The 144179-nt window shown below is 36.4% G+C and overlaps 6 protein-coding genes and 3 long non-coding RNA genes across 18 annotated transcripts; 7 read left to right on the top strand and 2 right to left on the bottom strand.

Annotated features, from left to right (window-relative positions):
* Positions 1-13320: 13320 nt before the first annotated feature.
* Positions 13321-14631, top strand: LOC143303136 (uncharacterized). The gene is made up of 3 exons (XR_013059152.1): positions 13321-13826; positions 13922-14054; positions 14144-14631. It is a non-coding gene; the product is annotated as an uncharacterized LOC143303136 (long non-coding RNA).
* Positions 14632-16778: 2147 nt separating this feature from the next.
* On the top strand, positions 16779-18050 carry LOC143303420 (uncharacterized). Its single transcript, XR_013059657.1, has 3 exons — positions 16779-16942; positions 17099-17426; positions 17580-18050. It is a non-coding gene; the product is annotated as an uncharacterized LOC143303420 (long non-coding RNA).
* A 756-nt stretch (positions 18051-18806) lies between these two features.
* Spg7 (SPG7 matrix AAA peptidase subunit, paraplegin) lies at positions 18807-22146 on the top strand. The gene is made up of 9 exons (XM_033327075.2): positions 18807-19208; positions 19267-19533; positions 19601-19817; positions 19891-20196; positions 20277-20445; positions 20525-20877; positions 20956-21452; positions 21529-21654; positions 21840-22146. The coding sequence occupies exons 1-9, from the start codon at positions 19041-19043 to the stop codon at positions 21963-21965; spliced, it is 2229 nt and encodes a 742-aa protein (XP_033182966.1). The 5' UTR covers positions 18807-19040; the 3' UTR covers positions 21966-22146.
* Positions 22147-22265: 119 nt separating this feature from the next.
* Nbr (exonuclease mut-7 homolog) lies at positions 22266-26800 on the bottom strand. 2 transcript variants are annotated; one of them, XM_076619260.1, is made up of 13 exons: positions 26458-26800; positions 26243-26383; positions 25870-26054; positions 25551-25789; positions 25307-25488; positions 25050-25235; positions 24782-24979; positions 24552-24701; positions 24194-24472; positions 23842-23990; positions 23360-23743; positions 23091-23272; positions 22266-23011 (listed from the first exon to the last, which is right to left on the bottom strand). In XM_076619260.1, exons 1-13 carry the CDS (start codon positions 26621-26623, stop codon positions 22639-22641), a joined length of 2814 nt encoding a protein of 937 aa, XP_076475375.1. In that variant the 5' UTR covers positions 26624-26800; the 3' UTR covers positions 22266-22638. The 2 variants fall into 2 exon arrangements, with proteins under 2 accessions (XP_076475375.1, XP_033182961.2); XM_033327070.2 differs by having other exon boundaries at positions 23091-23281; positions 26458-26799.
* A 247-nt stretch (positions 26801-27047) lies between these two features.
* Swt1 (Swt1 RNA endoribonuclease) lies at positions 27048-32306 on the top strand. Of its 3 annotated transcripts, none has more exons than XM_033327065.2 (12): positions 27048-27323; positions 27558-28176; positions 28285-28491; positions 28568-29001; positions 29110-29346; positions 29420-29650; positions 29724-29978; positions 30903-31095; positions 31174-31289; positions 31376-31533; positions 31597-31737; positions 31812-32306. In XM_033327065.2, exons 1-12 carry the CDS (start codon positions 27192-27194, stop codon positions 32044-32046), a joined length of 2958 nt encoding a protein of 985 aa, XP_033182956.1. In that variant the 5' UTR covers positions 27048-27191; the 3' UTR covers positions 32047-32306. The 3 variants fall into 3 exon arrangements, with proteins under 3 accessions (XP_033182956.1, XP_033182957.1, XP_033182958.1); XM_033327066.2 differs by having other exon boundaries at positions 28312-28491; XM_033327067.2 differs by having other exon boundaries at positions 27302-27439.
* Positions 31731-38858, bottom strand: Phyhd1 (Phytanoyl-CoA dioxygenase domain containing 1). Its single transcript, XM_033327076.2, has 5 exons — positions 38700-38858; positions 33345-33488; positions 33148-33261; positions 32906-33056; positions 31731-32813 (listed from the first exon to the last, which is right to left on the bottom strand). Exons 1-5 carry the CDS (start codon positions 38718-38720, stop codon positions 32395-32397), a joined length of 849 nt encoding a protein of 282 aa, XP_033182967.1. The 5' UTR covers positions 38721-38858; the 3' UTR covers positions 31731-32394.
* LOC143302824 (uncharacterized) lies at positions 34804-36455 on the top strand. Its single transcript, XR_013058634.1, has 3 exons — positions 34804-35078; positions 35160-35833; positions 35940-36455. It is a non-coding gene; the product is annotated as an uncharacterized LOC143302824 (long non-coding RNA).
* Positions 37911-66358, top strand: LOC117153495 (uncharacterized). 2 transcript variants are annotated; one of them, XM_033327603.2, is made up of 6 exons: positions 37911-38074; positions 38153-38261; positions 60832-61083; positions 61608-61748; positions 62440-62626; positions 62960-66358. In XM_033327603.2, exons 3-6 carry the CDS (start codon positions 60869-60871, stop codon positions 63905-63907), a joined length of 1491 nt encoding a protein of 496 aa, XP_033183494.2. In that variant the 5' UTR covers positions 37911-38074; positions 38153-38261; positions 60832-60868; the 3' UTR covers positions 63908-66358. The 2 variants fall into 2 exon arrangements, with proteins under 2 accessions (XP_033183494.2, XP_033183493.2); XM_033327602.2 differs by lacking the exons at positions 37911-38074; positions 38153-38261 and adding exons at positions 50296-50555; positions 50760-50971 and having other exon boundaries at positions 62960-66357.
* A 4709-nt stretch (positions 66359-71067) lies between these two features.
* Positions 71068-118475, top strand: LOC117153268 (uncharacterized). Of its 6 annotated transcripts, XM_076619302.1 has the most exons (13): positions 71068-71271; positions 71355-71443; positions 71535-71644; positions 74483-74732; positions 77906-78229; positions 94659-94720; positions 109504-109706; positions 110819-111099; positions 111891-112301; positions 113178-113378; positions 114236-114447; positions 115210-115334; positions 116264-118475. In XM_076619302.1, the coding sequence occupies exons 4-13, from the start codon at positions 74712-74714 to the stop codon at positions 117307-117309; spliced, it is 2886 nt and encodes a 961-aa protein (XP_076475417.1). In that variant the 5' UTR covers positions 71068-71271; positions 71355-71443; positions 71535-71644; positions 74483-74711; the 3' UTR covers positions 117310-118475. The 6 variants fall into 6 exon arrangements, with proteins under 6 accessions (XP_076475417.1, XP_076475411.1, XP_076475403.1 ...); XM_076619296.1 differs by having other exon boundaries at positions 71068-71443; positions 71524-71644; XM_076619288.1 differs by having other exon boundaries at positions 71068-71443.
* The last annotated feature ends 25704 nt before the right edge of the window (positions 118476-144179 follow it).

Raw genomic sequence — 144179 nt, forward strand, 5'->3', positions numbered from 1 at the left:
TCAATAGGCCAGCGGGATTATCTGGATGTGCAGTGATATTCTGCGGTTGGCTCCGGCAGATAGGGTTGCGTAGTTTCGCCTGCACGTATCTACACGTTTTGCCATTGCGTTCTGTGTCTTCTCTATTGCCCGCAGATTTAGTCCACTCTACGTTCCACCGTTTGTGCGTAACTAGGAAAAGTCTGCTTCGTTGTTTCCTGATTATCGCACGGATCATAAGCAGGTTCGATTGAAATAACGATGGAAGTCGATGTGTTATGTTACGAAGTTCTACGCCACTATGCTCAGAATTACACAAACTTTATAATTCTTGCAATCAATCAAACCAAACATGCCGCTGAGTCGTTCGTTGAATTAATTAAAAAATGATGCCAGAAACGTAGACAATAAAAGTTTAACCCACCTGTGGTTAAACCAGCCGATGAACCCCACGAGATATCGCCCCTTAAATCCATGTCCGTAACATAACAAGAAAATAATAAACTCAATTTCTACGAGGTTTGTATAAAAAGTAGCGATTTATGATAATAATTCTTGTATAGAAGAGGTTGTTTCTTCTTTGTAAATATCTCGAAGAATACAAGTTCGACTCTTTCCTCGGATCTGTTCCATTCTTATTCTAAATGTTTCTAAATTCATCATTTTCACTTTCGTCACTTCCAATCGCAGTTATCTACCATCTACGATGTAATTAAAAAATGTGATTAGGAAATAACGTTGTATCTAAATGTTTCTATCTTCTTTCGCTTTTCTTTCAATCGTTCACCAAACAGAATCCATAAAATTTTATCCGTTTAAAGTAATTTTATACGTTCTCGATATGTATATCTTCTCACGTTGTCCTCGACGATTTACACTTGCACAAAAAATTCAAGGAATTCTCAGTTCGAAGATTTCTATTGTAACTTAATATCACGGATCAAATTTCATGAGAGAATCGTATACCTAGGTTTTTCTAAAGCAAAGTAGTATCGTTGAGTCGTTCAAGGAAGTCACATCGAATGCGCGTTATTTTGATTAGAGCTTAGTAACATTATAATGCGACCGATTCGCCTGGGACGAAAACAAACGTCTGCAAAGTCCAACTTTGTCCCCTTCTGTACCCTCCGTTCCTGCCACGAGAGACGTTTATTTTTCTTGAAAACGTATCAGCCACATTTCCTTCCTCATTGTCTGTCTTAAGGAAATAAATCTACTGCCAGACTGTCCCGGGCCAGGTCGTTTCCTCTTGCACGCTTGCTTCATCTTCCTTTCTGTTCCAAAATCCAAGCAATCTTCCCTTCGTTCTTTATTAAGAATCAATGCAGTTATTCAAACAGAAAAACAACTGTTATCGTCATAGAAAAATCGAGACGATATGTTTAAGGTAGAAATGTGGTTGGCTATCGGATAAACTTGAAGATTATTCGTTTCTATGAAGTAATATTTTTTCCTTATGGAAAGTCAATTTTGAAATTTAATATATTGTCGACTAGTTCAATATCATGCAATTTTAGTTTCTATTTGATTTGACTTAGGGACACTACTATTTATCTATCCTTGAATTTTTTTTAATATTTCTTGTCACAATGCTAATTATTCTGTCGGTTCCATCTAAAATGTCGTGGATTTACTATCTACTTTTCGTTTTTGTTGTTATTTCTACATTCAGAGATAGGATCACAATAGCTATTATTTTACTCTTTAGATAAATCTAGGGTTAGACTAGGGATAAAAACAAAAGAACATCTTAACCTATCGATTAAATCTATCGATTGTATCTAGAACTATCTTCTAGTTACTATTTATTGTAACTAGCGCAGCTGCATATAGATGGCGAGCACGAACTCACGTTGTCATTTTCAACAGTTTTCCTTTCCAATGAAATCATATTAAAATACTCTGTTTCAGCCACCAACGGATATAAAAATCATCGAGCTTAGACTTATCATGATCCTCTCGTATGGTCTTCAAGTATAATAATCAACGCTCTTATAAATACTTACTGCTGAAGGTTACTATACGCTAGTAAGAAACTATATATATATACACTTATATTACATATCGTTATATTAATATCAATCTGCAATACACGTGTACTATAAATGTGTACATTACTAATTGAAATAGTCATGTTGAGGATTGAGGGCTGAGTCTGTTAAAAGTCGTTTGTAGATCACAGCGAATTCGAGGCAGACGATCGGTCAGACAGAATCAGAGTGGGCCAGAACGTCGAACGAGCGGAGTCGTCGGCTCGTCACCTCGTCAGGAGCGTTTAGCTTCCGTTTCGTTTGGTCGGAACACAGATCGGCTGTCTAAAAGACACGAAGCAACAGCCAAGACAAACCTTAAATGCTTGCTAACCAAACAGTCGGAATTAGCCGCGTTACCCGCCCACGAGGAAACCGGTGCTTTCGCCGTTTACTTCTCTCTATGGCTATTATCTTCCACGTTACCGCACTATCATTAGGTTGTCCGTGCCCGATCCCACTTTTCTCCTACGTCCACGCATCCAAAGATGCAACCACGAGTTCCTTCAACAACTCCGTACGGAAACGCAGAGTTACAACTACGTCTTCTCTGCTTTTCTTGGATTTTCGAACATCCTGTCTTGTTCTCCTCTTCGTATTCTTCTCTTGGCTTCGATTTTATTCAAAATAGACTCTGATGAGATCGTTAAGGGAAGAATTTTATCACTAGGAAAACATCAATGGCAAGTACAGAATAATTTTAAGATTCGTAAAGATGATTTGGAATTTGCTAGATCTACATCATAGTGTCTTGTAGATTAAGCTACTTGATTTAACAAACGATACCATAATACGATAGAGACATCAACACGTATCTCTGATTTTTTTCCAATTTTTTACAGCCTTAGAATGGTAAAAATATTATATTTGGACACAAAATATCCAGTTTGTCAACAGAGCGTGAAACGGTTGAAAATTTTTTATTTCGTCGTGGACGAAGACATTTTTCATTGCGTTTCCGGAAAGATACGAAGTACCTGAACGTTAAGTAGGCACATAGGTAACAGAACACATATGTAACCGCCTGTACACGAGACAACCGCAACCCTCTGCGATGCACAAAAGATTTAGAGAAGTTGCGGCTGAACAAACACCGCCGGCATAAGCGCACGTTCCTCCCTTCGGCTTTTCCTGGCCGAGGCACCCGTAAATGCCTCAGCCTCTGTATGCGTAGCCATCCTTGATAAGGCTTTCCTTAACATCGCCTGACAAACCCTCCAGCATCGTTTCATTTATCCACCCAGTGATTATTTCTGGAGCAATCGTCGCGGTCGTCGACACAATATTGCGTATTTCTTAACATTTAATCAGCTTGACTGATGAATAGGGAGTTACGTAGTTGGTGAATAGGAGTTGGTTGACGTGGGAGTACTATAGCTATATTATTCGGAGCGATATAGGGAGCGGATGTGCATAATATTATTGTAAACGAGTAGAATGCTTTTTTCCATAAGAAGAGTGAGAATAAGAGTAAGAGTATCTTTTTATGTGGAGGCAATAATTGCCTTCAATGAAGAATGTAGAGTAGTCTTTTCTGAAAAATTAATTTTTTTACTAAATAAATTTTTTTATTAGATAGATGTGGAGGCAATAATTGCCTTCAATGAAGGATGTAGAGTAATCTTTTCTGAAAAATTAATTGTTTTACTAAATAACGTTTTTGATTAAATAGATGTAGAGGAAATAATTGCCTTCAATGAAGAATGTAGAGTAATCTTTTCTGAAAAATTAATTTTTTTGCTAAATAACTTTTTTGATTAAATAGATGTGGAGGCAATAATTGCCTTCAATGAAGAATGTAGTCTTTTCTGAAAAATTAATTTTTTTACTAAATAACTTTTTTCATTAGATAGATGTGGAGGCAATAATTGCCTTCAATGAAGAATGTAGAGTAATCTTTTCTGAAAAATTAATTTTTTTGCTAAATAACTTTTTTCATTAGATAGATGTGGAGGCAATAATTGCCTTCAATGAAGAATGTAGAGTAATCTTTTCTGAAAAATTAATTTTTTTGCTAAATAACTTTTTTCATTAGATAGATGTGGAGGCAATAATTGCCTTCAATGAAGAATGTAGAGTAATCTTTTCTGAAAAATTAATTTTTTTGCTAAATAACTGTTTTCATTAGATAGATATGGAGGCAATAATTGCCTTCAATGAAGAATGTAGAGTAATCTTTTCTGAAAAATTAATTGTTTTGCTAAATAACTTTTTTGATTAGACAGATATTTAGAAAGATACTTTTTCGTGGAAGGACAAAGTAACATTCATGAAGTAGAAACGTTGATTTTTGATAAGAAGGATAAGCGTTTCTTGTGAAAAAATCAGGATAATTTTTTTATAACAAGAAGAATGATTCTCGTGAGAACACAAAGTAACACTTTTAGAATAAAAATTTTAGAAAACGAGCTAACTTTTTTAATAGGAAGAATAACGTTTCTTTAATACGAAAGTAATATTTTTATGAGGACAGCAGAATATGTATTGATTATTATACATATTACATTTTACACTTTTGGTCCACAGCTTTCATTTTATATTTACTTTCTGACTAAAAATTTTCTCGTTTTTACGCGAAAGAAAACTACACATTATGGAAAAAGGTAGTGTAAAGTAATAAAAATGCTTAAACGGCAGAATATTCAAGAGATCGTGACATAGAAAAACTCGAGTACCATTTTTACTCTTAGAACCGCAAGACCTTTATTATTAAAAAATTTGCAAGACACGTTTGTCCACGTACCTATACGAATAATTGTCCTGATGTTATTTTACGTAGTCGCCAACACTTAAGAAATACGAAACGCCAACTGAAAAAGTTTTCAAGCCCGAAATTAGATCTCAGTGCTTTCCCCTGCGACAAGAATTATAGATTACGATTATAATAACAAAACTTCGTTACAATATAAAATTAAATAAAACCATTTCACATTTCATGTAGCTTCAAAATCCATAAAAATTCCCCCCAAAATAAATTCAGCATATCCAACTCTAATCTCAATCCAAACTCTTCACTTTTGTAGTTAATTTTATACTTTTTCACCAGCATCCAGTACAATTACACCATCGAATCCCATAACTAGAATCCACTATACCACATAAATGCGTTATTAACGTTCCATGCGCAACGATGTCGTTTCACAATCGCATCGTTCTAAAATTACAATCTTCCAGCGATCGTCTGGAAGTCGACGATCCTATAAAACGAATTCTATGTCGCGAGTTACGAATAATCGTTCGCACGAGATTCAACCAGCCAGTTTGCCACGGCAGCCGGCAGAGATAATGGCGTCGAGCTGAAAATGCGACGCATGGAAACGATGCCTGTTGTTATTTTATGGGGGTGGAATACTGGCCCGGCGGGGGGACCTCTCGTTAAACCGATTTGCACATCGGATGCACTCACGATTCCTCGAACAGCGGACAATTTCACAGGACTCTATTTACGCTGCTGCTGCCTCCACCAAACTGCGCTCTGGCTACCCCAACTCGTTTACGTATTTTCCTCTTTCCCGTAAATACATTTGCGTTGATCTGCTTTCCGTTCTTTCCGCGTCACTTTTCCATCTTTTATCGTATTTTCGTTTTTTCGTTCTTCTACAAGAAAAGAACCAGACCGATAGCTCATTATTTTATTCTTCTTTTATACATTTTCCTGTTTCCTCTAAGTATATTTGATCTGTTTTCCTTACTTTTTCACCGATATTACGTGACTTTCCGATCTCTTTTCGGTTCTGTTTTTTTCTTGTTTGCCTCTTCTTTTTCTTTGCTGCTTCTGTGAAGAAAGAAAAGGAGTTCGTAAGTGAAAGATCGTGGAATTAAAGTAATGTAGCGGATTTCTTTGAGAGTTGTATAGTGAAATCGAGATATTATTTGACTCGCTTAGATAGACGAACGTTTCTGCACAGTTTCCTTGCTGATATTCATTATAATCATTGGAAACGAAAGACATTTCATTGACGTAATGTCGAGAGATTCATGAGACGCGTGTGCGTTCTATCGAAGAGGAGAGCAGTCGATTCGCTCGTCTAGGCTGAGTGCTCGCCGTGAGACTTCTCTTTCGCACTGACAAGATGCAGCTTCCATTCGGATGTCACGTCACCGTCCGAACGCCAGTCGTCGACCATTAAATCGTTTTCTTCGTCGCATCATCCTCCTGGCCTTACATAGCTGCCGTTCGAGACATCTTTAAAACGTGTCCAACGTATCCATCCAACATGAATTCACTGTACAATTTTTACAAAATTCTATCCTATACACATACACATACATATTTTCTAAACCATCAGAGAAGAAAAAGATTTCTAAAATCAAACAGCCTTTGTATCGACGATTTATTTAACCAAGTTACCTCTATGATCTTCCACTAATATCCACTTATATCCAAATTTTGCAAGAAATTGTTTGGAAATGTAGATACGCTCGTGTAGTATAGAAAGACATTTTTTAAATCATCGAAAGAGAAAAGAGTTGCCAAGATCTAGCAGCCTCTGTATCGATAATTCAAGCAACTTTTCCCTGTAATCTTCCCCACTAAATCCCTCGATTAATCCTCAAATCTTTCCTTGTAATAAAGAAAAAAATACTCTTCTATTTTGACGTAATCGATCAAAACAGTCACGTTAAAGGGATTATGGGGCGCGATGAAGCATGGACGAGGGCTAATCCGTGGTACATTGAACTGGAATCCCTCGGCTGTAAAATATCTCGTCCATTACCGCAATTTCACCGCGGTTCTAACCGCTCATATACATATCGAGTCACGTCAGCCGAAACATACCGAAGTCGTAAAGCTCCCAGCGTTGCACGCGGATGGACGGAAAAGAATCTCGGTGCCTAATTCGAGATGTTTACCCAAGCGGTGTTTCGGGGCTCTCTTAATTCATACCCGACGCTGTTGTTGCAGCTTAGCCAGCGCCAAATTTATTAAAATCGTTACCGACGGCCGTCGTTCACCGCGGCAAGGAGCGCCAGGTTATTATTATTACATCGTCGATACGAACGGAAGCAACCCCTCGCCGGAGTTACTTGTCTTCCTCTTCTGTAAGAAAATTGATGAGACGAAAGATTATTAGGAAATGCAACAGCTTTGCCGCTTCTACGATTTTGTTCTTCTGTGATAATTCCTGGAATTTTTGGTAATACGGGATTTTGCAGGAAAACGTATCCGCTCGTTTATAAGGTACTAAAACATTTCTGTTCCTTGATGATTAGTAAACAATTATTAATAAATTAGTAGTAGTAGAAGATCGTTAGTATTCTGATCGAAATAAAGTATGAATATCTATTTAACAATGTATGTTACTTGATGATAATCCATAGAGGACGATTGGATATTAATTTAGAATTATACGCGAGCATAGAATTTTAAAGCGATAGGGTATGGGAAATATATTTCTGTGAGTCTATGACTCTTGGGACTAATTGAAATGTCTATATATTACTTTTCCATTGATACAAATATTCCTGATCCAATTGGGATGATACTTTTATCTCTAGCGAATAGGAAATTCGTCATGGATTTCTGTTAATAATTTAGGATCGTGTAAAGATATGTAACTCTAAAATACACACGGAATTCAATATTCAATCGTTTCTTCGTTTATGGGATAACAAAAAATGATTGCTGGAAATGTTTCTAACGAAAAAGAATTCCGTTCTAGGGCTATTCTAGATCTCCATAAAATTGTAACAGGTGATCGATGGAAGAAGGTAGGAGGTGGTAGACCACCGTGCTGGAGATTCGATTGAATGAGCAGTATACCTTTAAGAATGTGACAATGCGTAGAAAATGCGTAGAAAATGCTAGACGAATCGGCGAATATCGACCATTTCAATGATCCTGTCGAAAATCTTCACGTGGTCGCGCGATTTTATTCCACTGAAAAGGATCGAAATCCTCGCTAGATCCCATGCTATTATGCTCGAACGTCAGCCTACGATTTCTCGGTCATTTCATCGTTCTTGCGTTCATTGTTCGACGATGGGACTCGTGTCTTTATCTGTTGCATCCAGCATCGAGGCATCTGTAGATATATCAAATTTTCTATTTCAATTCTCAACGTAGAATCTTGTTTGGATATTTAAAGAATTAATACAATTATCAATTTTGGAATATTGGAAAGTTAGAGAAGCGAATTAACATTTTTAACGAATTTCAATGAGTTTTAGAGATTTGAAAATTGCAAAATTTTCAAGTAGTAAAATTTGCAAAAGATAGCGAATGAGAAGAAAGATTTACCTTGGCGAAAATGATTTATTTCTTTAGATCTTAGAATTGAATATAATTGAAACTATATCGGATTCATCGCTATCTATTCAAGGGAAAAGATCCTCCACCAGCATTGACGTAAATCTCACACTTGTCGGTTGTAAACTATACAGGAAAGAAATTCCTCGGTCGGATTTACTCAATTCGACACGGTAAACGTGACACGAATATTCCCTTTGTGATCCGATGCAGCTCAACGGCGTGGTTGTGTAAACAGGTCATTGGGTTTCGATGAACTCGAATCAGTGTGGATAATTCAATAGAATGAGATGGCCACAGACCAAGTTACAACACGTTCATTGTAATTACATTCTACGTCAAACAGATCAAAGGAATCACTGCCAATCTTCAGGATTATTCATAATACCTAAGGAGATTCAAACAATTAACATATCCAACTTCATCGATCAAATCTACTGAAACTACTACAAACTTATTTCGGAAATCAATTTTTCAGATTTGTACAAGAAAAAGCAACAAGCCTCAAATTTCGGATCTTTGCAATTTAAAAATCTGAAATCAATTTTCTGAATTGAAAGTTAACTTAAGATTTAAATTTTTGGAATGTTAAATATTGAAATTTTAATATCTGAGATTCTAAAATTCCAAATATTTCAATTTGAATATTCGAATATCTGAGTTTTCTAAATTTTAAGTATACAAAATTTCGAGTATCTAGATTTGCAAATGTATAATAAATAAATCTAAATTCTGAAATTTAAATTTCCCACTATTTTCTTATTTGGAAACAATTTGGAAACGAAACTTTTTTACCATTGCAAAGTACAAAACCTTGATTCCAGGCAAGAATATTCATAATTACTTGCCAATATGTACCTACTGCAAAGTGACGGGTGTCGAAAGTTGACGCGTCAAGTTGCAAAGGAACCATCGAAAGTGGTCGATCGTTCGACCCAAAGAATTCTTTTTCTACTCAGACCGACAGGTGCAATCGCTTTCACCCGCGGATATTATTTCTGTCAACGTTGCCCGTGTTTATCCGCATACATATTTGACGAACTCCTCTCGTGCAGGTCCAACGTCTAGGTCGGTAGCGTGTTACCTGAAGAAGCAATCTCTGTCGCATGAAATAACATTTAGGCCGGACTGTCTGGTCCACTGCATCCTATTTTATCTGCAAGTATACCTGTGTTACGCCAGCTTCTGTGCAAGTGTCCTGGAATCAAAATGATTCTCTGTTTCAATGTAATCGGTTAGTATGCTACATGTCTTCTAATTAATATCGTTACTTATGATTAGAATGCTTTTAGTTCCTGTGAGCATGAAAAATATTTAATAAGTGTTATGTTTATCCTACATCTTCGTTTCTGTGCTATTTTTATTATTATTAACATTGTATTGTATTCGTTTATTGCATTGAGGCTTATGCCTATTAACAATTTTTCTGTATATGTGCACGATTGATATATTTTCTTTCTATCTTAGTTTATTCCTTAAAGTTGTATCTCATTTGATTATTTATCAAAATATGTCTATATCTTAATTTACTATATAGATTGCTATACATCTTCTTGGTTTCTCTATTCGTTTATGCAGAAAGCTTCCCAACTTCGTGCTTCCTTTTATGAAGTTTGTAGTTGCCATACTCGTTTTTATTATTATTGCCTACTTTTTCTGTCTTCATTCATTTATTATTGCTGTTACTATTTCTTTTTTATGATTACTATTTTTACTATTTCTGTCCATTCCTTAATTGCCAGTGTGATTGGCCTGATTTTTGTATACATATATTGTGCAGTTGTTTGGTATGTAATTATTATTATTATTACAAAGTATACAATATTTATATGCACATATGTTTATCAGTTTAGTTCCAAAAAGTATTGTTAATTAATAAGGAAATGGGTACAATTGAAATTCAATTAATCCGCAAACAACAAGCAGTATGCAAATATAATAAAATAAATGCAACGGCGTGTAAATATTATGTTACGTTCAATGTTGTATTCAACATATTTGGAAACGATGATAAACACAAAATTAGAAGAAAAAAATAACATTAGAAAGTTATTCAAACATGAAAATATGAATAAGAAACTTTCCATTTAACTGGAATGGTACAAAGTCAAAGAAGTGGATGTATTATTTAATGTGAATTAATAATGACTTTCTTGTGCAAGCTTCCAGATTTTCAAGTCATTCTTGTGACACTTTGTGTGTATTTTCGCCACCAGGATTACCTGTCTCTTTGCCTACACTTTGTATAAGTAGTCCTTTCGTAAGGCTAACTTTCACAGGACCACATGGTCACCCATTACTGAACTATTAAGTGCCCATCAATGTAGTCTAGTAAAAGCTTCATCTCATGTGTACAAGCTAGATGGTCTTCAGGTATTTGATTCTGGTAGCGTTTGTGCAGTCGTTGTCCCTATGCAAACCCCGTGACATATTTTTTTAGTACTTTTAAACGCTTATTTGTTATGCATAGAGCTTTGTTTTATAGGTCCAATAATTTTTTGTTTACAGAAAAATGCAATACTTACAATGTTGCTTCTCACAATGTTCCTGTTCAAATGCGATATCCAGTTTACTTCATTCGCTAAAATTTTACAAACTTTTCTATCATTGAATAGCACAATACACGCTACTTCCAATTCTATTTCACTGCAATTCCAATGTTTCGTTTCGAAGTTTTTTATTTCCGTTGAAATGCAACGTTCAGAATTTTGCTAGACAAGATTCAAAGTATCTTGTCACAAGTAAGAAAACGTATAGTGTTTCCAATATTGCTTCCTTCGCAATTACTTGCGTCTTTCCTACAAAAATGTAAATTATTTAATATCTGCTTAAAATAAATCTATCGCTATATCGAATATAATATAATATTTAACGAATACCAGCTTACGCGAGAGCATACAAGGTTTTCTTCTGTTCCTTCAGGGAAGACAGCATCGATGCTTGGCAAAGTGGGGGAGGAGGCAAGGGATACGAGGAGTGTGAAAAATAATTTCCTGCCGCTGATATGTGGCGGATCGGACGAGAAGAAAAGTCCTGGCCGGGGGATATCAAAATATTATTCGAGGGTTACCTAGGGTAGCTCCGCATTCTCGCGCCATATAGGAGCCCTGTTGAAGCTAAAGTGGATGGTTATTGCTCTCAACCTGACCGCACAGGCTGGCACACTCGACTACCTCATGGCCGTACACGAATTTCATATTTACCACTGGTTAATCCATCATGCTTGGTTTATTTCAAATTTGTATCATTTATCTATTAAAACGCGCTACAAATAATTGTATTTCTCTTTTCAGGAGAATGTATCTCGTTGTTTCTCATTTTATTCTGCAAAAATTAAAAGACAGTAAGTACTTTGTAATATACTTTGGTAATAATTTGTTTTATTTTGTAGAATTAAGAAAAGATTCGTGATATCTCTTTTTATTTCTCTTACAGGATGATCATCAAATTTATGTGTCAGATGACGAAAAGAAATCTTCTTGAATTCTCCTTAACATATCCATCTGAAAACAAATCGATTTTATCAGCAGATAAGAAAACATACGTGTATTTCATTTGTATTTTTATGAATAACATTTTTTTCAATATTATTCATTCTTCAAGATCTTGAAAAATATACTTCTGTATAAATACGTCGACTTTATACACATTGTATATGTAATTATAGAGGAGCAAAGTTACAATATATAACTATAATGTTTCATCTTTTATCTAATTCCAATGAAAAATGTCTACGTTGCTTTTCAATGTAAAAATACAATTTTAGAGTTCTATTCAGAATACATATATATAAATTCGAATATTAATGTTTTCTACATTTTTATATTTCGTTTCTAACCAAGTGAAAAATCACTACATTGTTTTTTAATCTAAGTAGACAAATATTGAAGCTCTACTCAAAATATATGTAAATTGTAATATCAAGATTCTATGTATTCTTCTATTTCATTTCTGTATTTTAATTTTAGGGAACTGTGCGAGTAAAATCGTCCATCGGTTCCGGTATCACCACGAATCCACGATACAGAAGTAGGTGCACACGCGCGCGCGTGTTTGCGCCCAGTTGGGAAGCGTTGCACTCTCACACATGCGCGCACAAGTACAGCAAGTACTTACAATTAGTACGGGGAACGCAGCCCCAAGCTGTGAGAGACGGTCGATATGTGGTCACAATGAAGGGTGTGGCGTTCGAGGACCAAAAGCTCTCTCCTGTCCGCTTTATCCTACCATTGGCTGTTGCCAGGTGTCGAGAATGGCGGACCTTTCTCGCCGTGGCCCTCCGGCTTCTCTTAACAACACTTCAAGTCTTCTCGCGACCGCCACCAAAGATTTTGCTTTAATTGTGACACGTGGAATGGAGGCAGCTTTCTGATTTGCGATTCACACGCGTTAGTGTAATTCTTAGATCCTTAGAATATTGAGTCATTGTACATTCGTAATTAATCTTTAGTATTCAGTTCCTTGTTTCATTGTTGTAGTGTAGTACAGTGTTATAGTAGATTATATTTCTTTCTTTTGTTTAATGTGATGTTGAATGTGCTGATAGAATATTTACTTTAATTTTGCTTGTTTTCAGTTATAGTATAATCAGATAGTAGAATTATAGTACGGTATAGTATATACATAGTATATTTGTATGTGGTATTAAATATTTTTGATTTATTGATATTGACATTATTGATAGAAAAAAAGAAATCTGCTTGTTTTTGTCAACTGAAAATATCAATTAATTAAAATAGTGTGTTGTATGATACTTATGAGTTAGATCTTGCAAATAACGTTACTTACTAAGCATAAATACTTATGTTGATAATAAAAATATCTATCGGAAGTAATTGCATAGTAGTTCAGAATTAAGTAACAGAGTTGCTGTATAACAAATTGTATAATTTGCTTGTCTTAATCCGTAAGTGCCTTGAACATCAAACTTTAACTTTCAGTATGAACTTATGCAATTGATACCTATCAAATGGAAATTACAACATAAAATATCTACTACGATTTTGACAACTCTCTTCTATATAAGAGTATAGTAAATGCGTGTAGTATAATATTCTTAAATCGTTCAAGCTCTCTTAATTTCCTACGAATGATCCATTTTCAGTGCCTTCAATTTTTGATGAAGTGTTACGTTTTCCAGGCAGGCTATAAATTCGCTTGAAAAAAGCCAAGTTTCCAACGAACAAACGATTCAACCAGAAAATTACATACTCAAGGTTCTTAGCGGGCGCTACTTTAATGGAGACACGTGTCGCGGGTATTTCAGATCGTCGGTACACCGTGTCGCGATGATGAAGAGAATGACGACGTTCGAGGAAGATTGATGAGGTGTGTTTACCGCTAACTAATTCCCGTCTGCTGCCGGTTCACGTCTAGCCAACTAACTTTTGCCCCCGGCGGAACGAGGATCCCGAAGAGCGTCCCGAATTTGCGCCGACAAATTGTTTGAATTCCACCGACGGATGATTGAGTATGGAATCGAGAATATCGTGAAAAATGCGTCGGTGTGGATCTAAGAAAGGACATTTCATTAAAATGGAAGTATAATGAAAAGATAGAAAGATTAGGTTAGGAATAAATGTAACAGTAAAAGCTTTATTTTAAACTTTTCATTTTGTTACATCTAATAACATAACCTTAAAAGATCCTTATTTCTTCACAGAAAAACCTGTTTCTTTCTCATCGTCTATAATATCATCGTTTCTATCCCATTCGAAGAACCTTTATAATCCTGAAGTTCCTCGTCGATGACGTTTCATTCCAACTTCCGTTCTCGTTATAGGAGAAAGTGTCAGGTATATATTGATTTGGAGTAATTTCACAAAACGATACGATATCGTCGTGGAAAACATACAAATTGACGAAGAAAAAAATCTTTTGGTAGTCGTTCACCGGAGGTGGTTAACGAAGCATCACCCTGGATTAGGCTTGCGTCAAGCCACAAAACCAGCCTCTTCTCGGGGTTCTGCGTACGATGAAGAAACGGAGGTTATTCTTGGTTGAACAAACACTGGAATGGGTCGCGTGCGCCTCCCACATATTTATAGATTTTATCTCTCTTTGACTTCGCCGAGGCGAGTAGGCGTTCGTGTACTCGCGTGCACCACGAGCGGGAGGAGGAGGACGCGAAAACTGGGAGAAAATCTGTGGAATGCCGGTAGAAAGAAGGAAAACATCAGCCGGAATGACAGAAGAGAAGAAATCGAAAAGGGATTGCTTCTATTTTGGCTTGGCTAGAGAAAAATTTGCTTCCGTTACGTCGACCAGATTTTTCTTCAACCCTTTCACATCTATGAACGAGATATCTGGCGTGTCTTTCCATTAAAATGCAAGATATCTGCAAAAAAATTCGGCAAAAATTAATGCAGGAGATATCTCTTGTGATATTTTTGATGTTTCATTAATGATATTTACTATGTATAGAACATGGACATTCGTTGTTACTTTTACATTTTATATGTATTCAGTATTAATTATATACAATGGTTACAAAAAGTATTGGCATATAGTACCTTTATTTTCCTATGAATCGGATTTTTATTGGATTCTATACGTTTTATTCTCATTGTATATAATCTTTGTAATCACATGAAACTACTACTAAACGCGGTAGGAAATTTAACATACTTAGACTTAATTAATTAGTATCTAAATAATATAATGGATCTGCTGATATTTTCCTTAACCACTGTATACGAATATTAAACACACAAAATATCTCGCTCAAAGCGTCGCAAGAGCGGCCCACTTTCCAGATGCAAAAGGATTAAACAAAGATTAGCGAGATTGCTATAAATATTAAAAAATCGAATTTTCGACAGACTCGCCATGAATCGTCGAAAATATCGAAACATTCCTTATTCTTTATTCGGCGCTCTTTTCAGCAATTTTCACCGATCCGCGCACAATAAGAAGATAAACAAGCAGCTAGAAGAAGCAGAGGGAGGCGGCGAACAGTTGTCACCAGACATGAATGGGAAGGTTTTTCGCGAGCCACAGAAATGAAACGAACGACTATTGAACCAACCGATTGTTCGATGGTTTCGCAGTGTTATTTTTATAATTCACTATATTCTCGATTCTCCTGCGGTGGCTCTCGTGGCAAAGCGTGGTGTTGTTTTTATTGGCTGCATTTAGGGAATGGAATAGTGGAGGCCGGCGAACAGGAAAGGGATCGAGCGAGAAAAAGGCGGCCACACGCTGAAAGAGGGGAGAATCGGTGGGAACGGGGTGTTGTTCCATCCCTTCTAGCAGCGCCGTCTATTCTATCCGGTAGCACCTACGTTCTAGTGCCTAAACCGAGCTAGAGGTAGGATAGTACGAGTTTTAGGGGTGGCAAGACACGATTCGAGGGGCTGAAGAGAGAGAGGAAGGACGTAGTGTTGTGGAGAAGGGGAGTGAAACGCGAAAGCACGCACGACTACCAGGGTTGACAATACCACAATCATCCAGTGTTATTTCAGTACGAATTCCTTCTGCCCACCCCGTCTTCCTTTCTCTTATTGTGTTCTCTCTCTCTCTCTCTCTCGTTTTTCCTCCGTTTCCCCCTTCCATTTTTCTCTTCTCTTTTCCTATCGTTTCTTCCTCTTCCTCTATTCATTCTCCTATTTTCAACATTTCGACAAACTTGTTCGTCTGTCTTTATCCTGGATGCTCCGGGATCTGGCCATTTTGCTAGAAGAAAAACATCTCTCGCCTTTTATCCGCAATTATCACTTTGTCGGGTTCTTTTTCTATTTTATAGGTAAGGCTGTTATTGTTGTCGGTGGTGGCATCTTGCGGTGTGTCGATTGGATTTTGAAATTTGATAGTACTGATGATAACAATAAGGCTAGAGAATAAATTCCTGGTTAATGTACGTTGGTCATTCTTTTTTCTTTTTTCAGAAAACTATGAACTCACGATCCCGAAAATTAGGCGTCACTCTTCCGGATTGGAAGGAGGCTTCTTTTTGTTTGAAATATACCCCGGGATTCTGAACGAGTGGCATCTGTAATAACAACGTCCGTTCTTGCAGCTCTCCCTATACGTAGCGTCGCTACGTGAACGCTACGTGAAATGGATTTCTGGAAGCCCGTTCAGGCTCTGATTAACCACATTTACGCGGGAACACTAATCCCGACGAAAGATCCATTACCGATAATAGTTTCATGGACAAAAAATATTTCCTTGAGAATTATTTTCCTGGAGAACCGGAAATGAAGGAAAAGAAAATGATATCTAAGGAAGAAGCATTTTTACATACGATGTAATGACTCATTACTAGTGAGTATTTGAATCCTTTGATATTTTTGTATACGAAATTTATGAATGAATTGGATACCGCATAGTAAGAGGAACTGAATGAACCAAGTTGTACACTGGCCACAATCCGTGACGTTATTTGGTTATCATAGCAAACCTAACACAACATGGTTTGTTATTTAACAAATCAATTGGTTCCATCCTCCTTTTTCAGCGTAAGTATCATTCCTTCTATGCCTTTCTTCTTTACGTTTATTTCTTCTTAAACAATTTTTTTAGGTTATATCATTCGACTCGGTTTGTCTATTCGTGAAAAAAACATTAATTGTATTATTGGCATAAATTTTATTGTCTTTAATAATGATTTTCACAGAGAAAAGATGTTTTGAAGTACTTGTAAATAATTCATAATTGCAAGTAATGTTACGTATAATGATAAGTAAGTATTTAATACAGTTTCTAGAAGTTCACTATGTCTTTTTTTTATTACATATATTGGTATTTGAAGTCTATAGATATACCATATTGCCTTGAGATATAAAATAGGGAGAAAAATTAACACACTAGTAATTTGATATTTGTACGTATGTCAAAGGTAAAATGCAAAGTCGACGATTGACGATGTCTTCGCGTATCTTTCTTGTACTCTTTACTGAAGTATGTCGGAATAGAAAGAGAGGGAGAGAGAAATACTCTGTCGCCACCTTCTTAAAGCCAACGAAAATATTGTTTTACGTAAATATACGTTCGCGATGAACCACTTTTATCCTTTCCTTTTCACGCCTTTTAAGCGATAGAGCTGTAATTGTCAGCACTTTGTCATCAAGAATTTTGCCAGCTCCAATTGCAGGAATATGAACATATCGTAGAAAGCATGCATCGATTTAATTTTAATTAGTCAGCACTTCTATAAGATTTCTTCGGTAATTGTATAGATTTTTGATAATAATATATTGGATTACAAATTTATGAATTTTCGGAACAATCTAATAAATTAAAGTAAACCGTGCATTTTTAAATCTTATAATTAAATAAACGAGAATCGATCAAAATTAATTTTACTTTTTACTTTTTAGGTAAGTTTCTTCCTTCGTTATGTGCAATTCTACAAATAACACAAATCTATACATCTACAAATAATTACGATATAACTAAAATTATCAGTGTTCGTGGTATCATGGGGTCATATACTTCAAAAAGTATGAACGAATAAACGAAGAAGTGATCCATTAGGTAGGAAGCCCCAGCTGACACACCCTGACGCTATCAAAACACGCCTTAAAACTTATATTCCTGCGTAACGGCATGGTAGTGGTGGAAAAACTGCGTACGTGAGATAAAATAACAGAGTGTAGTTAACAGGCTTGGGTAAAAATATTCAGCCAGCTTCCACCATTCTCCCTTTCCTCTCTTCCTCTTTTTCTCTTTCATTCTCCCTCCCCCTCCTATTTTCCTCCTCTCACCTTTGATTCTTTTATACTCTGTGATTACAATGAATCTTTCTAAGGCTTATCTATTTGTTACATAAAATTTTATAAAACACTATTTTTTTGAAGCTTTAACATTGGGCACTTTCAAAAACATCGCAATTTTTAATGCATGCAACATTGAAAACCTGTTGATATACTCCTATCTTTTACATTTAAATTTTGAAATATGTAAAAATAAACTTTAATTAATAACTAAAAGATGATACCCTTTTAATAACTAATTTCCTATATAAGTTTAATAAGTCATTTTTCAATGTACGATCTGATATTACATACGTTTTTAATAATTGTATAAAAAATAAAACAAAGCACACCACACGGCAAGTGTTAGGTAAATCAGTTTCTAAATTACAGATATTTTATATGAATATTACCTATTATTGATATATTACCGACTTATATCAATTATATGTATGTAAGTTTATCGATAATATAAATTTCTGTCTTCGTCGATAATATGGAATTCGATTTCCGTCGATAATATAGATAGATTATATAGATAATATAGATAATATATTGTCGTTGTCATAGACAGGATAATTTTGATTTTGTTCATTTTAGCAATGTCATTAATCTAATAAATTATTTTTAGTTAATTTTGATTATATATTAATTAATGTATTTGCAAAATTGTTTTTTAATGGTCGTAGCATCTTTTATAATTTATTTATAATAACTTTAACATGTTAATTATTTAGCGATTAGTATATTTTTATATCAGTGAATCATTACATTTAAAGTCAATTAAGTAAAATTTATTAATAAATGTAACAGTAGATAAAAGAATCTACCTAAAATATCCAATTTTCTCATCTGGTTTTTGCAATATTGCAAGATATTACGAAACTTTTAAAGCACATAACAACTCATGTATATATATAACTCTATGAACAAGTTATAAAATGAATACCATCTGTTAATCTAAATATTGGAATTTCGCCAAAATAATTACTATATAATTAACTTGCAATGAATTTACAGTTGTGATTTATATATTAGGTTTACAAATGGGTTAACACATGTGATCTCATATTGCATGATACAAACATGCAGAGTTCGATAATATATTCCGAACGACAGTACGTCGTTTCACGAAAACTTCTTGGATATTTGTTCAAATATAATTTAAAGAAACACAATGTATTTAACATTATCTCCAGAAATATTAGTTTTAATAACCGACGGAATGGGTTATGTTTTCTATTATCACATCAGGTAATTATTTCAATGAATTAATGTTACACTGGTATGATTATTAGAAAATTTGTTTTAGTCGTATAGAACAAAACACACGGGATTGAGTGGGACGAAATTGCTGCTTTCAAAAAATGAGTCGTTTAGAATTTATTTTTCAAAGTTGTGTAACGCAAGAAGTTTCAGCACAAGCTCTAGTAATCATCAACGCAGTTCCAATGAATCTGACAATTCTAATAAAGACTCTAAAAAATCCGAATTAAATATGCTACTACTGAAATTTGCTCTAATGATCTTGATATGTGCCCTCTACTACTTAATTATGTCTGGAATCTTCGACACAATAGTAAGTTCGTGAATGAATAATTAACAGTTCAAAATATTTACTCATAAGACTTATTATTTTATGCCAGATCATGGGAATGGACTGGGACGATTTTATAAATGAAGTACTTTTAAAAGGACAAGTTCAAGAAATTAGGATTTATCCAGATGATGTACAAGCTACAGTAAGAACAGGTGCTACTTATAAAGGAAGAATCCTGTTTAAAAGGCTTACTTTTTATAATGCTCCTGATGATGTTGAAGCAAAAATTAGGGCAATAGAAAAACGCATTGGCATTAAATCAGGTATAATTATCATACATATTTAATAAATCTATAAACCATTTTTTTATACTGAAATTCATTGAATAATTTTTAGAGGATGGAATTTCAATTAGATATGTTCACATGAATGAAGAAATGGCTATAACAGAGATAATTAAGATATTATTGACAATTGGGTTCTTTTTTATATTCTTCCGTAATCCAATAATAAAAAAGCAATTTACCAGTTTTTCCTTTCTGAAAAGAGCAAAATATACATTAGTGGAACCTTTTTCTGGTAAAGGTGTTCGTTTTAAAGATGTTGCTGGTTTGAAAGAAGCCAAAATAGAAGTTATGGAATTTGTTGATTATCTTAAAAACCCTGAAAGATATACAAAGCTTGGTGCTAAAGTGCCTAAAGGTTTTCTATATTTGTATAACTCTAATATCTATAATTCTTTTGAAATATTTTTTCTTGTAATTCATTGAAATTGATTTTAGGAGCTTTACTCTTAGGACCACCTGGTTGCGGTAAAACACTTTTAGCTAAAGCTGTTGCAACTGAGTCAAATGTTCCATTCTTATCAATGAATGGATCTGAATTCACTGAAGTAATAGGGGGACTAGGTGCTGCGCGTGTAAGGGATTTATTTGCAGAAGCTAAAAGAAGGTTTCACTGATTTTTATTTTGACAAACAAAGCAGTTATTAATATATTTAAACTTATTGTTATATTATCTGTTTCGGAAGAGCACCCAGTATCATCTATATAGATGAAATTGATGCAATAGGGAAGAAACGAGAAGATTCGTATAGCGAATCTGCTAACAGTGAATCCGAGAGAACATTAAATCAACTTTTAGTAGAAATGGATGGAATGATAGAGGCAAAGGATATTATTATTTTAGCCTCAACAAATAGAGCAGAAGTTCTAGATAGAGCTTTATTGAGGTGTGGTAGATTTGATAGACATATTTTAATTGATCTTCCGACTTTAGAAGAAAGAAAAGACATTTTTGATTATCATCTTCAGTCGTTATCATTGGAAGGCACTCCAATGAAGTATGCTAAATATTTAGCTCATCTTACTCCCGGTTTTAGTGGTATGTGTGTAATTCTCAATAAATTATTTGAATCTTACTTTTATTTTAATACTCTTGTTTTGAATGGTATTTTTGAAGGAGCTGAGATAGCAAACGTCTGTAACGAGGCTGCATTACACGCAGCAAACGAAAAAAAAGTTAAAATCGATAATAATGATCTCATGTATGCAATTGATAAAGTATTGGGTGGTTCAGTGAAAAAATCTAGTACATTGACACCTCCTGAGAAAGAAGTTATTGTTTATCATGAAGCTGGTCATGCAGTAGCAGCATGGATGTTGGAATATGCAAATCCTTTAATTAAAATAACAGTAGTACCAAGAACAAATAAACAATTGGGTTTTTCTCAGTATTTTGATTCAAATCTAAAACTTCTAAGTTCAAAACACCTTTTTGAACGTATGTGTGTACTATTAGGCGGTAGAGTTGCAGAAAATATAATGTTTAACAAAATTTCAACTGGTGCGCAAAATGATTTACAAAAAGTAACTGATATGGCATATCTCCAAGTTCAACAATTTGGAATGAGTCCTTCTGTGGGTTTGCTTTCTTTTGATAAAGAACTAACGAGTACGGTAAGATATATTTATAATTTACCAAATGGTAGTAGTATACCACTGATTTATATTTCCAATTGAAATTATCAACTAGAAAACTAAAAAACCATATAGCAAGAAGCTAGGAAGTTTAATGGATGCGGAGGTACGAAGAATAATCGTTGAAGCATATAAAACAACTGAGAAGTTATTACAAGATAATAAAGATAAATTGATAACTGTATGTATGATTACTATATATATAATATACCTAAGCAGTTTTCATAATTTTTTAGACACCGTTTCATTAATTACTAAATATTACAGCCTTCTGCTTGATGAGTATTTAGTATTATTCTACTACAGCACATAGAACTATGTTAATCTCCTTAAATATCTAATAAATTTCCTTTCCTGAATTTATAGTTGGCTGAAGAACTTCTAAAGAAAGAAACCTTGACATACAAGGACATAGAAGCATTAATTGGACCTCCACCTTTTGGGAAAAAGAATATTGCAGAATTGGAGGAGTATAATTCAGGTGTGGAATAAATAAATGTTAATAAAATATACGACGTTTTCCAAAATATCTCTACAGTACTAATATGTAACAGAAGAAATGCTATTATTATGTTTTATTATGTTAATTTCTGTAATAACGATTCACTTGTATAACATATGTAATGTTTACTTTTAGAAATAATAAAACAATAACTACAACTTAGTGACAAAACTTTTACAAAATATTTTACGAAATCAACTCAATATATAAAATTATTCCTTTATTATTTAAAATTTTGTGCTGTATATGGGAAAGATAAAGAATAAAAGGGAAAATAAAAAAAGAATATATATATAGATAATTATTTCATTGTTTACTGTACGTTATTTTCCATAACTAATAGAAATAAGTATGAAGTGTTACTTTTACAATACAACGCATATAACATACCATTTTTGATATTTCAACAAAGGCTATATGAAATGTATCAATTTTTCGATATGAAATAAAAATAAACGAACGTAAAAGGTTAAGATAACTTATATATGTATTCAATAATATTAAAATACTTTTTAAAATAGATGAAGTACATTAAACATATCTTTGTTTTTGTGATTCCACATTATAGGTATAATTCTTATTGACTCAAATAAATAAAAACACTTTTGATTTGTGCTTTCAAAGTCTGAACTTCTTTAAACACTATATCACATGTAATAGTAATTAAAACTCAGATGGAACAATGAGATCCTTAATAGCACCATTGAGCGCACGATCTAAATGTGTACCATTCCAATATATCTTTCCACATTGTTCACAAATGTAAAAAACTTCTATATCCTGTAACACCTTCATTGGTACTTTGTCAATTTGTATTCTTGCTTGGTATTTCGTTGAACATGTATCAACATCCATAGAATTCGTACTAAGTATCCATGTACGATCCTCGCGTTCCAATTGGTTGTTCATAAAAGTATCGTATTGTAAATCGTTACTGCTTGAATTCGTTGCTATAGCTGACTGATATGTATTGTTTACATGATCTGATGGATTTGTATCAATTCTATAATTATTTTTACGTGTTATTTTAACATAACTAAAAGAAGATAAAATCCTATTAACATTATTACCAATATTTAATGCATAGTTTTAAGAAGAAAAAATGTGTAATGAACCTTTTTAAAAGTTTATCCATTAATTGCTTTGAAGCTTTCACAAATTCATCACTGTTACAATCTTGGCATCGACTAAATATGTCTCTATGTGTAACTATAATTTTAAAGTACTTTAATACTTCTCTTAGCTGAGCATCAGGATTAGCTGCCATTACAAAATAACAATCCTCAGGTGGTATATACTGTGAAAACTGTATAATGTAATTAAAATAATTAAGAATTAACAATAATGAATTACCAATAATAATGAACCTAATGAATGAACTTACTCTTAAATATTCCTTATTACGCGTCAGAAGCACCCTTTTTTCATAAAGTGCTACTTGAACAGATCGTTCTCCTCTTTGATCAAATGCAAAATGAACGCAATCGCATCCACACATTCGTAATTTACTTGTTAACCCACCTAACATTGAATCACAAACTACACGCCATTGATGCACTGGTATGGATTCACGTTTAATTATTTGTTTGTAATGTTGCCTGTTTAAATTCATGGACCCCATTCTTCGTGGTAATTGTATTGCTTTGTGAAAAGAATGATGATCTTGATTATTTGATTTCCAGAAATTATTCCTCAATCTTCTTTGCGGCGAATCTCTTTGAAAATTTTGTTTATCATAACTGAATTCTTTATTTTGGAAGGAGTGGGACTATAATAAAATGTTTATAAAGTACTATGGAGAATAAACGAATTATTTATTTAACAGAAGTTCTACTTTATTAGAAATACAGTAAATTATGGAACTACCTTTTGTGCAGGTTTCCTCGTATTTTGTTCTGGTGATTGATGTGGTATATGTTGCACTTCCGAACACACATCATAAAATGGTATGTCCAAATGTTCACATTGAATTTCTAATGTTGCATATATTTCTAACAAACAGTATGCATCTAATGCTGTAATATAATAATATATAATTATTATATTTGATTCTTGTATGTAAATATATATTGTATTATAATAAAGAGAATATATTGGATTGACAACTAAGTAATTGCGGATTTTGTCATTAGGTGGTATTGACAAAATCCGCAATCACTTAATTGCCAACCCAATATGTTATATTATAATAAAAACAACAGCAAAAAAAATTACAAACCAGCATATATTATTTGGCTTTCTCTTAGAGGTCTCTGTTCCCAATTAGAAAACTGATCAGATTTATTTAGTTTCTGTCCAAGACAAAGTTCTACAAGTTTACTCAAATTTTTTTTAGTAAATTGTTCATCATTTTCATGTGGAAAAACAAATTTATAATCTTCTACTAATTTTTTCCATAAGTGTACAATATCTAAATAACCTTGTCCACATATTTTTATTTTTGAAAATGCAGGCAAACTATTGCGTATAACTGTTATATCTTGTGCTATTCCAAATCCTATATCATAAATTCATGAAAATATACACGAATAGAAATAATAATTAGAATATACATTTATTAACTAGAAGAAGCTTACCAAGCTTTAAAATGTTTCTGTTTTCAAATAGAGCTTTGGATAATTTAATCCATAACTCTGTTAACTTGTTTCCTATTGTGGTTACATCTAAGATGTATACATTAGCTTTGGTAGCTATTTGTATTAAAGCTAATTCTGTTTGTTTCGTACCTAATAATTACAATAAATTTTGTAATTATTTTTTATTACATTCTACTGAAAGAAATTAAACCATTAACTTCAAATATTACCAAAGCATGGTTTCCATTCTAAATCAATACCAACAATAGAGACATCTCTTAATCCATTATCAAGAAATTCTGCAAAACTACAAAGATCATTTACTACTTTAATAGAATCTCTTGATAATTTCAATTCATGATAATTCATAGGATCATTGTCAATATTCAAATCATTCATCTTGCTAGTTGAAGGTCCTTCATTTATACCTACATAATGAAATCTTATAAATAATTGAAACAACATATAATATTAAAGAAGAGTTATTATTGCTCTCACATTCATTTTGTTCCTCTTCATATATAAGTGCCCATGGCCACTTTTCTCTAGGTACGTTAAATTTTTTAGCCCAATATAAAGCTTCAGCTGCATCTTTGGCATTCATTATCATCTTTATTGTAGCAAGTTGTAATGTATGATCATTTCCTACTGCATCTTCTACCATTTCCCTCCAGCTAGCAGTACCTTGATTTAAAAACAGTTAATCTTTTATTCACACTATTCCGTGATTTATATTATGTAAAAAATTAACATACTTAAACTAGATTCCACGTAACGTTTATACATGAGGAACTGTAAACCACCTTCGCATCTTTTTTTATTTAAATTAGAACAAAGTTCTGGTGGAAGATTATATACTTTGATAAAACGTGCTATTAATTTTGTCATGGGTTTTGTATTTGTTGTTGCCATCTTTACGTCTGGTATATTATGTTTTCTATAATATATTAAAGATATTATGCTTAAAACTTCTTTTATTAGTTCATTATTGAAACTTACATAATTATATCATTTAACATGGCAGTCATGTTATTTTCAGGTCCAATTAAATTATCCAAATACAAGACTAGAACCTTCTGCAAATGAGGATAATTTGCTAAAAAATCTTCTACAACTATTAACTTATTCTGCAGAATAAGTGGTAATAGTAATGTTTCTGGATTGGCAAAATAATCTTGTAATTCCAATACAACTGCATATTGTGCTGCTTCTTTGTATTTTTTTTCCTTAATGACTTCCTACAAGAATATACAATTTTTTAATTAAATAATATGTTATATAATAATTGGAAAGTTAAATATTGTAGTCTAAATAATACCTTTATTATAGGAAGAAATTCCTCCTTGTGTTCTATGAATTCATATGTAACAGCAACCATTTTAATGAATTCCATATTTTTTTGTTTAATAATTAATTGAAATGTTGCTAATTTTATTTCTACATCTAGGAACAGTTTACGTATTGGTTTCTCCAATTTCAACCAGTTAGCAAATTCTTCTATGACTATAACCCATAAAGAGATATTAATTTATCTTTAACATCACAGAATTTTTACAGTAATCTGCACAACAGTATCTATATAACTATGTATAAAAACTGTGTACTCAATTTTAATACTATTTCCCTATATACTTGCACATAATAAATATAACTTAGTAATGTCATTTCATTTATATTATATGTAAATAAACCTGTAAATGCTAATGATGAATTCTTTTTTATATGTTTAAAATCTGAAGTGTTCACTAATAATCGTATTGTGCTTAAATATGGATCAGGTGCGCTGTCAAAATATTCTATTAATGTTTTGCTTATAACATCACCCTTTTTCCCTGTAAAAATATGTAACAAATAAATTAATAATCACTAATAAATTTTATTGTTACAGTATATAATTGTCACTTACATAATTGCCATATAGATTCTAAAGATTTGAGCCATTCTTGTGTAGCTTTGTCCACATTTGAAAAAAATGTTAAATCTTTTTCATTTTTTGCGGACAAAAATTCTATCGCTGATAATAAATCATCATTACTTTTAGATTCTGAAACTGAGCCTGACATTGCTTGCATTGTTATATACTAATAATATATCGAAAAACGTAATAAAACTAAAGTATTTTGTGGTCTGTATTCTTTCAGATTAGCACAAAACTTGGTAAAAAACAATTGTATCGACACGTTATGTCAATGTTTCGCATAGACGTCGACAGGAAAGACACATTTCTCAAGTTTTCGATAGTTAGATTGTTATATACACGAAGTAAAACGATAACATTAAAATTCCCTACACGGCTCAATTTCTGTAATTATTTTATTTACTTTTTTTCATAATTTTTTTTCAAATTTTAAATAGAGTGTATGTATATATCGAATCATAAATAAAATATGAAAAAGAGAACATTTTGCAAATATTCTCATTATTAAGACAATTATTATAATTCTAAAATTCATAATTTTGGAACACATGATTGACATCATCTGTATTTTGTTTATGATCAGTCACCGCCTATTGGCATATGATATCATTGAAGCTTATAAGTGAGAATGTAATGAAACGTAACAAAAAAATTTGTGCCCTCTAATGACGACTTAATTTTTCTTGAAAGTAGTGTTTACATGGTTTTCGACTATTTCAAACATGATGAAACATAAGTTACCGGAAAATTGGAGTATACGGAATTCAAAGAGATATCCGCATAAAATATATTATTTTAATGAAAAAACAAAGCAATCATCTTGGGATATCCCGACAGAAGATCAGACAGAACAAGTAATTTGATATTTCATTTTCTTTTATTTTTAATTAATACTAATGGTAATAGGAAGTGGATGATATTTTATTAGCCCTTTTAAAATTGTACTGCCTGTTCTAACCTATAGATTATAGTAAGTTATCTTTATTATATATTTTTGCATATTTTTAGCTAGTAATACTTCTCATATATAATTTAATTATAATTCATAATCTCTGTTATAATTATAACGTAAAAAATTATTTGTTTAGGTTGAAAAGAAATTAGGTCGATCTGCTAAAAAACGTAAACAATCACAAAAAATGAACTTACAAAATGATGAAGATAATGAAGCACAGTTTACTGTTTCTGAAAGAAATCCATCTGAAGGGAGTGCATCTGATAAAGAGATCACAAGAAGAAATATACTTACTGCTAAACGTTTCCATAGGCAAACACAAACTAAAGCTAATGAAGGAAAGGAAACACCTCAAATGAAAGAAATTCGTCAGAAAATGTTAAAAAAAAGAGAAAAAATTATTTCTAGAAGTCCTCAGAGTTCCAAATCAACTAAAGATGTTTCAAAATCACCACCTTCAAGGCTTGGCAAAATTAGTCCACTGTCACAAAAAACTGATGTTTATACATACTCAAAAGAATCTTATACGCCACAAATGCAAATACTTTTAGAAAAAAGAGAGGGAAGGACATCAAAAAGCAATCCTAAAAAAAAGACAGAGGAAGACAGAAGCAATGTGATATATAAAGGAGAAAATCCAATTAAGACACGGTTAAGAAATCAAAATGTATCTAAGCAAAAAAGTGTTTCAGAGGTTTCATCTCCCTCAGAAAGCAGAAGCCAGAGAGAAGTACAAAAAGGTCCAAAAGTTGGTTAGTATGTGGAAGAAAAAGTTATACTATGTTATTTTCTATAGTTTTTTTATGTACATGGTTAAAGTTAAAGTCAAAAAATACTAATGTAAATCATATATTACATAGCCATAGTAATAGAAAAAATATTGGTAGGCAAAAGAAAAAGCAGCAATTTGGGTGAAGATATTCCAAAAGTGCAAGGTCAAAAGTCTATGAAAACAAATTTAGGAAAAGAACGTATGGAAAGATTGAAAACAAGCCTATCATCACAGCAGTGTGATGATAATCTGAGTCATAATAGTCCTACAAGTTCTACTCCTGCAAAGAAATTTAGTAAGTGTTGTAACAATGTTTTTGATGTCATAAATTAAAGTTTATTCTTAGTATTTAATTTCTTGAACAATTATAGACATGCCATGCATTTTTAAAAATACACAAGTTAGATTGGAACGTTTGGAGGAGACACATGTAAATAATAAGATTGCTAATAATAAAAGTGTATATACTCGTGAGATAAAGGGAGCAGCAAATGCATCTAAAGATCCAATAACAACTGTAGATAATATAATAAAATGGGCCTATGAAGATTCTGTTTGTGAAGAAATGCCCATGCCAAGTGTTTATAAAGACGCGGAAGTTAGATTGGAACGCTTGAGAGAGAGATGTTCGAATGATAAGATTGCCACTAATACAAATTTAAGTCCTCCCAAAGTAAAAGAAACAGCAAATGCATCTAAAAATCTAATAACAACTTCAGATGATTTAGTAAAGTCAGCCTATGAAGATGCTTTTTGTGAGGAAATGGACTGGGAACCATTGGAAGATGAAAAAATTATGTTTGAAGTAATGTCAAGTACTTTTATAAATTTTATTCAGTTGTCATATATAGATTATTATAATGAATAATAGATATACAAATGTTAAAGTATGGCTTATATTTACATTATTTAGGTTCAAGCTGTTAGAACTCAACTTTGTACAGAAAACAATGTAAATACAACTTGCAATATCCCTAGTAATACTTCGAAATATCCCTTATTATCAGAACAACAAGCAAAAAGGCATTTGTATATTGTTGTTGATACAAATGTTTTTCTGTCAAATATTGATGCTGTTGAATTGGCAAGGGAAGCTATTTTTAAAACTTATGATCATTCAATAATTACAATACCATGGACTGTTATACGTGTAAGATTCCATATTTTTTTATTTATTTTGCTATTTCCTAACATTTGTAGCTTTCATAAATAATCTATTACAGGAGCTTGATTATATTAAAGACGATAATGGTAAATCAAGACCAATATCATTATGTTTCAATGCAAGGAAAGCCATCAATTACATTAATAAACTTTTCTCTTCTAAACAATCTTACGTAATTGGTCAAACACCAGAAGATGTTGCAAAAAATAAAGAAAGATTTTCTATCGACTGTCCAGATGATGAAATTCTACAGACTTGTTTACAAATTCGTGATTTAGGGAAATCCGTGGTAAGTTATAATATAACATACTGTTATCAAAATATTTAAATGTGACTTTATATTTTGGTTCTTTATTATTCAGGTACTATTATCTTATGACGTAAATCTTTGTAATAAAGCGATGATTTATGATATTGTGACACTTGGAAGAAATGATCCCCTTGAAAAAGTCGACTATCTTAATGCCACCAATGTAAATAAACCATTGTCTAATTCTAATAATGGAAATCGAGAAAGAATCAGTTTGAATTCCACATCAATTATGTGTGAGGAATTGCAGTTATCTGATGAAATATATGAGGACATAAAAAGTGTTATAAGAGACTTTCTAACAGTGGTAAGCATAAAGATGATATATGTTATAATTAGGTAATATAAGAGAAATATATTATATATGTCAAACCATCGTCGTAATATACGGGTCCGGGTTGATATCGGAGTAAGGATTTGGGGTATGCGATGAACCTTCACTGAAACTATCCATCTTCTTACGCAGTTGAAGTGACGTTTATTAACACAAATAAGGATATTACAGAGTTGACAAGGAATCGCGATGATTAGGCATTAGTGACACTGGTCTAAGACTCGATAACGAACCCGCGGTCAATGGGATAGTTGGTTTAATTTTTCGTCAAAGTCTAAGTTGGAATTTATATCAAACGTGGAGTAATCACAGATAGTAAGGCGTTAGTTAACTCGTCAATGAACTCGTACACTCGTTCATCCCGTGACCGCGGCTACGTTCGGCGACTGATTGTTGCCTCGAGCCCAAGCTCATTATCACAGATCTCAAACAAATACAATTGGATAGAATAACGACAATTGTTTAATTATGGCTATGGTAGACTTTAGATTATAATTTTACGGATTTTCCCGAAGTTCCAAAGGGAAGGCTCCGGTGTCCTTTCATCTCCGACATATATACAGGGTGGTTGGTAACTGGTGGTACAAGCGGAAAGGGGGTGATTCTACGCGAAAAAAGAAGTCGAAAATATAGAATAAAATTAAAAAAAAATTTTTTTTTTAATTTTTTCATGGAGACAACGATCTACAGTGAGATCCGTTACAACGAGACGTGATAAAGTGCTCGCGTACCGAGCGAAAATTCAAAGTCGATTTTTTCGAAAACAAAGCCTCAAACGAAAAATTTTTATTCTATATTTCCGACTTCTTTTTTCGCGTAGAATCACCTCCTTTCCGCTTGTACCATCAGTTACCAACCAGCCTGTATATATATGAATTAATAGTAATTTTTTTACAGATAGTCAGTAAAGAAATGTATGCTTTATATGGATCATCTTGGGAAAAATATGTTATTATAAAACCACCTTGGACAACTGTGACTGTTTTACAGTGTGCTGTAAAACATTGGATAGCTGCTACAAGTGAATCATTTCGAAGAGCAGCAGAATATATTTTGAAAGAATTATTACAGATATTTAAAGATATATCTGGTAATTTTGTTTCTATATTTTGAAAAAGATCATCGTTTCGGAGATTTTTATTAATGTTTAAATATTTTTCTCTTTAAGGCCCAAAGACTTTGAAGGAAAATAGTTATATCTTAGACAAATTTAATGATTTGGCACAAATGGTTAATATAGATAAACATTCAGTTTTAATGTTACGAATATCTAAAAAAATTGATGTAATTATTCTCACAATTTCTTCTATTAATATCATTGTAAAGTATTCTGAAATAATTTGCATTTTCTTAACGGTATCATTTTTTAGGAGTTAAAAGACAAATGTCGTGAATATGAATCTCAAATAAATAATCACAAACTATGTAATGTTATCGGAGTTGAAAATGATGTCGAGGAACAAGAACGAAGAGCACAGAAAGCTTTTCAGTATTTTGAAGCAGCATATGTTTACGCCCGGGATATGACGTAAGTTTTCTAATTATATTTGTTTATGATGTATTATTGATATTTATTCATTTATATGTACAGTGGTATAACAGCCAAAACAATAGGAATGCCTTGCACTTTGCATTACAATGTTCCTAATCCAGTTCCATCTGTAGAATTTATAAAAAAAACAATACCAGAAATTGCAATGAATGTAAATAAATTAGAATGCAATCTAAGCGCGTAAGTTGTTTATTAATAAATTATTTAACCACTCTTTTATATGTATACATAGTAACAACCATATTTTATTGCAGTGTAATAGAACAAGTCAAAAATTCTTGTACGGATTATCGAACACTGATACATTTATATCAGACATTGATAACGTTTCTTCCTGAGAATGCATTAATAGCACTGAAGTTAAACGATGTTAAAATAGAGCCTCTTGATGTATATTGTTGCGTGAAACGAAAGGAGGACGTACTGAATAGAGGTCTACGTCAGCTCCAAGAACTCAATATTCATTTTAGTAGATTAGCAAACTACTGATGTACATAGATGTTATAAACCGACTAAAATTCTTCTGAATTCAGCTACATCCGTTTTACATAATGTATATATACAAGCTTTTGTTCAATTCAGTGGTTTAGATATCACATATGTATAACATAATGTAATATTGTTTGTACGGTGCATGGTGTTTTTTCACGTAAAGTATTAACACCACAAACACTTTTACTAATATTTCTATATTATAATACAAGAAATAACTTTTGTACAAGGTGGAAAATAAAAATGCACAGCCAGAATAGCAATAGATATCAAATAATGTTCCCTGGCAATTTGTAATAAAATAATTTGACAGTGCTCTACCGATCGAGCATTATCTCTGTAAATTTAATTTCTATACAACTTTGGAAATCCTCCTGGAGGTGGTTGCAGCCAGTTTTCTTTCGAATAGGAGGTGTGTTGTGTCTCGATTACGTGAAACGTGTAAGCGTGCCTTGATTTATCGTTTTTGTTTGGATGTGAAAAATGTACTACTTGTCCGTGAATGAGAATGCAGGTTCCTTTGCTAACTGGGACTGGTCGAAAATTACTAAGCTGATAACAAGGTGCGGCTCTGTCGTAGACTAACAGTTCCTTGGATTCTGGATCCTTATTCCTTACATAACGTCGATGAACACCGCTCTTGTGAGAACCTGGTGCAATCCATAGACATCCATTTTCCTGCGTGGCATCTTCCAAAGCGATCCAGAAACCAACAAGCTTCACTGGTTCCGTGTACAAATATGTTGCATCTTGGTGCATTATTACTATTATGAAATTAATTTATATTTAGATGTTGAAAATTAAATTAATTTAACGAATACAAAAAAAAAAGTAAGAAATATTTGTTTCTCTTTACCTTCTGATCCAATTCCTGGATTTTTGTAAATATACATCGACTGACAAATGGCTGGTTCTTGATAATCCAATTGGAAAGCTGCTTCTTTAACTCTTTCATCAAAAGTATATTTTTTGAATGTAGGGTGAAGCCAGTGCAGGGCGTGACCTACCTGTAATTTTGTCAAAGGAAACATTTGATATTTATATAAGTAATTATTGTAAATGTTTATTATTATTTCAAATTAGTATCTTCTATTTTACCTTATTTAAGGACACTCGAGGATGAACTTTCAATTTTCCATTATCGTCTAAAGCTTCAGTCTCAAAGAACACACTGATTTTGTTACCACTGTCCAGAAAATATTTATCTTTGTTCTGGATAATAGATAAATTCGAAATGTAAGCGTCGTGTCGATGATACTTAAATAAATAAGACATTTCCTTAATTCAACCCGTACCTGTTGCAATTCTATCGTATTGAAAACTTTCCTCTCATTTTCCGGAGGTAAGTTGGTAGTGAATTCTTCTCCGCAAGATTTGAGTTCGTCGATCTCTTCCGGTTGAAAGAAATCTTCCAGGACGACGAAGCCATTTTTCTCAAACTGTGGACATGAAAATGTTTTATCTCGTTATTAATCATGCTAATAGTGACGAGTTCGGATGATTCATTTTCGTCTGTATCTTTCGAAAGAACACGATATGTTTGGCACTAAATACTATTGATATAATTTATACGAGCATAACATTGGACATAAACTGTTTTGTACATAAATCAAGCTTGGCTTGGCTCTAGTTTGTAAACGAGCTGCCGAAGCATTACCAATTCGATTATTCACTTTTGATATTAAATTACATTCATATTATTTATGGTATTTTTCTTATATTATATTTCTTTTCCAAATATTTAATTCGAACGTCAACAACAACAATTATAAGTATAAACATTTCCATTTCCCTGTTTAGTTTTTAATTTACTCCTAATTATTTTTCAAGTTTGACAGGTAATCTATTTGACGACATTTTTCATTCTCCAGCTATTTAAAATTTAATTTCAGGGATAATAAATACAGAATGCGATCGAATAACATATATAATTAGGCACGAGGTGATTCCTTATCATAAAATAAGAACAAAATATGCAATAAAATTGTTTAATTTAAGATATAGTTTACGAGAAGATCGAGTTTGAAAATTTATCAAGTATACTTGAACATGATTAATTCCAGACTCGATAGGACTAAATAATCAACAGCAGATCATTCTACGTATGAAAATAAGTCGAAAATGCAGAATAATATTTTTTCTCAAGACGCTTTGTTTCTAAGGAAAATAAATTTAAAGATTTATCATACGCGTGCACTATGTCGATTCTTAACTAAATATATTCGAATTTTATTTTCTGGAAAATGAAGTCCCGAACGCAAGAATTTTATTATTTATTTATATATTATATATATTACTCATTTTCGACTTACACTTATGTATCATTTATAAATATACTTGATAAATTTTCAAACTCGATTTTCTTTTAAAATATGCCTTAAATGAATAAAATTTTATTGCATAGTTTGTTCTCACTTTCTCATAAGGAATCACCTCGTGCTCGCTTGTACATGTTATTCGACCGCATCCTGTATAATAAGACAAGGAAAAACATAGAAGTTCTTTTCCAAAAAACTAACGATTTACCGAAACTAAAATTTCTTTTTTACTTCAGGACTTTCCCACCTTTCCTCTTTCCCTATACAGGAATCGAATAATTCGGATAGATTCAGGGGCCCGTGGAAAAATCTCATCCCATGTCACGGCTGAATCAGACGAATGAGCATGATTCGTCCGGCCCAGAATAGAAAGGCGCGCGCGTAGGCGTTCATTCTTCTTCGTGAATGGACACAGTGCAGCCTTTCGTGTTTCACGGGTCCGCGAGTCTGCGTTTTATGTGGTCATTAGACCAAAGTAAGGTCGAGACCCCAGGACCCAGTTGTTCTTTCGCGAGAGACCGTATCTGAACTTTCCCTTCGTCCACCATTCACCACTTTGATAACGTACAATTAAAGTTACGATTACAATGAATTCGTGTGTTCCCACGAACTTTCTATACGACGAGTGCGTCAGACCGATGAAATATAAACCGCTCAGGAAAAGAGTTTCACATTGATCAACTCCACAAATTCGAAAAAGATCAGACAACGGTGCAAACGTTATTCTTTAAGATTCACGTTTTCAATACCATTGTGAATCGGATTTTTGAAAGGCGTTGCTTGCGATTACAGTTCACACGAGGATGCACGTAGTATTTCGCTTTCGGTTGCATCTTAGCGAGGGAGGAGGAGGAGGAAACGGAGGAAAAGAGTGGGTTTGTAAGCGTTTGAACGAGACGCTGCAGCGAGACGAGAGAGTAAGGAGAGGTGTTTTAACGAACAAGGCGTATGTAGAGCAGAGAATGCGCGTATTAATCTTCTAGTTTGTAGAAAGCGCGCGTCACTTTTAATTGCCGCTCGATGCGCCAAGTGGCAATTAGAAATGCGCAACGTGGCGGGAATGCGGGACGTTTGTATTTTCACGCCGAACTATTCATTCACCGATTACTAGAATCACGATATTATTGATTCCTTAATCGCCGTATTTCAATATACGTTGGATCGATGTATTTCCTATCAAATTTAAGTACCATTCATTTATTTTGATTGCCACTATGTAATTGTATAACAAATCCCTGTAACTTGGTCCATGATTATCGTAATTATCGTTTCACAAGCTTTAAAAATTTGTTTTCGAACAGGCAAGTAGACTGTTCGTAGTTAAATACTTAAATAAATGTTTCAGAAACTTTTTTATTCGTTGGAAATTCATGTTCTCATAGGTGATGTTACAATTAGTGTGATAAATGATCTTCCGTTGTTATAAAGGATTAAACGCATCATTAAAGAGAAGAACGATTGCATGGGTAATTATTAATGTATTTAGTAAAAGGACATTGAATGTGAACAAGTCTCTTAAACCGAGCGTGACATCCCATTAAAGAAATTAGCTGTTCTCTTTCTCTTTGCTAGAGGCATCGTGGTATTTCCGTTTCAAGAGATCGCGTGGGAGGACCAAGAATGACGTTTCGTCGTCCAAGAACACGGATGTAATACGCGTTGGCCTCCCTTGGTCGTTTAATCGTCACCTTAACCGGAATCTAAAAATGGATCGCCGGATCACAGCGTTGACCACGTGCATCCGATTATTATATATACGACTTATATATGTCTCGATCAGCGATTGGAAATTGTTTGACCGACTATATTGTCGTTAATAACGATATTAATGTCTAATATATATATATAAATATAATAATTAGACTATGCAATTATTTTTATGCATTTATTTAAAGGGAAATTTAAAGATGAAAAAATGCGCAGGGTTACAAAGTAGAGTTCTCATCGTGATATTAGGTGAAATAAACTTTTGTCTAGATTCTGTTGTTTCAATCGTGTTTGACAAAAATACGACTTTGCATAAATATCTGCAATCTAGCGGTCGTATTTGTCTGCCTCTGTTAAAATTTTACTCTAAATCATGATGTATTTTTGTATTCATGATTATGTGTACATATATAATGTACAATTTACCTATGTAAAATAAAGCTGTGATAAAATGAGTTGCCACATTTTTCTATAAAGAATAATTATGCGCTAACGCGATTTTAACTTGGTACAAAATTATTTGGACACAATTTACACGATTTGCGAATTTCGAGCATTAGTGAAATAAAGCCAGAAGTAACGATGATGTACTTAACAAGCGTATTAATTGCAGAGATAATAACTGTGTGTTGGTAAAACGTTGAATAAATTGACAGATCGTTTCATTATTACAAATATTGAATATTATCGTAATATTATCAAGACAAACAGTTAGTTAACTACTTAAACACTTCTACCAACAAACATTGCGATGAATCCGCCGGAAAGTCGTCTGTTAATAATAGTGACATAAATTATGCAACGATCACAATTTAGGTAAATTATTTCACTCGTTATTGTTTGTACAACATTCCGAATGTCATCATTCTTCCGAAGGATTTCCATGAAAACAATTTATTCAATTGTCAGACGCTCTGAATAGGTACAGAAAACAAATACTAGTAACGCAGATTGATACTACTTTCCGCAATGGAATATTTCAAATCGATCAATTATACGCGTAAAACCTAAGCGTAACAGTGATTCTACGAAGATATATCAATAACGTTGCGTAGTATACAAATGAATAATTTCTTGTGATCGAATGAAATCTTAGTTACGAAGGATTAATAATACAAATGTCTTAAAAACGTTAATTACTTAACAGAAATTACTTAAATATTACCATTATTCAGTAGATATCAACAATTTCATTTCAACGTGCAATCATCTGCAAAAGAATTTATTTCTTTTATTAAATCCTTTTGTGATCTCTGCTAACTATATACCTACTTGCATTAAATATCTTGCGATTCCTATATACATTTTCGGACTTATTTCAAACATTGCCAAAATAATTATGATAGTTGAGACTCATAATATTAATGAAATTTCAAAATATTTTGCATAACATATACAATATAAACATAAAAAATATTTACAAGCGTTCAAATACTTTCACGAATATATAAGAACGGTTAACGTTATTCTATATCGATTTGTTTGGGACGTGGTCCATAGTAGAAGGATGCTGACCTCCCTGAAACGATAGGTCGGGCTCGATTATGCCAGTCTTCTCCGATAACGGCACCGGCCATTGGTCTCTCAGCTCTGATTTCGTCGTCTCTTCCCTTTCGACAGAGACACTGTGTCGTTGGGATTCGCTTTTAGCGAGCCCGTATATAGCGTCGTGATCGTACACCGGATCATTCGATCGGCGAACGAGGCCTGGTGACCTTTGATAGGGCGATTAAGGATCGCGATCGATCGACTGCTACTTGTTTTTCTTTCGCGACGCGGCCGCTACTTGTAAACAAGCCAAAGAATATTTCAATGCTCGTAGATAGTCGAAACGAGAATACCGAGTCTTCGTCGCTTTTATTCTAGACTCCGATGTATCGTCGAGACGATTTATGATATCGAGCGTAATTTTTTGATACAGTGTGTTCGCGTTCCATGGTATCTCGAATGGGAGTTTAATTTCCGATAGAAAAATTGGATGGTTGAACTTGGAGGAGATTGTAATTTTCTACATTAATTATACGAAATTTGCTTTTCTGAGATATATGTTGATTAGTAAATATGGAATATTGTTTTAGGAATAAAGATTGAATTTGTGGAGAAGTACTTAAAATGTCGGCGACACGAACTGAATTTAAACGAATAATCTCAACGCTAAAAAAGGTAGAACGCTTATTAAGAGGCAAGGTAAGTCGTTTAAAAACACGAGCTGAATTTATACGATCTTATCTGATCTTACGTTGTACCTGCCAAGTTTCACGAACAAAGCCACAAGAAGAGCCAACAAAAATATTACATTCACTTCACGAACACAATATCTATCTTCTAATCAAAAAAATACAAATTTCACTGTATACTATCGTACGTTAACAAATTTTCTCTTTACCTACAAATTCTAACAAAAATACAAAACAAGATAAAATGCAAAGATAAAAAAAATTAACGACTGACAGGAAGAAAAATGATTTTCAAAATGTATGTAACTGACAAGATAAGAAGCGACTGTCGGAATATCGGAGAATTTAAACGCGGCAAAGTTCCACGTGGTCGCTATGGCGCGAACATTCTGTCGGACCTTGACTTCTGTTCGAAACAAGGTAACGGAGTCGTGAGCAGCTAACTCACCTGCGAGCGGATATCCTTCATCCTATTATGTCCGTCACAGCCGGTCTCGGACTGGTCGGTGGGATTTGCTGCGCAGTCGAGCGACCCTATACGTCCGCGTCCACGACTGAATGCTACTACGAAATGACTAGGTGAACCGCGAAGGCTGTGTGACGACGGTTGACTCGGGTCGAGTCGTGTGGAATCGAATCGAGTCGGCCTACGCGGCGCCGAATCGTATAGAGTCGTGTTGGGTCGGGTCGGGTCGAGTCGAGTCATCATTTGAACGCGTACGCGCCACGCTATGCCATTGGCTCGCTTCTTTAACACGTGTACGCGATTACGCATGCGTCGATTATGAACTTTTTACGCGGTTCAGTCATTATGGGGCAAATATATTATATTGAGTTAAATATATGTATATACATAAACTCGCGAAAGTATTAGAACATTCGTAGACATCTTTTACAAATATATTACGTGCATTATACGAAGCATTTTGAAATTTTATTAGTATATACCGCGTGGTATCAGACTTGGCTATTATGGTTATGATGGAATGATTTCTGCGTTTAAAATTAATCCAAAGGAATGCTTCTACACACGGTTGTATTATTATTTGCCATATATTTTAACCTACCCAAGGTGCTTTGTTTTTTAACGCCGTTACTGTTCTCGAATTTTTATCTCTCAATCGCGCTCCCGTTTCAGCGAATAAGCAAATTTTCGGTGGCTCAAGAAAAATATTGATGTATGAATCGTGTTTGAACGACGGCTCTCTCGTATTCTTTGTAAACTTAAGGGACTTTTTATGGTAGGAAAATACTATTTTATATTCTTTATTTATGTAGTTCACATAATATAAATTTCAATAGTAATTCACGTAAAACACGTATCTACAGTCGTACGATATGGAATTTTGTAAATTTATTGGCTGATACAGGTCTAACGATAGATCCTAAACTCGTTACTGCTTACAATTTAATCTGTTCTCTTACAGTCAATTTTCAAATTTACCAATGAATCAACTTCCTTCACTCAAAACTCGAACAGTCTTCCTGTTACTCACGCTTGCTTTTAGCTTTTATTTTGAACTAAATTTACTCAGACGTTCCGCCTAAATGCTACCCCTTACGTTACCTCATCGTTTCTTTTCTAAACGTGACTCAGCCAAAGACACAATTATTCGAAGTATCAACAGAATCTCCCACGTTACATTTTCCTCAGAATCATTTCTATCCGGAGAAAATTTCTAACACACTGTCCTACGTTGATCTCGATATCCAGAATAATAACGTATACTGAATAATAATATATCCTGACACTTTTGTCCATTCTTACTATAACGACATATGAATTTTATCAAAGCATGACGACAATATTTTTTATATTAATGAAGACAAGTAATTTCGAATAAAAATATAACAATTGCTCTCGACTTCTATAAACTTCCTGTTCTTCGATCCAAAATATGCGAGATGCAACGAATTCCCATGTTGTTACTCATTTGTTTTTCGAATGAAATGAGTCTCTCCAATTGAGATTCAGACGAATTGGACGTTGATAATCGGCGAATTACGTACTCGTTAAATCATACAGCTTTCTTCATAAAAGTATTCTCAAGAACGTTGCAGAAATTCACAAAAAAGTTCGTTGAATAGAAACAGAGATAGTCAGATACCACTTTTCTCTTTTATTTCTATTCGACAACGTAGGTTATTTCTTACTTGTTTAAAATCCAAACGAGATAAATTAAACGAACATTTTTGTTCTTTTTATTTTCTTTTTGGACAATATAATATCTTTTCTCGTTTACTCAGAATCCAAATGTGATAAACCGAATTAACACCTTCCTCTTTCTCCATTTTTCTTTTTCTTTTTCGTCTCTATCTAAAAAAAATATATATATAGATATATAGTTTTGCTTGTTTATTTAAAATTTGAACATGACATAAATTTTTCTGCTATCGTTAGAAAATGATGTTAGATGAGAAAAAGCGACACAAAAGTATTAAAGGCAACGCGTATCTTCACTGATCGGAGTATTAAGAATTTATGAATGTACGGTCCTATTTGAAAATATCTGTTTGAGAATGTCAGGCAAAAAGTTATTATTCGTCGCGATTGCCGAAATGGAACGAGCAAAAAAGCTGACGGGACGGAAGGGTTGAAAACACCGACACCCTATTCATCCCGTGTTTTTATCAAGTCGCAATAATCGTTTACGTTTTCGTTTTCTGCCTGCGACAGAGCCTTCCGCGTCCGGCGTCGGCCAATAAAATAAGATTTTTGCTCGTAAGATTAACATATTAACGAGTGACGCGCGAAACGAACTTCCCACCTTGCGCCTCTTCACTTTATCCATTCTTCTCTCTGGTGAGAGAATGTAAAAAACTCGAGGGACTTCCAACGCGATCCTTTCATTCGCCTAAAGGGATGGAAAGAATAGAAAAGGAAGAACGTAAAGGTATTACGTTTAAAAAAAAGATTGAGAGTCCCGTTAACGATTAACGATATTCGCGTTCTAGCAAAGCATGAAAGTGCTAAACTCGTTAAATAACTTGAACAAGTTTACGAGATAAGCGATAAAACTGTAACGTTTGATGTTTTCTGCTCCGGTGAACACGTACGCACGCATATCTATTCGGCAAAATTTATCGTTACCTTAAATCTGTAAAGATATCTAATAATTAAGGTAACTTATCAACTAAAAGTGCAAAAATTCCAAGGAACACTTCTGATACGTGTACTGTTTAGAAAGAATCAATAAAAGTTCAGCGGGATGTAACAAATATTCTTGAACAAAAGAAAGAAACAGAGAAAACATAGTAGAAAGCACAGAGAGCGTTGGAAAACGTAAAAATAGAGATATCACGAAAAAGCGACGTAAAAATGCAAGGAATAAAAAGACCTCTTTTTATCAAGAAAAACTGGGACACTCAAATCACCGTGTATTCGCTCGAATTAATTTCTTCTTCATGCAAATTAAAAATTATCTACAGGTATTGCACGGTAAGAAGAGTGTAAAATAAGTTAAACCGCTATCTTAGCAAAACTATAGATCCGTGTAAAATTTTTCTTCCGACTTTCATGTTCAAATTTCCGGTTGTACGTGAATCTTACGTTTTTTTATATGTTTGATTAATTTCAGGAAATCGATCGCGTATATGAGATAGATCACGTATACGTAGACGAGCGAGTTGCCGATTCATCCGCGCAGTGTATCACGGGAAATGACCCCGGCGGCGATGATTTCCCCGAAAGAAATAATTTATCCGCATCAAATCGCGCAGAAGAACGATTTATCCGTCCCGCGACGCGGACTTTCCGCGCTGAAGAAATATATTACATGGCTTATCGCGACCTGACTATATTTCCAGCCAGTAGTATATCAGTACAGGTGACGCGACCTCGTGGCCCTTATATCTGGGCATGTTTATGCAATTTCATATTTCTATGAATGGAAGTAAAGAAGTGGTTCCTAAATAGATATTTGTTGCCAAGCTCGTTAAATGTTAGAACGAACGTTTTACCTTGAATATATGTAACAATAAAAGAAATTTGTAATGCGCGAAAACGTATAAAACATCGAAAGTATACCTTTTACCATATTTATTAGATAAAACAATTTTCTACTTAAGTTCCATATTTTACATTATTATTATTGTATGTATATATATATATATGTCGGAGATGAAAGGAAAACCGGAGCCTTCCCTTTGCAATTTTGAGGAAGCCTTCTAATGCTTTAGCCTAGATTTTATCATAACTGTAATTAAGCAATTGTCATTTGTAATTGTTTGACATTTGTGAAAGCGAAAGTGGGTTCGAGGTGACAACTGGTCGCCGAACGTAGCCACGGTCACGGGATAAACGTTTTGCCTGACGAAGGTGTGGATCGGTTGTATTGTTCTCCCTAGAAACCACATAGAATTGTACTTTAGAGATGTCGATATAATGGGACACACGTTGTATTAGGAATCAATCTCCAGACAGAAATTGCCTAGTATCGGCGTTTGGATCTTTCTCGATGTTTCCAAAGAGTATACAACAAACTTTTGACAGAAATTGCCTAGCAACAACGATTGGAACCTTCTCGATGTCTCCAGCGAGCATCTAACAAACAAATGCAGTCGTATAGCGAAAAAGATTTTCATCAGATATTCATTCGTGTGATCGCCTTGGAAAGTGATACATCAAGTAATTTACCGAGTGATTCAGCAAACGTATTTTTGTGTTATAAAAATTATTTTGAGTTATCCCGTTGACCGTGGATTCGTTTGAACCCCGGAACATTGTTAATAGCGTAAATTAAATTCATTATTCGTAAGATATATTATCCGTTCCTCTTATTGTTCGTTAAAACTTATTATTCTTTAATCTAATTATTAATTAAACTTATCATTTGTTAATCATATCATTTATTAAACTCATTATTCATAGTATTTTGTAAAATCTTGTTTATTCGCGAAAATATATTCTCTGTTTTGTAAAACAATGGCTAATTCAAATGAAGAATCATTACGCGACTTAAATCCTAATGATAACCCGACATTATATATAAAATATGAGTTAGCAGAAATATTCAAAGTCTAACCATTCGTTACGCTACTTACATTGGGAATTAAAAGATGTTTCCAATCACGGCACGGTGTTGATCGGTGACGTTTTACCAAATTTTTGAACGCGATTAAAATAAGATCAATTTCATGGGCCAGAAAATTCTCGACTACGAGAGTAGCAAGAATAACATTGCCAGAGAAAAATTTGCAAGCGCAATATAATATTTCGCGAACGTTAAATGTAATGGTGCAGTATATATTTCAATCTATTGCAGCTTTCAGAACAAGATACATATATGAAATAAAATTTGCATAGCAGGCAATATATACGCTCACCGTGGGTCCCAGGTAGAAAAACGATTAGACTTCCTTTGGTTGCGACACGAACGAGGAAAGCCGCTCGAAATCAAGAGACTCGACCGGAATAAAGTTCGCAGGAATTGTGGCGCGCGCGGGTGCCATTTGACTGCTAGCCAAGCCAGACGCCGACTTAGTTTCTTTTTAGACCGTAAGGCTTAGCTGGTGCAGCATTATTGCGCTATTAACGCCGGGTCGTCGTTGGTGCAGCTGCCCGGAACGAGATGCAACTACCCTTTCGTATCATCCATCCCTCCTCTCGAGAAAGGGGCAGGTTACGACTATTTCTTGATAATCCGGATAACCTGAAGCGGATGTACAAGTTGTGGGGGAACGTTGGTATTTTGCCAAGGACGCAGTGTCGGAGACTTTGGTGGTTAGGCACACCTGAACGGTCCAAACTATTTGCAATTCCTTCTCTTCTAACGTGTTATTGGCTGTTTTGGTCGGTGTCCCTCGTTTTGTTAAAGCTTTTGGTAAATCTTAAGGATAGCAAGAGATCGTGTTTTTAGTCTTCGACGATTGATAAATAGCGTTTGCTAATTTTCACATTAAAGTTGTGCAATTTTCTACGGAGCAAGTCAACGACGAGTAACGTCTTGTTTTCGAGTGAAAAGTAAGAAAGACGGATAAGAATTGGGGAAACGAACACAGCAGGAATTGGATCGGCAGATATTCGATTCGGGGCAGAAGAAAAGAAACAAGGACACAATAAAACAGCAAGCGAAAGGAAGAAAATACGATCGATTAAAAAAGAGGATAAAAGAAAGAATGAAGCGGATTGGAAAGCGAGGAAATGATGTAAGGACGAGGGGGAAGAAAAAAGATAAAAGAGGGATAAACGGCGAGAACTGGGTCGTAAACGTTCGTTTTAGAGGGATGACGGGATAAGAGACACTGATAGAGAACGAGAACCAAATAGAAGACGAGGCACGGAGAAGTCTAACGTATGTACGAATGAGAAAGGATAAAACAGGGGATTAGGGGAACGAAAGAGGACGAAAAAAGAGGCGGAATGTGGAAAAGGTAACGCTATAATAAAAGGAAAATAAGAAAGACCCGATGAAAGAGAATTCGGGAAGCGAGATTGATGAAAGGTGAGAGGAAGGATGAGGAAAGGGAGAGGGGATGAAAAAAAAGGAAAATGACGCGGTACAAAGCGGAAAACGAGAGAAACGCGTGAAAAGAGGAAGGAAAGAGGTAGCAGAAACAGGAGGTAAACGAAACAAGGATAAAGAAACACGCGGCTCGACTAACAAAAAGAGAAGCTTTATTCAAAACATCCCATAAAAGCTGCCAGTAATAGAGAAACGCATTCGAGCGAACAGCTTTCTCATTCTGTTTCCTATTTTCGCATTTACGATCACCGTCGAAGAATACACGCGCTATTGTTCCTTTCGTTCCTGTTTATTAAATCTGCTAAGATACTTTATTTCATGCACGTAACGTTAGAATGATCGTCGAGAATGTTCTGATCACTTTTCAGAGTAATTCACCCAAGAATTATTTAACAGCTATTTACTATTACAGGATTTTAAAAAATAGATCATTTCTAATAAACTAGAAACATTCGTATGTATAGAATGTACACGGAACAGTTGTTCGCAGGCAACAGAGTCGTGAAATAATGGGGCAGAAAATCTGGTTTAAAAATATTTACATCTAACAATACTTCGAGTTTATGATATTTATGCTGTACGGTGTTGTTGGCCGTAGCAGAATAGCGAGATAGAAGTGGCACAAGAATTGTAGCCGAAAGAGTTAAGGCAAAACGCTGAATAAAAGTGTCATACGAACGACGAGGTGACCACCGTGTATGCGAAGCAAAAACACAACAAAAGGGAAAGACGAGGGCGAAACCGGAGAAAAGCAGAACTTTATTCGAAGCTCGTAGGTGGCCAATCTCGTAAAAACCGTCACTGGTAACAAGGAAACGGCGCGACCGGATCGAACCGATAATACGAATTCTGTACGAGAAGAAGCGAGAGACGTTAGCCCGCGTGGGGTGAATTTGGCTCGGGTTGATATTGAACTAATTATCCGGATTAGCGTACCGGCTGGTAACGCGATTTCTGGATTATATTTATTGACTGGAGACTACGGGAACGCGGCCGTATTCCGCGGCGGCTTTCATAATCCGGGATTCGCTTTAAAACGGATTTCCCATCGAGCAGCGAATATAAAATTGTCTTAGAGAAATTTGATTTCCTGTCGAGACTCGCATGGTTCGTCGATTATTTGTCATTTTTTAAGACGAGTTAGTTAAACCGGTAGGATTTTTCTATAGTAAACGACTTCCGCTTCATGAGATATGGTACATCTAAATGACACCATTGTGTTCCCTGATATGCTGTCTCCTCTCCAGTTAAATACGTCAGCGTTATTCGGACGAAATCAAGCAGTTCGTTGCATCAATTAGCTCACCATACGATCTGTAGTCAATTTAACCGCGTAATAGTAAAGGATTTTTCCTGTTCACAATCCTTCTTCAAGTACAATATTAATAGAACATTGTCAGCCATAAGTTTGTATTATTTAATGTTACAATTTGTAACGGAGTTGTATACTAAAGGGCTGTATACCTGTGAATAATAATAATAATAATGATAATATCCAGTAGTCAAACATTAAGTTGACCAGGGGTCGTTAATCAAGCGTGATACAAAAATGCTGCTTTGTATAAAATTAAGATTGCGATATTACATCCTGCAAAGAGGAAAGAGTTGACGTGTTATTTAAATTTATAATAATTGCAGATTTTTCAAAAATTTACTATATTATATAAATTTTTAATATTTATTACATTTTGTACTAATTTATGTTGTTCTGTTATTTTGTGTTGATTTACTTAATTTACTTCTATGTGTATATTGTCGCTCAACAATTATTTATCAAACATGTGCTTACTGACTTAGCCGGTTATTAAGTAGGTTAAATATGTACTTTTTTCCTCAACCCTTTCAACCAAGGCGAAAGATTATTATTAAACTAATATATAGGTTGTCGTGAATTATTTATAAATGTTCCCTTAGTAACACATTTTTTCGTCATTCGAGAAAGTAATTGTCAAGTTCAGAAACTTCCTACCATTCCAGAAGAATAACTCAACATAATTATGGGTGAAAAGTCAGCTCTAAAGCTGAGAGAAGAAAGGGAAGAGGCGTAATGCAACGAGGAAGAAGTCGTTTCGTTTGTCGCGTTTGCGAACGTTTCCCTGGAAAGTTTCCAATTTTAAGACGAATAAGGGTAATGCAATAGAGGATGATTAATCAATGAGTGTCTCTACGAGCAACTTTCTAGGTATTAATGTTGCGAATTATAAAGATATTATAGAAGAGGAGTTAATTAAACGTAGTTTCCGAGCAAGTGTTCTAATAGATGACCTGATATGTTCGAATAGATCTCGATACAATTTGAACAATCGATGCGCACGTGTTTGAAGGCTGACCATTAATATCAATAAGCAACGGGCTAAGGAGTTTGATTCGTAGGTTAATCAGTTTATTAGGAGCTTCGTTTAATTCGCCATCTTCGTTCTTCCTCGTTGATATATTTGTTTTCTGAATTGTTTCAGATTTCCTATACATAAATAATAATAATAATATTATTATTATATAGAAATTACTTATAGAAGTATTATTCCTTAAAAAGTGACGTAAGTCAAAATTGCCAATTTAAAAGAAAATCACACATAATTTCATATAACTTCATATAATACATATAATTTAATATGCAATAACACATAATTTCGTTAACTCGCTGGTTAAATCTACCAGCAAGTAGAATAGAGTGGTAGAAATACTTTTCATCGATAATTATTAATAACAAGAATGAAAACATTTGCGATCAGGAACAAACCTTAAAACTCCTATCTTCGCCATATCGAAACAATGGCTTTTCGTCGAAGAGTTCGAAGAGTTTCGTCTTAGCCTCCGGCAAAATCCATTCGTATCTTCTTCAAACAATCGCTTCAATCGGAACAAACAGGATTTTTGTCTCCGAAATAGATTTGCTTCCATTATTTCCATAAGAACAATGGAAATATGTATATGTGCATCTTACCTTACGGGGGAAATCGTATTTGCGTTCACTAACTCATCTCGAGATTTGATCGTACACAGTTGCAAACTAATAAAAAAAAATATCGATCTACATCACAACAGAAACAACGCACAAAAGCTTTCGTTCATTTTTTAACTGTGATGTCTCAAGCCTGAAAGTGACCCTAATGGAGAAAAAAAAGAAGTCGCTGGAAGTTCGTGTAATTTCTGCCGGATCACGAGGGCTAATGACGCGGCTAATAATTCACGAGTCCTGTGTGCGTTGATTAATTACGATCACGCATCGCTAATTTGCCCGAGTTTAGTCGAAATTTCGTCGTTTTCTGGAATGATGTGTGCGTGTTTGACGCACGTGTACCGAGCTTTTACATTGGCGATCACGTGCTGACTGCACGTGCATTGCTCACCGATCACGTGCCAAGTACTTGAAAGCAGCTTCGATTATCCCGCGAGATTTTGCCACGATCGTTGGGCACTTCTAATGTATTTTTATTTCTGAAAATAGACACGTTTATTTATAAAAAGAGGCTCGTAGAGTTAAATTTTCCTCGATTAGTTTTTCTAAGTTGAGATGATCTCTTGTACAGCGGCAGCGCAAGGAAATCTGATAATGGCCATTTTTGTGATTAATAGATTAATGTTTATCCTCCTGTAATTTAAATATTAGATAGATATTTATTTTTTATGCAAATTTCATCATCTATGATATGATTTTTTATTCGTCCAGATTTCATCGTCTGTATAAGTTTTTCAACTCGTTTCGAATAAGTGTTTCTTCGGTACGGAGACATTTCTCAACCTCTGTCGTCTTTTATCTACGTCTTCCGACAGTCGTTAGACAAAACAAAAATTAAACGAATTAGAATACGTATTTTTCGCGTTGTATCGAAAGACTGTATTATGAAATACAATTTCATACATATCGATAAAAAAAGTTCAAATCAAAGAAATACGATAGAAATGTTTTCGCTATACAAAATTCTCATTTTTACAATATATTTTTATTTTTATCAGATACAAATTGCTATTTCAGTTAGAACTACAGACTGTAAATGGATATATTCTCACTCGATTACGTTAGGAGCCATATAAAACGATACTTAAGGCGTATATGATTTATGCAAATTCTTCATGTAGGAACAACGTTTAATTTCAAGCTAAAGAAACACGTTCGTTTTGATCCTACCTGCCTATCGAACGTGATTGTTGTTGGCTCGTGTATTATTTATCTGGAAAAACGACGATCTTCGATTACGTAGAAGTATTACGGTAAAACACTCATACTGTCTCTTGACCTCAGATAAAATCAATGGTGGTCGACTGGATCGACCTCTAGGTCATCAGTACGATAGAAAGCAGCTCGTGTGCGCATTTTTTCGCTGTTACTCTCGTTTTTTTTTCTTTTTTATTTTCTGTTTATTAATATTTCGATACGATATTGCAGAAATTTGTCGTCATCGTGTCGACACGAAAGTTTCGTTTCATTGGCTTTTACTGTACGCTGAAACCGACTGCAATTTCCTTACTACGTGCGTTTATCGAATTTTTATATATTCAGCGTATTTATAACTCCGAGTCTGAGTAACTATTAAAGAAATTAATATACAAACGATTACGTTAGCGGAGGATTTTTAATTTCACTGACATCACGACGACAAGCATTCGGTTTATGACTGAAACATTATTGATTTATCGTGTTACATATTATCGATAGAAATTATTAATTCTAATCGAGACTTATACTCTTACGAATTTACCGATCCAGATATTAATTTTCACCGCGTTTATCCAGAAATAATTGTAACAAGCTAAGCCATTTTCTGCGACTTTCTCTGTTGAGAAGTAATCGTATAAGAGAAATGATAAATCGATAATCAAGGGAAATAAAAAATACTTAATTAACATCGAAAAGTTACAAAATTGATACTTCTCATATGAAATATATAATTTTGCACCTTTTGTAGTAATAACAAGCTTGGTGCATTCGTGCACATCGAATAACGCACTTAATTAATAAAGTAATAAATAACGTAATAATTAAAATGCATATACGCCGATTAATACGTCGAAATCAATTTTATCGTGTTTTAATACTTCACTATACATAGCTTTGATAATCATGAAAAATAATATATACTTTGTATCATCGTATTATCATATATCTACATTTTAATTATTACTTTGAAAATACAGATTCAAAAATAAGATTAATAATCGAGACCAAACCCCACCTTTTTTTCCACTATTCCAGCCTTCCAAAAAATCTGAAAAAATTCTGAAACGATCAGCAATATTCCTATCACGTTGTACGACCCACTATCTTCGAATTAGTAAATTTAATGATTTACAAATAAACATTCGAATCCCCTGGTCTTACAAGAAAAGTAAAAATCTGTGTTCAGAGTCTCTCTGAACACAGAAAATAGGAATCTCCCAGCAGGGAAGAGGAGTAAATTACTTTTAAGCTCAGAGAAAATTATCCTCTCTATCGATAGAGCGATCGGTCCGACCGATCGAATGAAAAGATCACAATGATTCACCATTTTCGATGGTATCGCGAATGACATGATGCAGTTAGGGGAAACTCGTGGTAGGGACCTGGAACCAGCTGTTCTAATCTCTTTCGACTGGCATATCGTGAGTGGAACCGCGTAGTAGTACGCTCGACGTCAGCGTGGACGTTCGACGTTTCCTCTCGAATCTCTTCGATTCCTGCGACGTGTTTTTCCCATCCTTCCACTCCCTACGTTCCCTATAATTAGTTGCTCGTCCACTCGGAATCGCGATAACCATATTTATTCCTTGTATTTAATATTAAATAATCTAATATCAAACCTATCCTTCGAGTATTCCGTCAAACTCGTCTAATTTGGGATTATAGTAGTAACCAGTTCCTTGTATTCAACACTAATTTGTCTCCTATTTAATATTAAATTTATAATATCTAATGTTTAATATTAATCTCTCTTGTATTTAATATTAAATTTTATATTTAATATTTAATATCACTTTTTCTTGAATTTGATATTAAAAACCATTGGAAATATCAAATTCTGCTTCTGCTCTTGGCTATCATTCAATTGCTTCACGTTTACCATAAGCTAGTATTATTTGGAGTTATACGTGTCGTGATCGTACGAACGTCGAGATACCGTGTTTTCGTGGAACTGTTGAGTGATCGGTTAGTGATCGTTTCTGTTTCGAACGTGGACATCGACACGTACGCGAGACGCGGAAGAACGTCGATGTGCAGTGAGTTAATTAATCGCGACACTCATTCTGGAGGGTTCTTCTCTGCTTGAGCGACTTTCGGGTAAGAAGACTTTGTGTATTTCCATTGATTTACAATCAAAACGATGAAAGTTGGGTTTGCAAGGTTTTACCTATTGTTTTGGCTATTGAAATTGCGACCTGTCTGACTGATTCGAATCATCCGATACTTTGTATTCCACCCTAAAAACATTTTAATATCGCTTTTTACAGCCAATTTTTCAAAGCATATTTCTAATATTATTTCCATTTCTATTATTTCTATTGTTAAAAAAATGGAAGAAACCAGGCAAATTTATTATTTCACTCTGCGATTTTTCGAGGAATATTTCTAACACCATTTCTATTACTACAGAAAACGCCAAAAAGGTTTCCTATTTCACTCCCCGATCTTTCAAGAAATAACTCTAATACCATTTTATTAAAAACGCTTAATGAACGTCATTTACCAAAAAAAAAAAAAAAAATTAAAATCATGTCAACAAAAATCTACTAAAATCGTAAGAATTCGCAAACACACTGGTACATATAGAAAATGCAAATCACGGGAAGAAATGACGGAGGAAGCGGCGGCGACTCAGGGGACTGAAAGTAGCGTAAGGGAAGAAAGAAAAATCCACTCGCGACGCTCGGTAACCTTACCGAGACGCTGGGAATATTTTTCTGACCCCAAACTGACAAGCTCGGCACAGAATGCCGTACACGAGGTCCGATTAAAAATGTGCTCGATAAGAACTCGTGGAAAAGTTGGTGTTCCTTAACCTCCTCCATGCTGCATTTCTATTAAGTGACGGCCGCCGCGGCCCTCGGAGGAACGCTGATCCAATTTACTTTTCATTCAGCGTGAGACCAGTGGCAATTTGAAAATTTCTTTCAACGCTTGCCCCGGCTTTCGCGTTCAATCAGCTAGCAATTTATTCTCTGTTTTGTTCTGTCGTCGCCGCCTCTTTCGTATTCCATCATTGATATCAGTATTAGTGGAAAGAAATAGAAAGACATTAGACGTAGTAGCGAGTTGTTTTCACGGTGATAGAATATTCCTTTACAAGACGACTAAGAACCTTCGCTGAGATTCTCAGATATCGTGCTATGTAGCCGGTGTTTTGCTCTTAGGGCAATCGATAATATATTCCAATTGTTTCCAATCAGAGGAAGGAGTGACGCGTGTAACATTTCTTTGCTCTAATTTTTAACTATTCTACTTTACTACGCTAGTTTGTAAACCGAGAGAACTGAGTTTAAAGTTTGCGAGGTATAATAGCATTGTGTGGAGTTAGGACTGTATGAAGAATACTTGTTGAATATTTCATGCTTTCCGAGTAGAATTTTCATTCTATTATCGAGAATTTGTAATCTTTGTAACAACGAGACATATGTGGGTTGGTTAATTCTACGGTTTTAAAAAATGCACTTAGAACAGTTAAGAACTAGGTCGACGATTCCTTGTGTAATAAGGATGAGGTCTTGGATCGTTTAATGTAGATCACGAAAGATTCGTGCATTACTTGGTAGTATAGAAAATTTCACTCTAAGATTATTTTCTTTGGTGGTTCGATAGTATTGTTAAAGGAAGTGTATAGGGTGTTCAAAATATGTGTAGATATTTATGAGGTCGATTTTGGACACGAAGACAGCGAAGGAAATTTCTGTACGGAAATAGTAGGAGAAGAATATTGTAATTAGAAAGTGACGATGAAATCTTTAAACCTAAGTAGCATTTTGTGTAACTCGATGCTCATTGCTCTGACATTGTTTGCCAATTACTTCGCCGATATAAATATTATAAGATATTTCCTTACCTGTCATATAAAATATTATTCCTTTAACCATGAAAGAACAAAAAGTTGCACTCTATGTAGAATGCAAATAGCCTTCTCTGACCTGTTAGCTCTGTTTTTAACGAGTATACTCTTTATGAAGAAATTGCAATATTTTGCGTTATGACGAGCCCTGTGAATAATAAAATGAAAAACTAAAACAGTCATTTTGTTACAGTTTAATTTTAACAGCATTATAACAGCCAGGCATACTCCGTGCTTGACGAGTATACTTGTCATCACTTGCCTTTTGCCACACGTTTTAGCTACACATTTTTCAAAGAGATCTCAACAGCTAATTGATTAAATACTCTTCATAATCAGCACCAATATGAATATGTAACATTAATAGCCTTCGCAACAAAACTCACAAAAATACTCTTCGTCAAATATCGCTTCCTTAACAAGCAAAAACCAGAAAACAGTGTATCATAGGTCGTGCTATGATATCATCAGGTTTATTGCTGAAACAAAGATTTAATATTCCATTTTTTAAATTATATTTACCGCGCTCTTTTAAGAGAAATTAAGAGTATTGCAGCCAGTGTAAGTTTCAACGAAAACAATGAAACTCGAGTGATTTTTTTCAAATTGCAATTACAGTCTACTATAATCTGTAACATTATCTATCGTTACTTTTCAAATTATGCTCAGCTTCTTACTTTCTCCAAACGTAAGAGTGTCGTAATTTGTATTATTTTATTAGTACGTTCGTGGTTGGAAGAAAAATTGGTTTGGTGGCGGGTTAAGAAGTAACCCGGTAATACCAACAAGATCTGTAGTAAACGCAATAGTAGCAACGAGAGAGTAGTAAATACTAGGGTCACGGCAGTGCGATCAGAACGCGAGCAGAAACGTTCGATCGTGGCAAATGGAGGAACGAGAGGAAGAGAGTGAGATAGAGAAAGAAAGAACGGGTTATCGGCACGGTATACTATTTATACGCGCGCCCACGAACCATTAAAAATACGTCTCGACGCGATGCAATTTATATCGGACGACCATTCGAGTATAAACAATTAGCGAGGCGTGCAACCGCACAACGAGAAACCGACCTACCGCGATAAAACGACAAATTAGATCTTTCTCGATGACTCACGATTTTGGGGGAAAATGCTTCAGTTTATTCGCAAAAGGTGGAATTTTCTCTGCGTCTATTATTTGGTGCTTGATACTACCAAGAGTATCGATACCACGCTAATGTCGATGCAATGATAGTAGCGAGATTTTTCAAGTGATTTTTATACATAGCTATTTTAGCGCTTATCTTAACATTTTATTCCTATCAGAAAAAAGTTGTTTATTTCAATCGTTCTTCTACTTTAATAGTTCTTTTTTATACAGGATAACTAATCATCTGATTAGTCGAAAATTAAAAAAATTGTGCAACTCTGTTTATCGCTCTACTTACAAAGATAGCGTATTCTATTTCAAACCATCCATCTTATTCTCTCAAACATTTTCTTCAATTGCAACCATTTTCTTCGATAGTTAACAAACTATTCTTCTATCTCTATTTCTTCATTATCTTCCCCCTTGCTCTCTCGTTGCACAAAAAGCTCCTAAAAAGTTACTCGCTTCATTAAACCCAAAATAAAATTAACCATAGATCTACATCCGTAGCAGTTTCTTTTTCTCCTCTTAAATCTAAGATTACCGAAAAACTTTACTTGTAGAATCGAATCCGCGATAAAATCCACCGTAAACCTATTCCCATGATACGTCTTCTCTCTGCACTTAAATTAAAAACAACAAAAAAGCTGTTCGCGTCGTTAGATCCAATAAATAAACTCGACCGTAGAACCACGAAAGAAAAAAAAAAAAGGAAAGAAAAACAAAAACGAAAGAATGCGAGCAATCGATCAGTATCCTCTCATCGAACGTTCCATCCATCCTCCGATACCCTAAAAACGATTAATCACAAGAGGATCGGATCCGAAATCACGCGGATTCGCAGCAGTGGACGGCTGTTTCCGGCTAGCATTGGCCATGTCTGCCAATAAACGGTTGTCCACGGTTATTAACGCAATTAGAATAATCGATCGTCTAACCGAGGACGGCTGGTATCGTAGTGTAATGGCATTATTACGACGAACACGGTGGCAATGATGTAAGGTGACGTGCGGCAATCTGTGGCACGGAGGCCAGGCACAGAGGGATGCAACGTGGTACTAAACGCTTCGAAATCAGGTGCACGTTGGCGTTCACAACAAGTTTGACATACCATCGTAGACGATGTGTAGAATGGACGCGATTAAACGATGACGATTCCTTGCAAACAGTCTGACTAAACATCTGACGAGATCCGAGGGATTTCGATTTAAAGGGAAATACCAGCCACCGCGTAATATAGTATTGTTCTCTGGTTGAAGAGAATGGATAAAGAGAACCGTTGACACGATTCGATGAATCGTTTGATGCGAACTATTTGCTCTCTTAATGGAGATACACTACAGATCAAACGTTTGGAATCGCTATTGTAGGTTGGTTGGAAAGAAGGATAGAGTTAATCTGTATACGAAACTGATAATCTTCGTTTTCTGTCTCGGTTTCATTGCACAAGTAGAAGATTAATGTTCATCTGCGAAAAGAACAAATTACTCTGTTCCATGAGTTGATTTGTTACAAATTTTGAAAAATATATTACGATACACGGGGTCGTATTATGAAACGTTTATCGACCTTCGTTTATGCTATCATTAAGTATGTCAAAATGTGTGATCGCGACTCTCTTTAAGATTACCACTCGTTCTAATCTCGCTTTTTATTCGTATTTCCTTCTTCAAATATGCATTGCGATAGACCAGATGAAATTGTAAAACGTACGTTCGAAGCCTGAAATAGTCGCCTATCGACACCGCCTACAAGTGTGCCATCGATAAAATTACCAAGAAATTCGTTCAGATCTATGTACGCCTAATTCTAAATTTGTCTTATTGGCTTGCGAAGTGTGGGATTCGTGGATCAACGATCGGTGCCGCCACGATTCATGCTGCCACTCCGTGTTTCTGTGAGCGTCGATAACGACCAGCCGTATACAATAAGTATCTAAACTCGTGTACTCCTATTTTAAAATACGGAGTCTCCTTTTTATCATGGTCGCGACGACGCTTCCTCCTTGAGTTCGTCGCGCGCGGATCGCGCGTAAACACGATCTTGTTATTCGAGGAATATCCCCGTCAGATACAATGGCAGGTCGTTCTCGCGTTCTCCGATTTTTCTAATTCGTCGGCGACCTCGTAGTTTGATCTCCTATCGTTTTGTTTCATAGTTCGTAATCCAGTTAAATCCATCGGTTTATACTTCATAGTTTATAATACAAGAGTAACATAGAAGAAAAAAAAGAGGAAGAAAGACAGAGAGGAGAAGACAGGGAACAGAGATTTGTAAATCGTTCGAATTTCACGAGAGCATGGGTCGTGGTCGAAGAATCCCAGCTGTTAATCGCTTCTGGCTTTGATCTTTGACTCGTTCGCAAATAATCGTTCGCATAGTCGATCAAGAGATACGGCTCGTAGGCAGACTCATAGATGGATCTAGCCAAGTGGAGAATTAATTCTACGTGATGTGGCGGCGTCCATAGAACGCAGCCGTTTCTACGAACGTGTTCTATTAAAAATTAGAAGCATCGACTCTTCCTGTCTTCCACTCTACTCACTTTTAATTAAAGAGCTCTTCCCTGGAAATATGGAGAAATAATAGAGAAAAAATAGAGAAATATATATATATATATATAAAACGGTAATCTTTATCGTCTCAACGAATGGTTTCATTGCGACATTATATTTCTTGTCTGCGGCAAATTTTCATCGTTCCCGTAGTATTCTTTCCTCCGAGAGTAGAAAACGATCTGAGGATTTGTTATAAACTTAGCGCTTTAACCTAATAACGCTTTAACGCTAGAACTAGTAGAATGATCAAGACGAGCAACATTTGTTTTTCATGGTAATTTCATAGATTTACAAGGGCGCATTTCGCAGATTTTGAACGATTCTTTACATGATATATGGATAAAAATCTTGCCTTGAACTATTTATTTACTTCCATTACTTTCACACAACTTTCGTATTTTAATCGTGCGTAGTTGTGAGCGTTAATCAAGCGATGACGAGCAACAATTCGAGCAAACGAGAACGTAGATCGGAGATCCAGAAGAATTACTCGATTCTTGTTCCGTGTACTCTCTACACGATGAATTTCGCGAAAGCAACCAGATGATCTTTAACAGAAACGTATCGATCACTCGATTCGGTTCGCGGCTTCTATATTTCACAGAACGATTCTGTGTTCCCTGGAGGATCAGCGAGAAGAAACGCAGAACGATTTATGGCGTGGAAAGACACGATTTTCACGTGACGGAAATAGTTGACCGACATCGACGAATCCTATTAACCGGCACGGTCATGAAAATCATTTACACGTGAGAAGAGAGAGACTGACACGTGAACGAAGGAACATGCTGATGGTGTCGTTATCACGCTAACCAGTCGTAGATGACATAATGATTCTGTTTACCAGCAAACTGAGCGGAACAATCCCGGTTTTCGATTGCTACGCTCGAGTTCGTGTCGGGAGAACCCGCCGTAACGAAGCTCGCGTCGCTTCTGCTTTTTGCTCGAAGCAGAAAGAACCTGGAAAAACTCGCGGAGATGCCATCAATGACCAGAAGACTGCGAGTTCTCATGCAAATTTGTATTTTTCAGAGTACAATTAAAAAAGTACACACTCCGTGGGAAATTGTTTTTCCTACCAAGCGTTAAGACAACTCTACGCTTTGGACACATTTTATATATTTTTTCGTATTACGTGCAATTTGTGTAAATTTTCACTTTCAATTCTTTTTATAAATGCATAAAAATCCATAGCCTATTGATAATTTGATGATTAAAATTTAAAGATGATATTTGATAATTATTACGACAGATGATTTGAACAGTGATTAACAAATTTGAAATTGCATTACAGAAAGTGTACATAGTACAAGTATACGTATCTATAGTCGGAGGGAAGTAAATACAAATTGAAGAACAAAGGGTATATTTGAGCCTAAGCCATTAAATAGAGAATTTTATCGACACCCTGTATATGTACTAATATGCATTTAAATAGAGTAACACAGGATTATAAAGTCAATATAACGGATTATAAAGCGAATATAAATCTTGTCATTCGTTACGCTTCTATGGTTTTATGGTTACTTGTGCGGTTATCTGTCGTTTCATATAATCACGCGGTGGATGTAAATTACGATAATGAATAGGATATCTATTCATGAAACATATCTATTCATCGATGCCTTTTTTAGAAGTGTAATTGCTAGTTTTCATAGAATATTGTTCTGCATTTACTTAAAAGAAGAAAAAAAAAAGAAAATTCATCATGCTTGTTCAAGTCATGAAAATGCATTGCGAGACAGAATTAATAAAATTATAACTTGGTTAGTCGTGAAACTAAAGGGCTGATTTATTAAAAGAAGTTACACCACTATAATTTTTAATGTATCGTATATTCAACAGATTAACTGCATCTGCAACTGTTACAGTCTTAAAATCAATTGCAATCTAAAAAAAAAAAAAAAAAAAAAATACAATGATTATCTGAAGCAATACTTTTCCAGCAGACTCAGGCTACTAAGAGCCTAGAGCAAAGATTGAAAACATACGTGTGAGTTATTTAACAAAAAGTAATTTCTAATGTCTAGATGAGATATTCGTGCAAATTATGCCTCTATAAACTCTGCTAAAGAAATAAATAGAAACTCGACAGAGATATTTTCCACGTATTAAATATTATAATGAGTACTACTATTTCAATATTTTGTACTTTAGAATATCGTGTATTATGTTTGCCTTTTTACAGGTTTCCATAAATACATAAATATCCCAGTCTATTAATAATATATGAGGAAATGCGACTTTAAACGACGAGGCACCAACAAGTAACAGCAATAAATTCCATCGTCGTGCGGAAATTCTTGAAACGTTACAATCGCGTTACATCGTTCCAAATAGCGAAGGAATGGTTTAACGATAGGAAAGAAGTGGGCGATCAACGTCAATTAGTTTCGCGTCATATCCGTTCTGTCGATTTTTAACCGCGCGAACGTTCCGATTATTTATCGCGTATAACAGATAGAAACGCAGTGGCCTCGATGCTTTATTAATTCCGACAATTAAACAGGCGTGAGAGATCGCGGTCGACGAAACGAGCGCTTGAATAAATGCGGGCTAGACGATACGCTAATGCAACGACACCAGACCCGCTAATAGCTGGTTAACAATGATAATTCGGCTGTTATCGCTGGTCAAAGTGGTACAGCGCAGATAGATCGTAGGAAAATGGGTGCCGAGGCAAACCGTTTCCATCGGCGAGTAATGATGACCCCCTTGAAACATTGAACGGGTTAAATTCAATCGGTTGGCGGCGTCACATTGAGAAAGACAAACCGCCCTCGACCCCGAAAATTGTTATTCAACCGTTTTGCGTATGCGCGTTAAGTATCGCCGATGGGTATCGTAAAATTTCATCGGACTCGTGCTTGCTGAATATAAGACGAGAATAATTACGATTACGCAAAATATAACGTAATTGATGTAACTTATTCGTTGGAAAATATTATCTCTGACAATGATACGGAGTGAGTCAGTAAGAATGAATGATCATCCGAAATAACTTGATATCTATCGATTTCACGAAGAAATATTTCAAATGAAATTTATTGTATTGCAGAGGGCTGGACGTATGGGGATGCGTTTTGATATTTTTATGTCCTGTAGTTTCTGAGTTACGGACGTGGTTTTTTAGACAGCACCATATACCTTCGAAATGAACATTTTTAGAGGAGAGGTGAGAGGACATTTTTTCCTCCTTTTGCACAATATGACAAAGTAACTAAAGATTTGGATTTAATCGCGTACATTAATTCGTAAAAGTACCGGTTACCTTTAGTTTCATAATTAATTAAGTTACGACTTCGTCCTTTATCGCGACGCATTTCCACGACTCGAGAGAATGTAATGGATTGTTTACGATAACAAACAGAATACAATTTCATGAGAAATAGTAGTGGACTAATGTGTACTACTATGATTCGCAGCTCTCTATACGTACAAGAAAATTTATTAACATTATTTAGTACTAAGATTCAAGCTGCAATCTTCTCTTTCGAATTATGAAAATTATTTACGAGTCACTTTATCGAGAATATTGTAGCTTCTTGGTCTGTTTTCCTCTACAGAGATGGCTGAATGCTTGGTAGACGTTCTGCGATATTTCTAGTGGAAGTTGCGCGATATCCGGCGATTTCTTAGAATTTGTTGGTTCACGTTTGACCCTGAGCTTCGTCGTCCTTCCCCTCGGTGTTACGATTTATGAGGGAATTTTCACGGGTTCGCAATCTTTTCGTAACGAGGTCCTTTCGAATCTTCGGGCCTCTTTGATCTCGAAAAGATTACCAAGTGGTTGTCGTTATCCACAGCCATGATTCAAACGGCTGCGAAATGTATACCTTTTAATCTTGTCGCGTGTTTTCTTTACTCAGAGAGACTGGCTGTACTTCAGCGTGATTGATATTTTTGAGCAAAGAATTTATTTACGAGCTACGCGCTATTTTATGGTATTAACATTTGATTCTATAACTTTATTTTACCGCTGTGCTAATACGCGATAGAGATGCAGATCTTTCTGCATTTACAGGAGATGTAAAATTACAAAATTGCACAGAGTGCACGTAATATCGAGAAACATGAAGTATATTAAGTATTATATATAGGTAGTTAACTCAATTTTCTATCGAGGTTCTACTTTTTTTGATTATATTCTCAAAGATGAGAATTTGCATAAAAATCTGTAGACTAACGATAGCGTAATAAAATAAAGATACACAGTGAGGAGAGTAAAAAAATACAATAGTTGAAAGAAGCAGACAGAAAGGATTGCGTATCTTTCAAGTTTTATAGCAAGATAAACGACTTCTTATTTTCTAAACCATAGACAAATAGAGTTAACAAGGTGGTCGTACGGTGGACGACGAAATTCCTTGGCAGCAATATCTTAACGTTATTAAGAGTAATCACCGACGTTGCAGAACTTTCCGCAGACGCGAGGAGACTTTTTCACGGACAATGGGAACAATGAGGAACAATTTCGCGGCAGTCTTTGTGCTCCACATCCTGATGCACTCGACGAGTCAATCCCTTTCGCTACGCGGCACAAACGGAAATTCCTTCAAGAGAAACAGTCTGCCCGGCGCTTTAACCCTCGAACAGCGATCTACATCCTCCACAATCTACGAATGCCTGTTCGTTGATCCCGATCTACCAGCTTGCGACGTTAAATGGTGAGTTACTTCGATATCAGAATTTTTATATTAATTTTTGAATGGAATATCAGGATTTTGACACTGATAGATGGAATAGTATTAAACCATTAGCTGGCGTGGCCTCGCTGGAGGATCATAAAGTGGTGTTTGTATAAATTTCAAAGCATCGATCATGATTCCATCCAAATGGGAATTTTCTCCTTAAACAAAGAAAATAAAGGGAGGAAATAAATAAAGAATATTAGTTAAAAAGTTCAGAAAAATCTCCATATGTAAATACATGTATCTAAAAGAGATTAATTAAAAAAATATTGAGAAAAAGGTATCGCGAGAAAATAAATCTCAAAATATGAAATCACTGTCATAGACGGTAAATATTAATATGCAAGAAGTAATCTGATCTTCAGTATCACGTTGGAAGCCTGCTTGTATTGTTATCAAGTATTTCGAAATTGTAAAACCACTTCCTATTGTTAATCGTTCATCCTTAACTTTGATAACGTAAAATATAGCGATATTAAAAATTAGTCTTCATTTTTTAGGATGCTAAATTCGACCGAGGATCCGACGGGTAGTCGAAATTCTTTCAACAAAGATACAACGCAACGCTCGAGAAGAAACGTCGATATTCCATCCACGATGGACGTCGTAGTTTATACTATCGAGGGCTGTTTACCACCTAGGTAAAATTTTTACTTCCCTACTTCCAATCTTTTATCGATAAGATATTCAGCAACAGAAGAAAATAATATTTTTATTCCGCCTTTTTGGACTTTAATCTCACCTACTACTATCGAATTAAAAAACCCGTTACGTGTCATTGAGTCGCTTATACTATTCATTTATTTAACAATATTTATTGAAATCTAACTCAAAAATGTCGATGGATTTCGATTTCTAGTTTCTTATCTTTTTCATTGAATTGAACAGCACTCTTACACCACGCATCGTTATTTGTTTAATAATATTAATGGAATCTGTATTTTAGTTTTTGTATGTTTATAAAGTCAGGAAAGATTGTGTATATTTCGTGCATCGTATATATTATATACAATATAATATTATAAATTTATCATATAATTTAATAGTATTATAAAACATAAGTGACTCAAGGATGCACGAGGTATAAATAATTCTTTCCAATTCTATAGAGATACAACAATTAAAATGTAAAAATTCAATTTACAACAATTAAAATTCAGATTCCATTAACATTGTCATGTTAGAATTCCATCAATATCGTTAAATGTATAATAATATAGGTATCGCATATATATAATACTATGTTGCATGTTATTATTCATCCAACAGTGTTGACGGAATTAATATGTTAGAATTACATTATGATGACGCAATTATCGAATCGTTAAACAGGATACCCTTTTCAATGCCTTCCTGCGAGGGAATTTCCCTGGACAGAATCGTAGATGTACAGAAATTCCGTCCCTTCACCGTGAAAGGAGTGACAAAGCCACCGTTCGTGTTTCCGAAATTCAATTATTCTCGATGGCTGAGCATGATGACGCGGTTGCGGAATCATGTTTCGTCTAAAACACGAAACGTAAGTAATCAGGCGTGGCTATTCGTGAAGTAATATCCTTTCCTATTTCGTAACGCAAGTTTACCACGATACCATTACGTTTCTCGGCAGAATTTTAAATGAATTTTTCCTTGCAAGCTTCTCTCAAAAGATTTTGAAATTTTCTTCAACTTTTTCTCATTTGCAAAATCTTGATATTTGCTTCGTCGTTTTCCTTCAGTTTCCTAGAAAAAAATTCCATTTACTCTTCCCTTACTTCACAAATGTTAATTATATTCTCTGATTTTCTTTGATTTTCTTACCTACGATACTTGTTCTTCTTCTCACGTTAATCGTGAAATTGATCATTTTCAGGAAAAACGCGTTTTCAAGGAAGCTTTCTTGGAATCGATTCAGGATCGTATGGAAGGGCTGATGACCGCGGCCACGACGAAGGCAACGACACCAATCGCAATTGCGGCCAATATAAGCCATACAAACGGGTCGTCACCGAACACGTTCATTCCCAGCAATGCTAATTCCACCGAATCGATCGTTCAGCCACGAAGAACACTCGAGAACACGTCACAGACGTCGTCTTTTGCAAGTGTAGACAATCCTCCAATCCTGCAATTCCATGACAAAATAAACTCAATGAAATTATTGTCTAAAGAATTCCACGATCATTCGAAGGTCAATGCTGCTGATCAAAGACTACACGCAATTCCGGAAACTCCAGCAATTCCGGCAATTTCGAACGACAAGCTAGTATACGAACGCGAGACGATGGAGGAACCTGCGAATGAAATTTTGAATTATGACAATTCCAAGAAATTCCAAGAATTGATCTCTAACGCGCGGACGACCAGGGATAATAGTGGAATTGTTCACGATTTTCCAATCACGAAGAAAATTTTCGGAGCATTCAGAAGAAAGAGAGAGATAATGATATCAGCTTCGGCGCAGGAAATTACCGACGGAACAGAAACTCGTGGAATTGCCGGTCAAACGATCGTACAAAAATTAAGGCACAATGGAGAAAATTTGAGTTCGATGACGAACCAGTTTGCTGCTTCTAAAAGCCAAAAGAAGCAGTTTAAAAGCTTAAATGTTATCGACGACGAAGTTAATACTAGCGAAGACGTTTCGAATATAGTAATTCCAAGTTACAGTAAAGAATCTAACGTTGCATCTGTAAATAACGATTTTTATGGTAGGACCGATAGCTGGAAATCGACATGGCAGAAAACCGTGTCGCCAGAAACAGCGTCGAGAATGAAGTATCGAAATCGCGTGGAATTGTCGTCGTTTAGAAGACAGTAGTATGCATAAGAAAACGTTTCGATCGAAAGACTAGGTTAAAACGATACATTGAGGGAAGAACGTAGAGGTAAGAAGAGATTATGATAATTCCAAGTAGACTACGGAACTGTGCACGATCAAACTGTCAAGTAGGAACTTATTTTTCGAAGAACAATATTAACGTTATCAATCGGCAACAATGTTCTCTGGTTCTTCGATAAAGGATTAAGAAATCGCGAATGATCGAGGAATCGTAAAACGAAACGACTTTGAACGATATTGAGTTGAATTCGCCAGAATTCCGACAAAAGTTTCCTTTACTTTTTATTTTCGTAAGCGTTTTTCGCATTAAGAAGATGAGAAATGAGACTTCGATGCATGCACCTGTAATTTCTACCATAAATTCGATAAGTGTGACGATTAAAATTGTGGAGATTCAGCTTTACATCTCGTTATTCTATCGAGACCTCGAATGGTCGCGTGGTGATTAACGCTTTGCCAATTGGGGTCTTTACGGCTCGAAGAATTCGAATATTTGCGCGGCAAATAATCTGTAAATTAATCGTCTAACATGGTTTTTATAAGAAATTTAGGCGGAACACCAATATTGGAATATTCTCACCTTATATATCAAACTTTCACGGGAACAATACGGTATACACAATATGATGTATTAAAACCAGAAATAATGCCCTCGTTAATAACGATTATAGTAGGTCCAACAACATAGTGAAGTTGTAAAATTGCGTTAATATGATATAACATATTCTGCTAACGTGATAGAATATTTTGATTATCCACACGGTATTTTAAACAATTTTACGCGAAATAGGAAACCGCCATCGATCGTTACAGAATTAGTCAACAGTAACATAATTTTTAATACATACAATTTACAACCGCAGCATATCGTTGAACGTGCTTATACTTCGCTGTACGATTGGCAAAGCGTTGAATGTCACAAACAACGACGCGATATCAAGAGGGAAAATCACAAAATAAATCGTAGATCGTAAAAATCGCCCAAGTCACCTCCTCGAGAAAGCTTCACCGTGACGGAAGCAATAGGGTAAATATTCGCCAAAGGAATCCGTTGTCCTCGATCCTGCTTGAAATTTGGAACGAAATTTGTCAACGAAGACGAGCTGACAGATTGAAAAGCGGTAGGGTTAAAGCCAGACTCGTGGATACCGACGTTCTTTTATCTTTTTTCTTCTCCTTCTCACAATTTTCCTCTTTCCTCTCCTTTCTTCTTCTCTTCGTCCATTCTCCAATCCTGTTTATGCATAGAAAAACGTCTCGACTCGATCCCTTGTTCCGATAAATCGCGCCAGTTTCCACCGCGGAAGGCATGAGAATATATTTCCTCCCGCTCGAATTTCACCTCGAATCCCGCGAATACGAATGGTAATTACTAGACTGCGAATTTTTATGTATGCGCAGGAAATTTCGAAGTATAAAATTGAACAGAATCCGCGTAATATGCAAAAATATACAAAACAAATAAAAAACATATATGGATAAAAAATATATAGATATTCAAAATAGTATAATACTTGGTACGATGTTGATAGAGACTATAAAAGTATTTATTAGACCACTTTTATACGTACTAGTTGATTAGATCCAAATGTAACAAATTCCATATCATTTAATAGTACATTCGTATAATTACGAAAATTTGGTAATATGCAAATGAAACGTAAAACCTATTGAAAAAAATGCCTCGTCGGAAAATAAGCTAGCGTAGAAATAATTTTTGCAAACATTTTTGCAAGCATGAACCAAAGTTTTACAATGGTTAGTTTAGTCACGTTCATAAAAATATAAATTTCCATAAGGATCTGCATTCTTCGATAGCAATTACCTTCGATCGCATCCTTTCATCGATCGTGATCGATCGGTATCCATACTGTGCATTTATTGGTGCCATTCATAAATCTCGACTCGAATTAGGTACACGTATTTCGTCTTCGTTGATCTCAGGAGACAAAGAAACGGACAAAGAAGCGGACGTGGAACGTAGGTTAGATTACGCGCGATGACTTCGTTAATCGAATTTCTGAGTTCGAGAGTTTTTAAGCTTCATTTTGATGTTAAGAGCAGTAGGATGACATTTATGTGAAAATGTTGGACAAATGTAGAATTTCTCATTCCGATAGATGGATATAATTGGTAAAAGAAATTGATGCAAATCGGATACTAACTAAAAGTTCGTTCGAATAAATGGAGTTCTACTGTATGATATTAATAGTACATATATAATGTGATATGTAAACTAAGACGACAAAGTGATAACGTATAGAGGGATAATTGTTAAGCGACTGTCTATCGACTAGGAGTAGGCATAGCGTAATTTTTAACTTAACGCGGTATCGCAAGTTTCGACATTGCGATTTTATTTACTGCTGTATGTAACGTAAGGCGGCTTGAATAAAGCGTGTTACAGAATAAATGACGTTTGACTTTTGTTTAATATTCTCGAGTTCATACGTTTGAAAGTTGGTTAATCGATGCGTTTAATATGCAACGGAAACTATTTATCAAGCAGTATTTTATGAAAGTCCCGAATAAATAATCCCTTTCCAATCTCATTGAATATATAACATGGAATATAACGTCGATTATTAAAAAAGCTACGAACTTTTTTGGTAACTTAGTAACAGAGGTAGAAAATGTAACTTAAGGATCAGAAATATCGTTTCTATATAATAGAAAATATAATTAGTACTGGGAAAATCAAGGTCAAAAGATTGGAATGGAACCCGTGTATTTCTTAAATTTTTATTCTCTGAATTCTGCCCAGAAAATCAAGAGTTACATGTTAACACTTCCCGGTCATGAGAGTTTTGAGTTTCATGATTATGCTTGTGGTCGGAATTATTTTCGCACAGCGGGCGACGCACGCTCCGTTAATTACTATTTCTATTACAGCTCCTCTTACTATACCAACTTTATGGCCGTAATGATGAAGGTATATTGGTGAGCTATATCAATAGTTCGACCGGCAAGAGTTAAGTATAAAGGAATAAAGTTGTAAAGCGTAAAACACTTGTACAATAAATTGAAGATCTATTTTTTTAAGTTTTTTGATCTTCGTATTATTTTATATATGGTACGCTTACTCTTTACTTTTCACTCGTCGCAATTTTAACTTCGACCTGTTCATCAGGATTTGCGGCATCCTGAGTCTCCTTAACGTTATCCGTCACCCTCAACCAATCCAAAGGCATCGCTTCCTCAACTGGTGGTTTGCCTTTTCCCAAATTGAATTTATCGACACCCTCAACATGATCCAGGGAAATCTCTTGTTTCTTCGGTGCCTCGCCCACTTCACCCTCCTTCCCCGACTTCCCATCCTCAAGCTCTGCAAACTGATTACTATTTTCTTTCTGCGATGGATCTTCAAATACACGAGAAGGCAGGAGATTATTAAGAACCACAGGTTTATGAACAACATTCGGAACAACAGGTTTGTCGTCTCTCAAAATCACAATATGTTGCGAAGTAGGGGCACGAGCGGTGCTAGGTTGATCCAAAGTAAAACTCGTGGATGTTTGAACGAAATCAGGATTCTTGATAACGATTTCCGGCTTCCTCTCTTGCATTTCATCGATTGATTTTATCGAAGGTTTGTGAATTATTCTGGGCAGATCTAAGGTAGCATCTTCATTCGGATTAGCCAAGGTGATACTTAGAGAAGGTTTCACATGCTGAGACGATTTTGAAGGTTCGATATTTTCTTCCTGATCGTCACACAACGGTATGCCAATATCAGGAAGACAATTATGAGCGACTAAAGTAGCAGTGACTGGAGTATTCAGAACTTTAGTGATGTAAATCTGTTTTGGCTTGGTCACTTTTTCCAAATGTGAAAGGTGCTTCCCTTCCCTGATGTTTCTTTCTTGTTCCTCCGTCAATGTAGATGTTCTTCGATTCGATTCCGTTGGCTTCTCTGTGAAGAATTCTTCAGAGCTACGTGAAGGCTGTAGTTGCTCCAGAGGAAACGAAGCGACCATCTCTGGAGACTCGAATTTGCTTGAAACTTCCTGTTCCAGCGACGAGACGCTCGACTTCGACTGGACGTCGGTCAATATCGAGTATCCAGCTTTTTCTCCTTTCAATCCTTTGCTGGTGGCACGCTCGTACTCCGACTGGGATTTTCGCAGACTGTTCAGACACGGCGATACTCCCTTTGCAGGTTCCACGCAAACTGGTTGACGCCATCGAACGATTTCGATCATTTGAACCTCCTCTGTTATCTGCGGTTGTATCCCTTGCCAGAAAAATCGGTTCAAATCCAATGCATCAGCAACGAAAATTATCGTTAGAAGCAGCGTCAATGTGATCATAAACCTCATGGTGAAAGATGTTCTTTTTGATATCGATGATATATTAGTTTCTTAACGTAAAGATCAAAGGATCTTGATAAAATAAAAAATCGAACGCTCTTGTTAGTAAAATTTAAAAGTGAAATAAAAATGTCGAAGTCGCTTCTTAGTAAAGAGTAAACACTAAAGATTCCCTTAGTAAAATGCAAGAAATCGGATAATCTTTTGAAAGATCAAAGCATGTTTTTAATGAAAAGAAAAAAGAAAGATGGATAAGTCTTGGTAAACACAAAATACAAACAGCTTTACAAATTTCGAGAGTAACAAGTTGTCCACAAGACACTCGATAATACACTGCTGTCTTTTCAAATAGAAGCCCTATTTATAGGTGGAAAGGCAGTAGGATCTATGTGGAAAACACGAGACAGAATCTCCATTTTCTCAACCAGTAACCAAGGAGACCTTTTCGTCGGGTAGGTGGACGATGTTTCAGGCGATTAGCAGGGCCGAATATACCTGAGTCGAAACCGATTCCACTGCACTTAAGAGGAGCCACTAACGTCGCGTTAATTGCCCTTAAAGGTCACATGGGGCCGTGTGTCTGTGTGTTGGACGTTTCTGAAGTGGACGAGTTAATTGCGGGGTTGGAGTATGCTGGCTAATGTGAAGGTGCATTTCTGAAATGCTTCTTTCACGATGGCCACCTTTACTATGCTTGATTGCATGTAGTTACATGTGTTTGTGTTTGGATATACATATCTGTGGAAAATTACTTCGCTCCCTTAAATTAATTTTGAAGAGAATATGGGTATTTCAATTAATTCTATGTATTTTTTTTCTCTTTTTAATTAAGATGCACGAAGGAGGGTTTAATTTGAAGTATCAACTAATGCATTTTAATTACTTTTATTCGCGCGGAGTGTTGCAGCGCCTGAAGACACGCAACCTTTAAACGTAGTGCGTTGTAATGTTGTATACCGCCAGGTGCATCGTGGAATGTGTCTCTTATTAGAAAACTTTTTAAATAGATATTGCAAAAGGAGGTCTTGTCCTGTAGTTTGATATGTATTAGTTGAATTCTATTTTTTTATGAAATATTTTTTATCTAAAGAGACTAACATGTGAATACTGTGGTTTAAATTACATTATATAAAAAGTAATTTTCTATGATATATACATGTGTTGAATACTAAAAAGTACTGTAATAAAATTGTTAGAATTTCATTATTTCATTTACTGAGTCATCTTGAATATCCTTGTAATTCTGTTATCAATTCAACTTTGGTAAATACATTATAAAAACTGTTGCAAATATGAATGTATATATCTTCAGATATATATTAAAAATCTTTTGTTACAAAAACATTTATATATATTTAACTCCTTTATTTTAGAGAATATTAATGCCCTTGTATATATATTCCTCGTAAAACTATCTATACTTTAATAATATGTATTGAAGTATAACGTCCTTTTCAGGTCATAGATCCGAGGAAACCATTAAAATTAAGTTTCTTATTTTTACAAAATATGACTCCAACATATCTATTCACGCTATTAATAGCACCCCTTTGAAACCAATCAACAAATTTCTCAGCGTCTCCACCTACCATTACAAATCGAACCTCCAACAAATATCTCCTCTCTCTATCTCCTTCTAATCCATAATCTAATATATAGTCATTTAAATCCTCCTCTTTCTAACCCAACGAAAGCGTTACGTCATCTTAGACATAGAGGTTAAAAAAGCAGGCCTACGCAACCTAACCTCGAGAGTCACCAAAATATCCGAAAACGTCAAAACGAGCATAGGGATGACAACAAACATCTCCTGAAAGGAGAAGAAAGAAGGAACTTGGCCACACCTGAGCTGGATTCCTGTTGTTGGGCATTAACTTTACTGTGCCCCTTCTACTGAAACGATGCGCGGAGAAGGGGCCAGCATGAGGGACACGTGGAAAGGAAAGGAAGATATGTACTTCCCAAAGATGCAGAGAAGAAACGTGGAGGTGGACGAGTAGCGATTTCTTCGACAACGACGAGGATGACGACGATTGTGATGCGGTATAACGGGTGATCCTCTTGTTGGTTAACTTAAAAGCAGTATTGACAATGACACTACATATTTTCATTCCATACACATATACACTTCATTCCCGCTTAAAAGTCTTATTTAATAGAACTCTGATACTTGAGATACTTGATATACTCTGATACTCTGATACTTGATATCTTTTTTTGTCATTTACAGTATGAATTATAATCACAATAAGATTCACTTATAATTTTAATTAAGATTTTTGAGCGAAGGTGTATGTACGCACATATATAGTTGCTTTTATACTAAGCAGCAATCGAATCGATACCGATACTATTAACGATATTTGATTAATTCGATTCCAAAGTACACAATAGGGAATATCGATACGTATAGAAATTCTAGATACTCGATATCAATTATCGATATCGATTCTTCTTGAAGCAGTACCAAACTAATATTATATCAAATTAAAATTAGTGTGTTTAAAGCTATGGATATTTTAATGAAGTTTCATTCTGAACAAAACATCCGAAGGCCGGATTGCATACATTCATAAGAATCTATATTTATACAGAATTTATATATATATATATATATTTGATTGCTTTGACGCATTGAGTTCGTCAGAAAACGTATTCACTCTGTATCATAACCTTGTCGAAATCGGCTCCTGATCATATGTAGGTAGTTATACATATATCAATTTGTTATCTCTGCAACTTGTCTTTCAGTTAACGAACGAGAGGAGCACAGTGTATGTAGCTCTGAGGCTGCGGTTAGAAAGCCTTAAGCCGGGTCCACAGTATCGCGCCACAGCTCGCTACGGCCGCATACCACCTGACCATCTACGCCGAACGATACACACAACCTGTCCGGCATGCACCGTGTCCGCGTACTCACGGTGCCGTACATCTGACCGACTGGTACCAGTACGGTACCAGTTGCCCTGCAGCCAGGCAGCTGCGCGCGCGTACTCGCCTCGTCCAAAGGATCGCGATCGCGTTGTCGATCCTGTGAATATCATTCATAAAGTGTCTTATATATATCTCTATCTACATATTTTATGATTAAACTGAGGATTTTTATGCATTTATAGGAAGTTTGAAACTGTAAAATTATACAGAATGTACATAATATGAAAGAATACATAAACAACTCAAAATATAGTGCTTCCTATGATACTTGGTAAGTAAAATAATTTTCTTTTGACGTTCTACTTTTTTCATTATATAAACAAAAATATGAATATGCATAAAAATCCGCAGTTTACTTATAGGAGTATTAAGTTAAAAGATCGGAAGCTGAAGTGTTGTTTCGAACATACCGAGGAATTCAGTGATTGCTGGCGGGAACTATCTGGTTGGATATTGAGGGTCAGAGGAAAAGGTATGTGCTTGAGGCGTTGTCTGGAAACGTTGGATCGAGTTTGGGCTAGGTTTGGAAGGTTGATCTTGTTCGTGATCGAATTCCGTTTAGATTGAGCGAGTCCTGGTGTCAGGTTCAACTGACACTTTATCTCTGGTCTGGCTGAACTTGAATTCAGGTCCAGACTGCGGCCAGGCGTAGTTCGGATGCTTCGCGCGGTTCGCTAGGGTTTTCTAGGTTGAATTCCTATCTTATATGATGTTTTTGTTTTAGTCAGATGAAATCTAAGGTTCGTAGACAGATCTGAATGTTTTTCGGATGCATGATATTTACTGTTATGGTAAATGGTACCTTTTGGAGGTTACGTTTTATAGAGTTGAGGTTCTTTTTGGGATCGGTGATATTTATTATTATGGGAAATGGTAATGCTTGGATTAGGATTGTAGAGTTGAGTCCTTCTACGATGAATAATATTTATGGTTATGGGAAATGACACTGCTTGGGATAGGTTTGTAGATTTGAATTCTTCTTTAGAATGCTGATGTTTATGATTATGGGTTAGAGTAATGATTGGGTTAAGTTTATAGAGTTGAGTCTTTCTGAAGTGTGTGGTATATTTTATTATGGAGAATAGTATAGTCTATGTGTTTAGTCTATTTAAGTTACTGTTGCGTTATTATTACTATAAATAGAAATAATTATTAGCATTGTAAAATGTATTTATTCAAATTTTGAAGCGCATATTGTATACATATAAGAACACCTTCTGTTAAAAGGTGTGGTCCACGTGAAGCTGTAAAACTTCCTTTCTTTCTATTTTAAATATAGTTATTGAATCTCTGGGCGTGTCAAGGTGTTTGAATACAAATACTCTGCATGCAAATTCTAAATGCCGATATATACGTAATACTTGTTATGCTCGCAATCGCGATTCTATTTTTATCTAACCTTTAATTGTACATCTATACATATAAAACTATGTATATATCTTTGTACTTTGTACGTAACAAGTACATTTACAAAATTCATAGTTAGGTTATCTCATTTATAAATTATGTATATACTAAATATTCTCGATAGCAATTTTTTCACTAAAACGCACCCATAAGTCGTAAACTCGCGATTGTATACGAATAACGTTCTTACCAGCAACCATCAGTATTTCGAGCAGTCTCTATAAAATATTTACAGTCTTTTCGCGGAACGGTGATGAGATCACGGTTGGACGCGTTTCGTTGCCGACGAATCACGGTTGCGTAACAGACTCATTGCTGAATATTAAAAATCCTGCTCGATGTACTCGATTTATACTATCGACTTCTTGTTTCTTGAAAATAATATAGCACGATCGTAAAATCAACGACAAGTTAATGTTCATACGTTTCATGCGTCAAAACAAGTATATATATATATATAATTTGAGATATTTCTAGCTAGATAAGGATCTAAAGCTTCTTTCAAGGCTATATGATATGAACTCAGAATTGTTTCTTGTTTCTTCCTATCTCTTTAACACCTATGTATATATATGTCCAAATTTTTAACTCATTAGTCGAATCGCCCTCTAATCAAGAATTTCTAGAATTATGAAATCATGTAGAGACAAATCAATCTCAGTTAGGTTAGAAACTCTTGCAAATGTAAACATGGTATATTTGTAATAAACATGAAAATAGGAAGATAGGTGATGTTTAAGTTATCTAAATTATTGTCTGAATGACGAGTTAAAACATCTTTCTCTGTCAATAGATTAACAAGTATATGTTAATTATATGTAATTAAATATGTAAGACAAATTTAATACAACAGGTCTATTTGATAGAACAGATTAACAAGTGTAGATTAAGTTAAGTTTTTACATACGTATGTATATAGCGTAGGGTGCGGCCAGAGCAATACGTATCGTTAGTGCTTTAATTTACGATCGGATTATATCATATTCGTGCTGCGACCGTTTGTACAGGTGCAAACTCTCGATGCACGATTCGGAGGAGTTAGAAAGTGCGACCGCGGCGTTGTTTCGCGGTTCCTTCCTCCTTTCCTTTATTTGCGTGTAATTGCGAACGTGACCACGCGCGTGGAGACCGCTAGAATGTTTGGATATCTCGCGTTACTCGCGTGTGCTTAATTTATGTTTGTTCTTTGCGTGCCTCCTCGTTTTGTGCTGGTTTCGACGAAGTTAAGGACAAGAAGCTGCAAATGAATAGAATCAACTTTTGCACGTCTAATTGTAACGCTTGTGGAGGTTTAAGGTTAATGTCGCGAGGTTAAGGAAGTTTGGCAGAATTTTGTAACGTAATGAAGAAAGGTACTTTAACACGCTTGATTTTAAAGAAATATAGTGATAACTTTGAATTCTGAAATTAATTTTTATGTAGGTGGTAGAATCATAACTTCGAACAACGATTTAAGGTTAAGTGTATAAGAATCGATGAAGTTTAGAAAGTTGCTTTAGAATATTTGATCTTCTTTCGTAGATATTTTATTCAAACAGTGGATCAGAAATATTTATAATTTTTTAATAGATATATAAAGTAGATTATATTAAATATATACATATGCGTAACCAAAAAAATATATCTATATAGGATATATATTAAAGAAAAAATATAGTACCATACGTTGTAATTCGAAATAGCTTCAACTTTTATTTAACAATGTTTATTTATATCACAGAATATTTCAAAATTACGATTATGTTAATGTTTAACAAGGCCCGTAAACTTATATTTCATTGAAAGTGCAATTTAGACTAGCTGTAAAGTGTGCTCTAGATTCACATTTAGAGTTACGTTAAATAAAGATAAACGAGTGAAGGTAGCGTAATAATAATGAAACGTTAAATCTAAAATTTTGTAGTTTCAAGAACTACAGACATTAAATGCAGATACGGTAGTTCCAAGCGATTTGCATGGTCCCGCGCGTGGCACGTTAAAGACAACATGGCGTTTACGCAACCTCGGACTCTCTATTCGCTGTCTGGAACATTGCTTCACGTGGTCTCTGCGATAAAGTCGACTTGGAAAAACTAGAACGAGTCAAATTACGCAATACCCTGTTAACCGTTTCGAGTAGTTTACATCCTTCGATGGAACATTTAAATAATACGGTATGTGTCTGATAATTTGCAAAAGTAAGTGACAATTAACATCTTCATTTTCATTAAGTTTACAAAATTTCATTACGTACCTTTTTTTGTTAAAATAAATAGAATTAAAACTTCCAAAACAACTTACTTAAATCACCATTTTATCTTATAGAACGTTTTCCCGAAAAGTTCCTCCATGTTGTTAATGTATTAACGAGGTAAAAAGATACAATAATTCAATGATAAGAAAATAGAATAAAATGTAAAAAATATATGTAATTACATAAGTATGTAACTCTGGAACCGTATGACGTTATATAGGTTTAATAGAGCATCGATAATCGTATTATTTAAGCGACACGGTTAAGACCGCGTGTTAACGATGCGTTAAACGTTGACCGACGAACCGTCAGGATCTGATGACACTGATAAATAACATGCAGAGAATAGTGAACACCGGAGAAAAGCAAGAAACAAGTCCACGGGAACAAGAGTCGCGTATAATAACATGATTATGCGTTGCACACAATCGCGCGCTTATTCACCGATTCTCGTGTACACGCGGTGACGCGACCACACCATGTCGTAGGTGCTGTTCCACGCACGTGTGTGTTCCCATTGCGGGCCCACTTGCCTGTCCATTCATGGTGCGGACGTTGCGGTGCAAAACCAGTGTCCATGTGTCTCTAAACTTCCATCTGCTCTGCAGGAAATTGTTCTTTTAAGCAATATCAGTACTTTATATATTTTTTAATGAACATTAGTATTTTACAATTTTTTCAAGATTTTTATTTTTGTGCTTTGCATAATTTCTTATGAATTATGTTCGTATATTTTTTGTTATCGTGGAAATTAATTGAAAGTTTATATATATGCTTGGTTCTGCAGATTTCAATCGAATCTACGAATTTTTGAGTCTGTGAAAGTTCTTATGTGTTTTAGTTATAGCGATGATTAGATTGGATAAAACTGCTTTGGATTATCGCTGAAAATGGAATTTCTATCGATTTATGTGTCTCGCGTGAAAGATGGAAGACTGTTTTCTAAATGGTATTTAGAATCTTCTGCTTTACATTACAAATAACGAATTAAAACATCGCAATTCTTATCTTATCTAATCTTTTTATCTAAATAATTTACTAAACTGAGAAAATATATTTTTAAAATTCTAGTAGATACTGATCTGTACTCGCATTTAAATGTAAGAAACACTAATGGAGAGATTCTAATGTAACTACAATGCAGGTTGCTGACCTTTCAGCTACATCAGGTGGTAGGAATATACTTCTCAGTCACGAATATACCTCATACAGTCTCAATGGAAGAATTTTAAATAAACATTCACAGACTCAAAATTACAGACACACTATCATCTATTGTTGTAATAGTAGGTAGTGACAGGTGATGATAATGTGTGGTGATAGACTATAGAAATAATGTAACATGACGTTACAGACATTATGTATTATATAAAAAAATTCATTTTCGAGAATCATGCAAAACACGAACAAAATTAAAGCTGCAATTAGAAGAAACTCGCTAGTTTTTATATAATATTTTAAATATTAACAACTAATATACAAGGCCTTAAACATTTTATTCTTTATTTTCATCTTACAATCTTGTCTTTTACAGAAGCCTCTCTTAAATATCTTCTATCGCCCTCATCCCAATATCACTTCAAACCAATTTTTCAAAGGAGAATTCTCTAGCTATATAACATCCCATTAATTCAGTTTCTTACTTTTCGCAAACACAAAGCTCCATCTTATCTTCGTTGGTAATTTCACGCTATCGGTTCACTCTTCCTCCGATGCACGACGAAAGGTAACACTCGAATCGTTTTACGAGCGGCGTTTATTCGCGAATTATTCTACCGAATCATCGATTTTTGATGGTCCGGCGGTTTTAGCTGCGAATATAGCGAGAACAAGGGGTTAGATCATTGTAAGAAGAGAATAAGGAGCGTTGTATAGTGACGATGGACTTGCTAATGCACCGTTAAGGGGTGTGTTCTAACATTCTTCGGATGATCATAGTGGGTAGAAGGTCAACCATCCGGGAAAAGATTCAATACGAGTCTGGTTCGAATACCTGGGCGTGCGCATGCACCTTGGTATTATATTGAAATTCAGACTTGCTTAGTCTCATTGATGTATCGTTGCTCTTGGAATGTTACTTTGTCTTGCAAAGATTCTTCGATGATGGACAATTTTTCTTATTTCTCGCTCTTGTTTTATCTATTAAGATTAGTGGCAGATTTTTTATTTTTCTATAAAATATTATATACTAATACTATAAAATATTTAACGCTGTGTATTTTAAAGTTAAAGTCCACGGTTCTAGCGTTATATAAGTTCTTTTTCCTGAGAATGTCGATGCTTACCTAAGCATTTTAGACTGAGAATACAGAGTCCATTAAGGGGAAAAGGAAGATATCTTCGTATGCGTTGCCCAAACCACTCAAAGCAGTAAATCGTGTTCTCAACGATATCACGGGGATCCATACATTACTGGCCGAATACCATAGATCAGTATTGATCAAGCTAAGCTTCCAGGCTTCGAGGCTTAGAGATTATCGGTGAGCTGATTCTTGGATAGGTTGGGGTGACCTTGAGATTAATCGATTTTGGATCAACTACAATACATCTAGCTAGTTGAATTAGTATCCAACAGCTTGGATATTTGTAAATTTCATAATAATCTCAGTCTAAGAATGTTCATATCGTACATTTATCAAGCTTGTGGAAATTTTTGCAAATTTCTCGGAATCTCAGAAATTTGTTTATTCTGTAGTTTATTTTATTGGGAATTTGAGAGCTAGCGAATAAGAGGATTTGCCAACGAGGATTTAGGAATTTAGGAACTTGGCAACTTGGGAACGTAGGAACTTGGTAATTCAATATTTTGGAAACTTGGCAGTTTTAAACTTCAGAAATTTGGCAAGTCAGTAACTTAAGAATCCGAAATCTCTGGTATTTGAGTACTTTGAATACTTTGGAAAGTCTGAAAGCTTGAAAAGTGAATGTTTCAAAATTTTGAGCTCTCAAAGTTTACAAATTCAGAAATTCAAAAGTACAAAGATTCAAAGATTCACAAATCTCCCAAAGCTCTAATAACTGATGATTTGTTAATTTGCTCGTATCTTGATCCAAGAATCTAAATAAATATGATACGTTTGCGAATTTTTTCAGGGTCGACCGACGTATCTCGTTAGTGGAGCGGTCGCTTACTCGCTCGTTGGGAGACGCGTGAGAGACGTGTTGGTTGTGGCAGGTCACGAGGAACGGGTCTTAAGATGGCCTACATTATCCGGCCTTATCGGTGAGAGAAGCGGCGTGGCGGTTCTGTCGAGGAAGAAACAAGGAGAGGAGGGCAAAGCACGTGGCGGGAGGAGCGGTCGAGATAATAGCTGGACAGGAAGAAAAATGGGACAGGCTTGGTGTAAGGAGAAGACCACGAAGGCTCAGGACTCAAAGTCCTCTTTGGATCGGGTTTTCGTGCGTTGCATGCATCGGGTATGTGGATAAATATTCTCTCATTTATATTGATCTTTCTTGCTACATTTATTTATTGGCCAACTGGATCATGCATCTGTGGATGATTTAATTGAACAGAAATATAGGACAGCGATAAAATGAAAAGAACAAAAAAGGGAAATAGAACCAGGGAGAAATATTAGCTTTTACTTTCAATTTGTTTTTTTTTCTGCATACATATATAAAGATATACAAACTGTACTTTGTAATATATGTGGCCTATTTTAATGATAAATGAAGGATGTAAAAGCGGAACATAGAATATGTGATGTATTATGTTCGTATTTTGCATGTGTAATTTTAATGTGTCATGTAATTTTGATGGTGCTAGATAAGTAGTTTGATATATATGTATAATGTATCATTTCAAAGTTGCCATTTATTATTTATTAATAATCGAATCTGAATTCTTGAATCTATGAATACGAATAGTACTAATGAATAATACTACTGTTACAAATATATAATGCACTTACTACATCTAATCTACACTTTTTAATAAGGGCAATCATGGTGTGTAGTAAATATTGTCTTCTCTTAAATTAAGGAACGGTTGAAAAAACTGTCTTTGCTCGAAACTTGAAGCAATACTTTATGATTATATTGGTAAAGTTTCAAATCAATCTGAAAATGTATATAGAAGTCACAAGATATTTACTGCGACTACATATTTGGTAAAAAAAATTAATACACTAGTTACGAGAAGCTATCTTAAAAGTATGATAAATATCAAAGACGACTCCACCGGCAATAAGTATTGAAACCTACCGATATAATACAGATAATCGAGATGATTTCTGCTAAATATTTATGTACTTGCGCCAAATATCTATTTTCTTTTTATTGTATTCTTATATTTTCAAATTTGTTTCAAACTTTGTCAATATGGTCGCATAATAATCGAGTCGCATAACGCAGTTAATGAAATTTCAAAATGTTTCGTATAACATACATAATATATTCATAAAAGTGTTCGTCAACTATCGTGAGCTTCTGTACATCAGCATAGCTCGTTGCAACTTTTTGCCAGCAGGCTGGTCACGTCGCCGCGTGTATATCATCCAACTACGAGGGACCGTCACTCGGTTAATTAGCAATTACACACATATCTGCGTGTCTGGGATTCCAAATTAGAGCGGCGTTCCCGCGTCCGATGCACCATGATAAATCCACGTCACGCGCGTGCACGCGCGGCCGTGCTCGACGTGCGCTCACGATAATCAGTTATTTAAATTCCCGATACCGTGAACCATCCACGGTTATAAACTAGTTTTCGAGTAACCTCTCGTTCCACGATCCACCGTCGACGGATTACCGGACGATAAAGTTATTAAACGCGATAGAAGCTTGCCCATCGTGAATCAACAGCGATCGTGTGCTCCGCGTTAACCGAGCAAACGCTCAAGTTTCCACTGTCGAATCAAATTTTCATGGCTCCCTTAAAGTAATACCACCGCCAACGAGACCAGGCGAGCTTCTTCTATTTCGCGTCAGCCGAACCAAACTCGATTAGTCTCAATACGCTCGTGCTTGGAAATTTATTTTCATCAGCGATTGCGATTGGACGTGTAAAATGTGCGAGGGTGATTCTAGTGGTTCGAGGTGGCTACTGAAATTTCTGGCGAAGAGAATTTTCCCGGCAATGCGTCATTATTGTGAGAAGATCTAGAATGGAGATTGTAATAATTATTCTGTAAAAAAGAAGCTGCAGATTGAATATTCTTGGCGTGATTGGATTGTGTTCATATGTCAGAAGCAAAGGGGTAAAAAGTAGAACTAAGTAAGGCTTGGTAAGAAGTAGAATTCTCAGATAAGAATGGAAGATGTGATCGTTGTATCCTAAGTAATTTCGCATCTTGAAGTGTTATTACCATGTATATAAATCTGGTAATATTATTTCTAGAGAGAGAAGTTTTGGACACTTTGAACTCAAGTTCAATTACCATGTCTCTACTATATGCATATCTATGGTGACAGAAAAAAGGAAGTTTAAAGAGTAAAACAGGAGAGAAAACGCCGTAGATCTGCTGCAAAACTGAATTATAATCGACAAGAGAAATGAGCGAATGATATGATTGTATGTTCCACAGTAGAATTTCATTTATACTCATATACACAATTCTCAGTATAAAAAGTACATAATCCTCCTTAGAATCGATGCAAAATTAAACTGGAATTTAGAAACGAAGCTACTCATTTCAATCGTTATTATTGTTTCCAATATTGTCTGCTAAAAAACGACTGAAAATTCTCCAAAAACAATTCTCAATTTAACTTTTTAACATGTAAAGCGTGAAAACGTTAATTACGGTTATCTTTACATCCGACGATCAGTGCACTTTATACTGTATAATTTACATATTAACGATTAAGACTTTAATTCAGAAATAACGAGCACGTTAACGAACCAATGAGCGTAACGGTCCATCCTTGTTGCATAATCGATCGTGAAACGTATACAACGCACAGTGGATTGGTCGATGTCTGAACAAAAAACTGATTATGTAATTATAGCCTGTGTAACGCTTTGATTCGGAGCTCCAAGAAAAAACATTCGTTTTTCTATACTTTTTTCTCTTTTCACTCTCGCATGCATAACGTACCGATGATCATTCTTCCATTATCGATCTATTTCGTTATTTTTCTGATTGCTAGAACGAAATGTCTCTTTCCTCGCGGTGGTTACGTGAAATACAATTCGTGTACGTTTTACACAGTCCAGTGGCTGTTTCACGCGCGACTCGTTTCGATTGAATCGCGTTCCGTTCGCAGTTTCTTTTTGCCGCGAATCGTATGCGTGCACATCGTACCGCGAATAATAATAACTCGTTTTTATCCGCTTTCCCGGATTGATTCTTCCTCGTCTCTTTGTTATGAATTAGAACATCCGGCCCTCCAGAGGAATTTTTGAATCAGAATTTTAATTTTGTCCCGTTTCGAATCTATTTCCTTCGTTTACGTAAATATTTGTCCTTCGTTTCGATCGTTCGATCGGAAATTACTTAACAGTTACAAATATTTGTTTGTAATTTGTCCGTCTGTTGCTCGACGCAAGATGCGAAATCCACGAAAATATTTTGATATCTGGAGATTTGTAACTATTGTTTACCGATGTGTCTGTGATTTTACAGTTTCTGACCAGAGTAATATCATTCGCTTTATAATTTTATATTATTCTTTTCCAATTCTAAACACGTATACGAAAAGATTCATTTCAATTTCAAATTTCCATGAGTTAACTAATCTCCAAGCAACTATTATCAATTTAGATGGACTTTCTTATTTCTTGAATTGTTGCTTTCAGCACCATCAAGAAAAATCTATTCTCCGTTGAAATTCATTAACATCTTTATTTATGTTTTATTCATTTTCATAAATGAATAAATAAAACAATGAGAGTACCAGAGTATAGTGGGAACCTGGAAATTGATGATGAGCGAAAACCTCATCGGCAAATGTAAGGAAGCGCGCTAACTACGAGGACAATGTGTCCTTTGATCGCGACAGGCAGAATATCTCATCGTTTAAGGTCCACGTAATGCACGCCTCGAGTTACCTACTCGCGATATTTGCTAATTATTTTCCCTTGGAAAACGTTAAACACCCATTACGATAGCATTGTTTGCCTGATATTTCTCCAGCTTTGTTTTACCTCTCTGCGAAACAGGTCGCCGTAATGTTGTACGACCAGTAAAATAGAAACAAATAAAGCAATTTCCTATTACGGGAGCAAAATGTTATTCTTAGAAAGTGACTTATAAATTTACAAATGTAACACGCCAACGTATAGGTGATTTTTGTTAATTAGAGTCTCTAGATTTTTCTGTCAAATAATCGAAAAGAATCGAGAGAAATGATTCATGTTAATTGGTAAACGACAAGTACACTGTCTTTGAATTTTTCTCATATATTTCTACAAATTTTACAAATAATATTTCAATCCTATAATTTATGGTCATACGATTAAGTGATCAAGGTATATTAAATCTAAATAGAGATTTGTTTTAATTATAAAATATTATAATACTTAGCTTCTTTTACTTACGACATTTTACAAATCTTTTGCAAGGCTTTACACCTTTAAATTTTAACTTTCAAATAAAAATACACACGAGAACTCCTCCAAATTCCAATCTTACACTCTCTTCACAAATTACTATTCTTCAACTGATCAACCTAAAACGCCACTCTCAACTGGGTTTGTTCTCAAACAAACACTAAGAAACATTCTTCTGCTATTTACTACGAGAAAGAAAACATTTACAGAAACGAAAGGATCGATCCGGAAGGCAACTAAATATTTTCTCGCTGAACAAACAGCGTTAAGCTTAAAATCCTTCTAAGCTGAATAAAAAAAGAGGAAGAAGAAGAGAAAAAAGGATGAAGAAAATATAGAGAATATCGAAGAAAAGAGGTGATCTATAGATCGTTGCAATAAGTTGGTTTGGTTATCTGTGAAGGATCAATTAGACGCGAAGCGGTAAGTTGGCGCTGCTAAATGAGAAAACGCGGGCTCGTCAAGGATTTACGGTTGCGCAACAACAGACGACCAAGGAGGAAAAATCGAGGCCGGCGCGTGTTTATTGGCCAATTTTTTTCTCTTCTTCGCTCGTGACGCCAAGCAAACTTTGCTAGTTTTTACGCGCGTCACCCCGCTCCCGATGAATTTTCCGCGTTCTCACGTTCCACGTTTCGCATTAATTGTCTCTGGTAAATGTACTTTAAAAGAAGTATGAAATCTTACTTTACTTTCAGCCATGAATTTGATTATTTTTTACACAGTTGGGAATTTTTTCCGCTGCAAGTTGCACTGCCAACTTTCCTTTCCATTCCTTTTTCTTCGAAATGGTACTTGCGAGAGTTACAATGCTTCTTTGTAGAAATAAAAGTGGCAGGTTGCTTTTGAATCTTTTCAACGAGCAACTTGATAATTTCATTCATCGACCAACGTATAAAGAGATGCGATTCTACTTAGAAGAAAAACGTAGCTGACATTCGTACGTCCTGTACATGCGCCTTTTACTTTATTCAGAGAGTTCGATTCTTCAATTTCGCAGTTTAACAATTCGATAGAAATTGTTTCCCTTGTCCGACCTGGAAAGCAACAGAATTCGAAAAAGTCGGAATTTCGAAAGAAACGATACGACAGAGGACAATGTGATTTATCCATTGATGATGTTTAACAGTTTCGCCAAGACTTGATATATCGCGGCTATTATCTCGTTCGCATTTAATTCCCATTATCTCAGCGAAGCACCAGTTCACATTGCTTGAAATATACAAACGTCAATGATTGCTTCCGGCTGCGTCCGTTTCCGGTCCTCGGCTACGTCTTCTTATCGCGGTCGAGATTCGCACCTTGCGTACACACCGATTACGCGTAAGAAATGTCGTACTATGCTTCATACGTTTGCTGATTCACGCTTCTCTATACAGGATGTTTCAGGAATTTTGTGCTAAATCTTTCCGCCACGTATCGCTCGTCGAAACAAGCAGAACAGTCTTAATAAATATGATTAATAATAATAGTAAATAAATCTTTGAAATATCATTAATAAATTGCGGATTTTTATGCATTTACGGGAGATTTGGGAATATTTTATATAAAATGCAAAAATGTATCGAATACCCAAAGTGTAACATTCATTACTATATTTAAGGTAAAATGAATTTCTGCTTAGATTCCATTTTTTTATTATCTGTGATCACAGAGATTTGATCCGCTGCCAGCGTTTAATATCTCCAAGTAGGTAATATCTATTTCTCTGATGAAAATCTTATAATTCCGAAACGTGGATATTCGTCGATATTTGCATCTATTTCTGTTACGTCCTTTTTGCTTATTTCGATGAGCGTTACTTGCACGTGAATTTTTCTCACTAACTTTCTGAAACATGCTGTATGTATACTCGAACTTCGGCAGGTCGCTTCAGGCAGGTGAAAGAAGAAATGGCAAGTCGAAATTTCTGGTCCCCGGTTGAGGACCTCGTGTTCCACTTTTTCAACTTTGCGTTGGATCGACCAGAGTAGAAGAGTTTATTTTAAAATTCCTCCGAACGATTGTAATTTTTGAATTCCTTTGGGGGCTCGTAAGTCTGCTTCAGTTGTCGTCTTGGAATCTACGTTTTTTCTTCAATTTTCGAGTTTCATTGAGCGTACTGCTGGTATATTTCGATGCTAAAGTCAAGGAAATTTTCTTAGAATTAGAATAGAACGTTCGTTATTTGTTGATGTTTGAGGATCAAATAAGAGTCTCGTAATGGAGCTTTGCAAAAATGTGAATGAAACAATTTATGTACCGTTTTGTCAATATGATAAAAGTTTAATGAGAACAATAAATGCTTCATATAAGTACGTTACATAAACTAGAAAAATTTATATTGTTTAAACAAAATTACTTTTTATTCTAACGTTGCAATATACGCTTCGATTTCTGCAAAATTTGTTCTCAAAAATCGTAGAATCTGTATGGAAGAAGAAACAGTGTCAGAAGAATCTCTCCCCCCTCCTCCCCAAAAAAGAAGAAAAAACCAAACTCTTGGGAAAGAAATTGGTGAAATCTTTTAGCAATTAATCAAACACATTCTGCGTCGAACAACGTTTCGTATTTATTTTCTCAACGTGTTTTATCGACTTTTCGAATAAACTTCAGAGAAACTCCAGCAGTCAATGTATGGAGAATTAATCACACGATTAAGTGTAACAAGAAACATACAATCTGATTTTATCGCAAACGTTTAAAGACCAAAACTTTCCCATTTGCTTTCTCGACGGCTATGATTTCGCAAAAATAAAACACCAATAAAACACAGAGTGTTTAACCGTAAATCTTCTATTTGAACGATTCACTGACATCATCTCGTGATTCACGTTCGATGTTCCTGTATCCTTGAGAAATAATATTGGCGGAGAACAGGATCGTGTCCTCGTCACGCTCGCCAGGTCTATCGAGATCCGACCTCTTCCGATTCATTAGCAGAACGTTGATAGGTTCGTATCGCAGTGTCAATTGGGATCGTAAATATTGTTGCTTAACGTTCGACATCTGGCCACCGACTTTGATATCTGTGGAATTATACGAACCACGAATGTCATAATATTTAGAATGTGCACGACAATAATTCGAATCTGATGTTTCTTTGCCGACACTTGTTTGTAGAGCAGCTGGTTCGTGTAAGTATTTGAACGCTTAATCGTAGAAAACTTTTGTTCATATGGCGCGCGCGTGTTTTAGAATTTTATTAACACTGTAACGACTGTCATGATCGTGTTAGTCACATTGCAAACCAATCTTAAGATGCGCGTAGAAATTACAAGATATTTATTGTCCTATTTAGCAAACAACCGGTATACAACATTAATAGACGTATTAATTATGTAAATGTTAAATATGTAATAATAATAAATAAATATGTAATTAATTATGTAAGTGTTTATTAATATAATGGGTAATTGGTTACTTGAATAGTTTTGTGATTTGATGACGCTCTCTGAGTTCGAAAATCATCGATGGGTCTGTCTGTGGCAAAGTCACGTAGTTTCGTTTGAAGTTCAATGACCCGTGGCAAAGCCACCGCACATCACTTTGTACACGATGCCTTTGAAAAGGTATCAGCTAAATCACGTTCAACCTTCCTTCGAATTTCCCTGCGTTTAACTGTTGGCATACGCCAGCTTGCCCCAATTTCCGTTTTATTGATCCCCTGCTGTTCTTTCCGTTCTGCTCTGAACGACGCTTCAAATCTTCCTAAACGCCTTTTAACAATCAGCTGCTATTTTCTTCTGAATTTTATTACTTATCGAAGAAAGAAAGAAAGAAAGAAAGAAAAATAGCAAAGATATCGACGTGTTAACTTTTGGCGGATCTGAACAGGAAAGTACAATAGAAGATCTGTTTATGATATCATATTGAGGCATGGAACGTGTGGTGGACCAAAAATGGGCATCACCTACGTTTCTTGGTGGACACGTCAGCGAAAAGTAGGCGACACAGGAATCCTTTCAGGAAAGCGGCGTTGAGATCGTAGGAAATTCGAGGTTGAGAGAAACCGAATTTTGGGGAATCCCATCGAGTAGAATTTTCGGCTAATGATTCAAAATTTATTATCGTTATTATAACCCGACGAAATTTCTGCTTCAAGTTCTAAAATGTTCTCGTATTTAACGTAAACACAAGATAATTACTATGATTTAAGCTTTATTATGGACAAAATTGGCGCGTAACTTTTCCCAAACTCTGCGTCAACAGGGAAAATAAATCTAACGAATGTAAAACGAAAGTAAATCTAACGATGAAACGAACGATAAGTAAACTGCATCGAACGATTAAATGGAATAAAAATGAACACGTGTCTGTCATTGGTTACAAGGGGAGGAAAAAGAAACCCAGTGAAAAACGATCGTTTTCTTGTGAAAGTTTCTTCAGCGTGCACCAGTCCGGCTACTAGCAATATCACGTCGAGCAAGAGTATATACACTTAATATAGTGAATATCCTTGATATTCCGCGGCAGGAAAATTTCAATGTGCTCGTTGAAACGAGCTTCAACGTAAATAGACGTCACAGTCTGTTCTGCATTAAAAAGATACACCGTTGCGACCTTCTCGTGCAAAACGAACAGCGTTGCTCACCTCTTCAGAAATACGCGGCGTACGTGTTTACGCAATGCTCGTGTTCGCCGGTAATAAGCGCGAGAAACTTACGACCGATCGTTTCTCTTCCCTTTTCTTCTTCTGTCGCTAACACGCCACTGATACGTCCATTTTTCCTTCAACGTTTTCCAGTTGGGATTTAAAAATGTAACGAAAAATTCTCGTTTCTCTGTGGTGGCTGTATTTTCCAATCTCTTTTAATCTATTAAACGGATCATCTTTTAGTCAGAAGTTTCTATAATCGTGCAATTGAACGTTCTGAAAGACAAGTGGATTTCATATCGATTGATTTTGGTTCAAAATTTTGTAGGTAGAAAGTAGACAGAAAATTGTTCATCATCTACGGTGCTTATATTGCTTGACCGGAAATTTGCATAATTATGGAATTAGAAGCTGATAAAGACAAATGCATTTCAGATTGCTTTCAAATTTGCATTCCTACATTGCTAATTATTCTTCAATCAAATATAAGTGCAATTTATGCGCAGATGAAACGAAGCTCAGTGGAGACGAAACACAGGTATTGTTAATAAAGCGACGAGCGCGCGTATCTTTACGATTGTGTCTTGAAAAATGTCCTCCATTTACTTAACATGTTTGTATTGGAATATCTAGTTTATTGATCAAATCCAAGCCATCGAAGAAGAACCGTGACTGATAACGCTCGATGCGCACGAACGATGCGAAGTCACTGCCATTTTCTACCAATTCAAATGTTCAATATGTTTGTTAACATTGTAACAAATTCACGAAATCACGCGTGTTTTTCTCAACGTGTCTCCAATCATTTCTTTCATTTACTTCATACGTTTCTATATTAATCTTATCGATCATTGATCAACGACGAATCGTGATCATTATATTTGCGTTTTCGACGAATGCTTTTCGCGTTGCATTAAATTTTATTTCATTCAAATCGTAACGTGTCTTTACGAAATAACACGCGTATGTTTCTGAAGAAATCTTGAAAATTTTCTCTAATTTTATCGATCAATATCGCAAGGGCCAGTCTATGTTCGTTTTGGACGTGAATTAAAATTGCATCAGGAAGTAATGATTCTTTTATTGAGCAAAGATTACGTAAAGCAAGCTTTATATATAGCCGGTAATAGTCTTCTCGCGTCGGCTTAATAATAAAATTGCTTTTCAACCGTCGACAACACGTCACAGTGTTACGTTCTCTATTTGCAACAAGTACGTGACTTGGAACAACAGTGGTTCACCGGAGGAAATGAGATAAATTTGAGACATAAATTCATCGTTTCTATTCAAGGAAGTCAGTCTTATTATTCCAGCAAACAGCATGCTGAATTTGCTCACGTGACAAATGCAATTTACGCGAAGATGTTGGTAAATCAGTATTCTTCTAAACACAATTCCATAGTAATTGAATGGTATATTTTCTGGAGATTGGTCGAATCGCCTTGTCGTATTTGATAATAATCCCAAGGAATGGTTTTTAACTGTAAATCTACTGCTAATATCGTTGGATTGTGCTTTTATGCCGTAGAAATTCGACTTTGCCTTTGACTTTTATTACATACACGGCACCGGCAATTCATTTCAGACTTTAAGATTCTCATCAAAACTATGAAATCTCAATTTGACCTCAATTTGATCTGAAATTGAATTCAAATGAAATTTCAATTCAACCTTCGAGTTTCTATAAATTTTCAAACTCCACTTGCACCAAATATAAAAGTATTAACTTGAAGCAAACTATCAGAACGATGCAAACTCGATCATCCGCTAACATCATTCTGTCACACTAATCTGATCAACGTTCACAGTTCTATTCAAGAAAACGTTAGATAAGATATTAAAATTAGCATTACGAGGAAGCAAGTTACGGTTTACGTTTCTCTCTTGCCGCTAATTCGTACTAACAATAATATTAATATTTTAGATTCAGCTGGCATAAATGCCTGGATTTTATATAAGGAAACCATAGGTGAGCAGATATCCAGAAAAGATTTCATGTTTCAATTAGCAGATGAACTTGTCGCTGACAATGAAAAATCACGGATAGAACATAGAGCATCTGAGATCCAAAGTACGTTAAAGAACTCACCTTATTTACGCAAATGGTGTCAGATAGGGTACTGTAATAATAATAAGACCATTACCATTTGCAATCTTTGTAAAAAATATGTATGCGGAAAATGCACGCAGAAGAAAGTTTACGTTTGTGAGAAATGTGATGAATGATCAATTTTGTATTTATAGTTATATTTCTTATATATATTATAGTTATATTTGTATTTTATTTATTCTATTACGCTTATTATTATATTGTTATTATACTTCTTATGTTTACCAATGGAAATTTATTTTAATATTCTTGTTGGCAAAGGTTTTGGTACTGAATGTTCTTCATTATTGTACTTATTGTTATTATATAGTTTTTATCATCTCAGAACATGGAGTTCCTTCTATAAGATAATAATAGAGCAATAAATATGAAAATATTCCACTATTATGTATTATTTAAAGACCAGTCATTTTGACTGGCTTTGGTCGAGATAGTTACGTCTCAAATGCCAGTAGTTCTAGTGTTAAACATAATACGAGTATCACCAGCGGGACGAAAGTTCAATTTTTTCGATATGCATCCATGATTTCACGGCTATCGGCCTGTTACCTGGTTGTTTTACAATTTCTTTCGCGCTTCCTGCTAAATAATAAAGTTTTACGGGCCAGCGACTTATCGCTTTTGAACGTTCTGTCGTGTAAGTAGTTTTCTCAGGCATCGGCTGGAACGCGAATTCCTTCAAACACGCCGCCTGAAAGTACCGTCAGTTTCTCAGTTGGAAAACGTGTAGTACCGCGGTGGCTAAAGTAAAACGTGGAATATCGTTGGTGGAAATTGACGTTCGGCATCGAATGTCTGTACAATGCCACGTCTGGAAGAAATAACTCCCATACCACCGGATCGTCAACCATAAACGTCCGACGCTAATCCCGCGGAGCTGCTTATCAATTTTATTGTCCCTTCCTCTATCACCATCGCGATTTTTCTCGTTTCTTCTATTATATATTATTATTCTTCTATTCTACTAATAATAGTAATTTTGCTCCATTTCATATCGATTTTAAAATATCTTCTTTCGTGAATAGGAAAGAATTTCATTTTCTGACGAAGATACAGCGAACGTTGTAATTGGTACAATATCAAGACAGTGGATTTTTATCAGAATGTGATATATTTTTTAGCATCGTCGATACGACAAGATCGTAATTTTAATCGTATTTAATCAAACTCCAAGTTAGTAGATTTTTATTAAAATCTGATAACAAGTACGAGTTACACTCGTGTCTGATAGCAATTTCTGGTAGAAGTATCGAAACAATACGCTTGATTCTGCAGACAACTGACGCTGTAATTTAATCACCGGGATAACTTTCGCATCGGGCAACGTGTCGACTGTAACACGACTTCTCCGAGACGAATTTGCAATGTAAACCGCGCGGAAACGACACGTGTACGATTCCTAGAGGCGCATAAAGCGGTCGATTATGTGGCGCACAGGGTTGCAAGAGAAGTTTTTACAAGCTTTTACTCCTAAATTACTCCCATTATTCACGTGCATTGTGAAAATGATTCTTTGCAATCGAAGATGGATGTTATCTTGTTTGTCCAAGAGAAATCTCACTTCTGAATTTCTTCCCCTCAGAATCTTTGTATCTCCCAACAAAATTTCAAACATCTGATTTAACAAATGTCTTATTATAATATAGTAGAATTATTAATTGGAATATTTTGAAAATCCAGAACTTTAGCTGTCTCTGAAGCGTACGAAACATTCCCCCCCCCCCACGAAACATTAAAATTACCTTCGTAACATCGGATTAAACAATTCTCAATGTTTCTTTGCAAACTTTAATAACCAGAAATTACGTATGAAAAGTTTCAACCAATTCCTATTACACCTTTTTACTTACAATTATCTTTTATTACCAAGAATTCGGCACAGAGCAAAGAAAAATCCTACAACCTGTTACTCCGTGAAAATTAACCGGTTCCATCGTCAAAATCATCAAACCATTAAATCTCAAGATACATATTGCACGTACGTAGAACAAGGTAAACTAAAGCAAAGCAAAGCAAATTAGATCAAATTAGATTAAACTAAATGAAACTAAATTTTCAACATTGGACGAGCGTTTCTAACTCCGTAAAGAACAAAAGCTATTTAGCTTCTGCTGTCAGGACTATACACGATCATTAGGTGAAAATATTTCTAAAGGTCGATCTTTGATACGACGTGGTGTACTGTTAAGATCGACACAGGCACCGGTTTTCGTGTAATTGTGTTTTCGTGGTCGCGCAGATACAAAGGGGAATTATGCAACTCGTGCAACTCAGCTGCGTGAGTCGTAGTGATTGCACAATTGCTTGCGACAGGATCGTCGAGAGGGATCAAACGCAACTCCATTCTGCCACTGCCTTCCTGTGCACGCGGCTGCAAGTAGAATCTTCCGGTTTCAAACGGGCAAGAGCGGCAATCGAGGAGACATGCTCGGTAGACTGTAGCTTTTTGAAATACGTGTTACAGTTGTTGAACAGCTCTGGGATAGAAAGTGCTTCGTGTGTACTTCGAATTCTGTGGTTCTGCTGTTCGTTGAATTTAGTTCTCGTGTACTTCCAATTGTCCCTTTTTTTTCCCCTTCCCAGTGAATTATTTTTGATCTTCGTTATTCGAACTGTAATTTTCCAATTTGACAAATTCATACGTCTTCTAGATGTTTCCTGTTGTATAAGCATTGTCCTTTATTTGCCGAATTCTACAAATCTTCAGGAAATTCTCGCTTGTTAACATCTTACATTTTAGTGTCTACATTTTAAATAAATAACGCAGCAATACATAGACGTCCATATCCATTACTCGATTAATTAAAAATTAATTTGAAGGATACAATTTGGACGAATTTGACGATGCGTTTCACGGGAGAATTATTTCTGCGTGCAAGAAAAATTTGTAATTTAAAAAAGTTTGTACGAGTAGATCGGAAATTTCATACAAAGTGGAGTTGATGGAACTGTCTCGCGCGATACCTATGCCTTTCTTTCTCGTCCAATAAAATACAATTCGAACGTCGTAATCGCTTCCTTGTCGTTGTAAAGCTGTCAGCTATTGAAAAATATTATCGAATTATCGACTTTCTTTAGAAATATCGAATTATAAATTTCATCGAAAATTAGTCGTATTATAAATCTCATCTGGAAACTTGATGTTAATAACAACAATTCGGCCGTTTCGATTTCGGCCGGCAAGCCGATCGTAAAGTCGATCGTGGCCCATAAAAACGGGAAAGCAGCTCGATAGTTCAGCGTCGACGTTGCGTAAAAGATACGGTTATTGCCGATAGCGCGAGACTTTGAAATATTCAGCCCGACCAGGCTACGCCACGGCATGAATATAATTCCGGGCATTGTCCCGCAAAAATTGATTCCTTCACACGCGTGCGCCAGCCAACTGTGTCTCTGACAAACGTGGAAAAATTAAATCTCCGAGCGACGCTTGTTCCAGGACAGAGGGCTGCACCAAATTAAATTGGACTTACAGGTGGCATTGACGGACACGGACACGGATCATTTAAATTTTAAAGTAGTCCCGTTGTAACTGTCGCGAAATTCCACCACTCCAGCGATTCTCATCTTGCTCGTACGTTTGTAACGTGAAAAATCTAGGGAATTTTCCTCGACCGACACTTTTTTTATTTCTGTGTTTTTAAACCGTGATTTTGGTAAACTTCGTCCGTAGTTTCTCTCTCTCTCTTTCTAACGTCGAGCCTGATTTTTCAACTGTGATGTTACCGCTCGGTGTGCTATTGCCAACGATAGGAGAAATATTCCGTAACGTTCGTAGGTTTACCTGAGACACGCGTGTTTCTCCATTTCTACTTTAGTTGTAGGATTCGCTTGTATTTTTTTTAGAGCGAAACTGTTACGTGTATGCATCGCGTGCATCGCATAGAACAGTTTGGAATTTCATTATACGAGACGCCAACTATCACGATCGTATCGGTGCAATTTGAAACCTACAACGAAGAGCAGGATATCGTATTAAAATTCTTCGATTTAATAATAAAGTGACGTTAGAGTCAGAAGATAAATAAAAATGTACTTTCGAGAAATTCGCACATGCATCGTACAAAAAATCAATGTAACGTACATACACTTGAGGTTCTTATATAACTTTCCTATAATTTAAACATTATTTCAAAAGTAAATTTATAATTTAAATTTGAGGTGGATAGGGTCGTCGTGATAGTGTGCTGCATAGGCCGAGATTTTTGTCTTCATCCGGATTGGCTTCTTCTCATTTAGGAATCATGGAGAAAAAACCAGACTAAGAGTGCCGGGATTTGAACCTGGTCTTGACCAACGGCGCTAACCACAGCGTTACCGTCGTCCGCTCGTAGATAGAGTGTCTTTGTGTAGCAAGCCACGGGACAGAAACCGTTGAAAAGTTTTACTGTTGAGTGCCGTTGCAAATTTTCCTACAATTTTTCGTTTAATCATCTTCCTATTCAGTTTCCTATTTGATTCCTTTCTCATCTACAAAATGATGATTTCTACAACACATGCCAGTTTTATAGAAAACAAAATTCCTCCTTGTTCCCTCGTTATCGCTCCATAACAATGTGAAACCGCATTGCGTGGGATGCGTTAAGGAGGGGCGGCGAGTCAAGCAAGCCGAATTAGCTTAATCGACTCCTGAAGATGGATCGTCCGATCCTTCTTCGACGTCGTATGTTTGTAGTAAATTGGCTCCGGATTCCCGTGGGCTTGTGGAGCAGGCACGATCGGTTCTCCATGTTGTTAATGACTTGTCTACGCGCGCCGCTTGCCGATCCTTTAAAGGGCCGATCGAGCATAGCGCCGGATTGGTTACAACCGATGCTCGTGTAATCTGGCGCGGCAAATGGGAAAAGCTCGGAGGAGCTGATCCAAGCGAGAAATATTTCAAACGCAACGACACGGAAGAAAATTACACGAGCTGCCGGTGTTACTGCCACGCTCAAGTCGAACGAAAGAAAACTTAGAACGACCATCTTCCAACGAGATGTACGCAGGAAGTTGGCCTGACTTTATGAAGATCCCTGTACAGGGTACCTTAGTAATCGTGGCGATTCTATGTGAAAAGACAAGTAGAAAAGACAAGTGACGATGTAGAGTGACATTTCTTCGCAAAAAATGTTGCTTCGTTCTCGATAGAGTTGAATTTAAAAGATAAGACTTGGTTCGTTCTGGTTCTGAAGACAAGTGGTAAACGTAGAATACAATTTGTTTATAGGACGCTCCGTTTCCTATGGAAGAAAATGAAATTTCAACATTTGCCAAGAGTGTATTAGATCCGAAAAGTTTTCGAAAAAATGGATGCACATTTTCCGTTTTATATTATTGAATCGAATTACGTACGATCCATTTTATCCTATCAATATATCGCAACATTAGACAGATTAGGTTTCACGTTTGTACAAAGATGCATCGTTGTAAAAAACGTGTCTGTAAAAGAAAGACACTTTTCGTACAACCAAATACATAGAACACCTGTGTTGCAAAGCAATTCTTAATTAAACGCGTTCGACGCGTTATTTTTTCGAAAACTAGTCGTCAAATCGACGAACTCTATTCTACGTTTTCGACTTGCCTCCGTATGTAATATCAGTTTGTCAAATTATATTTACGAAGATTCTTATGAATATCCGTTTGCTTCGAAATTTCTTTAACACGAACGATTCTCTTTCAGATCTATCCTGGCTTGAAGGAGGAAGGATCTGTGTTGGGTGGCGCTACGCAGAGAGTGACGAGGTAAGTACTTGTACATATAGATACACACATATGTAAATAGCTTTAACAAGTATCACTTATACGTATGCATTTAACACTACAACTACCGATAGTCAACACGAAGATATTTCTACCAAAACCAGTCAAAATGACAAAACTAGTGAAAATGACTGGTCTTTAAAAAGTACGTAATAATAGAATATTTGTATATTTATTGATTTATTACTTTCTTACAGAAGCAATTCCATGTTATGTAGTACATTTTTGATATTATTAATCCATCTGGAGCCATGATCCTTAAACGAGGGTTGACACATTTATAAAATTGTAGAACCAGTCGTTTTGACTGGTGTGATAGTTCTAGTGTTAAGTAAACGGGTGACTTGTTCGAGAGGTTTGTCGGTGCCGCGTAACACAGTTTAAGCGTCGGTTTTTAAGAGTCAGCTTGTTGGAAGGTTGCCCGTACTACGGACTAGAATCGCGCCGACTGTTAATAACGTCATGTACGACGTACGAGCCGAGATAATAAGAATCCTGAACAGGTCGACTCGTTGTCCATTAATCCCCTGCTTTTATTATTTCCCTTTCCGTTCGTGTTCTACTACCAAACGACCGTGGACCAGTTACGTTTCGTTCCGCGTCCAGTAAATAAATACACGTCTCTTCAATTTTTATTAGGTAACTTTTCCTTTCTCCAGTATCTTATTGCCAGAAACGTTTCTATTTAAACTGGAATTTTAAAGTTAATCGAGACATTAAAATATGAAAATTCCATTAAAATTTATGAGGATATCTTATCAATATACTTTGATCGTTATTCCTGTGTTGTCTATTTGGTCGTCCGGAAAGTTCTATCGGAGCAAAATGTAAAGGTGAAATTAATAAAAATGATTGCGACCTCGATGTTGAATTAAGATAAATTTTAAATGAAGAAGTTTAATGATTAAGTCTGCTCGACTTTAAAAATCTTACGCGGTTCAAGTTCAAATCGACGTGAGTCAGATTGATTTCTATCTATAAAAATGAATAAATTACTTGTACATACATACGGTTACATTACTTACGTGTTACCGTCTGTCGGTCTTAGTTTCCGCGATATTCACAAAAAGCTTTAATTACATTTAATTTCCATTACACTCCATTTCGATATAAAGAAGATCGCATTTTTACATAGTCCAATCCGAACTTAACTAATTGCTGTTAATCGTTTTTAATATAAATAAAGGTAAATCAACAGGTTACAGATTGGTTTAGACTAATATCCGATTGCCCTCGGTTGGTAACGCTAGCACAACTGATGCATTTTTATATAGCCCGCCCTAACTTAAATTCATTGCTGCTAATCATCTTTAATCTAAATAAAAAAAAAAAAAGAGAAAAATAAGATAAATCAGCGGTCTACAGGTTGAGCTAGATGAATACCGTTTCACAGCGGCTGGTGGTAACTGCAGCATAACTGAAATTTTATCTACACATTTATATTTAATTATTCATATATATTGGCCTAGTTCAATGGTTTACTCGAAACGTTAACGAGCTATGGCATCGAGGCTCTTGGCAACGCACGAAAACGACTCTACAGACTTTAACGAAAAGAACGTTGAGGAAGGTTTCGTCTCGAGCCACGAAATTCGTTACGCTGACGAATTATCGTGGCCCTGGCTGATCGATAAGAACCGGCAACTGTTCCTAATTAGGCGAGACGCGTGTTTCGTAGCGCGCCATAATTTCTCTGCGTTGCACCGCGAGTGCAACGGTAATTTAAGATGTAACGGTGGTACACGGCTAATTGGTCAATATTTGATGTTTCTCGGAGGAAACTGGAGTAACAGCGGCTAATTCGTACGAAACATTAAGAGGGCAATGGTAAACGAGTGTTGCACAGTATCATAGCCACGGTGCTTCATTTTCTTCGAATTATTTCCTATCCTCGATTACGAATGCGAGGATATTTTTTCCGGACGATGTCGACCGTGGGAAAAATCGTTGTTCCTGGGAAAGATGGAAATTATGCTGTGTCGTATAATGACACGTTATTTCGATTCACCTTCTAACGTGCTGTTTCAGAAAATGAAAGTGTCTTTCGTATGCACAACTACCACCAAGCGTTATGTGATTCAGCGTTACATATAGTTTTCTTACGTTTTACATTCGCACAGTTGATTACTTATTTATGAAATTGATTGGAATGGAATAGGAATATTTATGAAATTTCTTGACAATTGTGCATCTTAGTCGCCGAAATAAATGTATAGAAAAACACTTACATTAGACGTAGAAATGTTATTAAAATAGTTTTATATTTATTTAATATGTGGTTTACAAGATATTCGTAGATTGCACCATCTTTTCATCACCATGCGTACGGAGCAGTTGCATTCTTCTCTTTAGCTAGACTAACTAGAATCGCAAGAAATTCACGAATAGAAGAAACAAATGAAAATTTGGACAGTCGATGAAAAGAATTAGTCGACAGTTAAAGAATAATAACCAGAAAGTAACGGACATCGAAAAAAATAGCTTCGATGAGACTCAACCTTTCGAATTTCCCTAAACGATACAATTTTCCAGTGGTTAAATTCAACCGCGCAAAAATGAAAAGAAATACTTTGGAAGGAGTACGGGCCTGATTACTTGTTTTTACTGGTCAAAAGTGTCATACGCGTGTAAATTCTGTAGAATTCAAACTAGCCAGTAACCGACATTTTTGACTTTTGTTCTGTTTTACTTGTAGCCATTTGCCGAATAGAATAGATCACGGGACATAGAAAATTGATTCTCGATTTTCCAGGTAAAATTTCCAGTAGATTTGTCATTAACTGTTATTGTATTCAATTTAATTATTCGCGAAATAAACTCGATTTTCCAGAATCGATCTTTACCTACCCTAAGGATTTACGTTATTACAAACGTATACGAACAAAGCAACGTAACATCGCGAAACGGTGAACAATAGACAGCAGTGTTTTATTTTTATCATCTTCGTTTTGTAATTATAATAATCGATAATATAATTTTGAATTAATAGCAACAATAATAAACCTCGTCTGATCGTATCTACGTATTTCTGAAATACTGTAAAACCATTGAAAACCACCATTTATATAATAAAAGATCAGATATCGTGAAAAGGAAAAAATCGATCGACTTTGACGAAACTCATCCTCCAATCATCCCTAAACGCTGGTATTTTCCAGCTTACAGTCGAGCTTTCTGTTGGAATACAATTTACACGTTGAAGGAGGTAAAGCGGCTTCGAGCTGGCAGCTTGGTTATTTTTCTCCTCTTGCTTTGTCGCGTGAACCAAGCGCATGCCCGGTTTTACACGGAGAGAATCGCGGTGGACAAGCACGCAAGTCGCTCGCGGGACTTTAAATCCCCGTTTCGTTGGATACGTCGCGATTCCATCGCGCCATGGTTTTCGTGTCGCGTTATTTCTCTCCTACCATCGCCTTCTTTTTCTATTCGTTGCATCTACTTTTTCCCTACTTTCTCTCCTTCTCTCTCTCTCTCTCTCTCTTCCTTTTTTCGTTGTTTTCCCAGGTTTCTCGCGGGGATTCTCGTTTTTTTCCCCTCAAGAGGAACGAATCGAGCCAGCGACACGACGTCTGCTACGATTACGCGCGCGGAAATATTCGAGGAAATGACGATCCCGGTAGTAAAGGCTGACCCGTTAAACGTCGAAGGAAATCGATTTCCGACGAGGTAGCTCGTCGTCGGATGCTACGATTAATCACACTTTCTCTCTTCTCCCTTTAAACGTGTTCGCGTGCGGGAATTTTAGAAATCCAGGACAGAAATAGGGGGAAAAGCAGGAATCGTTGGTGCACTTGCTGATACATTTTCTTTCATTAGAATTTCGTGTTTCCTTTGAATTTCCTTGTGGAGTACGCGTCAATGCAATAATATATTTTAAAGATTGAGAGCCTTCAAGGTGGAGATTTACGAAGAATTTCTCCCATGTTTAGACTTGTGATAAGTCGTAACTGTAATTTGTTAGAAAGATTCTACGATATTTGACATTCTAATTCATAGAGCAGGAGCAAGAAGAATGTATCGATATATTTTGTTAATTAGATTTTCGTATCCTTTGAAATGACGTTACGAAAGACGTGTTTCGATCAATAATAAATTAAAACTGTAAACCATCAAAATCACCTACAATTAAACTCAGCTTACAACAGAATTCCTACATTATCGTATTTTAACAAAAGAGAAAAACAAGCAAAAAGATATTCCAGTGGGTCGACTTTCTTCGATTGTGCGTACCTTTATGATTATTAACGACCGTGAAGATTGCAGATAGTACGATGATCACGCTTTCTCATAGAATGTCGCATCCTTTAGAAAGAAAAATCTCTCGGAAAAAGGTTTATCACCCAACTTTAGAAAATTCCAAATGAAAATCTCAGTGGCGGTAAAATTTGTCTTTATACCTTCTACTTTCCAAGACATACGAATAATTAACACGAACAATTACCATCGAGAAGAAACGTGTCCTTACAATTTGCATAAAAAAATTGCATTAAAATCGACAACGCGTGTTTCTTCGTTAAACAAGTAGCTGCGCAAGGCGAGATCGTGGTACACAGCTGACTATCGTGAATTAAGATCTGGATCGCGTGACAGCTTTTGTTCCTATATACGGAGACTTGTTTCAGTCGATGGCGACAACGAAATCCACGGCGTGGGCCGCGTTCAGCTTGGTTTTTCCACCCACGTCGCGTTCCATCGCGATACCTTTTTAAGGTCAATGGAACGAGTGTCGCGCAGGTGTCCAAAAATAAGACGATCCTTCTCTACCTCGATTTGGACGAGCTCCTGCTCGGAATCGCGTATAGGTCGCCACGATAGGGTTTGAGTCAGCAAACGATTACACCACGTCCGGTTAAGAGAGTTGCATTGCATTCGATAGGTCTGGAGTTTCGTAGAATGAAAACTATTTCAACTACCGATTCAATACTCTGTGCGGTATATGTACGATTTTGTTCGCAACTATTAGGATACTTGTAGAAATTATTGAAATATTACTCAGATATATTAATAATAATTCGATATTACCCACGAGATTATTATCGAAATATGTAGCAATTTCTCTAGTTATAATTATAGTTATATCTTGTTTGAAGCTTTGCACAGAGATAAATAGAACGTTGGACAGACGAGGAATTTGTATATTCAGTGTCGTAAAAAGCACTTCATCTTTACGTGGTTTATTTGCGATAAGATTACATTTTTTCGGGATGAAAAATGACCCAGTGATAAAAATATTCTTCGCGGATGAAGATATTTAGGGATGACGATCTAGCAAATAACTTTCGAGCAAAATTTATATTTCCCGGGAAATTTATTTATCACTTGCTGCGCAATATTATTTCCGTATCTTGACACGAGACTGATATTTGTCTTCGTTCAAGATGCAAATATCCGCGAACTGCATCATGAGATTATGAGATATTGCTGAAATATTTTTCAATCTTTCGCGATTTGTGATTAACCTTCCGAATCACCGACATCAAAAATCCGTTCTATTTTCAAGTGCTTAACAATTTATCGATTCGATATTCGTGCAAATTGTGGAACAAAACCGACACAATTCCACTTGCGCAGAGATTTCCACTGCTTCGAGAGTCGCGGCAGAAGCAAAAGTCAATGTTGCAGCAAAGGTCGACGAAAACGAGAAAGGTGGAAAGTTCAACGAAAATGCCTCGATGCTCGTAACGTTCACGCATAAACATGTTACTGTACACCTGTGCTTACAGTGAGATGAGATTCGCCGCTTGGAATATAAAACAAGCGAACGTGCATAAAGTCCAGTTCGCTAAACAACCGAATTCGTGACTGACCGTCGATTCTCCGATCGAATCATAAACGTACTGAAAAAATTCTACAGGAAAAACTCGATTTTCTGTTCGACCTATATATTTCTATATCGAAGTATGCTGGAGAAAAATTAGCTATACAAAATACGCGTACATATTCATAGCTTTTTTTAACGCGCCGTGTCTTCTCCACAGTTCCAAATCCATTGAATCTTAAAGTATCCTTCGTGGCTTCATCGCCGCTAGAACATTTGAAGATTCACGATAAAATCACTCTGCCACTTGTAACAGAATGTCATTTAACACTTTACCGACCGATAGCCTATCAATCGGCTTTTTGTCGCCGACAACTTTTTTCATTATTTGAGCAGTAATTTGTTATTTAGTACTAAGGTACCTTACTCAGTTGCGTCGGTTGCCTTGCTTTGTAAGCTCCACACAGTTTTATAACAATTTGAACAATTTACCGTTCGCGATGAACGAAAAGAATGGTATTGGAGAGTGTAAACCGAAACAGAGCCGGCGCCAGAGAGAATCTGCGCCTGCTGTTTCCTGACATGCGTATGGTGTTAAACCGCTAGCGGTCTGTTAACGAAAAGAAGACACGCGAAAAGTCTACGAGTTACGCTGTTTCCTAAATTAAAAATGCCTTTTCAAATGGTTGAAAATCGATCGAATGTATAGGTGGTAATTTCTTTTTTACGAATTCGTCATAGCCGAATCTTTCCAAAAATTCACAACGGAAATGGCTATCGTTTCGGTTGCGAGGGTGTTAGTAGATTTAAATCAGAGTTTCGGCGTGCAGGGGAAACGGTTCTGTAAAGCTGGAAGTAAATGCAACGTGGAGTCGCGTCGAACGGAAACGGAATCGAGTTTCGCGGTCGCTTCGAAATTCGAAAAATCCAGGTGTACGCGTCACACCTTCGACGTTCGATTTGCACTCGTATCCAGATCGTATCAATCCTCCATCCCTCCGTCCTTTTTCTTTCAATTCTCCGCTGTCATTTTGTTTCCCCCAGGTGAAAATCTCTATTTTCTAATTTCGCCCTGCAACGCTTTCGTGTTCCACTTCCTCTCTCTCTCTCTCTTTCTCTTTCTCTCTCGCCTGCCTATTTTGCTCTTGTCCTTTCGTTCTTTTTGCCAGCGTACAGGCTGATTCCAACAACTGCGCCAGGCTATTTCAATATTTCGTTTCAACTAACGTGAGAAACGAATCGTCGATATTTTGTTACGTGTACTAATTGTGGGAATTTTATCTAGAATTTTTGAAAATTTATTGCAACTCTGCTAATCGTAAAGATTGCGAGATTTCTTTTTATCATTCAGTAAGGTTTATCATCGAGGAGAGCTTATTTGGAACTTTGAAAAGTTTATTAGAATTGTACTATGATACAAATTGAGAGATCTTGTATTGTTCGGTAAGATTTATTATTCGAGGAAATTTATTCGGGATATCACAGAGGCTAGGTATATTGCAATTGTACTAATCGTAAAAATTGTAAAATGTTCCATTATTTAACGTATTCGATGATATCGTGTGAAACGCACAGAAAGTAGTATTTTAGAAGCAGAAAATTATCGTAAAGTTGACGAGATACGAAAAAGGGTAGCATGTATAATTTAAAATAAAAGAAAGAAAAGGAAATTGTAATTTTACTTGGCATCGATGCTTTTATAAGAAAGTATTAGGTCGCCGCGAAAGTTTCTTTCCTTTTATCCGTAAATAATAGGCGTACAACATTTTTTATTTTATATTATTTTATCAAATCATGTATGATCCATTTTGTAGTAATAGAACAAAATGTTCTATTCAAACTGCTCTATTACTACAAAATGGATCATACATAATTCAATAAAATAATATAAAATAAAAAATGTTGCACATCTATTATTTCCTTATAAAACAAAAGCAACTTTTGGAACGACCTAAAATATCCATTTTCGACAGAGAATGATAGACTTTATTAAATGAAACACAATTTTCCTCTACGAAGTTCTCTTAATTTTTCTACGTTTGCTTACAATGGGGTTAAAATAGGGATGTAATCTGGCTTAATTATATTAGAATCAGCCTATACATTCGTTCGATCTACGCACACCACGATCCATTCGCAGCGTTTCTCGTCCCGGGAACAGAGGGACACGTTTTGTCTTTAGAGAATTTTCAATGGCGCGTAAGATTTTCCAGCCGACAGACAGACGTATCACGAGCTCCTGTGTGTCTCTTTCATCCGCAAAACTGGGTTTCTAGGATAAGTCGCTATGATTTCTAGTTAAATTAACCCTACGGGAGCTGCCGGCTCTTTCTCCGACCTCGTTTCTTCGAATTCTTCTTCAAATTCCTTCTTTCTCATCTTCCTCTGAATTTTCTAATTCAAAAAACAGAAAAATACACCCGAGACAGTGTTGCGAATTTCATACAAATTTCCTATCGCAATTCTATCTCATTCTACTTCATTCTATTTCAGCCGTATGAATTTCCGTGTATTTCATCAATGCAGATAACAATTGTTATTAATTCCATTAATCTTTCCTCGTTTAAATTTTTATCAATTGAATTTCAAGCTTATATGTTTTAAGTTTCAGTTTAAGAGCGTAAGATTATTTTATACCTTTGTAATCACCTTTGCATTTAGTTTTATGAATTTATCGTTACTATTTTACCAATTACAATTCCATCATAAACTTTCCGCAGAACGTGAAATTATTTGATATCATTGCGACAATTTTCATATTTTAACTTCGTGGAATTATTATCATCGTATCCCTTTGCAAGATACTACAATTCTTTAAGCGAAACCGATTCTATTCTACTAAAGTTAATCTTTCCCAAAGTAGAAGAATTTTCAAGAAATCTTGCGTGGTTAGTCCGCCGAACCATATCAATTCTCGTGATTTTCCTCTTTTTCGAGCTTTCTTTTCTTCTGTTTAGTTCGTGTGATCGTAGAAAAGATTCTTCGACGAGCGTCAATTAAGCGTCATCACGAGAAACGCGAGACGAAGGGACGAAACACGAGAGCAGAAGGGACGAAGCTTTTAGAAACAGGGATTTCCCGGCGTCGATCCCCCGTTTGCTTCGTAATTTCCCGTTTGTTCCCCCGAAAGCGAAGATTGCATTTAATTGCGCGGAAAGCAATCTCGATGCTCGGGGTTGCGAGTCGAGTCTCGATGATAGATCGGTGATTAAAACGCGTTACAGCTACCTCGTGATTGTTTTGAAAGGATTCAGAAACAAGATACAGAGTTTCCAAGATTTCAAGTCTCAGACTCTAATCCATCAAGGACCACTATATACGGTGTAACGACGAGTGAAAAGTATATAGATACATTTACATTTATATTTTCCTCCTCTCAATGTACGTACATACAGAAAGTACGTGAAAACAACGCGTATCTTAAATTTCCAAATGCATTTTTAAATAATAGACGAATTAAAGATTCGGAAAAGTTTTCATCGTCTAAAGAGAATAATTTATCAACTATGTGTTTTCGTGCAGAATAAATAACGTGTCACTAGAACGCACTGAAACGAATAGAAGAAAATAAAACTGAGTAGAATGAGAATATTTGAAAATATTCATATTTTCATGCAACAACGTATGATGCGAACAGGTCGAAGAACATTTTTATTTTATAACATATTACGTCATATTTAACACGGACGACACACGATACGCGCATAATATAGTACAATTGTCTAGTATTATGTTTATAATAAATTTCACATCTATTAACAAGGATGTGAAAAAGAAACGATATACAATATCTTCGTATTAACACTAGAACAACCGATAGTCAACACGAAGATATTTCTATCAAAACTAGTGAAAATGACTGGTCTTTAAAAAATACGTAGTAATAGAATATTTTTACATTTATTGATTTATTACTTTCTTACAGAAGCAATTCCATGTTATGTAGTACATTTTTGGTATTATTAATCCATCTGGAACCATGGTCCCTAAACGAGGCTTGACACATTTATAAAAATGTAGAACCAATCATTTTGACTGGTGTGGTATTTCTAGTGTTAGCATCTAGCGATCTAACGATCGATCCAGAATTTTCCTGATAACTGATATCATCATATTGAAAAACGTGTGGCAAGTTGCACGAAACGAGGAAACTGGTTAATTCGATAAATACATTGCAGGACCCTTTTACACTTTGACAAGTACCAGTCATTTTGACCGCTATTGGTATAAGTAGCCTTGATACAAAATTATTTTCAGTTTGAATACATAAAAAGGAAAATAAAATTCATTATATTATTCTTTTAGTTATCGTTGCGAAAGTCATTACATCATTGCGGAAAAAAATATAACGAAGTAAGAATTTTAAAATAACATTATAAAACCAGTTAATTTGACTGGCATGGTAGTTATAGTGTTAAATGAGATAAAAAGTATCCTTTAGAGAATCTTAATATCTTAACGTAGGAAATACATTACCATAATAAAGCAACATAAATATTAATACCAATAGATACGATATTTATGTAATAGGAAGATGGAACAGGAAAGATAATAAAAAATAATATAATATAATATAATATAATAATAATAATAATATAATGATACCAATAAATTGCACGTTTTATTATTTCCTCGAAAATAATTCGAACGTCAGTTTCCATTCGACTTAACGTGCACAATATATTTTGGTTGATCGGCGAGTATACAAGAGCCAGCGACACGTATACTTTATTTATGCACTGCGTTAAGCCGGGTTCATAGGATCCGCGACAGGATCTAATTTATGCAGGGCGGCATGCACGGATCAGCGATGCATCATTCCTGTTGTCCTCGTCGAATTCACCGAATCTGGGCCAAAACTGTCAAAGTATCGCGAAGATACGACAGTAACGGATTGGATTTGATTCGTTGATCCGATGGATCGTTGCACAAATCGCGTAGTCGCTGCCATAGAAATGTCCGATCAAAATCCAGGTGAACGCAGCTTAAGATTAGCGTGGTAGATTTTGACTTAATTTTATTATTCCATTTAATTCGATAGAATTTTATATTTAAACGCGTACCTCTAGGATTTGTTTTTAGCTATTGGACAATTTTTCTGTCTGGATTAATAGATAGAATAGAATTAAGTTTCTGGAAGATTAAATACTAGAAAATTAAATTTTGGAAAATAGTTAATCAGTAATTGCAATATTAAAATAGAGAAGATTTCAGAGAACGAGATTAATCGATTTGTCTCTCAAGTGGTTCAGAATAGTTGAAATATTGTAGAAGATTCAGTTTAGGGAAGTTTAAATGCCAAGGACGATTAAAACAATTTTAATATATATATATTTTTGCGTGGAAATGCCGGTGAAGATGACGCTGAATTTGAGAAACGCTGGTAAGATAGTACTCGGCGAAAAATCCAAATGAAACGGAGAGTACGTGCGCGTCGAAAGCTCCGATAACGGTGCACGCTTTAATAGTTTTACGATTGTCTCGCGAAGTGCATTAATAATAGCGGAAAACAGGCAGCCAATGGAAAATCCGATATCGACGCCCGGTTGCTCGCGAAATAATGTGTTTGACTTCTATTCGAATCGGCGATACGTAGGACGAGAGCAACGTGCGAGTTGTTAATCTTTCAATTTCCGAGTTCTCGAGCCGATAAATTTCGCCAAACTTATCGTTGTAATGGCGTTCCATTGCCGTCGAAAGAGATCCATGGAAAATTAATAGAATGATCGATAATGCAAATTTTGTGGTATTTTGTATCATAGGAATTTATGTTTCGCTGCTTCATTATGGACAATTTAAAAAATACAAAGTAGAGACGTTTGAAGATAGTTGGACAAGCTGTTCTCTGAAATTCAATTTGTGCGTGTGGCTTTGTGGGTGCGTGGATTTGATCGCGTGTTGATAAAATTCGAAAGAACATTCAAGTCTCTTAGAAATCGTCTAATTTCAGTCTATCGATGGGTATCAGCACCGAATATATACAACACCGAATTAATTTTCATTTGTAAAGGATTTAGTCGTGTTCCAATCACGTCGGGGTCACCAATGTAGAGGATAGTTGATTTGTTCGAATAACGAGATAACTCGCTGTTGAAAACCAACCAGTATAAGTAAGGAGTTCAGTATGTACCAGTTATCAACGAGTTATCAACGATCTAACTAGAGATTTACACTGTCTTTAGCGAATCTGTTAGTACGAGCGATTATTGTCTGTATTAATTTATTTATCATTTTAAGTATACATGACGGTTTTCAACAGCGAGTTATCTCGTTATTGACAAACCAACTATCCTCTACACATTATTTACATGGAAAGATGGCGTTTCCAAGGGCCTGCAGCTTCTAAATTGCAATTTCTGCATTCTAAATTCGAGTTTTCTTTCATTTAAGGGGGTGTCCTGAATTAGAATGTTCTAAAACAGACGAACTTTTTAAAAAAAAATCGCAGAAAGACGCTGTTTTAGAACATTCTAATTCAGGACACCCCCTTAAGCACTGTTCCGCTAGCCATATACGTTATTTCTTTTAGTAGTTTCAAATGTGTTGCAATATTGTTTGCTTCTATTTAGAAATATATTTTTAAACAGTGCAGGTGAAAATTAAAAAATAATTGTCCCCTTCTGGCTCAATAAATTCCTGTCTGCATAGATGAATAAAAGTCAACTTTTATGAGATTCGCATATTCAATGCTATAATAAAGTGAGACATGAAAAAGTCGTAAAACAAGTAGTTATCAAAAACTCTGCTATTCTCGGAAGAATGCGTAATAGCCAGAATCCATAAAACCAACAACAGCTCTATCGAAGCTTATAATCAATTGTAAAACAAACTGAAATATCTCTCTCTCTCTTAAAAAAAAAGAAAAAAAAAGAAGAAGAAACGAGGAAGAAACAAATACCTTAAACCTGCAAGAATACAACATGAAAAATGTGTGACGTATGGGTATTTTTTCCCAAAATATTTTTCATTCTCTTGACAGCGTGTCCATACAAAGCACGCGAATAAAACAGACTATAAACGCAACGGAAGAATAAATCGAAGATGAAACGTTCGAATGGGTAGAATTTGCTTTTTACTCGGCTACTCGAATCGTTCCAACGGAAGGAATTCGAAACAGGTTACGGGTGGGTGGGGGAGGGGTTGAGTGTACAAAAACGTTAATCGATGGAATTCCACGATTTTCGTCGATATTCTCGAGTCGTCCTCGCGCGTCACAATCTCTCTGTCTCTGTCTCTGTCTCTCTTTGCCTCCTCGGGAAGAAGTTAAAAGGAAGTTTCGTACAAAAGGACGAGAAAGAGCGTGCACCGAGAGAAATTCCAACGACGTCTCGCGTCCCCGGAAGAGTTATGGCTCGGGGGACACGAAGAAACACGGCATGCATTTGCGAGTAACCGTATAATAGAGCCACGTTGTAGCGATGCCAAATAATTTCGCCGGGGTCAGGCCGAAATTTTCGAAATACAGAAATTGTAGCTGAATCAAGAGGCGGAAGTGACGGGACCCCTGTGCGAACCGTTTCTGGATAATATAATGGAGGGACGAGAAGAGGCAAGTTGGCACCGTTGTTCTTCGTTTAAATGTAATGTAAAAGCCGCGCTAATGAGAGAACGAGAATTCCCAAGAGGCATTTTTCAGAGGAAAGGACTTTCACGAGGAAGAATTGGAGACACAGTTGTTCTCAGCACTTGATTCGCCACACTGAATTTACAGAATGGAAATTATTTGGTATTCATTTCAAATAGATTCTTAAGTATAACGAGAAACAAATAATAGTGGAACGATAATTTGTACCCATTTGGCGATTGGAAACACGTTTAAGGGGATGTCCTGAATTAGAATATTCTAAAACAGCGTCTCTTTGTGATTTTGTTTAGAAGGAGAAGAAAGAGATGACGTTATTGGATTTTGAGCTATAGTTTTATATATATTTAACGAACACAAAAAAATTCTTTTTAAAGTAAGAAAAAAATTATAACAGATTTCTAAGCCTATTTCATGGGCTGCAGTTTTCAATCGGCGTGAAAGATCCACCTCGTAATTTTTGACTGAAAAACCAAAAAAGGATTAAATTATTATATATTTTTCTTTTCGATGAAGTAAAAAAGTTCGTCAAACAGTTTATTTAAATAATTGTTATAGCACCTTTTCTTTTTAAAAAACACATTTTTCCTTTAAACCCGTCAAAATTTTTAATTTCACATTATTTTCTGCCTTTTTTTTTTAGTTCATCGAGTTTAAGTTGAATAGAAATCATTCACGAATACATATGCAACGATATCTGTCTTGAAGAATGTCGAGGAATTTTGGTGGAAACGAGTTCTTGTTTTATCGTTTCGTCGAACATAGCAAAGTTTCAGTTTGTTGGTTTCCGGTATCCTCTCGGTAACATGCAAATTCTGCATGTTTATACATCTGTGGGCTATTTATAAGTGCAGAAGTACGAGGACCAAGCGAACTGCCATTTATCGTATCTAACGATTCTATTTATTTGTCAGTGTACGTGGACATATGAATCTGCATAAACAATTACACCAGAGTGTCCGTTTCAATGTTTCATTTTTCTTTTCAAAACGTAATTGCCCCATCATAAATTAAAGTATAAACTGCTCCGTTAATTAGACCGATAAATATCTGTTGGAGATATTGAGTTGGCAACTAAGTGATTGCGGATTTTGTCATTAGATGGTAATTACAAAATCCGCAATCATTTAGTTGCCAACCCAATAGATTGCAAGTAAAGTTCTCTGCTACGTTAGCGTACGATTTAACACGCTTTCTGCATCGGCGACGTAAAACACGTAAAATGCGTAAAATAGATGGCAGATGCAGTGCAAACCCCATTAACGCGAATTACTATACCAAACACCTAACACGATCCGAAACTGCGAAACTTTCGCAACCACCCATACACGTTTTATTTTCACGCTCATCGTCATCCCCATAGGTACGACGACATTTTCGCAGTGGCGCGTATTATTTAGCGGTTTCTCTCGGATCTATTTGCAGCTCCGAAATAGGGTACGCTGGTTCGCCGCCAAGGGAGCTTCTCACCAGGGGCAGAAGCATAGATTCCGTGGACAGGCTTTTTCAACCGAGCGACTGGGTCGACGTGAACCTCGAAGTGCCGAGTACACCGAGGGCGAGCTCCGCTCTCACGAATTTAACCGTCGACACGAGCCTCTATCCGGCCACCACCCCCACGTCCAGCTGTAAGCTCGCAATTTATCGTTAGCTCGTATTGCAAGCCGTATCCTTAACGAGAACACGCTGGTTCCGACATGTCGGCTGATAAGGATAGAAACAGCGTGTATCATGAACCCTTGTGCAACACCTTCGTTGCATCGGTATACGTATTTGTAAATAACTATAGCAGACAACATCCCTGCCCTTACAGCCAAACCCTAACTCTCCGCCATTCGAGCTTTCTAAGCTCCAAGTGAGAGGAAAAAATAGGCTGGAAACTATGAGTTTGGCCGGCAGGTTGGAAACTTTCGATCTGGCCCTTGTTACGTGTTTATCCCCTGGCTGCTGCTTTTGCCAAGAAATTTCCACTGCAGCATTTCCCTCGCGCTATCTTCCTTTTAATAGTTTCTGCATAGAGCCAAGTTAATTATAGCACGTTCATGTGTTTTTGAAATTTTAGCGTTTACCTTTTTGTCGACGTATTGTAACTTGTTTATATATATATTGTTGTTATTATTATATTATTATAATTTATTATTATATTGTTATAACTGGATTTTCATTATAAGCGACGAATGATGTAACTGATCAGAATTTCTCATTGGGATTTTGTTTAGATTTGTTTTCTCATTAGGAGATATAGTGGAAGTTTGCCAATTAGTGGAGCAAGGGATGAGTTTAATTTTAGTGGAAACGAATTTTATTTTATCGAATCTTACACGAGAAAAGAAAAGAAAAGAAACGAAGGGGAAAGATCAGAGGATGATGGAACTTTTTAAACAAAGTAAAGTCTTCTTCCATGTCGTGACAGTTACACAAAAATTCGTCAGAAATTCTGCGTTCTACTTATCCTGGTTCAGAAATCTTAATGTGCCATTCAAAACTAAAATTTAAAAATTTTGACAAGTCGACAAACGTTTGATACATCAACGTGGATATCGATAAATCGCATTAAATTTTCCTTCAATCTCCTTAGGTTACCTTACAAATTAATTAAGAATCATTTTCGTAGCCACCCAAGACCTCAAGCTCTGTTTGCTTGCTGTTTATTTCTACGTTGATGATATCGAATAAATTTCTTTCAGTGCAAACAAACACGCAAAATGTCTAAAAATTCGTCATAAATCCCAAAATTCAGGTTCGAACCTGAAGGATGTCACGCCGATTCCACCGCCCAGGCGCCGGAAGCGGAACAAGGGCAGGCCCCTGCCGCCGAAACCGGACGAGATCGCAGAGAATTCGTGCAATGGTCCAAAACGAGGAGAAACCGGCGATGAACCGTTGTACTCATCGGTCAGGTCACCGAAAAGCAGCGGAGACGAGCAGGAGAAGGAAGAGGAGGTGAAAACGGATAAACATCGGTCTTACGACGACGCAGGACGCGATGGCAGAAGAACGAAAGAGATTTACGAACACAAGGCGAGTCACCCGGACAATCTCCATTGGAAATTCCCTCGTGACTCGATATTCACGAGAATATTTACCGTCGCGTAAAACGGGCCGCGCGATTCACCAAACAAAAGGGAATCTGTGAAACAAATATCGACGCGACATTAGGAAATATTTACAAATCGGGTCGAATCGAACCAACCGTTCGTTACGGGCACAAGGGGTGGATAAGGGTGAGGATTGTAGTTTTGTTGAAATAAAGTCGACGAAGGATTCTTTCGTTATTGCAGAATCAGCGTTCCTTTCCTGCTATTCTTATTCATCACCGCTGCTGTCTTTTTTCAAATTTGATTTTCTTCTAGTTTCCACGTATCGCCTTTAAACGTTCCGTTTCTATTGGGTTTGGCAATTAAGTGATTGCGGATTTTGTCATCAGGTGGTATTAACAAAATCCGCAATCACTTAGTTTCCAACTCAATATTTTCGATTCGTGATTTTTACTTTAGTCGTGTTGCGCGTTTCTTGTGTTTGAAATTCTGGCAAAAGAAAAGGATAAAATGGATGTGACAAATATTCAAAATAGTACGTAGTAATTGCCAAGTATGCCATTCGTTACAATATTTAATGGAAAAAAATAAATCTCTATTTAGGTTCTTCTAATTCTGCTCGTACAAAAGCCACGTAAAAGTTCTTAGTATATCGATAACTTGGTTGAAAAAATAGTCTGAAAGAAAGCAACACCTTACCTTACCTTTCGCCAGCATTATCTATGCTCTTCCTTCATCGATGCTAATGAGTGAACCGATTTTCCGGGTCTGCAGGTTAACGGGACCGGAAGGATAATATCGAGCGACGTGGTTTCCGGGAAGAGGAGTTTCGAGAGCAGCCAGCATCAGCGTAAGGAGAGCGACGAGTACGAGAAATTCGCAAGGAATCGGACAAGCAAGGACTCGTCGACTCCTAACCGTGTGGAGAAGAGAAGCAAAAGGGAGATCGAGAAGCGAACGAACGATTCCTCGAGGGATCAGGAGAAATCGAGCGGTAACGCGAGGGCCAAGAACTTCAGCACCGTCAGTCTGCCAAATTACGACGAGTTGGACGTGGCTAGGCATCGGCCGAAGGAAAACGACGACCACGAACAACAGCAGGACAAAACGAGCAAGTGTAGGAGACCCGTCAGAAGCAGCACCGGGTCGCTTCCGGCTGAATCTTTCCTCTCGCCGTTTTCAGATGTACGTATACTCAACTTTCCCTACGAATTTTCGGCCATCGGTTGTCTTCCACAGGCTCGCGCCTAAAGAAAATTTGAACGTCGTTTTGATTCGTTCGGCGCTTCTCTTTGAGAAATCTCGATCGATCAGGTGTTTCGAATGTTAATTCGAATCTCTTGGTTGTTTCGATTTGGGGGATGCCGAAAGATTGAATGCTTGCGGGGGCTTTAATTTTAATCGTTTGGCTTTGCACAAAGGATTTGAATATTCGAGCGGAATAAATGATGGAAATCTCGTCAATTTACAAGGCAAACTAAGCGAAGTTAGAAAGATCAGGTTACTAGATAACGTGAATCGTTAGAATCAGGTCAGTCAGGTAAATTGGAGATCAGATTTGGTAGGGCAGTAGTTCAGATACCTGGGTTGATTATGTAGATTAAGTAGATCAAATAACCCAGCAGAGTTAGGCAAGTGAGATTTGGTAGATTGGCTGAGAAGCAGCAGGTAGTTGAAGTACGTTGAGTCGATTATGTGCATCAGATAGTCGACGCGTTAAATCGACTAGAGCACGCACATAAGGTTCAAGTCTGTTACCGATATATCGTCAAAGAAAAATGACGTCTCAAGAGATGACAAGCGTTAAAGAAAAACGAGACATCGTCTTATTCTTCTTAATAACGCAACTTCTAAATACTTCAACGTTGAAATGTATTGCTTATGGCAACGAATTCCGTGATATTCCAAGACGTAGAATACACATTCGTTCTTCTTCTGCGCGGTTCACTGTGTTAACCACATCGCATGCTTTATGCGGTAGTGGGTACCCGCAACGAAAGGGTTAAACCCAGGCTGACAACGATTCGGCTGGATAACGCTTGAATTTATTCTAATCCACAGAAAACGAGCGTACGATTGGAGGACTACATTCCGAGGTCCGATAGCCTAACGCCGTACGAGGTGTTGGAGAAGTTGGACTGTGGTACAAACGGGCTGGTTACAGACGAATTTGTGAGATACGATCCAAATAAACCGGAAGACTGGCAGCTAGGTGACGTGGGTAACTGCGAACTGAATCGTCATCGACGTCTTTCCATCGAGGTACGATCCAATCGATCATCGATGTATACGCATATTTACGTATAAACATTGTACGAATGTTGTAGAATTTAAAGAGGTATCCTGAATTAGAATGTTCTAAAACAGCGTCTTTTTGTGATTTTTTTTTTACAAGGGAAAGAAAGAAACGAAGTTATTGAATTTTGAGGTATGGTTTTATATATATTGAACGAATACAAAAGTTAGTTCATCGAGAAGAAAAGTATATAATAATTTAATCCTTTTTTGGTTTTTTGTTTCGGTCAAGAATTACGAGGTGGATCTTTCCCGCCGATTGAAAACTACAGCCCACGAAATAGACTTAGAAATCTGTTATAATTCTTTTTTTTGCTTAAAAAAAAATTTGCTTGTGTTCGTTAAATATATATAAAACCATACCTCAAAATTCAATAACTTCATCTCTTTCTTTTCCTTCTAAACAAAATCACAAAGAGACGCTGTTTTAGAATATTCTAATTCAGGACACCCCCTTAATTTAATTTATCGTAATGGGCCGTACTTCCACATATAAACATCCAAAATATTTGTTTTTCACCTTTCACTACAAACAATCGAACAATACAATCGCATGGTACTTTGGTAATAATTTTGAAATGAAACAGCGTGCAGAATTCTTGGAACGTGTAATTTCTTCATCATCTTGCCGAGCCGCATAATCGTATACATAAAAAGCAACTTCAGATCGAAATAACTTAAAGACTTTTCCTCAAAAAGTATCTTATATGTTAAACAAAAAGAGAGAAATCTACGTTTCTTGTTGCAAACATTGCATTAGAATCGTCGACCGGAAGTTAGGGTCCTTGTAAAATAGATACAAGATACAAGAGAAGGATTTCCAGGACATTACGGGACTGAACGACGAGGAGAAGAAACGAGTTCGCGAGGATGACGAGGACGTCGTTGATTTCTCGGCCGGTCGAGAAGACGAAAGAAGATCCCCTTTGGCGAATGTTCCAAGATCTCCGATCTTCTTGGAGAAGCCGGAGGCATTTGGAAAAACAGCGTCCCCAGCGCTCGCCCAGCCGGAGTACATCGAAGTGGATCAAAATAGGTCGGTAGAGATTATCTATGGTCGGTGTTGCGGGGATTAAGTGGGTTTAATCGAGGTGCCCAGATGCCAACCGTTGTAAGTCCATATTCCGTGGTCTTAACATTTTAACCATTGTATAATCTTCGCTCGCCACTTTCCAAACTCACATTATATCTATTCCAGTCGTTTGTTTATATGTTAGTACTTGGAGTATAACTTGCTAGATTTGCAAATATATGGACGTAGTTATAGGAGACGTTGTTAAAGCTATACAGGCGATGATTACAGCGTTGTTACGATATTTGTAGTGTATCACTGTAGAGTGTGACTATTATCAAGGTAATTAAAATCTGCTTTGACTGGTTCAAATGCTTTTATTGGTTGAATTTGTTCAAGTTTGAACAAGAATGGACTTAAAATGGAATTTATATCTTTTCACGTTTCGAGGACAAACTTGATATTTTACATCCGAGGCAATATTTTTGTTTATTAGATTTAAGCATTTAAAATTCTCGTCTACTTGTTAAGGTTTTTATGGTATTAACACAGGATTGTACGTTAAGTGATAAACAAATAGTTTTAAATTCTGTTGCACGAAGTGAAAAATTCACAGAAATGAAATTTTAAAATGAAACTTTAACGCGGGTTATCAACAATCAGGTTTGTCTATGGAAGATTGAAACGAGGCATTTTTTTCTATTAGAAAAAGATATCACATTTTCAATAATACAAATCGTGATACATTTGCGAGAATAATGTTTGTTTGCACTTTTTTTTGCATAGATCTCACTTGAGGTACTTCGATCAACCGAAGCTTACGGATAGCTGCAGAGTTTCATGTGTCCGGGAGTCGTCAGAGTCTAAAGAGCCGTTTTTCCTGGACGAGGCGAAACATCGTTCTGCTTTGGGTAAATAGAAGCGAGAAACAAAACTGTTTCGACCTTTCGTTACTTTCTGCTTTGAGAAATAACCCTGGTAATAATACGACTCACGGTTCAGCACGATATATCAAGCTGTCAATGTTCCTTCCCTTCGTAAATCCTAAAACCTCGTCGAACCTATCAAGTGGAATGCGTGAAATTAAGCTGTTGCGCAACCGTGACGTTTCAGGTCACGATTTCCAAGATTTCGAAGCCATTGTCATTAAGAACCGTATGAAAAATCAATTTTTTTTTATAGAAATATCTCTTAGAAACATTTATAGTCGTCTAAGGTTTTACCTTTTAAAGTCCAAATCTTTCATTTCCATGAAAATTCTAATTAAAAATATCCTAATATCACATTCGAATTCTAAAATCTAGTTATCTACCTAAATCTAGAGATTAAAATTCCATATTTCAAAGACTTCTTGAGCCTAGAAATACTCAAACTTCAAATGTCAGTCACTTCAAACCGAATTGCAAATCTAGCTTCCGCAATCTAAAAGTTTTCAAAACCCAATCTTTCAAGAGCCCAATGATAGCTCAGAATGAAAATCACGTCTCTAAACCTCCAAACCTAATAAAGCATCTAAATTTCAAAACCTAAATGGGATAAAGTTACCTCTAAAGACCCCAATTACCGTGAACGAATCCAGAATTCCATCCGATATCCATCAAATTCTCAAAGAAGAAACACGAACAAATTATCTGAAATCAAAAGACGAAAGTCCAAAGTTTAAACTTCCTGTATTACCTCTACTACTTCGAGAACCTCAAGAAACCCAACAATCAGCACAATTCCAAAACCAGGAATCACACTCGTCCATACCCAGCATTCCTCTTGACCAGCATGATTGAGCAGAAAGGACCCAACTATCTTCGAACGTGACTAACGCGTTAAACGCGCTCCCTCTTAGCAGATACGCTCACTGGGTCCATGGAAGGGAAGCCAGAGACCGATCGATCGGGTCAATCGAGGATGACGTTCGCCAGGAGCTTGTCAAACGAGAGCGAACCGAACGAGAACACCTACGAAGCAAAAGATTTACACAGCCACGCGACCAACCTGATCAGGACCATCTCAGAGGAGTCTTTGCCACGCGAGATGCTGGAGGAAGAGCAGCTGGATGATTTCTTCGATGCCAAGCTGGCTAAAAATGTCCATAATAATCTGAGGAAAAGTCTAGACGACTGGAAGACCAACACACCACCTCCTAGTCCTGAGCCTAAGATCAAATCTGACATTTTAGACGCTGATCACTCGACTTTGTTAAAAGTTCTGAAGGAAGAAATTGCAGAAGAAAGCAACCTAAGTTCAATGACACCAAGCCTGACAGAACTGGAAGCTGCTTTGTCAGACATGTTAGAGAAAGAAGATTCTCAGGAAGCGTCTAAAGAAGAAAATAGATCAAACTTTACCGACGAACAAGTTGTAAAGAAACTAGAGCTTGACGTTCAGAGGGGTTCTGATACTTTTAACGGAAAAATGGATAGTTTGTCGAATGAAAATGGAGGAAGAACGAGTGATTTAAATGTAGTTGACCAAGAGATGAGGAATTCCAATGCCCTTGAAATTCCAGCACCCGCGAAGCAGATTGTAGAAGGGAAAAAGCTAGTCTCAGGAAGGAAGGTTTCATTTTGTTCTTGGGAAGAGTCTGTGGCGAATATGGAGACTCGGCACGAGCAAGAATCTGTTGATTATTCACTGGATCTAGAGAAAAGGAACGTTCCTTGTTTAGACGATGATCGAGGTACAGGCGACAGAGGAGGCATTTTTCTGGATGTTCCGCCAGAGAAGCCGAGCAGATTGAATAGGAGCTTGGATGATCTTCTGGAGAACAGGAACGTTGTTCCTACACCTCCTAGAAGGAGGAACAGGAGTGTTGGTGTGGTCAAGAAGGAGTTTGAAGTGGCGCAAAATGGAACCGTCTCGGAGCATCTCTCGGATGACAGACTCATTTAATCGTTCTAAGTGATGATCTTCTAAGGACATTTCCAGAGGGTGTTGTCACTGTTGGTGGAACTAATGTAGCATGGTTGTAAATTGAAGCATTTAGTGGCGGCATTGATTGATATACAGTGGCTCACTGTAGTATTCGAATACTTGTGGAAATCTTCAATGAATTGTTGTACAGTGTTCAGAATGTTTTGTATTACACATACAATATGCACATAAAAGATTTCTAGAATAAGCGTTCAAACACTTTCACGAGCCATTGTAGATGGAACTAGGTTGGGTCTTACAGAACCATTTTGAATGTTATGGGGGTTTACGTGTGTTCGTAACGAGTATGAGTGAGAAATTACAATCATGACACGCGCAGCGACTGAACATCAATAAATATATTATTTGTGTATATTTTGTTGTATGTACATATTGCTATGGACACAGAATGCGTTTCACAGAGAAGTTGCTATCTGTCGATATTAATTTGATTCGGTAGACAGTCTTTGGCGATATTTTACAGCGAACAGTCTACCAAATGATCGTAGCAAAACGTTAATTATATTAATTTCTTTTTTATCTTTGTTTTTAATTCTCTGTAAATAGACGTGTCTTCCTCAGATTCGAAGGAAACAACTCTCTTAATATATTAACTGTGTACGTGTTCGTGTACAGAATGAACATCCTAAAACGGATAGTACAACTAATCCATAAATAAGACAAGAAGAAACGACGAGTGTTTTCTGTTTGAGACATTCATTTTTGAGAAAATCGAGTTTAAATTTACCAAGCACCTGTACCTTTGGATAAATTCCGCCCGAATAAAGGTGGCACAAACATATAGAAGATTATTCCGCGGACAAACATAAATCAAAACTGTATAACAAATCGATGGAACGTGCAATGATTTCAAATTGGTAAATTTCGACTCTTGACCGATTTTACGACCTGGCTTTATCAGTTCCACCAACAATATACGCAAGAACGGTTGTTCAAATCAAACATTTTCAAAATATGGTTGCAGCTACTGCAAAAAGAGACGAAATGGTGAAGATGGACTTGTCGATTAAGCAAATTGTAATATTCGCGACATGTTCGACGATGTTGACGATTATAAATAGTTTTACGAATTGTTGTTACTGTAACGTGGATCGTAATAAAGATTATGCCGCTCGTTCGATTTATTTCGCGAGTTAATTCGACGGGACTTCCAAAGCGCGACAGAAGATTCTTCCTCCACCGATTTCCTTCCATAGGAAACTTTTTAACGAACTTGCCGCTTTCGAAGAAACGACGTCGTCCTTCGAAAATCGCGAAACTTCGTTCGAAAAGTTTTCGATCAAAGGGATCGCAGATGTTCGCGCCTTATTCTTGTCCGCGACACTCGTCAGATTGTTTGATTTCGATGAACAAGCTGTCGTATCGCTTGGAATTAGATCGTAAAGTTATAGAATTGTTCTAAACACGTTGCTTTGATATGCAAACATTGCAATGTCTTACTTCGTACTAATTATCGTTTTAGCGTGATTTAATGATTTTTGAAGATTTTTATATATTTCGAGATATACAGATTCAGATGCTTTCTTTGTCACTTCTGACGATGCTGAGAAAATACTTCGCGGTTTTATCATTTACTTCACTTTGAAATTGATTATACTTGTTTCTAACATAATTTCGAACAATTAGTGTAGGATCACCGTAGTAATTTTAAGCTTTAGAAAAATCATATCGCAAGTGTACTGATTTCATGGTTTCGATGAAACATTGATGGATAGAGCGTGAAATTGACATACAAAGATAAAGGTTTATTTTTTTAATATAGAAACAGAACCAAATTAAATGAAATTAAATTAACGTTAGAAAATAATTTATAAATTTCGAGTTAGAAAGTAATTTCGATAAAAATCTTTCAAGAGAGGAATTCAGAATTTCGTTGCAATCAGTATATGGAGAGGGATAACACATTTCGTAGTATAGCGGAAAGTTTACACAAAAACATACCAAGCTTGGCGGCAAATTCCATCAGTCGCAAAACTCCATCAACACCGTCGCGCACCCCAAAACGAGTTTTCACGACCAGTCCATCAAAAATTTGCGCCAAACAACAAACGAATTCGAGCTAACATAGATCCCACATTCCGAAACTTCTCGGAACCCAATTGCCACCGTTCAAAAAAAAAAAAAAAAAAAAAAAAAGAAGAAAAGAAAAAAGAGAATCTGTCCCAATTTCTCTCAAACATCAACCTAAAGGACATACAGAAAAGAAAAAAGGAAGGGAAGAAACGTTTCAAAGTTTCTTTTCAAATTACATTAATCGCGTTACTTTATATTTTTCGATGCATAATCGTCCGATTGAAATACATACGCAGACCACAAACTCAAAATACTCTGCAATTTTAACTGATTTACAAACACTCTTCTTCTCCGTCGCCGCTTTGTTTTCGCTTAGAAAGAGAAACTACAGCGATTTGCGAAAATAAAGAGAAAGGAGAAGAATTGGCTGGAATTTTCCTCAGAAATGATCCTACTCCGAAAAATTACAAATTTCACGTAATTCAGAATTTTCTTAGCCTTCGACGTATGATCGCGAGTCACCGAAACAGAAAGCAAACTGAAAGTAATCGATAATTTCTAAACGAATTGCAGATAACTCATCCTCCCAATCCTCGAATATCCTACGGTTATCTGCTGGATCCTCGGAAGTTTGATTTAACGTCGTCACGAAAGGATGGCTGAAAATAATTTCGTCGTCGGGAAGAAAAGAAAGGAGAAAGGAAAAACGTAAGGGAATTCAGCCTGTGGCGTCGATCGAACGATCGGCTGCCGGTTCTGCGGCGTTATCGTCATCAGATACCCGTCGCGAATATATACGAGCCACGAAGGACGAGCACACGGGCTCCGTCGATTCTTCGGGGTCAGCGTTTGGAATTCAGGAAGCAGCTTGTTCCGAAGAAAAAGCGGCACGTGATTGGACCGGCCGGAAGGAGCAAGTTTCTCGCCGGCTCGACGAAAAGGACTGGCTATGCCAGCCCTTCCAGCCCTTCGACCTGATTAATCTCGTTTTCGGGACGAGGCGAGTTAAGTGGTCGTGACACGGGGAAAAGACGACTTTGCTAATTATTCCTGGTGGATAACAGTTCAAGGTTGGTCCAAGGGAATTCTGGATGTTTTGAAGGGGAAAAGGAAAGGTTAAACCGAGCTTCAAGTTTTAGAGATTTGGAACGATGCGAATACGGTTAGCTGTTGGCTATTGTTATTGTTGGTATCTCAAGTCCACGTGAATTGATGAGCTTCGGTTTAATTGTTCGAAGATTGTTTAGGATTTTGTCAAGTACAACTGTTAATGAGTCTCTTTGATACATTTTTCGGTTTGTTTATTAACACATTTCCTACTATCTTCGCCAATCTTCTAGTTTACAACTTCTTAATCAGAGTATCTTGTCTTGAAAGATTCTTTTGTTTTATATGGAAATAATGGATGCACGACTTTGTTTCTTTTATATTATTTTACTGGATTATGTGTAATCCATTTTGTAGTAATAGAACAAAATGTTCTATTCAAATTGTTTTCCTGTAGTAATTTTGTAGTAATAGGACAAAATATTCTATTCAAATTGTTTTTCCTGTAGTAATTCTATAGTAATAGAACAAAATGTTCTATTCAAATTGTTTTTTCTGTAGTAATTTTATAGTAATAAAACAAAATGTTCTATTTAAATTGTTTTCCTGTAGTAATTTTGTAGTAATAGGACAAAATGTTGTATTCAAATTGTTTTAATGAATTATGTATGATCCATTTTGTTCTAGTATACTGTTCTATTTACATTTGACACATTAAGTTTCATGTTTGTATAAACGTTGCCAGATAAAGCAGCTGCGTGCAGACAGAGAGACAGACTTTTGGGACAACCTGATACTTGAAGATTTAAACTCGTTCATTGATATCATTATCCTGTGAAACGACCCGCAAGAAGAAAATGAAAAAAATGAATACAACGATCACGTCGACGAGTGAAACGTCATTCCAATAAAAGAGAACATCGATTCGTTTGAACAAAATAAGCGGCAGAATACGAGTTAAATGGCACACAAATATCAATATAAAAATCAAATGTAAAATTCGTTAAAAATTTTCAACAATTGTGCGACCTCCGCAAAACCAATCTTCCGCAAACGAAATAAAAAATACCTAAACAAACCAGTCGGCGCAAAAACGTTGGCGAATTCAGTTTGGTTAAATAACCAACACGGTATTTGAAATAACAAAAGTATTTAATAAAAACGAACGATGCAACCAGGATGGAAGAATATCACCAAGAACTGAGAGTCTGTCAACGCACATCGATTGGCATCGTTATTTCCGGTTATCGACCACCAGGTTTCAACTTACCTATTACTTTTTTAATTATCTCCAAGTTATCGTTATGCGTTCAACGGGACCATCTTAATCGGTTTAAGGATAGCCCAGAGGAAACGAACGAAGCAACGGACGCAACCGAAATTACGACGATCGATCAGCTCCGTGGAAGTTGCTTCTGGTCTAATTATTTCGTGTTTCATTAAACCAGACCTCTTCCAGGCCCGATCGAAACTTTCTAGATTACAACGATGCCTCGACTGGCCACCCTTACCCGAGCTCTCGATGACTTGCACGACTTCCCTGACTTGCAAGGATCTTGTCCCACTTACCAACTTCCCTCGAATCTTCGTCTCCTTTCCTCGTGCGGACGTTCACATGAGTAAACGATGAAATCAGTTTTCTCCGCTTTCAGCGGTTCCGCTGAATTGTTGCTATTTTCTAAATATGTGAAACTGAAGCTTTTCTGTACTACCTTTTTCGAGGATAATTTTGTCGTGAATTTTTCATTGCTTCAGAAGCGAATGTGTCGGTGAAATCGTTAGTTTCACGGCTAGAAGAATTTATACGCGTTTACTTAGAGAAACTTAACACTACGTTGACTGTCACGATGGTCACCGATGACCCGTGTTTCATTCAATTCTCTAGGATAATCAAAAGGAGATGAATTTCATGGATTAGAGAAGTTTCAAGTATGCGAATGACTTTGGTAGATGACACACTGTCAGGAGCAAACAAGTGGGAAAATACGTTTCAAATTGAACGTTCCAGTGTAATATATTTTCGTGTATCGCAGGATAAAGCATAAAATTTGCCTGGCGGTCAACGTGTTAAAAAAAGGGAAAAGTAATTCGCGTAACGTAAAATCGTCACAACCCGGTGACTTTCATTCTTCCATTCTTTACATCTCAATTTCGCTTTTGTTTCAACCGAAAGAACAGCTTCAAATATTTGTGAAAAATCTTGGACGTAAAATTCAGACGAGAGACACGCGCATCGATGACGACTGTTTCTCGTCTTTCTCAAAGTTAACGAAATTTTCCGAGCGAAAGATACGACTGGATGGAAAGCGACCCAAACAACGTAGCAGCGTCGAACAGCTTGGAAACGATTTCTTAAACGCTGCGCACCATTCGTATCTGCAAGAGTTGGCAAGCGATAACCGAGTCAGCTTACAAATTTCCGCAATGGCTCCAATCCCTTATTAATCACCAGCGATCCCCTATCCCGTACAATTACAAAACATTTTCCAAGTTGCTGCTGTTCGATCCGCGCTGCATTCTCTGGAACGCGCTCCACTTCCAATCTAACTCAACCCTCTTTGCTCCAACTTTACGCTTCCAACTTCCGCTCGAACGTTCCGCTTTAGCAAACGAGAAAAGGATAACAAGTAGCAAAGACTATGCGATGGAAGGGGTGAGCCTGGTTTCTTCGAGCCTTCGGTGGCAGTTTCTTGGCCTCGGGTCGAATTTCCAGGCGAGCAATAAAATAAATCCTACGATAGGCTTGCGTGAGTGAGGAGCGGAAACGGAATCGCGGCCGCCGCTCGTTTAAATATCGTCTTAATCTGGCGAGCCGGGGCCCTAAGCCCGTGGCCTCTTAATTCCGACCGCGTAAACTTCCAGTCCAAACCTGACAAATCGTCCAACCGCGGATTATCCGTCGACGAAAAACTAATTAAGCCACGGAATACCACGAAACGAGGCTCGTGCTCGTCGAGTTATTCGCGCCGGTGTCCCGCGAGCGCAACTTTCTTCGTTTCGCGTTGCTTCGCCCGTGAAATCGCGATCGGCGGTGTGCTATGTATAGAATCCTTCAGAAGTATCGTCAAACTATGTGCAACGCGCGGTATTGACGATGAAAAAATTGCTACAGCGCGTTTGACAAATAATAATAAAAATGAGATACATATATTTCATGTTGTATGGATCATTCTTCTCAAAGAAACGAAAGCAAGAGAAGATACAGATTTTAAAGTTGAAAGAAATTGAACGGCGGTAAAGATACTTTGTGAAATTGATACCGTCTGGCTTCTAAGAAACAATTTTATCGTCTCATGATGTTCTACTATGATTGCAACAATCTCGTAAATAGACAGATAGAGAGATAAAGTGGTTTAAAGGTAATTCATTTCTCTATATTTGTATTAAATATCTTTCGCTTCATGTTCTTCACGATCCTCTATACTCTGACAACTCTGCTTAGTACAATTATGGTAGTTTTTATGCCGCTCATATTTACGCTTCCCTTTGCCACTGTAAATAAGTTCACTGATTTCCCAACTTCTATTCCAAATCCATGTCGTTTTACACATCTTAATTTAATACATCTAATATTCCTGCATATTACTCGCGCTTAGTCTAAATTCCAGGCAACATCGTTCCAGCAATCGTAAATGATAACGTTATTTCGAATAATATATTTTTGAGGGATGGTGCGTTTATGCGAACCCGAAGACGGAGTTCTTTTGCAGATTCAGAGTAGCTGGAGTACGCCGATGGAAATCTCTCTTGCCGTAATTTTACATTTCTATCTTTTTATGAATAAAGCAACGTTATGATCAAAGTAACGAAATATCAGAATATCTGGATACTTTCGAGGGTTAGTGTATCGATTTCTCGAGTCTTCAGACTAGCAGGAAAAAGCGAAATCGTTCCGTTTCTATCCGCCTATCTAAATAGTTGCACGACTCCATAAATTCACCTGCTTAATTCCGACTCGCGCTGCCACCCTTCCATTCCCGAACCTCGCAAGGGGTTGTTCGAGCCGCGGGATTCTGAGTATCAGAAACACACGACCCTGGAGACAGGTAGCGAAGGAAAATGCAAAGGACGAAGAAGGGTGTCGGAGTACGATTGTATGGGCAACTTCTTCGTGGCTGGATTAACGCTCTTAATCCGGATCTCTGTGTTTAGGGATGAGTTTACTGGAAATATGGCTGGCGAGAGGGTGGTTACGAACGATCGGATTAGTTTTTGGCAGACTTTTGTTTCGATTAATCCTCTTACGGTCGAATGTTTACATTTCTATTGAGATATGTATGATTTTGTGTGCTAGACTAGGTTGGCCGCGTAGTAGTGACACACGTGAATATGTGAATATGAGTATGTGGAAGTATGTGTGTGCGCGACGTCTCGAAAAACAGATGAATATAACTGTTCCGTTGGCAGTGTGGTATACAAGATGGTGAAACGAAGAAATTGCTGAGATGCGTGCAAATGTATATCGACGAAGATCCTGGAAATCGTTTATTAAATAAATCTTAAACTATTTTATTATGAATTCTACGTATAACCTTAGTGTTCCTTTACTTTTATTTTGGCAATTAAGATCCACAATTCTCAACAATTTCAATGTTATTCATTGAATTTTAATAGGCAAAAGATATCTGTCGTTTCGTAGGAAGTTGCTTAAAAATGAAACGAAGAAATCGTTAGGAAAGAATAATTTTATTTTTATATTTCCAACTGACTTGAAGTATTTTTTACTCCTACGTCTTTCGGTGTCTCTTCTCACCATTCTGCCGCTATCCTGTCAAAAGAATGCTTTCTATCGATAAATAGCCGAGAACCGATTTATCCTTTTTCTCTATCTTGTCAAAAATAAATCCTCTTTACTCGCTAATTGTCCAATTTGCTTACTCCAACAAAGGCTTCTAACGACATTCTTTAAACTCTGTATTTTGTCCAAATAATAAGATAACAAGATTTCGAGGAGCACAGGGAAATTCCGCATTTATCGAAGGTTCTGCTGCATATTGCAAAAAGGGGAGAAAAGAAAAAACGGAGAAGAAAGGAAATTTGATTCACCCTCTTTCACGACATTAATAGGAGTGTCACGTACAGACCCTATCTATAATCTGGTCGCGCTAATTTCAGAGAATATCGAGAACGACGGATTTTTTAAGAGTTTACCAATGACCACGATGCCTCCATCCCGAAACTTCCACTTTTCCAACTAAAATTCATTTCACCTTTATCTTTCTACCATTGCGACAGACATGCGTCACAGAAGAAGAAGTGGCCGGTCATATATGACCAACGTGGCAGTCAAAGTGTTAATATGAACTATTTTAACACTTTAACCTCCTTGGTGCCGGCTCTGTTTCGGTTGAGACTCTCCAATACCATTCTTTTCGTTCATCGCGAACGGTAAGTTTTTCAAATTGGTATAAAACTGTGGGAACTTACGAAGCAAGGCAACTGACGCAACTGACCAAGGTACCTTAGTACTTGTTAGAATTTAATCTTGGAATTAGGATTAGTAATCTGTGGAAGACACAATGTTTGTGTTGAAATAATACAATGTGATATTTATTAAACAATTATTTCAAGAGTTATAAATGTGCGTTCTGGAATGTAGACAGTTGGCTAGTTATTCACAGACTGACTGGCTTAGTGACCCATGGCCCTTGAAAAGGTTTAGAGCCCCACTCTCTATGCAGTAATGAGTGTGACCTGTGTGGGTGTCTGTGTGGCGTCACATGTGGCACAGAACCTTCTAGTAGCTTCTATCCATATCCTCACGTTTCTTCCGGCGTTTTTTGAAAAAGCATGCACGTGCTAACTGCCGTGGTGCATCTCACGAACGCACGCTAGTGGGGATGGCGCTGGGCAACGAACGGAAGAATCCGTACGATCAAACGCCTTATCTGCATGCGATTGATATCGTTGTATTTCAACAGTACTAAATAACAAATTACTGCTCAAATAATGAGGAAGATTGTTGGCGAGAAAAAGCTGATTAATAGGCTATCGGTCGGTAAAGTGTTAATTGTTGACTCGAGTTAACTCGAGTTTTCATGGCCAAACTGGCCACTGTTGGAGATCATACAGTGCAATTGTTGGTCGACATACCTCAAGCTGTGTCTCTCGCTTATAAGACCCGTCAAATTGCGTCCTTTGTTGTAAACAAAATTTCCACGTACCAATGAAGAATCTTTCAATGAATTATACGCAGATGTTTTATCTGATTGTCCGAGTGATTGTGAATCAAATTGTGGTGACTTGGAAAATGATACTGTATGAGAAGATAGTGAATCTGATATTAGGTCACCAAAATATCAAAAGAGGAATATAATAGAATTAGATAGTGACGACGAATTGGAAGAAGAGTGGATATGACACCAAACATACAGAATTATTTAAAATCCGACTAGAGCGTGCGGAGTATGCTCTTCAAAAGGAAAACACAGCGAAATATTTGCAAAAGCTGTTGTGTACCATTATACGTAGATTATACTTCCACATCCAATTACGAAATAATAGCCGATGACGTGAGATAAATTCTCAATAAAATTGCCGGTTAACAATGTGTTAATTATTTCGTTCCTTGAGAACCTCAAAATATATCATTCGATAAAAATAAAAAACATGTAACTAAGTGTACAATTTAAAGATTCAAGAATTTATATTTAAAATATAACATACTATAATACGTAATATGTGCAATATATGTATTGTAAACTGGTGTTTATAAATAGCAGCGAGTATTAGTACGAGTATCTTATTGTGATTCAAAGCGTGAAAGTTTGAATATCCCTTTGCGAGCGACTAAACGCTCCATGTAATGGAGGTAATTCCATTTACGTCCGACAGTTAAGCGCAAGAAAATGATGGAAGATAAAGGAAACTCGACGATACAACCGATTCGTTCTATCCGTTGTGCGGCGTTTTAAATCTTCGCGGGCTCGCGTTCGCGAAATTTACGAGTCCTTAAGCGAACCGTGAGAGTGTAATTCAAGTTCGGGATCGCCTGCATGCCGCTGGCAATGAGAAAGAAGATCCAAAGAGGCTTCTCTAGTATCGAACTGCTCGTAAAAGAGCTTTCACGCGATCAGACTTTCGCAATGAAAGTTCGCCACGTTCAATCGATCCACCGTTGAATCATTGCCCATCGCCTTTAAGGTTCGTAAATGCACCTTTAGGATAACGCCGTTCGACCTCGTATAATAAAAATCGATTAGGCGAAAATTTTGACAGAATTGTACAAGCTATAATATCTTAAATCCTTGGTATTGTTTTAAAAACATGTAGAGAGTCATTTCTAAAAGTCGAATTATTTAGAAAATAATTATTAATTATTTAATAATTTTTAATTTGAAGTTTAATTTGCGTAAAATAATCATAGATTTCTATAATTTCGATATACCTGATACGTATAATTATTTCCAAATGTAAACTCCTAGAAAACAATGAGAATATTTCTATCAAAGAAAATTTCCTCTGCCTTCATACGATTCATTAAACCAAAAAGATAAAATCGTACACGTAATATTAATATTCTAAATTTGCAAACTCTGGAAAAACAACATTTTATGTATAACCTGATACTATCGTACAACTTTCATATTGAAATTCTTCAAGGCTGTATATTGAAGAAAAAGGCCAAGTATGTTAAGCATTTGCTTTATAAGAGGAGTAGTTCCAAACCAGCGAATGAATGAAAAGAAATTATCAATAATTTTACATAGTAGAATACAAAGTTAGTTCTTATGGGTTCTCTCGATGAAAGAAGAGGACGCGAAAAAATATTTCCTTATTAATTACTCATCGAAGGGAAAACTTCTTCTCTTTCGAAGAATTAAAGGAACGTATCAGAGAATCAGCAAATCCACGAACATCCACGAGAGCAAGAAAATGATAAGAGAAACGAGGAAAATGCGAAAGAAGATGCACGACAGAGCCAGCAAACTATCGCGAGTCGAAGCAGTTATGATTTTTCTCTCGTTTCTTTCTCGCTTCTTTCTCACTTCTTTCCACCTTCCTTTCTGACTTTTCCATTCTGTTTCTCTCTTCTTCTTTGATACAGTTGCGAATCTCGCACGAATCGGTGCAACAGCCACCCTTAGGATTTTCCTGTGACGCGATTGTGGCATTAAGAAGGCTAGCGACGAAACTTTCATGGCGACTGATGTCGACTTGTGGATGTTGGTTCGTAGCTGTCAAGGGTAGCTTGCCTTTCCGGGACGTTTCAAAGGCCGATTTGTGGGTGCATCTTTAATTGGCAATTGGGAGAAGCCTGGGGGTCGGGCTAGAAGCCACGTCGATGGCTCGCCTTCTAACGAGCACCGATAAGATTTCTCCTTCTTTTCATTCTTCCTCTCTTTCTCCTCTGACGTTAAATACGTTGCTTATTAAATCGCGGTACGCTTTCGCGGTGAATCAATTAGGGGAATCACTTGCAACGTCGACCACGAGAATCGCGACGATGAATAAAAGGGAAGAGAACTAGACGACGTACCGCGCAAGTGGTTAAATAAATTGAAAATGTAGTCGGATGATTGACTGAGGCAAAGCGGAAATTCGTTATCGGAGAACCTTTTAATTACACGACGTAGATGTATAGTAGGGGCATATGCGGCTAATATACATGTTGAGAATTTTGGATCTTAATTGCCGAAATAATGGTATAGGAACACTAAGTTTACACTTGGAATTTATATTAAAATAGTTATATATTTATTTGATAAACGATTTCAAAGATATTCATCGATACACACTTGCACGCGTCTCAGCTTCTCCCATACCAGACTGTTAACTGAACAGTTTACATTCTTATATTCATATTCATATAAGACTTACTCACTTATATTCATATACATGTATCGCTACTATACAGCTAATCTAGTCTAGCACATAAAATTATGCATATCTCAATAATACATAGGAACGTTAAAAAGTTAGATTGCCTCTATTATTTACTTCTTTCTATTTCTTTTTGCTTCTGTTTAGATTGCTTTTAATATTTATGGCTTGCTTGCGAGTAACAAATACGAATTTACCATTTTATTATTCTTGACTTTAGGAGATTTATCACAGCATTGGCGGCGTTATTCCACAAATTTATTCATTATTCTATTTTAATTATTCACTCATCCATTTGTTGTCTATTCGTTCATTCGCTGTTCAACATCAATTTGTCGTTCGTTTACCAGTTCGTTCGTTATTCCATTTCCATTTCTTATTCGTTTATTCGTTCGTAACTTCAATTTCTATCCGCTGTCCTTAAATAACAAGTAATTAGTATAACGCAAGCAACAAATATATCGAACGAATGAACCGAGCTTATTCCAACGAATTTCGTTCGGTATTGATTTTTCTATTTTATTATTCTTGACTTTAGGAAATTTAGCATCGGGCGCGTTATTCCACAAATTTATTCATTATTCAATTTTAATTATTCCCTTGTCCATTTGTTATTTATTCGTTCATCCGTTATTCAATATCAATTCCTCGTTCATTCACCAGTTCCTTCGTTATTCCATTTCCATTCCTTATTCGTTTATCCGTTCGTAACTTCGGTTTCTTTCTATAGTCCTCAAACAACAAGTAATTACCATATTCGTTATTCGAGATGTTATACGACGAATTATTGTCTATCGAAGAGTTAGTTATCATTTTGTCTATCGAAGAGTTAGTTACCATTTTGTCAACCGAAGAATTTTATATCCGTCAGTCTGTCAGTCAATTGTCAATATCGAAATCGAGTAAGAGGACGTGGCAAGGGGGTGCAACAGAGGATAATTCATAAGAGGTTCCTGGAGCACTCCTGTCATACGCGTAGGATGGTCATCGTGGAGTTTTAGTCGGTAAGAGTCCGACACTACTCTGCTGTTACCGATTATTAGCAGCAGCGGAGTGTCCATGAGGATTTCTTCACGTGCAAAAAAAAAAAAAAAAGTCGCGCATCTCACGATTGTCATCACGAAATTAAGACATTTTCGAATCTAAAAAATTTATCAATCATAGTAAAGTACAATTGACGTTGATATAAAAGTACACGGCAGGATGGAATGTATTCAAGCTCTTTTCTCACGTAACAAACCATTTTCCAAACTTTCCAACGATAATGTATACGTCGGATGTTCGGGCACTCTCGTTTCTTTTTTTCCTTTTGATAGCAAAATTTACAATACGAATATTTCACCATCACACCAACGCAATTGTTTTCACGTTTTTATGAGCGAGCTAGCACGCCGATTCTGGCAGGTTCGAGTTTAATGAAAGGCCTCGACGACCGATTTTCCCCTGCTTCGTCGTGTATACCGGTTGCAAGCCGCGTGTATCTCGGTGCAGCTTTGTTTCAATCGCACGGCTATCATTAATTATACCCCATGCGACGCAAGTATTCGTATCGTCGCTGGAGGGTGGAAAAGGGGCGAATAACGCGTCGTCAAATTTTAGGCGTCTGCTTTTGAACCGCTGCCACTCCACTACTTTGCTTCGAAAATATTGGCTTGGCAACTAAGTGATTGCGGATTTTGTCAATACCACCTAATGACAAAAGCCGCAATCACATAGTTGCGAACCCAATATCAAACGAATACGTATTTCCAGTTCGTTTAATTCTACCGATTGTTTTTATTTTTTTTTGTCGATTGAAAATTCAATCTGTTCGAGTAAAAAGATTTCAGAGTGCAGAAAGAAAGAAAGAAAGAAAAAGCAGAGAATATCGAATACAGAAGACAAGAGAGAGATGTTATTTTGAGAGTGCAATTAGAATAGGATCATCCATGATCAGACACGCGTGGCGGGTAATGAATTACAACTGGCATATTCCAGTTATTGGGCAGACTGATCACTTCGACAGATTCTTCGGATCTTAGTTACTGAATTTTCAATTATATAGATTCTGTATTATCGATTTTGAAATTTAAATAAGATGCCAGGTTCCCACTGCAACGACCATCGTCCTTGAATTTCCACTTTCACAGACACCAAGAGAATGCTTGCCAAGTTTCTAAATTACCTAATCCAATTAAAACAGCCGGTTCGCGCTACCGAACACCAGTTTTCCTCTGGCGGACTACAAATTAGAAGCTACGGAAAGTACTTCCGATATGTACAGGTGTTTTAATAAAGGAAAAAGCAAAGGTGTTTTAATAAAGCAAAGGAATCAAATGGAACGAGGAACGTGTGCGTTCAAATAATACAATTCGAATGATACAAGAGATCGAACAACATCCAAAGTAATGTAACAAAACGAAAAAGAAGGAATCGAGTAATTAACCAACCAACGAACTCGAATACAACGTGCGATACTAACGAGTGGCAGAGAATGAGAGAAAATAGGAGTAAAATTAATCAGGGCGTAATACGCGCTTAACAGCCACGCGATCGATCGGTGGAAATTGAAAAGTGGGACAGGAACGCGTTTCCCGTCTGCGTAAACTTGCGTAGCTCGACGAACAGGCCCAGTTTAAATTATTTCCTGACTCCTCGTATTTTCTCCTCTCTCACTTTGCTTGTCTTCATTTTTCTGACCGTGAAATTTATTAACGTCTCGTTTCTTTCAATTCCCTGCAACATATTTTTACGATCGTCTTCTGTAATACTCTTTAATATACGATATCGGTACATCGATAACTATAGCTGTACACTCAACATATACAATTCTAGCTATAGTGTATACACTCATAGATCGTAAATTGCAATTTTATTCGTCTTGCGTTGCAAATTATTCACCGCAGCCTGCAGAAGATTTCTTCGAATTTAATTCTACGCGTAATACGCCCTTGACGCGATCGATCAGAAATGACAAGTGGGACATGAAAACGCATTTCCTTTCGGCGTAAGCTTGTGCAGCTTGGCAAACAAGGCCAGCTGAAACCTCCACCGCTGGCAAATTCACGCTCAACAGGACCCTGTTAGCAAATAATGTCGTACGATATTAGTTTGCGATCGGCCACGGTGTGTCGGTCAGTGTGTTTCACGTTTCGTTTATCCCGGTGGCACTAGCACACCGATTCAGCATTAATCTTTGCCTGTGGTGATTGCACGCGTGTCTATATGCGCTTGTGCAAGAGGCTGGCGTTAATACAGAAAAACAAGGAACATCGATATCAACGCTGTGAATGAAAAGCAACCATCGTATAGTTTGCATAGCGTTTAACGAGAAATCGGTTTTCCACGCGGCAAGCTAATGAAAATTCGCGTTAACGACACGCCGATCAACTAATCGAGTCGTTTCTTCCTTCTTCCTCCTTTCCTTTCGATCATTTCGAGCTCGACGAGCGGATGGATCAAAGACTGGATGGACAAAATTAGAGAACGTTAATCGCTTATTTTTTAGAGCTGTTTTTCAGTTGCTTTGAAATCGACTGCCACGGACTAACAAGTAGATTGTAGATGTTCAGGAAGTTATGGAGAATTTTAATAGGAACGTGTGTGTAAAATTTATCTATTATTGCAGCTCTTTGACGATTGACTTGTGATTAATTGGAATGGATCAATGAGGAAGTTACAGAAAATTTTCGTTACGATATTTACAAATTAAGATCTGCTTGTCAATTAGATATTCGTTACATTCACTGTGATATTTGGAAAGCGAAACGTGTCTTTGTCTAAGTCATATTTCTGTACTTGCGTTCATAGAAGATGAATTTTCATACACGTTCACGGTCGATTGATAATTGATAAAGGAGTCGTTGACAGTTTTATTTTTCTTGGAGAAGTTTACGAAGACCAAGAAAATTTCTTTAAGACAATAGTTAAATAGGATTTAAGATAGATTATGATATTGTTGCCGCGATAAATTGAAATTATTTGTTAAAGAAAGTCGAGAAAATCCTAATTCTGACAATGAAAATCTGCTGAGAATTGTAGATTTTAATCGCCGAAATAAAAGTAAAAGAGCACTTAGATTACACTTAGAATTTGTATTAAAATAGTTTCAGATTTATTTAATAAACGATTTCCAGGATCTTCGTCGATACACATTTGCACGCATCTCACCGCTCTCTTTGTCTCACCATTTTCTACATCACACTGCCAACGGAACAGTTGCATTCATCTGTTTTTCGAGACGTTGTGCACACATATACTTCCACATACTCATATTCACATACGTGTGTCACTACTACGCGGCCAATCTAGTCTAGCACACAAAATTATACATATAAAATCATTTGGTACAATTTATTAAACATTGAAATTTTGAACTCTCTACATTCTCAGACATATATTTTACGTATTGGGCGGTGTTCTTTACTGTTGCACCGACTTTTATTAGTGTGTAGGGGTTCGTTGGTTATTAATTGCTACAAGGAATTCATGTGATTTATCGCGTATAAAGTTAGAATCTCTCTCCCTTTTTATGGGTTGGTAAACTTGGGTTGGGCTGTTGGTTATCGTGAAAACGTAGCGGCAACAGTCGACGTCGAAAGCCATCGTGGCAACTAATTTTACGCTATATCGGCTCATCGGTGTACTGGGTGTCTTTCAGTATAATTCTTTATTCGCCAACAGAATAGTTTAATCGTCAAGTACGTTGTAATTTAATATACGATACTAAACCTGTACTTCGTTTTATTCTTCCCAATAAAAAGAAAAAAAAAAGTAATCTTTTACTTCTTGCGTCATGGTGTTTCGTTCACAATGATCCGAGTATAATTATTTTACGAAGAAACGATAAAAGAAAGAAGATCGTTTGGAATATTGTAAGATATTTATAAAATATCAGCCACGATAAATAGAGTTGGAACGTTTGCACTTGATAGACACGAAAAATATACCACTTTTCAAGATTATCTTACGATTAATAAAATTATCTAAACAATATCTATTCGATTGCAAACTATTTTTCTATCGTTCCGGGACACCGTGTACATAGAGACCGCGTAGCTGTCTGCATCGGTCGTAAAATAGTCGGATAAATATCGCGATAAATTTTGATACGACGTATATTTTTATTCGCGTCGATCGTAAATTTATTTTGCAAGCGCGACGCGCAATCGGAATGCCGTTTAAATATGTTTTATGAAAGTGTCGATTACTCCGCCGAGTATTCGCCCAATGAATCATTATATTCCTCTTCATCATTCTTATTCTACTTAACAAAGCGGCAAGGATTTTCCTTTTGATAGTAATAAATCTCAATGGTATAATACAGTTCAATTTATTGCGATGTTTTTCTGTCGCAGATTTTTCGACACCACGCGGTTAATATTTCATCGAGCTCGAAAAAGACGTTCTTTCACTTTTCCTTCTTTTTTCAGTGCGATATGTATAAAAGAAGATTCGATTATTAAGAATTCAAGTCTATTGGAAAATAATGTCAGAAGGCAGGCGTGCGCAGGAAAATTTCACATGACTTTACAAAAATGTACGTATCGCAACGAGATTTCCTCATTTTTCCTAACGTACGTGCAACAGATATCCGCACCAATCTTCTCGTACCGCGACAACTGATCGCGTTTCTCCAGGAAAACTGAAACCTAAGCATTACGATTCAGATCTATCTTTTCAAAAATCACGAGACTCCACCGATGATTTCTACTTTTTAAAATAAAACACGAACAAAGGATGAAATAAAAGGATCACGATGTCTCTTCCTTCGTGAAAAATAAAGAAGACAAAAAAGAAAACAAAGAGACAAAAGGGCAATAAAGCTGAAGCCACAAATCCAAAATGCAAAAACTAAACAAAAGAGAGAAGAGGCAAAGAAAAAACGACTGTCGTTACTAAACAAAGAAGATTCAAACTCACGGATTGAGCGTGTGATCGTGGATTCGTTTGGAAAGCGTTCGTTTCGAAAAGTCGAACACAGGTGATTGTTGGTGTAACACAACGGCACAGAATTACAATCAATTGCTCGTCCATTGTTGCCTGTTAATGCGGCGAATCGCCTCGAATTACTTCGTAGAAACGAAATCGATTTGGTAAACATCAGATCCCAATGAAAACGCGGCTTTCATTCCCGATTTCTCATTCGACGGTCGCATCGATAGAGATCGTTCCACGTGCTTTACGAACGATCAATCGTTACTAAACAAAGATGCAGCATGCAATACTGTTTTTCTTTCGCACGTTTCACAAAAAAAGGTGGACATGAAAGAACGTCGAGTGGGACTCGATAAGGGGGCTCTTCAGATAAAAGCTGATGTCGAGTCACACTCGACATAGGAGTGCAAAGGGTTAATTTATAACTGATAAGTGAAAAAATCGTAGATTTTATTTTGTAGCTCTATTGTGTACTATATTATTCTATTTGCGATTGTATTTTCAATTATTCGCCACTGCCTGACATTCTTTTCTGCAAATTCTTCTTTCTCTCATGATAGTAAAATTCTTCAAAAATTCTTTTCTTCTAAGAGAAGATGATCCATCCTCTTCTAAGATTCTTCCTTTACGAGAATTTCTCTCCTTCTAAGAATTTTCCTTCTTTAAGAATTTCGTTAGGATCGTCTTGCACAGTAATTTAATAACTTCTAATATCGCTATATTAATGGATCTAAACCTGAACATTGTATGTCATAATTCTATTTGTCCTCCGCCAGAAATTATGCGGTCCGGTATGTATGCATAAAGCTTCCCTTAATTTCGTTCTACACGAACAAATGAATTCCTTCTTTTGGCAGCCGTAACCTGATCGTTTAAAAAATTTCTCTGCCAGTGTTCTTTAAAGAGGATGAAAATAACGTAAGAGTAAAAAATCAAGGACAAGAGGATGCATCGCGAAGGCAAGGAATGAAAAAGGAAAGGGGCGAAAAGCACGGAGAATGTGGCGTGGAAACGTGCTGCCAGTTATCTGGCAGAAGTGCATTAGCTTTTGTTTGTCGTCGAAAGAGAGAGAAAGAGAGAGAGAGAGAGAGAGAAATTCTTTGGATATTCGAGTATCGTATCGGTTAAAGAACTTTCTGTGTTTCGTTTCACACACATTTTAAGCAAATTTTCTGACACCGATTGCGGAATGCAAGCGTTTGCTTACAAGTTGATTTCCACGATGTAATTGTATCTAATTCCACGTACTTACATAGTTACACGACGTTTATATCAGTGACACCGTTTCCACTTGCGGGGATTAGCGAACAGAAACGGCCGCAGAGAAAAGTACGACCAGCAGCGTATTATTCTCGACCGACTGGAATTAGCATACTGACGACTCGCAAAAACCATTCGTATCATTTAGAGTTTATACCTGAGCCACTTTCCTGCTACGCTTAAGGATAACGTATTATAACACGGTTTTATGGCACAAGATTCATAAGATTTTACAGAGACTGAAGAGAGAGGACTCGTTTCGTTTGAAATACGAAAATTTGTCGTACGATTCCTATAAAAGATAACGACATCGTATATTCCTTCGAAAATATCATCCAGCATCTCCATCGATTAATTATTCCACTGGACTGTCCAAATATTTGTCTCGTAATTTCCATAAAAGAACAGGAAGATACGCAGATATAGAATCTATGGTGAAAGAAATCGTCTCTTATGTCCCTTTTATATCTTCTAAAATTGACAAAACTATAAAACTGCAGTCCGCTTGAACTGGACAGCGGCGTTACTTTGATACACCGAAGTTTTCCAAGCACGTTCACTCGAACACGACTACCGACAGTAACGTTACGTTCCTGTTCCATTCTCAAGGCGTAAATCACCCCTAAGCCAATAGCTATCGTGGTTATTTTTCTCCTAACAAACGCAACACGGTACATAGGTCCGTGTAGAATTCGTTGCAGAAAGAAAGGACAAAATTAAAGCAACAACCATAGAAAGTTCGTAGATTGAATGCGTGCCAAACGGCTCTCTGTTGGTTTCAAAGACGTTTTTATCGTTCGCTGAACCCACCGCAACCAACGGTGCACGCTTTTTCCAACCAGCCATTTTCCATGTAAAACAAGTCGTCGCGTTCCCCTTGTTGCATGAAAGTATCCAATGGGGAAACGAGTTTCACTCTTCGGAAATCTATGTCGTTCTTTGTCCAATATACTAAATATATTCGTGGTTACGTAAGCGAGGTGTTATCCTCTTGGCGAAGGGGATGTTTCAATTTTTTATGGCTTTGATCGATCGATATCCATCCCTTCTACTTTCTATACACCGATATCCTTCGACGTTTAACCACTTCTCATCAGCATAATCTTACGTACACTTTAGCTATTTATCTTCGCTATTATTTCTACCATTTGCTTGCGATAAACGAACTTCAACGAGTAAGCCACTTGTTTGCTATCTTACCATGCAGAAATAATACTATGGCAATGTGAACGCTAAGATAAATATGATTACTGCGAATGGTATATTTATATCACTTTGATAATAACGTACTTGCGTAGTGAAATTGAGAAATTAACGAAACCTGGAATTGTTCAGTTCAGTTCACTTCCAAGAGGCTCCAGTTGCATCTTATTCACAATAATTTTCCTAATTAATCTCACAGGACACGTTATCAGATTACCGTCGACGAAACACGTTTCTACTTTTATCTGCGTTATTATCGTTACATTTCCCCAGGATACTTTCAGTGTGACGACAGTAACGCGATGGTCAGGTGTCAGTTTTCGCCAAGTCAAGCAAGATGGTTACGATATTATTGGCACTGCCTGAAGTCGAGTGGATGTTAATTACTCTATCACTCTGTCCCGTATTCACCCATCTTCCTCCACCATTCTCTTTCACTGACGACGCTCAACTCCCAACATCCCTTTCGGCCACCCTGGTAATTACGGCAGGCTCCAGCTCATAATAAGGTAATTTAAACGCATGACTTAGGAGGCGTAGCGTGGTTATTGGCCAGGCCTGTTCCGCAAGCCAGTTTCGTCTGTTTCTCAGACAGACTAACGCCAATTCGCGCTCTTCCTTCCCCATAATCGTTACGATACCGAGACGAGCCTACGCATTTGAATATATTGCTATTTGAAAGCGTTATTTTTAGATGATTTTTAGAATGGAAAAGTATGGGACAATCGAAAGCCAAGGATTAACAAATTTTTAGTTTGTGATATACACGGCGAGAGTGAAAAGTTTATTTTTATTATTATTTAATTTGTACTTTACAATTTGTCCAATTGGACATTTGGTAAATTTTTCTAACTTAATTGCTAAATAACACGTGGATGGCTACCCCCAGCGGGATACCATCTTCGAGTTTGACTATTTTTTTTCTTTAGATAGTCAGTGGAGTGTTTTCTTTTTAATCTTCTTTCTATGAGAGTTTTGCTCGCTTCAGCAGCAGCTGGTTTCGATGTGGTGAAAAGTATCGGCATATTTGTTGCATCCACAGGAGAATTTTTAATAAATTTTACTTCATTCGGTATGATACTTTGTTCCACGTTACGATGAATATAATACTTACATTATACTTATATTAAAACCTAATACTTAATACTATATCAAATTCGAATTAACTTTTTACCATGGAAATTTCTATATCTTGTTTCTTCAGGTAATAAAAAAAGTGTTGGAGATATTGACATGGTTTTAGTATAGAAAGTAAAAAAAAAGAAAGGATCATTTTCTATGTACGTGAAATTTGCAAGGGGTTGATCGATTCCTTACAGAGGATAACCGCGAGGCAGCCAATATCGCCGGTGAAAGAATTCATCCGCCATTGCGTCTGTCTTCATTCCTTTTTAAAGAATTCAGTTTTAAAGTTGGAAGGATTCTACCCACTTTGTCTTCTTCTTTTTTGTTGGCCTTCTTTTCTCGTCGTTTCTTCCGCTTCGTTTCTTTTCTTTGATGGACGGCTAGTTGGAGATGAACCGGATCGATCCGCCCGGTGTCAAACGCGAAATGGCGAGAAAAGGGTTCTTTTCCTGGAGATAGGGGTAATTCGTTTTGTGGTGAGAATGTGTGTCATGGAAGTTTACTCGCTTTCGGGTACCGTTTAACCCTGTTACGGGCTTTTTAGCTTCTTAAATTGTAGCTCTTTTCCTTCGAACAAATGTCTTTAGTTTGAGAAAAAATAACTCCTGGTATTACGTAAAATCTGATTATATAAAGTTGATGTAGAATTATTCCAATTTCTTTGTACACGCAGTCGAGTTTAAACTTTCCGATTGTCCCTCGACCAGTATAAATAAACAAACGAAATGACGAGCGAGGAAGTTCAGCGATCATAAGCATACAGACGCATCAGACGTATATACGGAGTTTCTTCAGATAGCGCGTATTTATTTCCTAAGAGTTATCATACCTGGACTTGTGCTTTGTGACGAATTAATTTTGTTGGAATACAACGATATCAATCGCATGCAGATAAGGCGTTTGATCGTACGGATTCTTCCGTTCGTTGCCCAGCGCCATCCCCACTAGCGTGCGTTCGTGAGATGCACCACGGCAGTTAGCACGTGCATGCTTTTTCAAAAAACGCCGGAAGAAACGTGAGGATATGGATGGAACATCCTAGATGGGCACGTCGAGAAGCTACTAGAAGGTTCTGTGCCACATGTGACGCCACACAGACACCCACACAGGTCACACTCATTACTGCATAGAGAGTGGGGCTCTAAACCTTTTCAAGGGCCATGGGTCACTAAGCCAGTCAGTCTGTGAATAACTAGCCAACTGTCTACATTCCAGAACGCACATTTATAACTCTTGAAATAATTGTTTAATAAATATCACATTATATTATTTCAACACAAACATTGTATCTTCCACAGAATACTAATCCTAATTCCAAGATTAAATTCTAACAAATTTTATACACAATATATATATCTTTAATAAATTGCTCACAAACAGTTAGTCTGTATTTCGTGATATCTGATAAGATCAATCCTCTACAAATTCTTGAAATCACATTCAAAGTTCATTCAAAGTTCAAGGAACATTTACGCGAACATTTTTCCGTGTTACGTATTACCAATATATACCATCCATATATTTTACTACCATTTACTGCTGTGGAGGACGATTAAACGTGTTGTTGATTAACGACTAGACGAGGTGATATTTGGTGTAGTCAAAAGTATTTAAAGCTAGCTGCAGTACAGAGTTAGTCGTCGTTCGCTCAGTGTTGCTCGATACACGGTAATGAGTACGTTCGTTCGATATTAATCGCTATAAGATTGCTCGATACTAACTAGCTAACTGATTGTCTTAACGATCGTGTTCGTTTATTTATACTGGTCGGGGAAGTACCGGAAAGTTTAAATTCGGCGTCGGTTCACGGTTGCGCGTAGCGGTTATATTGTTTTGTCCGGAGTTTGTTTATTATTACATTGCGTATATCATAACGGTGTTAATACTGCGAGGAAAAACAACACGAGTTATGCCCGATTCGAATCGTCCTATGGCTCATGTGCTACTACACTGCTATTTGTTTGATCTGACCGCGTTATTAGTCGAAGGTAACTGTTTTTAAAATAATTCCATCAGAGAATCTAGCTCGCAGTGCAATTTATAGCCGCGTTCATATCCGCCTGACAAATTGCCAGTGCGCAAAAATTCACAAACAAGGCATCCACTTTCTCCCTAAGGATTTTCTGAAAGCGAACGATCGACGCTCTTTCTAGAAACTTCCGCATATAGAACTCTCGGAACACGAAAGGCTCTTAAACACGCACGCATGCACGCACACAAAGGAGAAACTCGCAATAAAAAAAGAGAGAATCTTTGAGAGGAATAAAAGCTGCGCCATGAACGTCTCTCTGGCTTTCGAAGATAATTAACTCGCTGGAATGTTGAAATTTATTTACAAGTGATTTCTGGAAGGCAAACGAGCGTGGTCATTAACCGACGCAAACATTTTTCCGTCGTCTACAGCAATGACTAGCGATGCAGCATCCTGGTAGATAGAGTTTAAAACGCAGCCGGGGTAGTGATCGATTGTGAAAAGAATCAATCCCGTGGAAACGAGAGGGCGAAACCCGGGACGACCGTTTGTGCTGCTCCGTTCGAACGTAATTTCCATCTATATACCGTAACAACGTATATAATGTAATCAACGGAGAATCGAGTTCCTTTAAAGTCGGCAAACCGCGGTGCATTTACCACGCCACGCTGCCTTCCTCCATTGTCGTTTCTACGGAGAATCGTCGACCATTGGATCCCTTCGTGGGCTCAGAAACTTTACTCCGACGTCGAAGAATTCGAAAATCGCGAATGCACCACGAATATTCGAGAACGACGTTTTGTCGAGGTTTTAGCAGCGGCGTGCGCCGCAAGATTTTCCAAAACGTGCAACGTGCCACTATGTATCTGACTAGATAGTCATTTTAATTCGTAGAACCTAATTCGCAAACTAATAGGACGATGACTGGCGACGATGCAACTGTGACAGCGACCATACTCAAATCCACGTTATTCCACATTACTTGACAATGAACCTTTAGACTTTGACCTTACCCTTGTACATGGCCCAACACCAAACTTTCCCCATTACGTAGGGCACTCAGGATATTCTCCTTGCCCCTCAATTCCTACAAATTCAACATATAAAACTGCAAGCATTCGACCACAAGACTAGCCTTGGGCACAGTCTTGGCCGCGATTTGAACAACTATTTTAATACTTTGTAACTTCGCTACATCATAACATTGTAATGTTGTACTTAACTACCTTTGTGAATAAAGCATATAAAAATATAAAAGGACAATGAAGTTGAGCTATTGCTCAGCTCCTCCTTTTTTTATTTCCTCATCACGAATTGTACGTGAGACAACCAACGTGTGCCTCGTTTTCGATATTTTACGTATTTTCTCATATTGATGCTCGCCCTCAAAATGTTCACGTTTCTGTAAGTCTTGCACAGCGCTAACGAAATTTCGAAATGTTTCGTATTTCACAATGCGCAACATGCACACACAAATTTTCCGCGACAAGCGTTCAAGTATTTTCGCCAACCAATGTATCTCAGCTACGTCTTTCACACAGAAACGATCACTCGAACTGTTTGCATTTGCGCGTTCTTCGCATTCGCACATTCCTCTGTCCACCGTGAAAATACGAAACGATGCTGGCTACCACTTTATCTTTTTCCTGCCCGATACTCACGGGTATACTCTTTACGAGGCGACGTGCGCGCGATGAGAAAAGTGGTCTTAGATCGTATAGCAGAGAAGAGAGGGCCATGGTCGATCGGTTATCGTCGAGAAATATTGCAGCCTGGACGAAAGTGGAAACGCGCACACATTTCTCCGACTGTCGGTCGACCGGTTTCTCGATAGAACCCGACTGAAAACGAGTAATCAGCTCGATCAGTTCTCGCGGCGTCGCGAGGACGACGCAATTTTCGTCATATAACGTTTGAGAAGATGACCAGTGGACAGTTTTCGTTGGAGGAGACACGATCGTGACTAATCGTTTCGCGAACGTTGCTCGCGCGGAAAACAGGAACCGATGGACCGCCAGTGGATTTCTTTTGGAATTCGCGATCAAATCTCTCCTTTGCTATTTGTTTTGTTATTTGCGTTTGTAACTTTCATCCGAGGAAAGCATTTTTTGACGAATTTACGCGTCTTTTAAGAATATTTGTACCGATTTGCAAGCAAAATTCATTGAAGAATTTTTGTATTAATTTAGAAAGAGGATTTTTTTTTAAATTTCCCGAAGTGCTCGTAGGTCGGGGCTGTCGGAATTGCTTCTCAAGCGTTTGTAACACGTTGAGTCAAGGAAACGATTTCTTGAAATTTATCATTTGCAATTTTAATTTCTATATTAATTTGAAAAGCGGATTTCTTTTTCCGTTTTTCTTGAAGAATTAATTTATCGATTTGGAAAAAGTCTGCTCGAGTCGAGAGCGACTCGTGTGTAATTTAACGACGATTTAATTTAGATGCAATTGTAGAACGATGTCGAAACACGCAATTATGATTATTTGTAGTCGAGTGTTCGCGCTTGATTTATCAACTCTCTTGAAAACAACGTACTTCGTACGCGATCGGTTTGCCAACAAAAGCAACGTTCTCTGATGTTAACGAGTTTCCTAGGCGCGTTTCTCTTTCCTGGAAACGCGTTTCACCCTAAACGCGTAACGTTCAAAGCGATGCGGGGCGCTCGCGTGGTCTCACACTGGCTGGTAATTAACACGGTCAAAGCGAAGCGGCGAATTATCATAGGCGGAATGAAAATCAGCCAGGAATAATCGTGCCGCGGTAGCTAATTGCTGTTACACACCAATTAAATCATCGACTTCCATCAGTGGTAGCTTGTTTCGTCGCGGCTGTTAAACGTTCAATGAAAAGCTCGTCGACGCGAGTATCGACGACATAAACGTCCTAGTATAACGTTACTGCGGAAAAAGTTTCTCAAGCAGTCCGCCTTTTCACAGAAAAATCGTCGTCGCTGTATCGAGAGAAATCAACTCTATGTAAATTGCAGCTATTTCGCTTGGTCGATTTTCAAAAAGATATTCAATCAATCGTACGCCTTTTGAATTTGAAAACTCATATAGGATAGAAATCATTGGAAATCCTAATTTCTAATATTTCTAAATAAATAAAAAATCCTATAATATTATGTAATTTAATACATTTGAAAATTACACGTCGTGCACAATTCAATATGTTTTAATATGCGCTATATGTTTCCAGTACTAACTCGTATATACGACTCAACATTGCAAATCAAAGTCACATCGTACTTACGATTTATAGTTACGTAGTTCTAAATCTACAGTCATATTCTTCGTAAAGTACTCAACATACTTTTGCCAATTGCACTTCCCATTCACTCGCAACGTATTCGAAACCAAGTTACTCAAACCTGAACGATTTCCAGCCAACTAACCTGCCCTTCAGTTTCAAGTTATCAAATTCAAAAAACTCGGTCAATTCGATACGGAAAAAATAAAATTTCATAGA

Source organism: Bombus vancouverensis, chromosome 1, assembly GCF_051014615.1.
Source record: "Bombus vancouverensis nearcticus chromosome 1, iyBomVanc1_principal, whole genome shotgun sequence".
Classification (NCBI taxonomy): domain Eukaryota; kingdom Metazoa; phylum Arthropoda; class Insecta; order Hymenoptera; family Apidae; genus Bombus; species Bombus vancouverensis.

Coding starts and splice junctions, on each gene's coding strand:
- Swt1 (XM_033327065.2), top strand. CDS start 27,192: ATGATGAAACATAAGTTACCGGAAAATTGGAGTATACGGAATTCAAAG. Junction 27,324..27,557: donor CAGAAGATCAGACAGAACAA/GTAATTTGATAT, acceptor TTATTTGTTTAG/GTTGAAAAGAAATTAGGTCG. Junction 28,492..28,567: donor TACTCCTGCAAAGAAATTTA/GTAAGTGTTGTA, acceptor GAACAATTATAG/ACATGCCATGCATTTTTAAA.
- Phyhd1 (XM_033327076.2), bottom strand. CDS start 38,720: ATGAAGGATATCCGCTCGCAG. Junction 33,489..38,699: donor TGAAGGATATCCGCTCGCAG/GTGAGTTAGCTG, acceptor TCATGTCCACAG/TTTGAGAAAAATGGCTTCGT. Junction 32,814..32,905: donor TCCAGGAATTGGATCAGAAG/GTAAAGAGAAAC, acceptor ATTTCATAATAG/TAATAATGCACCAAGATGCA.
- LOC117153268 (XM_076619296.1), top strand. CDS start 74,712: ATGGAACATTTAAATAATACG. Junction 109,707..110,818: donor CACCACCCCCACGTCCAGCT/GTAAGCTCGCAA, acceptor CCCAAAATTCAG/GTTCGAACCTGAAGGATGTC. Junction 111,100..111,890: donor AAGAGATTTACGAACACAAG/GCGAGTCACCCG, acceptor CCGGGTCTGCAG/GTTAACGGGACCGGAAGGAT.
- LOC117153495 (XM_033327603.2), top strand. CDS start 60,869: ATGGGAACAATGAGGAACAATTTCGCGGCAGTCTTTGTGCTCCACATC. Junction 61,084..61,607: donor CCAGCTTGCGACGTTAAATG/GTGAGTTACTTC, acceptor TTCATTTTTTAG/GATGCTAAATTCGACCGAGG. Junction 62,627..62,959: donor TTTCGTCTAAAACACGAAAC/GTAAGTAATCAG, acceptor GATCATTTTCAG/GAAAAACGCGTTTTCAAGGA.
- Spg7 (XM_033327075.2), top strand. CDS start 19,041: ATGCAGAGTTCGATAATATATTCCGAACGACAGTACGTCGTTTCACGA. Junction 19,534..19,600: donor CTGGAATCTTCGACACAATA/GTAAGTTCGTGA, acceptor ATTTTATGCCAG/ATCATGGGAATGGACTGGGA. Junction 20,878..20,955: donor TCTTACTCCCGGTTTTAGTG/GTATGTGTGTAA, acceptor GTATTTTTGAAG/GAGCTGAGATAGCAAACGTC.
- Nbr (XM_033327070.2), bottom strand. CDS start 26,623: ATGCAAGCAATGTCAGGCTCAGTTTCAGAATCTAAAAGTAATGATGAT. Junction 26,384..26,457: donor AGAATCTATATGGCAATTAT/GTAAGTGACAAT, acceptor ATATTTTTACAG/GGAAAAAGGGTGATGTTATA. Junction 23,282..23,359: donor GTAATAAGGAATATTTAAGA/GTAAGTTCATTC, acceptor TACATTATACAG/TTTTCACAGTATATACCACC.